Source organism: Toxorhynchites rutilus, chromosome 1, assembly GCF_029784135.1.
Source record: "Toxorhynchites rutilus septentrionalis strain SRP chromosome 1, ASM2978413v1, whole genome shotgun sequence".
Classification (NCBI taxonomy): Eukaryota; Metazoa; Arthropoda; class Insecta; order Diptera; family Culicidae; genus Toxorhynchites; species Toxorhynchites rutilus.
The window spans coordinates 22056558-22199049 of record NC_073744.1 but is presented as its reverse complement, the minus strand read 5'-3'; the positions used below and the strand labels follow the sequence as shown (position 1 = coordinate 22199049).

The window sequence follows — 142492 nt, the reverse complement described above, 5'->3', positions numbered from 1 at the left end:
TTTCGCTATAAAATTGTGTAATGATACATTCAACTGAAAACCTAAGATGAAAACTGCCAATAAGGAAGTCGATTTCGGACCAATCATTTGACAAATTCGGACCTGATTGCTGGCATCCCTGGTAAACCCGTGCCGTAGTATCTAGTTTCTCGCCAGCAGCTCATACTGTGTGAACGGACAAGGCGAGTCAACCAATTGTCAAGCGAGTCCACCGGGTCAGTAGCTGCTCATTGTCTAGTCAGCTACTAGCAACGTATAAATGGGCCTTAAGCATCCTAAGAGTTATTTTTTTTCCTGGTGTTATAGCCAGCGGTGTAGTGAGGGTAGACGGCGCCCTCGGCAAACTGTGAAATTTCGCCCCAAAAAATATAACCTTTTTCGACTTTTGACGTGGGATTACGTCTTTCGGGAACATATTGGGGTACAAACTGAAAAAACAAAAAATCACTGAAAATGTCCAATTTCAAACGCCTTTTCACTAGTTCAGAGATTGTGTTGTTTATGAAACCTACTCAATTACATCAATATTCACTTTGAGCTGTTTATTTGTGAAATATCATTGCCAACATCCCTGATTCTTTAGTCAAATCTTGCCTTCCGTGCTTTATCTGAATCAAAACCATCCACAATTACATATAAATCAAGGTCTGCTAGCGATTCTTTCTCGATCGAAATAATTGTAAAGCCATTGAGTCGGTCTTGGTTCATTTTAGAACGCAGATAATTTTTAATCAATTTAAGCTTGCAGGAACTGCGTTCGCGCGATGCCACTGTAACTGGAAGCGTCAGGAAAATTCGTGGCACCGTCTCGATGTCAGGATAAACTGCTTCGACAGAATATCTGAGAATACTGTTTAAGATGCCCAAAGGCGTCGAAGAGTTCAGGTCAGGGAATTGATCCTTCATCCGCGTCTTGAACACTTCCATCTCTGATACGAGTTCCTCAATATCAACGCCTGGAGAATACTTCTGTTCGAAATTTGATGCCTTCGATTCCCTATGCTCATAGATGTTAGTCCTTCTCTCGTTATAAATGAAAAATCTGATGCTATATGCGCTATAGCATATTTTCGTTTTCCGTTGTCGAATAGCCTTAAAATTGTCAGGGATACCATGTTGAATACAATTTTTATTTTCAGTACTAAATGGCACGATTACGTGCTTTCTTCTTCATCCCCTAGAATGATGCACGCAAGGCTTTAAGGAGTTTATGTGCTACGTCTGAGGTCATGCCTTTTGATTATAACGATTCATTCACTTTGGCAATACTATTTAGGATTCTTTCCCAAAGTTCCAGAAGACAAAGAAAATTGTGTTTGGTCGAATATGTTAAATCAGTGAGTTTTGTACTCACAAAGGCGGAACAAATGGGTATTTCCAATGCTTGAATACCGTTTCGACGACCATCTTGTATCGGAATGCCCTTTCAACGATACTCTCAAATAAGTCTCAATAAGTACATTCGAACGTATAGTTAAACTGCTGAAATATTTGAACATCCTTTATACAGTTCCAAAGAACATTACCATTGCTGTTTGCGTGTACTTCGACGAGATTTAAACTGTAGGCAGCACAGGGAACGAAACAAGCTAGATTGTAAACCAGGAGTATTTTCGCTTGTGCCTCATTTTTTCTACCCGCCATATTGGCACCTGGGTCGTGCGGATAGAATCAAATTGGTTGTTGAAAAGAATTCAATAGAAATGTCAAGAAAAATCCAATAATCAGGAGGGAAAAAAGTGTTACTTTTCTTTCATAATCCACTATATAGAGAAAGTATTGTTATTAAAGGCAAAAATAATGACGTTTCAAAACATAAGGGCCCAACTGACAATTTGGCAGATACTGTACTATTGACTTCTAAACTTCTCTAAACATAAAACTATTGAAACCGGCAAAAATTGAATTTTTCGATGAACATTTCCTGAATTTTCGAAACCTTCGTCTCTTTCATCTATCGTCACAAAGATTCCTGCAGAAAGACAATTCTGCTCGAGTGAAATTCTGGTTAGGTAAACGAGGTAAATAAACAAAACCTGACTCGCGAAAACGTTTGCTCCGTTTATAGGAGAAACATTTGACAGCATAAGGAAAAATAAGACAGCACGGTGAAAAAAATTGCAAGATTTTTTTCAAGCAAAAACAAATAACAATAATAATTCACTCCGCATTACCAATATTGGCACCATTGTCATAAGATTTTCCACGACATTCAGCTATATTTCATTCATCTTCTTTCAGCTTTTGCAGAATGTCATTAGCTAATTCTGAGCCAGTTTACTCCGTCGTGTTTAAAAAATGTATAAAACATTTCCTGACCTGATACTTGCCTTCGGATAAATCTAAGAACGGATTACCATTGTAAAGAATTGAAGAAACATTAGCTAGTGGTATATACTCGTTTTTGGCGAATTATCTGACTCATTTGTTCTGAATGTGCTTGATCAGGCTTGACATCCTCTTCTCATAATCTTTTTACAGAATGTAACATTCTCTGTGATTTGATGAATTTTCGTGAGTTTGAATGGCTGGATTTAGGTGCTCACAATCGTTAAGTCCTTTTTCGCAATCCGAAAAAACGGATCTAAACAATTTTGGATCAGAAAGCAAACAAGGGAAGCATAAAATAGCGTGCAATGACACACTGTATAACATCCATCGTCTTTTAAAGGTTTCGCCGCTTTTTAAATTTTTGAAAAACCTTTTTGCATCCAGTTGCCTCCCTTCCGATTTAAAAAATCGAAAACTCGCCCAGCTGATTTTGTTTCAGGGTGTTTCAATTTTGCGAAAATCAAAGAAATTGGTTTTTGGATTCATGTACGGACAGAAGCAACTACTCATGATGGATGATTTGTTACCCAATTGAAAGATGAAATATAATACGGGAAAAAATTACAATTGAAAATTCTTGCGTTTTTGGCGCCCCCGGCAAATGCCAGGTTCGTCACCCGCACACTACGCTACTGGTCACAGCTACAACTTTCAATTGACATACACACAGTTCAAGGCGATTATATGCTTGTTCCATCATCACCATCCACATTTCTAATAAGCAAAGCATGAATACCGCTCAACAGTAACCATTTCAACTTACATTTGGCAACCATAAAACCAACAAGAATGTGTGCGTATGATACAGAAAGGCACAAGCGCTCTCCACCGGGTGATATGAAAACCGACGCTCTGTATCATTTCATCGAGTGTCACCTTGGATTTGAAGCACCGCGATTTGATGAGGCTGAGCGCTAGTTTTTTTTATCCCATTTGTTTATTTATTTAGGTTTATTGGTATTTTAGCATTAACAGAGTCGGATTTAATCGTGTACATGTTACATATTTTATCGTTTGCATAAAATGTAAATTATACAGTAGTCATTTAGACGTAATAGTATTCTTCTGTTCTTCTATTGTTTAGTTAGCCCGGACAGCGGAGGCAGTTGATATTATCATTGTTGTGTTATTAATAGCACCACTGCCCGATGTTTCTTGAAGAGCAGAGCAGTATCCAGTAGAACTTGTATGGATGAAGAGAGGCCAAGGCTGTGACCGTGAATCGATCTCCATCCGCTGGCAATTGTTGCGTGGACGTACTTATTATATAGCAACAAAAGATGATCAATTGAGGACTCTTAGTTTTGAACTCACAATCGCTTAGTAAGCGACCGCGCAACCAATGTGGCTACGAAGACCCCCTAATCGCTAGTTATTTAGTTAGTTTTGAATTATAGAGGCTTTAAACTTCTTCAGTTCATTCTGTTCACATGTTTCATTTTTCTACGATTGCATTGCGACTGATTCGCAGTGGTATGTAAAACTGCCGGTGCATAAGTTGCTCGTTATTGATTGCATGGATAGATAAGTACACAAAATGACATAATAAATGTATGGTGAAATGGTAATGCTTCCAATTTTCATCTACATTCTGTAAAATATATACTGGGGTTAAAATACAGATTTAAAAGAAAATGCTTTATTTATCATTCAAATTTATATTATCACCATCAAAATAGGTCCCTTCTGAAGCAGTACACTTTTTCCAACGAACAATACAGTCATAGAAACACCTTTTACAGCTGTATTCAGCAATTGTTTCACGCAACGAATTCGTTTTTATATCTTCAATGCTGTCAAAACGGGTCCCAACGGTAACTTGAATTTCGGAAACAGGAAAAAGTCACACGGGGCCATATTTGGCGATGGATGAACGTGGTATCAGAATTTGATCGTTCAAGCATGTCTTCAGCCACATGATTGCAATGAAAATTGAGCTTCTTTGACACGTGATAGATATTTAATAGATATCTCAAACTATCTCTAACCGTGATCATTATCAAACTATCAATCTACCGTGATAGCTATCTCAAACTTCAATGACATGATTGATGATTTCCGAGAACCATTCCTTTTATTTTGTCGATGTTTCCATCGGATGATGAGGTGACAAATCGTTCAACTCTTCTCGGTAGTCTTTGAATGCTTCATACCATTCACACACCCGTGTTTTCGACATAGTTAAGTTACCAAATGAGTTCTGCAACCTTTTTCAACTTTTCGGCACAATAAATTTTGTTGCAACACAAAAATTCACACAATATTTTTTACCCATAGAATTATCCATATCAACAGTCGCCAAGCAAAAAAAAGTTATCTTTTTCTTAATGATGCTGTAAACAAACTCAATGATAGATCGCACCCAAAATTGATATTAAAAGCTCTGCCAGTAGTACCATCTTAAAAAAATGAAAAATATTCAAAGGAAAGATTGAAAATAACGAATTCCCGATATATATTTAACAGAATGTATTCAAATCATTCACAGACGAGGAGCTGTCGATGTATAGCATATCAAACAAATATTCTAAAATATCCAGTTTGATTGATAGACAAATCGTCGATTGATATAAGTCCGTTCGCAGCAAAAATTGTTATTCAAGTTAACACTATTTCATAAAAACGTGACGTGTTATCTGATTTGGCATCTTCACTGAAAGATGAGAGATTCCTTTTTATATTATCCAGCACGTAGCGTAATCGGCACGTACCGGCACGGGCAGACAAATACACGATGTATTTATATTATCAGGCATAGCAGCTTCTCTGTACGAACCAGCAGCTCAGACGGAGCGGAGAAATTTGTTTTCGGAGCGGGAGAGTAAATTCACGTTTACGAAATTGAGCTTCGTATCACGATTTTGGGAAGCTACAATTACTATAATGAATTTTCAGAAAAAAAACTTTTTTATATCGAATCGACTTGATCGATTTCTCTTCATCAACTTATTCTTTAGTTAATAACTCAACTGCAAAAACGTTCCAATTTAAGTTTGCTATAGAGTCCGACAGATGAGGTTCTGACCTATTTTCCACATTGCCAAATACAGTACGGAATGTATTTGCAGCTAAGTTATGACCAAAAGAGAGAGTCGATGTAGAGAAATCGATGAAATCACTTATAACCCTTTCATTCTAAGCCCCTCATTTCATATCATAATGATGTATTTTAATTGAAACATCATATTCCAATATATATAAAAAAAGGGCCAAGTGTAGCTTAGTACTATATGTTTTGAATAATCAAATAACATGAAGTGAAGATTTTCATTCAAATTTTAACAGTTTAAAACTGCCTTCCTCCTAAAATGAATATTGCTACCAGATGTCAACACTGTAGCCAAGCGTAGCTACTGGTGATTGAAACGATGTCGTACCGAAGAGCAACGAACACACCCATACCACGAACTTCGACGTTTGATTTGTATGTATGGTGCTACTCACCCGTGTAGTTCGTGTACGGAACCGACAAAATATTCTTTCCGAAAATTCCTTCATGCTTTTGTCTGAAACGTGCTGTTTACGAGGCATGGCTATTGAATAACGAGACTGGTTACGAAGAAGGGTTATGTTTTAAAAATTACGATACAACGACATGCTCCCCTTCAATACACTCTCCTTGGCTCCTCACACAGCTTACCATACGTTTTTGACGTAGGACTACGTCTAACCGGAAGATATAGGGGGTGAAATGAAAATCTAGGCACTGAACAAGTAGGAAAAATGCAAGATTTGGAACGCTTATAACTCGAGCATTTCTTAACAGATCGCAAAGGTGTTTGCATCAATTGATAGGAAATATATCTACGCATCTATTATAACGAATAACATTTCATTTTTCTTGAGATAAATAATTGAATAATTGTAAAATATCAAGCATTGTCCAAATGCACTATGTGCCCATCGTTGATTGGTCCATTTTGTGCTCCTCAAATCGTACCGACCAAAACGGGCAACCAGAGCAGCAGCGAAATACAATGAAGCACGACTGGAAAGGAAAAAGAAAAAAATGAACGAAACATTGGTCGCAGTCTCACACATGTGTAATTCTCGAGCCAGCCAGTCAGCTTAAAAATCCCCGCTCCGCTGCCATAACGATCATTCTTTGTGTGGACACCGACTGGACAACATCGTTGCTGGACGAGCTGGACGGCGAGGGATCGAGTGCCTTTATCAAGGCAAGAGGGTGGAGGTGGTAGCGCTGGAGTAGAATAGAGTAGAGTTTTCAAAGGGCCTTTCTCAAGGCTAGAGACGAATGAACTGCAAAAGTTTAAAGTCTCTATAATACAAGACCTTCCTTCCTTCCGTAACGATCATTCTCATTCAAACCGTACACAAATATCGGTTCGCATCACAACACATCAACAAACCAACCCAAGCAGCCATGTCTGGACATGGTAAAGCAGGAAAAGTGAAGGGAAAGGCAAATTCCCGCTCGAACCATGTTGATCTGGAGTTTCCCGCAAGGATAGCTAGGCCGAGCGCGTTAGTACCAGTGTACCAGTCCACCTAGCCGGCGTTATATAGTTTCGGCCGCCGAAGTGATCGAGTTAGCTGGCAAAGCTGCTCGCGACGATAAGAAAACCAGCATTCAGCACAGAACACATTCGGTGGTTCGGTGGACATCAAGACAACAACAGGCAGTTGCAGCGAGTGGCGAGTGGCAAACGCAATCGCAAAACGGCAGCAGGTAACAGAAAAAAAGTTTGTTTTTTGTACAAACTGCTTTGGTGGCAAATCCAGAATAAGGCGGCATCGAGGACGTTCGAAATGGTTTTTTTCAAAACCACGAGTACTAAGTTTTCTAAATTGGAACCATTCCATAAAACACGGCGCTTTTCAGGGCCATTAAACCTTTCAAAAAAGAGTTTACGAAATATAGTTCAATGCATTCTAAAATAATATCCAAAATAATAATAAAACACAATAATTTTTTCATAATTTGTTTGCCAGGATATGATGAGTATGTGAATTTGGCGGTTGTTCTGAGCTTATTGATGGTTGGGGACTTTCCCGATTATTCAATTTTCACCAATTCTTGAATTGCTTCCAGATTCAAAGTACAGTAATTTACATTTTGTTCGACATTTAGCTAATTGGACGGTCATGTAATGCGACATATTTAGTTGAACATTTTTGTAAACATAGAGTTCGGGGTCCAAATTATGACCCCACATTAAAAGTCGACACTGTACCACTGTCATCGCAAATGTTCAATTACAGGTTAAAATCGGCTCCAATGCGACACTGAGTGGTGCTTCGGCACGTCGCATTAAATGTAATTTACTGTACAACATGTCACAAGCTGGATGGGAAGAAATTTTCCAACTGTGAAAGCTGTGGCGAGTGGCAAACGCAATCGCTAAACAGGAAGGTTTAGCTGAACAAGATGAGGATATCTAATGATAACAAAACAATAAACTCTTTAGATTAAAAATGATTTTGTGGTCCTGAAAAGAACCCTTTTTAGGGTTTGCTTCCGGATCAGCAGTCGGAAAACGCTCTTTACTTGTAGCTGGTATACTTCGTCACCGCTTTGGTACCTTCGGAAACCGCATGCAAGTTCACCGGGCAGCAACAGACTGATTGCGATCTGAATTTCCCACGCCGTAATGGTTGACCGCTTATCGTAGTGGGTCAGACGCGAGGCTTCCTACGATACGCTCAAAGATGCATTGACGAAGCTCATGACGCTCATCGCCTTCTATGAGAAACCGGTGTCGGAATGAACCTGCTTCAGCACCTTATGAACCTGCTTCAGCACCATATCATTCTTTCTCCTTCTTTTTGTCAGTTTCCGAGATATTCTTCTGCGCCGTGCCGAACTTTTTCCATTCAAACCACTGCTGCTCGCAAACTACTATAGTGACAAAAACGCGTTTTCGTACGTTTATAGCGGACACTTCAAGCTACCGATCGTTTTTCCCCCCACCCCTCTAGGGCGCCCTCCAGGTCTCGTTATTTAATAGCCATACCTCGTATGCCTGCTGACCATTTGAAACTTGTCGTGCCGGTTACGCTACGTGCATGATAGTATAATATTACCTTAATTCTTGTCTTTCATTGGATACTTATATATATCGCTTGTCGATTTTCAATTCCACGTGGTCTCATTACGAGTACGATAGTGCACGAAGTATATTTGTTAGTGTGTGAGTAGATGAGTACAAGTATGGAATTATTTCTACAGGAATTTACATAAAATTTAACTTGTTGGTGGTCCTGAAAAGAACCGATAGGTTTGCGTGGCTTTGTAAAGGGTCATCCAATTTGACTTGACTGTTTTGTGTCTTCGTGTGAATGAACCCTTAAAATATTTTGATGATCGGTCAATGTCAAAACGTTAGTCAAAATCAACATTTTCATCGTGGTGAAGTACACGAACGAGTAACGCTTAATAATTCTTAAAAATTATTACCGAATTTCAGTACACATTTTCGCTGTTGGATATTTCCGTGCCAACGATAAGCCGCCCTGCACGAAGCAACGAAAATATCACAGTCGCAAGTGAATCCATCCGAAATTACCCAAATCAGTCAATCGCACGGCGTTCTCAAGAATCGGGCATCCCCTAAGCCTTATTGGGGCGTATTTTGCGAATAGATCTTGGGCTACATCCTTACAAGATCAATTTGACTCGAGAACTAAAGCCGCTTGATCATATGATCATATTGATCATAAGCCAGAATTGGAAGATCCTAACATCAACGACATGTGGTTCCAACAAGACGGTGCCACACTGTGCACGTTACAATGAATTTATTGAAAAGTAACTTTGGTGAACGTGTTATTTCGAGAAATGGACCTGTGATTTGTCCGTCTCCTTCATGCGAATTGACGTCATTTGATTTCTTTCCACGGGGCTATGCAAAGCCACTGGTCTATGCCAATAAGTCAGCAATATCTCAAAAAATCCTGTGTTTTATTTTAAAAAAAATGAGAACTAGGTCTTTCGAACAAATATTTGGTAGCCCTGGCTTATGAATGAACAATGGCACTGAAAGGCGCAAACAGTTTGCAGAGCAAAAAGAAATAAGAAGCCAATTTTAAAACTGTCACAATAATAAAAGTAAGAGGAGGGTTGTGTCCGCGACACGACCGAATAGTTGACGTAGGATTGCGTTAGGCTATCTGTTGCATACTTATTTTGGACATTTTTGAAAAATTACATTAATGTACTCAACTTATATAGAAAGGTGTGGATCTTTTTTTTTTTTTTGGTTGAGCTCGTAACTATTTAATTTATCTAATTCACAAAATTCACGAAAATATTCTCTGCGCTCTTACATTAAGTAGCTTTCTACTACAATCTCTCCGGTTCATTTTTCTTCACCAGAACAATGAGACACCTCTTTGTCGCATCGGTGATTCTATCGCTGCTGGTCATAATCGTAAACGCCCAAACGTTCCAGTACTCGCGTGGCTGGAAAAATGGAAAACGTGGCTCGACGGAGACGGCCGTAGTGAATTCGCCAATATTGACGCCTCGCTTCATCACCGGACTGGACAAACCCACCGACAAGTACGAATTGTCTCTGTTTTGTTCTATCGCGCGCATTCCCATGCAATCTGCTCCTTCTTCCAGACTGCTGATCCAACGCTTCCTGAAGTCACCGTGCGTTGCCCGGCTAGCGAACGCGTTGGTTAACGCCAATCAGGACATGCTGCAGCGGGTGGCCAACGATGGTGATGGTAGCGCAATTCTGTACGACTCGAATGGAGCGGAGAGTGCGGAGGAGGCACGCTTCAAGCGGGACACCGCTGCCGGCCAGGAGTATCCCGGCATGATGAGGTTCTAAGGTGCACGAAGCTGGGTGCCTGCGTCACTCCGGTGGTAATCGGAAGCTTCGCACAGGTGGTGTCATAACGGGGGACGTTTGAGATTTCCACAAACCTATGTTCTTTTTTCGCATTGTTTTCAGCAACGATTTGGGGCAATTTTTTCGTAGAGTTGCGAAGTTGTTTGTGTGCGGAAATATTGCACTGTTATGTATGTTCGGTGTTACACGTTGTATATGATAGATTTATCGAAAAAATAAACATTGAAATGAATCTGAAAACCTAGATTAGGGAATTTTTTTTCACAAAAACCCAAACCAAGGTAAAGATACGGTGTGCCCTATTTTACGTACACCCTCCTTTAACGAATACTTTCGCTGGTCTAGCAAATTTGATTGATTAAAGGATAATGGTCATCGGACAATTGGATTATCCCTTCAACCGGTGGGGAATTTGCTTGATTAGTCAGTCAGCGGGCTTGGGCCTTTTCATTATCTTCCAGCTGGGGTTACTTCCGGTAGTCAAGTAATTTCACATCCGAATGCGCAAAACAATCAACTCATCTGTATACGATGTGAGTTAACTTTTTTTTCTCTGTTCCTTGTTTGGTGTCATTTTCATTCATGAAAAATACAACCAATGTCTGTGACAAGAGCCAGCAATTAAGCGTCGCATTTTTTTGAGACACGAAAAAAACGAAACAAAACGGAAAAGACTGAAGAGGTAACAAATTACACATTTCAGGCTGGCGTTTAGATTTTTTTTTCTCCCGCATCCCAACAATTTTAATTCGTTTCCTCCTTCGACCGACCAGGCAAATAACCACAGTGGCGGCATGGCGTCTTGTTATCCAGGTATGTCTGTAGCGGCCGCCTTTCCTGCGATCGATGAGTAATCTCTTCCGTGATTCGGTGTGGTCTCCACAGAACCAATATCAAGTGGGTTTGTTTGTTTTTAATGCTATTGTAAACAGCGAAGCGGTACTATTCCATAAACGTTTGATCCGTTAACGCGTGAGAGAAATAAAGACACGTGTATTCTATAACTTAAATGGCTTCAATTATTCAACGTCAAATATTCAGCCAAAATCAGAACCAAGATGAAATGAGCAAACTTCAGCTTATGGGCATCTGTTGTTCGCTTGTTGATTAAATTTCTTCAAATTGGATTTTTTCTCCCAAAGATAAATGAATAACAAACCAACAGATGCCGCTTCCTCTACTCTCCTGGAATGAATATTCATGGTTTGTTTATTAGTTCCTCACCTTTGGCAGTGCAAATTTATTCAAATCGCTCCTGTTTGCGTTTAACTTTGATTAGATCCACCCAGTTTACACACCCTGCCCTCTGACGGAAGCATCATTTCGGCATTCACACCCAAGGTAAGTAGTTGGAGGTGAGATTTCCTCCCATCGGACGCACTTCAATTTGTTTTAATTTTGCATCTTCACGAACGGTAATCCTTGACCGTGATATTTTTCATCGCCATCTTGGCCAATGCGTTTTGACAGGTGCAGGTTCGCGCTGCCAGAGACCGATCCCGTCGGATGAAATACTCAGGGGGAACATTTGAAACACAGGCAAGCTGGCAGGCAGAGCGATTACTGTGGCAGCAAAACGGCAATCGCTCATCCACATAAATTAATTATAAAGTAATATCATAGAACGAGAGCGGCGTTGGTTTCGTTTCGGGAGTGAAACTACTGCTCGAGCTGACACAGGAGAACGTGTGCGACCAGAGTGCCGAGCGCTGGGGTTGTGTTTATTTTGATTGTTACCACTCGAGAGGAGCGTCTGGTTTCCGGCTAATTTTGCACGAAGCGGCACCACCGAGGGCTGATTGAGGGGACAAAGAGCGCACTCAACACAAATCCTTTTGGGATTACAGCGAATGATAATTCCGGTGAAGTGAGCTTCTGTTATTCTTTTTTTTTTGTTTCGTTTGGCGGGTTGTGAAGTGCGAGAACCAAGGGTGGCACGAGCTGTCCACGGCTATTGGATTACAGGGGCGGGAAACGAGCGAGAGTAATTGTTTGTATCTGGTTGGTGACCTGTGCCGGGGCAGAAAAAGGACACGGTTCAACCGATACGGATCCGTTTGTCACACTGTTGTGGAACAAGTTGATAATAATCTTTCAATTTTGTTCTCGGATTACAGGTGGATTATGGTTGTTTAGGAAGGGAGAGGTTAACTGCATAGTTGATCTGAGCTGCCATATATGACGGGTGAGATGCATTCCTTTCTGTTATTGGTAGTATTTTGATATTTATTACTTGCGTGGGAAATCAAAGATTATAAGAGTATACATCCCAACGCAATACGGAGACAAAAATATTGAGTTAGCTCGAGTTTATTGAGATATGTTTTGGTAGCTGATTGGAAGCAGAAATTGTCATATTTAATCACATTTCTTCGTAGAGTTCTATTCATAGCCCAATGTCTCAGGGTGGCAAAATGCAGACATTCTTTTTATTTACCGACATACATCACTCCACTATCGGAAAATTGTGTTAAGCTGCAATTTCTGTAGGAAATTCGACTTACTGCTATATCTCCAGTGTTTGCCGTTTGAACGTTCCACTGAACAACTCACTTTCGCTTATTCAGAAGCCTTTTTAACCAGTGGCATTTTTTTTTTTTGTTACATGCTACAAATCGCGACACAAACGAGAACGAGAGATCTCTACTCTACGGTTTGAACTTCATGATGCACAAACATGCGAACCAAAGCGTCATGATTGCTTTCGGTGCTAAGAGTTTATATTCTTCTTTGCCTCTCTTTCGCTTCCCATGCGTCCTGAAGCGGCAGAATCATACGAACTACGTGAGGCGAATTATTCATACTCTATTACCACAACTGAACCCGGCCCATAGAGTGTCAGCAAATGTAATACTAGGTGAACGAACAGCTAGCTAGATAACCATGGAAATGTTGTCAGATTATATTTTCATTTTTAACGCTGCCCTTGCGTTCCACTACTCTACTTATTTTCGGGCTAGTCTCCCCTCCCTAATGTTGTTTAGAGCGAACCCAAATCATGGCCCCAGATTGAAAGTCGCCACCAGATGTCGACACTGCACCACTGACATCGCGAATGTCCAATTACAGGTTGCAATTGCCTCTAATACGACACTGAGTGGTGCCTCGGTATCTCGAATTAGAGGTAACTTACTGTAGCTAGAAAGCGTGTCAGATAACAGAACCACCGACAACAGTATCCCACTTGCGACGCAATTTGCACTCATGTAGACCGCAAAGGGTAACTATAAACACCGGCCAAAACCTTTCTCGTTTTAGATCTTCCCACATTCGCCGCACACCGCTGATAATGTATCGCTTTGCACTCGTATGTGTAGCAATGATTCACGATAGTTAGAAATAAATTATGTGTACAGTTCAAAGCTGTATATCATAAGGCGTGCTGTTCGTTATTAGGTTCTGCTCGGATGTGCAAACAATATGTTTCGTTCCTCGCTTATTTTATTCAATTGGTTCAACAAAAGTGAATCATCCACTCATTTTCGGTTATATATTCGTGAATGACGCTTCGTGATCTATTTTGTATTGTCAAATATCCAGACATAGCGAATATATGTAAGAAACATTCAAATATTCAAGTGAGACGTGAGAATACTTGTTTAAGCAGGAAGTTTTGGTCTTTTAAATGTTACTAACTTTCCCACAGGAACTTTTTTCGTCTCAAAATAGGTGTGTCAGACATCTTCATATCCGAGTATCCGCTGGACTGGATATCACTGTTTTTTCTCGATCGGTTGATCACGTTTTGGACGCTCGGAATAATTGAAATTGTGTATCACACACCTTTACACATTGTCGTCGGCGAGTGGAGAATCACACGGGTACTGTTGGGCACAATAATTTGATACTAACGGGCGGAGGTAAAATCACCAGCTAACTCGAGGCTATTGGCGAGGAATTATATTTTATTTTAAGAGTCACCTTTTACAGAGGACAAAACGCCTACAAAATAGATATATTCTGACAAAGTGTTGGCTAGTAAGCGTGATATTATTGGAAACGTAAGTTTTCCGACTGTTCTGTGTGTACAATCACCGAATTATTCCCGAATTCACACGAATTTAGCCACATGTTCGAAGTCGATATTTGCATTATGAAATCCATTTGACTCAAATCCAGTCGAAATGTTAAAATTTGGCAACATTATCTTTACACAAAACGAACGTCAAAATAATTCATTCGTGTTTCTGAAGCAACTTCATCTCTATCGAATTAGCAGGGCCGAGAGCATTTTAAAATTAAAATTTGAATGAAAATGATTACTTGCAATAAGCACCTAGCAATTAGTAATTTGACAAGTTTCGTTCATTAAGCAGATTGTTTGCATAATGTCAGGCATTTTATTGCTTTGGTATGCGAGGTACAACAAAATATGTTGCCTGTTACATATTGCGTATTGCTGCTTGCTAGTTGCTTATTGCTCCGGTGTGCGAGCCGCCTTACTCAACTATTTTTTCTATTCTTAGTGTTTCAGAAAAAACTTTATCAATAATATATAATCATTATAAGACACAATTTTTAAATTTTCGTTCTATCGTCGTTATATACTCTATTGCATAGAGTACATAACGGGTATTTCAATAGGGACGCTACAAAAGTAGACCGATGGGGACAGCAAACGACGCCATATTTTTCCCGCTCGCTTGACATTTCTCTTCAGTAAAGTTTGCCATTTTTTAATGGAAAGATATACGATTCAACAACGAGTCGAGATTATACAAATTTACTACCGAAATTCGGAATCAATGACCTCATCTTTAAGAGTGCTACGTCCAATTTATGGTCGTCATAATCGTCCTGCCAGATCAACAAATGAGCGTCTAGTCGAAAAATTTGAATCCACAGAAGTGCCCGTAGTGTTTAGAATATTGTTGCCGCTAGCGTTTGGTGCGGTTTATAGTCCGGCGGCGTCATTGGGCCGTACTTCTTCCGTGATGATCAAGACCGGCATGATACTGTGAATAGGTCGCTACCGTTCAATGACAACCGAATATTTTTGACCCGAATTGGATGATATGGACTTGTACAATATGTGGTTTCAACAGGACGACGCCACAAGCCACACAGTGCGTTTATTGCACCCACTGTAGACGGCCAAAAAACTTGTTATAATAGTCTGAGTGTCCCCAGTGTCTCGATGGACAGTGAGAAGAGTTTGAAAGGGCGAATAGAAAGAGCAACGAAGGTGTCTACAGGTCGTTCGAGTTCAGTTCGGCATCCAGGAGATATCTTCTTCTAAGTAGTCTCAATTGATATCGCCTGAGGATAGTTTTCCGTGTTCATCTCCTTCGGTACGAATTGGACTTCGTTGGATTGGCACCAGGCCTTCGTGTCCGTTGAGTGATGCAGTGATGCCAAGTCCGGCCAAAGCAGTACTGGGTGATAATGCTGCCAGATCATTGGTAGCAGTTACAATACAGGACCATTGAACCTGTGTCGGATTCCCAACCGGTCGATGGCTGACGAGACCAAAAATGTGTATTTGACAAAGCATCCTACTAGTGTTTGGCTAGTGTAATGGCAGCTCCGGATAGGTGTTTGAAAAAATATAGATTTCAGAACGTCCACACGGACGAGAGAAGCTAATGTTTTATGTCACACGCACATCGAAAACCACATGCGATAAAAAAACCAACAACAAAAACAACAATAACAACAACATACATACATGTTATAAAAGCGATGCGCGCTACCCGAACATCAATCGTGGGTTCAATTTCAGTACCCTCCATTAACCCTCTATAATACGAAAAGAAGGATAAGACAAACATCGTTACTTTTCAACCATTGCTACGAAAACATCGTAGAAAACAAAACAAGAACTAGAAGCAGCAGTAGAATTGTAGGAGAAGAAAACAATATATTATAGTGGTTACATTTCCGTCCTCTTTTCCTCAACATTTCTAACATTCCGAAAGAGGAATCAGCCTTTTTCAAGGCACTCAATCGAGTGAATCAAACCGCATCCGAATGCGACACCTGAAAAGTGCTCCGTTTTGCCAATTGATAACGAGCTTGGAAGTTCCTGCGATTACACTGTAATTTGGTATTTATTCTCAGACTGAACAGAATGAGATAAAGTGGATATGGAAGTCCAAATGGGCATTCTCAATACATTTCTGTAGATCGAGATCGAGTCCAAGCGTTGGTTTTAATTGCGACAAATGGTAATTCAATTAATGATAATAGTTTTAATAGGTTAAGGTGCTATCAAACTTTAAATAACAATACTATACACGAAGCAACCTGTCTGGCCTCGATGACTGTCCGATATAGACTTTTCAAATTGGCTGGTATAGTATCTGGACCATAAACACTATTAACATGTTCTTGCAATGAATTGAGCGTAGCTTTTTTTTTGTTTCATGTGGTGTTTGCTTTTGTAAGACTGGTATCAGTACCTTGCCTCTCTTCATTGATGGATCGATCGGTTTCTTCGTTTACAACTATTCTATTATGCCCTGTTCTCATAACAGTATTTAAATATCTCGATAACTCGGAGGAGTTTCTTTGACAAAAAACACTTATTTAAAACGCGCATCTAATCATTCGGTCATGAGAACCATAACGAATTACATTCAAGATTGTGAAATTATCTATTACACCAAGTTTTGTTTTCACCATTTTCTATGAGTGAATTTAGATTAGTTATTCAGTAGGAAAAACTGCAACTGATCTCTAGATAAATTTCGAAGCCACATGCAACCTGATACAAAAATCATCCTCCCAATCGAAAGGCTAAACGAGCGGACAAAAGAAAACCTTTCCAGGCTAAATCGTGTGAAAATCGCTCGGCAATCATAGTTTCCCCTAACAAGAAGCGAGAGACAACAAAATTCGACAATCCAAAACACTTGCTAACACAGTTATCAAAAAGTAAAACAACCAGCCAGATAAATCACCCTCTCCTTCCCTGCAATGGTACCATTTGCACACCAGATGAAACACCCTCTCGCTGTAGAGTCGCTATTCACGTTCCGGTCTTGTGTCTTCCCCCTCGAGGGTAATTGCTTTATTGTCAGACTAAAAGCCCACGCCACGGGAGAGAGACGCGACGGAAAAAAAACTAGGAAACATTCCAATCCTCCAGGGACACTTTCATGATTCCTGACGTGTGATGCTGGTTGCTGGTCGAGTACGTGAGCCACTTGGAATGACTGTGGTTCCCGGCAGGAAGATGAATAGTTCGCAATTGTTTCTTCGTTTGGGCTCTATCGGTCGCCAGCAGCCCGTGGGACTTTTGATGCCACGTGGACTGAGAATACGAAATTCGAGTTAATTTTCATGCCGTCGCGCCATGATGATAGATGCGTGTTTGGTGCGACAATCAATATTTAATCAGTGCTTGACTCAATTGAAAATTCAGTGTATGTATTGTTCGTTAAAACGACGTTAAAACTGGACACAAGGACGCAGTGCAGTGTGCGACGACAAAATTGGGACAGAATTAAATTTCGACAGTCTGATCGACAGGTGATGTATCGAAGCACTAGAAGTTGGGCCTCAGGTTGTCGTAAATGAGTGACTTCCAATTCACCACCCCCGTCCCTAACTTGAAAACATAAAATCAAAGCAAAGAGTGGAAAACAGAGCATCATTCAACGCACAACGAAAAGCACCAAACAAAAAATCAGAGCGGAGAGTGCGGAAAGCGATAAATTTAATGGCTTCCACTTTATAAAAGCACACCCTTCTCAAACCGGGACAGCAGCGAAATGACCATTTGACCAGCAAAAGGTCCGACCCCTTGGTTGGCCTTATTTTTTTTGTTATCTTTTCCGGATTGCCTCCTCCAACTCCCGAAGCTGGCGATGCGATTCGGCTCGATACAAATTGAATTGTAATGTTTTGCCGGCTATTGCCTATCTCGATTGTGCACTTATTTTAGGTTTTGTACCGGGCGCTGGTAGGCGCATTAAAAATGAATGGCCGTTTCGTTCACGGCGTGTATCCGTCTATCGAACCAGGCTTCGGGCCGCATTGCTGCTGGCCCCGTTTATTTCTCCAGTTAACTAAATTTACAACCTAACAAATAGACAACTCAATCCGGGAAAGCCGAATGCTGGCCGCATTTGTCTGCCCATTTGCCATGTCCAGTTGATTGGTTTCGCAATTTTGCGTTTGTGTGTTCAATATGCATTGTTGGAGGTTCCAAAATGTATGTGCATGAATGTTTGGATAGTGAATACTGCTTTTATGTTGATTGTTAACTTCTCATCAGCATGATTTTGGACCTCACATAAGGACAGAAAAAAATGCATAGCTTTAAACAGCTAGAGCTCCCAATACAATGGCGCTATTATAAAAAGCTAAACAAAATTAAATAGGAAATTTAATTTCTGATTAAACTGATAGCATGACAATTTACACATTTTATTTTTTGCAGAACTCTTCTGTCTTCAAAGATACGCCTTCCATTAGGGACTTTAATGTAGTTACGGATATCTTCCTGACTGCGATGTTTGACTTCCTACGAAATTCTGCAATGTTTTCGGTTCGGTTGTCTCTTCGTTGACTTCAAGTTTCATTTAATTAAAGCCCAATATCTTTTAATCGGACGAAGTTCTGGAAAGTTAGGTGGATTGGCGTTTCTATGAACCAAAATCTCATTATTGTCTTCATACCATTTCAAAGTTGCTTTGGCATAATGGCATGGCGCTAAATCTGGCCAAAAAGAATGTAGACACATTGTGTTTCCTTATGAATGGCAATATACGCATTTGCAGGTACCTTCAATATAAATTTCAGAATTTATACTTCCAGTGGTCATAAATGATTTGCTTTTGACATCACAATTACAAATCGCCTGCCAAGTCAGAGACTTTGACTTTTTTATGTTTTGATTTTTTGGATGTAATCTCCTCGTTTCATCCCTGAATAAAATTCCTGACCAGGGAGTTAAGCCGTCTAACCGGAATATATGGGGGGAAAATGAAAAACTTAACACAGAACATGCAGGAAAAAATGAATGATTTCGAATGCCTATAACTCGAACATTTTTAATGGATCGGAAAGATGTTTGCATCATTTGATAGGAAATATTTCTACGCATCTATCACAATGCATAAAATGTTATTTTTCATGAGATAAGCAATTGAATAATTGTGAAATGTCAAGCGTTATCTAAACGCCTTAACAGCCACGTTTTGATTGGCCCGATTTACGGTTTCCCCAACACAGACTTCAAAATCAAGGAGCCTGGGGGAAATCGGCATTGCAAACACATGTAAATCAGGGGTATTTTTACTCCCACCGAAACGATTTATGGTTTCCCTAACACAGACTTCAAAATTAAGCTGGGGGTAATCTTGTTTCCACCAGGATGTATTTCTCTAACACGGACTTCAAAACCATGAAGCCTGGAGAAATTGGCTTTGCCAATATATACAAACTGCTAGTACACTAAAGTCGCTTTTTACGCGGGGGATACGTGCCGCGTAAACATAAACCGCGTTAACGAAAACCGCGTAAATTCCAAAATCCGCGTAAAAAACGGGTAAAATCCAAAATCCGCGTAAAAAAACCGCGCAAATTCCAAATCCGCGTAAAAATAAACTGGGTAAATTTCTAAATCTGTATAAAAATCTAGCAAACAGTGAATTATTAGTTTAAAAAGCAATCCATATTCTAACAATTGATTAACTGGTTTTTATGCATGGTACAATCATGATAACTGCATCTCCTTTTATTTCTCAGCTACTAATCAGTGATACATTACAGACTTATTTCGTGAAAAGTCACCTCAATTAGCACATTGAACTTTTACGTGGTTGATACGTACTGTGTGAAAAATCCGTGTAAATTACGAAATCCGCGTAAAAAAACCGCGTAAATTCCGAAATCCGCGTAAATTCCTAAAATCGCGTAAAAAAAGGCGGGTAAAATAAAACCGCGCATAAAAAAACCGCGTAAAAAGCGACTTCAGTGTACTTTGTACTCGCTTGGCTTTGTGCAGATCGGAATATGTTTCTCTAAACTTTCAAGTTTAAAGTCTCTACAGTGTAAAAAGTAGCAGTTGAAGTTGTTGATTCATGCAAGCCGGGGTACTCCTGTACCAGCATATCTTTTTGACGTAGGACTACGTCTTTCATTAAGCGTGCCAAATCAGAAAACAGGTCACGTTTCTATTAAATAAAAACATTAAATAAAAAGTTAATAACTTTTTTTGCCGCGAACCGATTTTGGCGATTTACGTACCAATTGAAACTGATTTCCTTTCCTTAAGATTTGTTTAATATGCTATACATCACAATCCCCTGACGTGCAAATGGTTTAAATTGATGAAAACTTGAATCATTTCAATTTTTCCATATATTTGTTCTGTTAATTTATGAGCTTACCTACCCGTGCCGTCAATAACGAGCAACTTATCGACGGGCAACGAAGAGGAATATTTGCTAGAGTATAAATATTGGATCTCTGCTGAGGCAAACTTCCAGTCTCGTTCTTTACTTAAAGCAATGATCATCGTATGTTCTTCCTTGTTTTGCGTCTACACATGTCTTCGTTTTGGCTTGAGCTGTAGACGCGACCAAATTACTCACTCGCTCGCATCAAACTGACGTCATTGCACTAGGGTTCTGAGCTTGTGTAGGAAATCATCAATCTAGGATATCACCAAGAAAAGAATTGTTCTTTCGCAAGACAGTAGCAAAACGCTAAGCCAATCGAGACCGGAAATATGAACAGAAAGGGCTTCTGTTGAGAAGAGCGCAAAACGGAGAGAAGTGTATGTATATTTTGTACCTTCAAGCTATCGATATATGGCTTCGTGTGCGTACGTGCGTCCTTCATAACCCGTTCGTACAAATAGCACATCTACGATACGCTAAAACCGTATTTGTATCTGTGCATTGGCCCTGATGGTCGCGATGCAACAATCGTCGTATTTTTTTTGCTATGATGGACGATTGTTTGGTGGTGTGATAATAAATAGGAACAAGGAGGGGGGATAACAGAAGGCGAATATTTGCACTAGGGCATGAATAATGGATCTCTGTTGAGGCATTTATTCAGTCTTTCCATTTATTCGAAGCAGTTAACATCGCTTGTCATCCGTCATCATCAGGTCTTCGTTGGTGCCTTCGACATCTCATGAACGCTTCGAACTGACACTATGGCGAAGCAGGCGTTAAGGTTGTGCGCCAAATAATGATTTGGGAAGTATCAAGCTATCAAACATCGTTAATGTCGTGCTGGAATGTTATGAGTAATTTGGATTCGCGTGCCAGTCGCAAAACTGCCTTCAACAAGGATGGCATTTGCGCTAATCTTGATCATAGTGGAACAATGCAACTTTTTTCTAGATTATTGGGATTAACAGAAAGAGATTATTTCGTTTATTTATTCACCAAGAAAGTAAATGTTCTGGAATTTTGGATGTAATTTGGTTTCGCTTGCTAGTAGTAAAACTTTTTCCAATTAGGATGACAGCTGCGCTTATCTCGAGCATGTGAAAGTAATGCAACTTTTTTCGAGGTCAGTAATATTAACATAAGCATTGCTTTTGAGAATAGTGCAAAATGTTGAGAAATATATAATCGCCTGTAGCCGAGTGTCATTTGTGAAAAATGCCACCGGAATAGCGTTTGAGGTAAATTTTCAATGCATTGACACGAAACAATTTGCGACATACGCAATGCTAAAATTTCGCGGCATTCTAAAATAATATCCGAAGCGACTTGAATAAAATAACAGCGTAGTCCTACGTCAACAATGGGGTCATGTCTTGGGCACAACCTCCTACAATTTTTTTTTACACTCCGGAATGTGTTTTTCTAACACGGACTACAAAAGCGGGTACGAACACAACGCTTTGGGTCGCTTATTCAAGACTGCATTGGAAGACATGCCATCATATCTCCTGCTCATTTCATTTCTACGCATACTGTTTGATGATTAGGCGAAATTCCTTGCTACTTTGCCATTTGCTACGATAACGTCGATTGATTCAACAATATGTGCTCAGACACTGGTGGGCAGTTGAAAAAGATCGTATCACCTTATTGCGATAAGACTTGGTCGCCACTGTTGTCATCGACGGATAACAGGTTGTTATTGTTTTTGTTGACAATTGTTTAAATAATGAAGAGGATATGAAAGAATATAGAAGAAATATAAAGATATGAAAGCTAGATAGATTTATTCAATTAAACATATATAGCAGTTTAAAAAATAGATGAGATTGAGACGAAAGTAAGTGAAGTCGATGCAGACGTAGAATTCATATATTTATTTATAGGAATTGCAAGAACAAGAGAGGCTGAAAAGAAAATAAAATGGAAAAAAAGGAGTAGAGGAAAAAGAAACTTTTGATACTATTGAAACGAGTTGATAAAATTGTTAAACATACATGTATTTTTTACTTTATGTATTCTAGTTTTGATCCGTTATAAAAGAAACACATGAACTGCAAAAAAGTAGTTTGGAATCGATCGAGAGTCCTAAAAAATTGTCCCAACAATATGGGTTGGACGTGCATGTCAAAATCGAAACTGAGTGCTTGAGGTTCATCAAATCATTGCAATAAATTTTGAGGGAAGCCAAACGTAAAAGGACGGTCATCAAATTTATTTGTAACGAAGAACATAAACTATTACAATGCATGAATTGATCTTACATGGATTTATTCAAACTCATTACTTACAGAGCGAATACAGTAAGTTACCTCTAATTCGACATGTAATTAATTGGACAGACCCAGTGTTTGCCAAATGATCCACTCATTGAAAAAATCGCTTTCGTTCGTTCAAATATGATCTTTCAGGAAACATTTCCCCCAGCGGTATTCTATTGTTGTTATGTGCTGCAAATCACGACACAAAAGAGAACGAGACAACTCTGCATCGGCTCGCACTTCATTGCACACCAGCATGAAAGCAAAGCTATCATATACGCTTTCAGTGCAGAAAGCTTATTTTCTTCTTTGCCTCTAACATATGCATACCGACCTCTCCATGCATCATGAAACAGCAGGATCATACGGACAACGCAAAGTGAAAGATTCATATTCAGCTAATGTAGCAGATCCTGATTTTTAAGTCTCAGAGAGTGCAAACTATATGATTATTTAGCTCGATAGAGGCTAAGGGAAGGGAAGGGGTCAGATTATATTTTCCATTTTTAACGCCGCTATCCCTTGAAATGTGTATATTCATATAGACCGCATAGTTTTACTAGCAACACCGCTCCAGTGAGAAGCAAAAACTCTCGCGTTTTATCTCTTTTCCCATTCGCTGCTCTCCGCAAATGGTGACGTAATGATGACGTAATTTTTCTTGTATCATTTATTGCTTTACACTTGTCTGTGCAGTGGGTTTCGCTATAGTAAAATGAGACGATATATGCGGTTCAAACTTGTATGCAGGCTTCGAAAATAGTGTGCCATGTTTGATACAACTCGAATATGCAAACAACAGTCTTCGTTCCTCTCTTAGTTTAATCACTAAATGTTACAAAAGTGATTGCTGACATTCATACAAGTATCTGAATGATCCTCTCATATTTGGTTATATGTTCGTGAGAGTTTACTTGCATGACACATTGTGTATCATTTGATTTTGATCGAAATCCAAACACTGGACAGACCTGTAATGCGACAGAATAATTAGACATTTTTGTAAACATCGAATTTAGGACCAAAATTTTGGCCGACAGTGTCATCGTTAATGTCCAATTACAAGTCACAATCGTCTCTTATACGACACTGAGTGGTGCCTCGGTATGTTGAATTAGAGGTAACTTACTGTATGTTGAACTCAATTGAATTCGAAAATTGTTTCGTCCGATCAATACTTTGTTCAATACTAACAAATGATTACAAAGTCAACGGTAGTACCACGTAAACCTTGCGGTTATATCCTAGATATAACCCACCAATTTTTCCTTTTAAAAAAATCGAATTTTAATTTTCTTGCCCGTTCTTTAGCTCCTATGTTTTGTGTTGCCTTTCGATCAGGAGCTGTCTGAACTTTGGTCTTAAGGCCTGCACTGGCTTTCATTTGCCGAACTGTTCTCTCACTACAATTCTGTTTTACCGCTATTTTATGATTAGAGAGTCCAGGTTTCTTTGTAAGCTATTCTGTTAACATTTAAGTTGTATTTGAACGTTTTAATCACTTTTGACACAGTACTTTGGTTCACGTGAGCTTTCTTGGCGATTGTTTGTTGAGACCACGGCGGATTTTGTTGAAATAATCTAATTAGAAATTGACGTCTTTTCATTTCTAACGACATTTTGCTACTAATTGCTCACATAAAGTCATATGAGAGATAAAGCCGTTTGAAGTTATGCATTTTCTTCTGTCTCAGTCCTTATTTATCGTTTCGTTACAAATTTAGAACAAAACTAAAATTCAGTTATAAGAATGTACAAAAATGTTGGAATATTGTTGTACGAAGCGTGAAGAGCTCGAAAGTAATAATGCTCAAGAATAAATAAAAAATTAAAAAAAATAAATTAAAAATTCAAAAATGTTACTTTTTATTGCTACTACAGGGTTTTTTGAGCCCATGTAGGCCCATAACATGAATACACTGTAAATAGAAGAGATGAATTTTGAATATATATTTTGCAGTATCTCAATTTACCGTTTCAGTAATTTCTAAATCAATGTCACCATCGAATTGGAAAAGTTCGTTACCACAGAGCTGACATCAATTCAATTTAAATCATCTCAGCTGAATCTTCGCGACGCCTGGTTATCGTCAAACGGCTTGTATGTGATGGTTATTGCTAATAACATTATAAATATGTTTATCATCCGCCCTTCTCCCTTCGAGTGCCGATGAAGCGCACGGTGCACAGACAATAGGTTTCGCTAACTTCGGATCGGCGTCATCTCCCAGCTAAAGTAACATTTGCTGTTCATACACCGATGTCAGCAAATGAATCATCTCAACTACCGAACATAATCAAGAAGGGTGATGGGCGAAATTTATCTAACTTAATAAAGTTCCCATCATTTAGCGATTAAACGGGAGGGCCCTGTTGTCGCCTGATTGTTACTCTGGAGAGGGAATTTGTTGCGTTGGTTTTTGAAGTAACAATTTCGGGAATTGCGCCTGCTTTCGTTCCACTTGTTCCGCTACGGGGGTGCGGTGGTGTATCTCTTTCCCGTGACAACGGAAGGGACAATGAATTTTCCCAGCATGCAGCCACAGGGACCGGCGAACGCTGGCGGTGGGAATAGGCACTTGTTCGGAGGATAACGTTTTGTTGTTGGATGGTGATCACCGGCAACTATCGGATTGAATCTTGGTGTAGTGTGGTTCCCCGGGGATTGGCACGCAATGGAATTGTGCCTTTTGACGTAAATCAGGTTGCTGGAATGGACCCGGGTTGCACCCTAGCGTTGTTTGGCTGTGGGAATGTGAATTGAGTCGTTTATGTATTTTTCGAATATTAAAATGCGTTGTATTAGAACGACTGTGTTCACTTAATTGACTTTTGAAGTTTGTTGCACCACATGTGCTTACTTAAATGTGTTTAGTTGCATCTTGAAAAAGGCACTGTTCGTTTCGCTTTAAGGTCTGGAAAAATCATTTTTTTGTTTTTCTTCTAAAATAATGCTTATTTAGATCGAATGAAACAATATGGAAAACGAAACAAGAGTATTTTCTATTGAGGCTCGTGTGAAGTGAACTTGTGTGACAATTGAAAGGGTATTAAACTAATATGTTTTGTTTTCAGACAATTTTCCGAAATTGAATTCAACAGAAGATCGATGCATCTCTTCATCGACAACAGGCGGGTCCAATGATAATCTGGTATTTCATGGTTTTTTTGCTTCATGGACAGATCAAAATGCACAGAGGAATTGATGTAGTCAGGAAAACAAACACTGTTGGAAATATGCGAAGAAGGAACAACCTGCATGGAGATTATGTACTAATGAATCCAGAGTGAAAATTAAACTCGATTAGTTGCTCAAAACTTCTGATCACCAATGGGTTCATAACCTTTCACCGGCTGAGGAACTGAAGAGATAAATTACACTTCCGAATCCAAAACGGTTAGTGTTCATTGCGCGTGGTGTCTTGAAATTTATATAACCAGCAGATATTCTAGGTCTTCCAAAGCATTCTTCATAGCACGAAATCTCACCTAAAATGGTTCATACTGTCCGTATGCTATGCTGGCTTTGAGTTTATGTAAACATCAGATGATATAGATCCTCCAAATCATTCTATAGTTTAGAACATCATAGAGTTAATTTGCTCCATTGACTTTATTTGATATGAATATAAAACCCAAGTGCAGAGATTCCCCGAAGTAAAAATTTGCCAGGATCCAAACACGGTATCACGATGTCACCTTTTATTTGTAGTCGCTCACACCGATAGTTAAGGCTGATTTAGACGATGCTAGTCAGCGCTCTAGTTGAAGTATCCAGTGAATAGAGAACAGACACTCTGTTCATGTTAGAGGCCAATCACTTGATCGATACTGGTACAAGTAACTTGAACAGAGTGTCTGTTCTCTGTTCACTGGATACTTCAACTAGAGCGCTGACTGGCATCGTCTAAATCAGCCTTTACTGAATTTCTGTATAAACAACTTCTCCCGCTTCTTTTGCTCCCTACTCGTCGTCGGCTACCCTGCATCCCTGTCTCTCTTCATTTCTCTCACTCGCTCTTGAAAAGTCTCTCTCGTTGGTCGGGCATGGTTGTCAGATTATCATCTATCAACTCTACACCAAGTAACCTTGTTTTCTTGAATTTTTAATTCTAAAACGCATTAATATTATTAGCATTTAAACTCTGCTATTTAACGCATAGTTTGTAATGAAAAGAGCACACTTTGCATAAAATGCATTTGCACTATAGTGTTTATTTTGCAAATATGTATACTATGTATATTTTTTCCAAAAATATTTTCTCGAGCTAGAGGATACATTCGCCTCTAAGACGATATCTCATTTTTATTTTGATACAATCAATTGGTTTCAACAAACCTGATATAAGAAGTAAAATGTTGAATAAGAATTGGAATCATATCGTGAGACCTAGTCAAAAAATATTTCAGAATTCTAATATATTTATCACTGCATAAATCAGTGCATGAGAGTTGGAACAAACCACTCAAAAAAGTCAAACCGAAAGTAAGGTTGGTACCGTGCATTGATTTATCTTCTATTCTACAATGCCGAGTACGAAAAAGATAACAATGAAGTTTTTTTTTATCCCTTTTGCTGAACTTTAATCGTATATATGTCACATGTTTATCATATCTATAATTAGCACATCACACAGTTGCCATTTTTCGGCGTTTAGAGTATTCCTTTCTATACCATTGAATATGGTACACATTTACACAGTAGCCATTTAGGCGTAAGAGTTTTTCTTTCTGTTCTTCCATTATCCAGTTAGACCGGACAGCGGAGACAGTTGATTGATCATTGTTGAGTTATTTATAGAACAGCAGCCCGATGTGTCTTGCAGAGCAGAGCAGTTGTACGAATGAATCGATCTTATTTCGACCGTGGATCGATCTCCATCGCTGATGATTATTGCGTGGGCGTAGTTATTTCTATAACAACACAAAGATGGTCAATGAGAGAGTTTTGAACTCACGATCGATCGCTTACTAAGCGAACGCGCAACCAATGTGGCTACGGAGACCCCCTAACAACGAAGTTGATCAAAACTACAGAAAAAAAATCACATTAGAAAAAAAAAAAGTAAAGGATTGAGGTTAAGTTCGATGCAGTTATCCATAATCAGAAACCTATGCACCTCGATTAAACACATTGTCAACCGACGATATTCTATCAGCGATTTTATGAACATGAAGCAATAAATAGGAGATTTTTAAAGTTGCACTCAAATAAGTATTTTGTAGAGAAATAAGAAAAGATCCTCAAATATTATTTCACAGTAACACAGTCAGTCGAGTGGTGGGGAACGTCATTTTGATCTACTCGAATGATATGATTAATCAATAGTTTATTTCGTCGTTTTATGAACTGCATTTCAATATAAATCAAGGCCATCGATGGACACGTGGTTGATTGTTTAATTATTGTTTAGACGTTGCGAAGGCTCTAGTCACCCGACCCAAGATTCCAACTTACAATATTTATTCAGTGTATGTGTATGTGTATGTGTGTGAAATTGTGTAGTGTCTCCGGGTTGGCTGATTTGGGCTAAGCTCTGATCTCTAGGCAAGCGGTCCTCTCCGTGGTCAGGATGGAAGAAGGCTGACTATTCGGTCTACTAAGCCGTTTGTTGCACGCGCACGCGTTCGATGAGTCTTCTAGCAATCAGAGAACTCGTCTCTTTTTGTAGGCTCCTTTTATATCCTACAAGATGAGTGACCAGCTTCCTCCATGAGTACCGGTATTCTGGAGAGAATGGAGATGAATTCATACCCGCTGACCACTATTATTTATCTCCCCGGTTTGCCCCAGCCAAGGTGCGGTATGTTCTGTTATTCTGTTGTGTGAGTGCGAAGTGTGTTTACCTTTGTCACTTGAGTCACTCTTCCAGTGTGTCATTTTATTTATTTACTAACTGACCCGGCAAACTTCGTCCCGCCAAAAATTTGTTTTTTGTTATCAATACCTTCAAACATTCATGTTTTCTTACTATGAGCAAGTTCATGGGTCCAATCGCAGAACTGTTCATTGATTGATCTTCTATTCGTCTCCGTTGAATTCACCTTTTACTATAAAATTCTCCGTATTTCTAACAAAACTCATCATTATAATATCAGATTATTTTCAGACACAATTCTTGTTCAAGATTTTTCAACCACTTGTAAATAACATGTTTCTCCGTTATAGAATAATATAAATATGATAGAATAAAGACAGCCCTAAATCGGACAATTCCCTTCTCTAGCTCTGCTCTTATCAACACATCCGGCGATCCTTTTTGTTTGGTATTGATAGAAGAAGATATAGGAGTGCGTTTCATGACATTAAAATCCATTTAACCATGTTCACCATGTCATGCCCCACTTGGTCCAACCACCATGCTCGTTCCGCTCCTCGTCGTCTCGTACCAGCCGGATAGAACATTCACGTCTCATGAGAACGGTGCAGATGTTCTAGTTCTTCGCACTTCTTCACTTAACCATCATTAGGTAGCAGTTCGAATCGATGTTAGCGCCTAGATAGGTTCTGACGTCAGTTATGTCCGAGAAATACCGACAGTCCATCAGAACATGGTCGATCTGAGATTCTCTTTGATTTGGTGACCTTCAGGTGTATTGGTGGAGGAATTTGTCTTGAAAGAAGGTACTGCGTACGGCCATATTCTTAGAGGTAGCGAAATCGACGAGTCTTAGGCCGTTTTCATTGATTAACTGGTATGCGCTGTACATACCAATTACAGGTTTGAACTCCTCCAACTCCTGGTGACAAAAAATTCGTCTTTGTCATCATCGGAACTTACAAGGTGAGGGCTGCGCACGTTAATGATGCTGATGTTGAAGAATCGACTCTTAATCCTCAATCTGCACACTCTTGGGTTGATTGGTCATCACACGCTTCTGCATATTGCCCATCACAATGATAGCTGTACCTAGCTCGTTAGTGTTGCCGCAGCTCTGGTAGATGGTATGACCATCGCGAAACGATCGCACTGTAGATCCTCTCCAACACACTCCGTTGCTTGGTGTTTTAATGGTACCTTCCGGCCTGCGACCCCACAATCTCGCAGGAGGACCATCGTGATACTGCTGCTTTACGTCCCGAGTACCGCCAGGGCTTTTCTCGAGAACTGGCAATGTCCAATGCTCATCCCACTACACCCTAGACAGTTCCCCTGAACCAGTGCAATCCAGAAAAACGATCTATGACGATAGCATTTCTGACCCGAACTGAAATCGAACCCGAGGCCCTCATCTTGGGAAACGCAACGCTTACCACTAGGCCATAGGGACCAGTATATCATTAAGGAACCTGGAAATCAGGTAAAAAAATTCGGTACGTACCTTGATCTTGATCCGGCTTGATCGTGGTTCAACTGTGATGAATGATTTGATAGCGAAAGTCGGTTCTGTTGTAGTAATCGCTGGATTCACTGCAGCGCTTACCTGCACACGGGCGGCTGGAGATTCGTAATCCGGGGGCACGCTTGGAAACAGCGTGGCTTGAACCGGAACGTCCCTGTTCTCGTTTGTCATACGCCCAGGAGTATAACACTTACTATAAATTATCTTCGTAACGGGTTCAAACTTCCCTTTTTTCGTATAGGTGTTGGTCTTTACCATTCTCCAGTTAGAGTGGCAGAGACCTATTACATTTCCTTTCACGAAACCTTGGCCCTTCTTTCTTTTTCCGTCTACTCGGCTCTCTGAATTCTCCCTCTCTCCATTATTTCTCTCATTCCTGTCTCTCTCTCTCTCTCTCTCTCTCTCTCTCTCTCTTTCTTTCTCTCTCTCTCTCTTTCTCTCTCTCTCCCACTTCCGGAACACCACCAATAAGTCCCTAGTCCACCGATGTTATTCAAGGGGGCTTTGGATCGTTGCAAATTACAATGTTGGGTTAGTAAAATATACACTTAAAACTAATGTTAGTTAGTACAATAAACAATTCATACAAAAAGAAAACATTTACCTTCACACGCACTGACGAAACTACCCATGCGGCATCAATCATAATAACCAATGAGTCAGCAGAAAAAAATTGACAGCTCTATTAGTCGAACTTTAAACGTGATGGCGAAATCAGTGAAGCTACTCCGTTCAGAAGTGTACGCGTTCAAAGAACGGTACCCAGCCGCGTCGAAAACGGACATCGTGTGATACTTTATGGACGCCGGGTACGCCCGTTCCGGCATATTCAACATCTTGGCACTATTGGACAACAATCAGAGCATCGAAAGAAAGCCCGGTTCCGGACGGCCGACGACCCTGAACGCCAAAAAGCTCTAAAGGATGCTGAAGAGGAAGATCGAGGGAAAAGTGGCTACATCGCTGCGTGTGCTTGGCCGGGAGGTCGGTGCATCCGGCCGAACTGTGAAAAAGGTACCTCGCGAACATGGGCTTACATGTCAGGAAGCGGATGTCCCGTCCACTGGTCTCGGAGCTGCAGGCAATGACACAGCGGCAGCGGCTGAATAAGATAGTCAAGTCGATTTTCACGGCGAATCGCGACGTGGCGGTGGTGATGGACGACGAGACCTATCTCACCCTGGATGGCAATGACTGGCAAGCTGCAGGAAGTGAGCTCCGAAGTGAAGTTTATTTCACACACCAGGTTCCCCAAGAAGGTGCTGCTGTGGCTAACAATCGGCGAGAAGGGGATGTCAAAGCCGCTCTTCTTTAGCTCCGGACTGGCTGTGAACGTGGAAATTTATAGTACAGAGCGCCTGCCGGAAGTAGCGTCGTTCATCAAGAAATACCATAAGGGCGAATACGCGGTGTTCTGACCGGATCTGGTGTCGGCCCACTACTCGAAGCGATCGTTAGAGGAGATTGAGCGGCTGAATATCTGTGTGGTACCCAAGTCGGTAAGTCGTCTAACGTCCCTCAGCTGCGTCCCATCGAGAATTTTTGGGCAAACCTGAAGCGTAAGATCTACTCCAACAATTTTGTCGGAAAAACTGAGAAGGAATTGATAAATAAAACGAAGAATGAACTCAAAAACATGCCTATACGCGACTGTTCCGAATGCCGCTCGCAAGGGCGTAGAATTTTTTTTGCAAGTAAGCATATATAATTAGCTTCCATGGGAAATGTATCAAACTTAATTATCTGTTTTTTGTTTATCACCATCTGCTTTATCTCAATTATCTGTTTTATTATGATCATCCGAAAAAAGTCCATTTTTTTAGTGCAAACCTTATTATTAACGAGCTAGCCAACAAGAAACAAAACAAATGATTTACTTAAAGTCTATTTTTCTACAAGAACTACATTTAATCAAACAAAAAAAATTAACTGCCCTTTATATTGCGTCATTGGTCGGTTACAGTACCCATCCTCAATAAGAAGAATTGAGAGACGCAGATTACATTTTTCGTGACCGAGGCGGTGATGAATTACAGTACTGACTAGAGTAGAAAAAAGTTGAACAGTTATCCAGAACACTTACGAGCATCCGTTGTAAAACCGAGCAATCTCAGAATACTGCATGTAAACTGCACGTGATTTCTTCCCTCGAGATGCATAAATTGTCGCTGCACTCTGCACCTCGGAAGGCTATCTATTCATTAAAATCCTGCATAAATCTTCGTTCGAGCAAACTTCCATGCACATATGCACCCTGAGACGCCTTTCCCATCCTGGGAACTCCTTAACATGTTTAACATACGAATGTCGCCGGATTGTTCGTGACGAGCGGATTAAAACGGGATGTTTTCTTTCCTTTGGGCTCAAATATTGCGAGGTTCGGCTGATTCATTTTTTTTTCTTCAACTTTATTATTATTAGTCCATATTTTCACACGACAACCGCTGCGATGTGCGGCTGTCTCTGTACAATTTCGATCTTCTCAGCGCTTCCAACGCTTCCAACTCGTTGCCCTTTTTTTTGGGGGCCCCGTGGTCACATTTGTCTTTAATGAAACGTTTTTCTTTATTATTTATTGTTGCTTTTTGATGTCTCACTATCTATTTACATAATTTATGCTCTTTTTGTTTCGTCTGCGCGGGGGTTTAGTGTGCATTAAGTGGGGGCTATATTTTCCGAAATTGATTAACTTCGAATTAATGTGTGAACTTTTTATATCGATTATCATTTGAGAAGGGAGAAATAGTTTGTGTTGATTGCCCTAACGTGTTTGAACTGATATCTTTTCTGCGCTAGTGCTACTAGTTGCTATCTTAGAAAATACTGATGATTGTAAAGATGTGTTTACCAACTGTACACACGATTCCGGGTCAGGAGTCAAAACGGATGCCTAAGTACGTTCATTAACTCTATGGGTTTGTTTCACTTGTCCTACGATTAAACAGTACCATCTTACACAATAAGATAAATTCTTTTTCGTTTCTTTGTATCCTCTTTACAATAATTTACAACGTGGGTTTTATTTTTTGTTTTCCTCGCTCCGGCTATATATCACAAAGAAATTGTTTTAGTATTAAAATTGCTAACGCTAGATTCTAGAGTCTAGAGTGTCCGGGGTCGATAACGGAGCCCGAATCGGTCGGGCAACTCGGGGTCCTGTTTCAGCAGCCGGCGGTGTGCGCTTCGGCCCAGGGTTGTAGTCCGTGGAGGGCAGCTAGGGGTGCCCCCGGTGCGCTAGCAGATGGCGCTGGCGATTGTGGTGGCTGTCCGAAGCCCTTGCTGAGTGCCTCCGCCTGCAGGGACAGCATCAGCCGGTTCGCCGCCTGCCGTTCCGCCTCGCGCTCTTCCGCCGTTTGACGTCTGGAATGGGATAACAGAAAGGGAAAAAGTCAAACAATTGTTTTTTTTTTGCAGGGTGAAAGCATTTTGTATTGAGTCGAATTAGTGCCCACTAAGTAGAATAATTTTAGCCAATCTAACATTCCCCACATGGCTCATCCGGCGACGGCTGCGAGGCCACACATAAATACTAATTTGCTTCAAATTAAATCCTCCGCAAAACGCAGCTTCACGATGCCCGATCCGCCCCAAACAGCACCGCTTAGCAAGTGTTAATATGATAAAACAAAACATAGATCCATGGTAACATTTTAGCGCATTTTGCTTGCCTTTCTCGGAACTGTGCCTGTGTGTGTGGGTGGGGAAGGGAGCAAAACGATAGGGATCCCGAGAGGAAGCAAATGGCATATGTTGACTACGGGGCCGATATTTCGCTCCCCAGATGAGAAGCGCGCTGCGTATCATAATAATTTATGGGTTTCGGATTAGGTTTAATGAATTTCATAAATAATGTAAATTTCCTCGTGAACCGACCCGAAGCCAGGTGGTGCTGGAACCTGATGCTGCCGTCGGGGTGATCTAATTCGCCATGTTTTGACGCTGAGTTAACTGCGAGCGATAATTTACGGGCGTTTTGCGGAGGCTCTAAATCCGTATTCAATTTGATTAAAGCCCCCTTTCGTCGGGAGCGTGTAATTGATTTCAGTCGGGGGAGAGTATGTGATGGGGACCACTGACAAGTCAGTGACAGTCGGTTTCTAGTTTGGACCCCTCGACAAACTGTACAACTTGAATTGAAATTAATTTCACAAAAATTTAATAATTCATACGCCATTCAGTCACGCACCAGAGACTGAGGCCACTCAATCGAACGGAGGCTGCTGCTCTTCAATTCGATTCCGCCGGACAGTTGGAAAATAAATTATGCATAAAAGTCTAGCCAATGGCTCTCCACAAACGATTGTCCCCCGGTCGCGTTATCGCGTTTTAAAACCGACCCCCAGAACAGAGAGGAGGAACGCGGGCTTAACTCGCGCTCTGAATGATTAATCTCAACGCGTCTATGGCTATGGATGCTCTCTGAGGCTGTCAATGAGTTGTCGACACTTTTATCGTCCAATGAATAACTTCATTTGCCCCTCTGCTCGCTGCAGCGCCGATACGCAGACGGAAAACTATTTGTGCGCCGTCGAAGGTGAGTCTGAAAACTAGTGTCAATTAGAGAACCGGTAAGAGACTACATAATTGAGTTGTTTATTGGACAAATCCGATTCCGATCGCATTAAATCCGAGCGGAGGCGACACTGCCGGAGGAATAAAAATCTCTACACAAATTGACAATGTGGCAATGGTTTACTCCCCCCATGGATTTACCATCTCTGTTGCAATTGACTCCGTGTTACATTGAGTTGTAAAATAAGTGTACAACCGACGAGCGGCGGGGATCGAAGTTATCGATTACCTTCCCGTAAGTGGCCCCGAGAAAACCTCGCCCCGGAACATAAGCGAGCATCTAAAAGCCCGATGAATAAGTAAAGATTGCGCGCGCTGGGAATGGAAGCTGGAGAAAATTGTCACAACATCTTAGGGACGACGGAATCGTCCGCCTATGCGAGGTCTGCGGGGGCGTGATAGGAAAAAGGTTACATTTACGGGCGACGGGGTATCATTTATTCATGGCCCTCGGGGACACAGGACACAAACGTGGATTGAGAATCAGGTTGGAGCAAATGTGCTGGAATGTTTGCTGTTCGAGCAAGTTAGACTCGACAGTAAACAGCTATCACGACATTTGACAGCCCTTACTCTGGCCATATGTGCGATCAGATTAAATGCGATATAATCAAGTGATTCGGTGATTAAATAAAAGTAAATATCTGGTTTCTGTTGCTGTTTCGCTAGCGTTGCGATTAAATACACGCACAGAACAGACAAATTGACTAATGGGTTTGTGTTTATTGCGAGTCACGAAGGTGCGATAATCAGATCTCGTGTCACGTTCGATGAAATATTTACATTGATTGATTCGAGCTCGTTCGAATTTGTTTTGCCAGTGCGGGAAGCGTTTCGAAGTAGGTTTCAGGAAATTGTTTCGGTACCATGTAAACATATGAACTAATTTTTGTACTTTGTGCTCCATGTGCTCAAACCTTTCACCAAGAAAGACGTATATAAACTTCGATTTAATCTCAACTCTTGAGTAGAATGTTATGGTGGTCTAATGAAGGACGAATGGTTTACTTGGGTTCTAGAGAAGTAGCTGAAGATGGCTGATTCATGATTCATTCTCGCCCGCGCCAGAACAATAGTGTTCATATGTTGCATATGTTGTTGCAATATGTTTTCTTCTGTCAATGCATGCGCTGCACTGAATATGCATCGTGAACCTACTTCTTCTTCTTTCCATCCTTCTATTTGCATTGTAGAGGGTTCAAACTTTGAAGTTTATTGCCGCTAGCTTTGAAAAAGACCAATTAGAAGATCAAAACAATACCACGTATATTAACTCGCAACAGCTAACACGGTAATCTTTTTCGTAGCTGAAGACTGGAACGCGCGAAAATTGATCGACAAAAAATCGTTTCTTTCAGTCAAAGTTCATATTACAAAAATCTTCTTATGTTTCTGCCGCTTTTTAGACCACACGTGCATATGATTTGCCAGACGAAGTATTTTTTCGGGAGCTCGATAGTTTGACGGTTTTTAAAATTTCGGCAACCTTCCTTTTTCCTGATGCGGTATGCGATGCGGCCATATCTCGACGTTTTATGCATTTATAAGTCATTTGGCACTGAAAAAAAAACCATTTTCCAAACTTCCTTTGCCGATGCAATAATTGGTCAGTTTCATAGGGACGGAATTCTTTACAAGGATCGTCTGAGAGGATTCGACAAAACCTCTGTTGCTTTTTTGAATATGTTTCGGCTCAGATCAACAGATTGAATCGTTTGTTCCAGGCTGAAAAACTTGAATTCACGATGCTACATGAAGAGCTGAACGATTGTTATTTGATCAATCGATCTTACGTTGTTTCAATGTCCAATGCTATTAAATTTGAAGATCATTTGAAAAGCGGCAACAATTTCTAGGTTGGAATGGCAACAGAGAAAATTATCAGAACAATGGACAACGAAAGGCAGATCATTTTTATGGATATTTGTCGCAGTTTTTTTCGTGGAGTTGATCAAGCAAATGAGAAAGAGATTCGATGTTGATGATCCTACGCTCTAGGCTACGGTAATGTTAAATCCCAGAAACTTTCCGTTAAATTGTATGCCTTGTATGAATTGACGGTTCGCTCGTATTTTCAGCGCTTCGATGCGTTGTTTGTAACGTACTCACTATGCCTCACTCCTTGGCAACTGTCGAGTGAAAATTTTCCGAATATAATCCGTACAAAAATAAGCTTCGAAATCGGCTCAGGAACGAAACGACGAACGAATAACTTCACGTAACGGATCCGTGAATTTGGCGAAAAGATCATGCGATGAAATACAGTTGGAATTCCCGATTGAACTTTTTCCGAGCCAAACAAGGTTAAGTGCGAGAGATCACAATCAAACGGGAATGACAAAAGATAATTCACGCTTATCTTTTCAATGAGCCTATCGTTTTTTGATCGATTCTCTTTATTGACTTTCTCTTCAGATAACAACTACTTCGACGACAGTTTTAGCGGTATTTTTATCAGATGGTTCGAATAACTTCTAGTTGATCTCTTCTAGTATCCTGATCGTCGAACACATCAGGAAAGGCTTTTACGACTGATTTTCCAATGAAGAGAATCGATCTAAACAAATATAACAGATTTTGAATAAAGCCGGATTCAAGAATATGAACACCCTTTATATGTTGTAGCACGGTACTGATTTCGACTTTTGGAAGCCCCTCGTTTCGTTATTTTGAATTTCAGATCCAACACAATCTCTCCTGTGTGGATCTGGGATTCTCTCTTCTTTCTATGTATTGGATGTTTGGCAACGCGAGTGCCGCTCCCGATTCTAGATTTGAGCAACTAGCCATAATGGGTGCTGGATGTGACTGGGCGGCTGTTTTAGCCAAGACACCCACATACCAACACTCCCAAAGACTCATGCTTTCTTTTTTTTTGCTATTTTTTCATTTGGATATTTCCCCCAAATAGCAGTCTTTCGGCGGGGTTTTCTTGCTCTTCAAATTCCAAAACCCGGCGAGCGCTTCGACTTGAACTCTGCTCGGGAGGTTAAAGGGTATCGCCCGCGAATGCTTGAATGCGCGACCAATGAAAGCGCAGGGGAATTTCGGTATGAATACAAAATAGTTAACATCGTTAACTATTACGTAATTCCGGTTCCAATGAATGTCTCGCTGATCTGAGGATCTTGAGATATGCTTGCCATTCCGACTTCGAAAGTGAAAAAGGCAGGAGCGGATTAGTTTGTTCTGGTGTCGCGAGTTGAAATCCGAAGGTAGATTTAGGTGAAAGGCTACATGTGCTAGTCAGTATGATAAAGTTTCATTTTGTGATTTTTTTTATTTTCATATTTAGAATAGCAATTAAATTTAGTCCAGTAGTTGTTTTCCGTGAATTTAACTCTCCGCTTGTGTCCCCATTGAGCGGAACTGAAGGTAAGCTTCGGCATGTGACATGTGGCTAGCATTAATTTTAATTGTGGCCTGTGTGTGGTGTTCTTTTGACTGTCGTGTGTAGGAAAAAGCCGCTTCTGACCCACGATCGGAGATTGGATTTCCGCCACCTTGTCCGTCAATTCTAGTGGCCGCGCGGAGCGCAAACCATCACTCGCGCATCCAGGGAAGGCGCATCACGACACATCTACAAGTCGAACGCGCACTCAACGTCGACGGATCACCACCTACGCCTACGGACTTACCATTCATCGCCTGGCGTGGAACGGCGATAAGGTAGATTCTCCACGTAAAACCTAGGTAGTGTGAGTAGAAAACTATTTTTACCCAATTTAATAACATGCGCATGTGGGGTTTAAAAGCAAAGACAGAAAACCACACCACTAACAAAGCCACACAATTGTCACAAAATTACCGGAGCATCAAACAATACCGTCAGCGTGAACATGCTGATCGGTATTTGGAAAGGGATACGCAAGACGGAGAATTAGGCTGGACAAAAAGATCTCTGGACTTGAATTCATGGGTCCGATGTTCAAACCCCAAATTTAGTCCCAATTATTTTTCGTTAGATGTAGTTTTGTTGTAATCATGCCGTATATAAGATAGATGTTATAACATAGATTTGTGGGAATAGATGATGTTGTTAAATTAAGTGAATAAATGTTTCCGTGATTAGCTTAGTGTTAATGTAAATTAGACGAGACTTTGTGCAATTTACTGGCTAGCGGTGTAGCCTAAAAACCCGATTAAGTTTCCTGATAGGTCACGAGCCTAGGGTTGGGGCTCTTCTTCTGTTGTGGACAACTTTTCAACCTCCGCACCTCGTCCTCTGAAACTTCAAGGTGGGTGGGTTTGGCATCATTGCGTAGGTTCAATGATGAGAAGTTTGACATAAACGGTGTTCATTGGAAACAACCGTAGTGCCTCTGTTACTTGAATTGTGGAACGCGGACAAACGTAGTCGCGGGTCCTTCTTAGCGCAGGTGCAAGTCGCGGAGCAAACCGGGGTTTGGAACGAAGGAAAAACCCGCCCTCAGGTGTTGGGTGTCTCATTGCCGGGCAAAGCAAGAACACGGCGGTTGGTCTCCCTCGCGGGAGTGGCGCTTAAGCCAACCGCTTACCTGCGGAAAACCCTCCGGTCGCGACAAACTCGCACGCGCTCACCCGGCGTCGCGGGTTACAATGTGTTGTATTTCAAATTCAATATGTGAGTCTCTATAATATTACCCGACGATTAAACAATGACTTTGCTGCCCTATATTAATTTGTTGATGCGGTGGGCTATCCACATGAAGGCAGCCAAAAATTGTTGATAACAAATTCAAGCTCATGAACATCAAGCAACAGCTGGCCGCCAAAAAAATGCAGATTACTCCATCGATTAGACACCTTTTTAACCGCTGTGGTTGTTTATAATATGTATGTCAAGCAATGTATTTACATTTATCTAGTACTAGCTGACCCGGCAAACTTCGTCCCGCCCAAAAATTATTTTTCGTTATTACATTCACATTATCATTTCACGTTCATGGGTCCAATCGCAGAACTGTTCATTGTTTGATCTTCAAATTCACCCTTTAAAATAACCTTTTACTATAAAATTCCTAGTACTTCTACCAAAACTCGTCATTATAATATTATTATTAGGGGATTATTTTCAAACACAATTCTCGTTCAAGATTTTCCTTCCACTTGCAAATAACATGTTTCTCCGCTACATGTAATAAATGTTTGATACAGAAAATATGATAGAATAAAGTCAGCCCTAAATCGGACAATTCCTTCCTCGAGTTTTGCTCTTATCAACACATTCGGCGATCCATTTTTATTTATATATGGAAAAGAAGCTCTAGGAGTAAGTTTTATCACAATAAAATCAATTTCCACTTTCGAACAAATATCAATTTCGTTAGCGCAAACATCAAATAGACTAACAACACTTGTCACTATGAGATCGTATAACATATAGGAATTGAATTTTCGCCAATTTTCCCATTTTCTTCAGAGTTTTCCGAAAATTTTCAATTGTCATGTTTGGTTGTTGGAATATGTTTGATTGAAATATGTGTTTTAACTTTTTATGTGTGAAAGCCCCCCTTAGAGAAAGGAGGAGGAGTGTCTAACCAACATAGAAACATTTATTGCAGACCAAAACCTCCACATGCCTAATTTGGTTTCGTTTGCTTGATTTATTCTCGAATAATGCAGAAATTTGTGTTTCATTTGTATGGTAGCCCCCCCTTAGAGAGGGAGGAGGGGTCTCGAACTATCATAAGAACCTTCCCCGACCACAAAATCCCAACATACTAATTTTCACGTCGATCGGTTCAGTAGTTTTCGAGTCCATAAGAATCAGGGAGACAGAAAGACAGACAGACAACTCCGATTTCCGGTGATTTTGCGGTTTTCAAAAAACTCAAATTTCAACGTTTGTGAAACCAGTAAATGAAGTCCGAATGAGATAATATTTTGCATAGGGTATATTATCGTGCAAATCAACATTTCTTAGCAAGTTCCGAATGAAAAATCGAGTTAACTATTTTTATTGGCACCCAAAACCATACTTTTAGTTTCGCATGCCGGAAAAAACTAAGTCCCAGAGTGCCGATTTTTGACAAAAAATTTTTTTTTCGAGATGACACTAGATCTGGACGTTTCATGCCATTTTAAGACATTTGGCATCAAAAATTTTTTTTCGAAAACACCAATTTCCTTTACTTTCTCCTTGGGTGATTTTTCGATTTTCAAAAAACTCAAACTTTGACCACTTTGCGCCACTTTCCCTCAAGTCCGATTGAGCAGATATTTGGCATAGGGTGTTTTTTCGACGTGGTGAACATTTTTTATGAGGTAACTTTTTGAAATTAGAATTGACCATTTTCATTGGCACCAAGGTGGCAGTATTTGAGGTCGATCGTTGACATTTTATCGATCCAATCTTGGCTGTCAAAACGGAATTTGGGTAGTAGCTGTTGATTTTTGCAATTCTTTTTGAGCTGTCAGAACACAACAGACACAACGGAGAATGGATCGCGAATAACATTCTGTGAGCATGTATAATTCTCATTTATACTGATCTAAAATATTTTTTCTCAATTTAATTTCAGAAACCAATTCAACCGTATGACGACAGATGCTCAAGAGCCATTGAATCCCAACTGTCGATGCCACCGGAAGAAGGTCTCACTATATTTATATAGATGCTGCTGAAAATGTCATTTTTCCAATCTGAGAACAGGAACAATAACGCTCAATTTTCTGAGATTAGTTTTTTTTTGTAAGAAATTAATAAATTTTGTATAAAATAATTGATGAAAAGTTTCAGTAAAAATAACGGAAATGCATAGACAAATGAATAAATAAGAGTCAGAAATACATGTTTCAAGTATTTAAATAACATGATGTAGAAATTTTCACTCAAATTGTAACATATCAAAACTGGCCTCGTGCTTTCTAATCTGATAAAGATTATACCAAATTATGGCTCCACATTGGAAGTCGTTACCATACGTCGACACTATATTACTGTCATCACGAAAACTCCAACGAAAAAAATCAAATTTAAGTTGAGCAAATTTTAATCGTTCCACCTTTTATGAACATAAACGTTTCGTCTCGCACTTTTCGATTTTACGATGCTCTTCGGATACCAGTAAACAGGACAAAGTATGTGTTCAATAATCGATTCAGTAAATGGATTCGTGCTTGTAACGCTGTTTATGTCCATTTTTATTTCTTTGTTTCAAGTTTTGGAAAATTATACAAGTTTTGCCATTGATTTTTTTTTTCATATTTCATGAATAAATACGAGGGGTCGAATAGTGCTGCAATCGGTCGATATGATGTCAATATTGGCAATGCTTTGGCTCATATCTGGCTGACAGATGCGAAATCATTTCAGTGCAGTGTGTACTTAAGTATAAAAAGCGTATTTATTTTTTTCTGCGTGTGTTCGATGGTTTGGAACCATTTTTTATTTCCTATTCTTGGTAACCCCCCACCCCCTTTCGTAACGCAAAGGGACCAAAGTTGGAGTCGCCCGCTTCCTGCTTCTTCAGTCTTTGGTGCTTGACTGATTGCTGCTTGATACGGGGGAGGGCCACTCCCTCTTGCAACGAAAACATATGCTGCTGTTGTTGTTCCGTCGGGAAGTTTTTATTTTCACTCCTCGTCGGAACGAGGGGTAATAAAATGGGCGCGCTTTTCCAGAAGTACGACTTACACACACAAACATACACACAAGCGTACTCTGGTATCGTTTAGTGTGTAAATTATTCAAGGCACTCTTGAGCGCAGTTTTTTTTTCTCTCGGCTGCGAAACTCGAAAATTCGGAGCTATGAATACGAAATGAGACCCATTGTGTGAGGGGGGTAGTCAATTAGGGCTGGTTTCGGAGAAAACCCCCTCGTCGCTAATTGAGACGAAAGACTCGGGTGGACGACTGCCGTTTGCCGATTAATGGTGCTGGAGGCGGCCGAAATGAATCGATCGTTTAACAAAGGCTGCCTGGCTGCCATTTTCGTGTAACCAATAAAGAGTGTAGCAGCAATAGCACCCATTAAATATTAAATACGGCTCGTTTAGTCGAGCGTTTTTTGGCTGATGTTTTGCTTTCATTCTTTCCTGGAGACACAGGGGCCGGTTTTGCAGAGTTTTTCTTATGCAAAACAACCGATTTTCGCTCGCAGAAATGGTGGTGGGATGGGCGGATGTGGGGGTCGACCACTTTATTTAAGTAGAAAGGCATGATTTTACATTCTTCACGGTGTGGGACGAGGGGGAGGGTCCGGATAGCGACAATTTTTCCCGATGACGAACAAGTGAGCTGCTGGATAAACTTTTTTGACACTTTAAAAGAGTCTCGCTGCACGCTGGGCGTGACAACGATAGGCTGAGGAACGCGGGGGTGGATGAATTTTTAATAGCTTTATATAGGTTGCGACGTCGCCAGTGAAAGGCTCTCTCTCTGTGTGTGTGTGTTTATTGGCTTTCAGTTGGTAAAAGTACTTGTGGGATCAGAGTATGATCTCTCGTCCCGCTCGGGGAAGCTGTTGTACATTATAGCGTCATGATAACCGAGATGATGAACGTGTCATGAGTGCGATAATATATTGTTTGGGTGATAATATCCAAACGGTAGAAATTAAAGGTACAGTCAAAATTTGTGGGTTTTTTTCTGCAACGAGATGAACTTGAGATTCTCTGTGAACTTTTTTATTCTAAAACCAGAATCAGCTGGAATCTGAATAGGTTGACCAAACGTACCGTCTTGAACGGGACAGAACGAGACGTTTTTTGACCATTTTTGATTGTCTCGTCTTTTCATCAATTTGTACCGTATTTGATATATGCAGGAAAAAATATTTGTGATAATGCCCTGTTCTTCCGTAATCTCGCAAAGTGACGTAAGCGCCAGAGGGAAGATTTTTCAGTACGAGGTTTTTCTTAAAATAGCATGTATAATCAACATAAGCGTACACTATGGAAATTGGAAAAACCATGCCATCGGCTTGATTAAAAAAAAAACAGTTTCATTAAAGCTATACTACCAACGCCAGTTTGTTGTGGAAACTGCGATTGGCGTATATCCATCACAGTATTCGAGAATCTGTTTTCAATTATTTTCTCCAACATGCCGCCGTTGAGCGATGCATGAGGAAGCTTCAGGAAGGAAATTTCTACAGATTTTTCGACTTGGTAGCAGAACTCGATTGTAGTTCCAATCCAATCCAAAATGCAATTGAAACCATCCGTGTTGAATAAGAAAATGCTGTCCGAAATTATCCGACGTAAATCGCGACGTACAGTTTACACGGGGATGTTTTATGATTACACAATGCGTTTCGATGGAGGATATAGGAGAGTGCACCTGTTCACCAAATCCGACATTTATCCTGCAAAATGTTCTTAACTCCGCGGTGTTGACGCAGAACTACGGAATTATCCCATTCAATTCGCTTGTTTACCATTTCGGCGGTAGATGGGGTAGAAAGACCGGTGCCATGCCGTCGTGAGATTCCTTTTTGAATTACAATTAGATCTTTTAGATCGAGTGAACATCAGGGCTTCGATATACTAGCCCTTTACGAAAACAATCAGTGATTGCGAAACAAAGAGGCAATTCAGTCGACATCGTGGTATTCCCTGCTCAGAACCAGTGAAAGATTCAACGATTCCCATTCCCCCTTCGGGTATGATTAAATTTTCAAAAGAGGAGACCGAATGCAAACACTCCGATGGGTCACGCATCGAGTAATATCACTACTATGCTGAGCGTCTTAGCGCACCACGGAACAGACTCAATGTTGTACGTTTTGGCACAATCATTTCACATCCAGTGAGACTCGATGTTGTACGTAAGATATAACGACGATTTCGCTTTTGAAGTTTGTGTCGAGCAAAACCCGTTGTGTGCGACATCAGCACTAGGTGAGACTGTTGATTGCTCGCTAGTTGGAACGAGACTGAGTACTAGAAATCGCGAATGCCTTATTTATACCCAATAAGTTCTGAATGGACGGGGTTAATTTGCAATACTTCCTCTCTCCACAGAGCCCGAACGGAGGATCACTGCATTTAAATTTCTAGCGAGCGATTTACGCACGCCTCATTCGCAGTTACATATGGACATTATACCTCACGACTACACCCATGCCTCGAAATAGGAAGCACAGGTAGGTAAAGACAGAAATGCACAGAACAAATGCATGAGAAAATCAGTATATCCAATATTTGTTAATTTAATCGTATGGATGGATGGAGGATGTTAATTTTAATCAATTATTAGAAAATTTCCAATTCGATGGGTTTGTAGCAAAAACAGCTATAAACTATGAAACTATTTCATAAAAAGTAGAAGGTCTGAGCCTAGAAGGACGGACGGAAACTTGATGTAGGACTTTGAGGAGATTTTGTAACTGTTCAGAAATCCTTAAATTTAACTCATTCAATTCTCTAAATGGTTGCTCTAGAAAAACCATTTGTTAAATGAAATGAACTGAGCCTCTAACGGATTATATAAGTTGAAATGGCAGAAAGAATTCGGAATCCTCGATTGTAAATCCTGTCTATTTTCAATAGTAAACCTTTGGAAAAAGATCAGATTGATATTCGAACATTACCACAAAACACTCGGCATTCTCAGGTTTTCTTGTATTGATGTTCATACAATGTACATAAAAATCCTTAGCAATAAAACCGTCTCTACAGAAATATTAACCGTTCGGTCGCCTTTGTTCTTTGGTGTATTAAATTTGACTGAATGCGAAAAGAACCCATCATCTTTAACCTTCCTATACTCGCGCATAAATCTGACAGGCCGAGCATGAATGAATTGGGCGAATAAAAAGACTATTAAAAGTGAAGGAAGTTAAAGAAAAAATATTTTCTGTAGTTTTTTCACTCAATTATATCTTTTTTTAATAAATACCAATAACGCTAAAAATACACAGTAGCAATATCATAGAGATGAGCAAAGTTCAGAGTACACAAATTACGATTTTTCGCGCGAGTATAGGAGTGTTGAGGTGAAGGTGGAAGCAAGGCGCGTAGAAGTATATCCTAAGGTGGGCCAACTTGCTAAAACCACTCTTCAGCCATCTTGGGAGGCTACTGTGTTTTGTTTGTAAACAAAACACAATACGCTTGTGCCCAAGCTCGCTCGTGATCAGTCTGTCTCTTTCACACTTGGAGGAAAAAATTCCCCTTCTGCTTTCTTCCGTACTGTTTTCATATACCGCTCCCTTAACCAACTTAGTGACGAAACGGCCTCACCTAGTACCATAGACCCGTCTTGGGTGGAAGGAAGCCACTAATGGCTGCCACAATGGCGCTTATTTCTTTCATCTCCCTCCCTCGCCCCTCGCACACTTCCCATCAAGTAATATCAACCAAACTCTAATCGATTACTCACTAAATGTATAATGTATAACGAAAAACGTCGGAAAACTCGAGCACTAGGCTCTGAAGGTTAAATTTCAATTTTTCAATTTTCCGCAATGGTTTTGTTTGCATTGGTTGAAGCATTTTTATTTCTTCTACACTGATGCCAGACAACATAATCGAAACAGCTATAAAAACCATTCAAAAAAATGTTATTCCTGAGTCATAGCGTTTTATGTCATGAATATCAATAAAATAAAATTGTGTTGATATCGATACAATTATTATTTTTTACGTTGAATGGGTCTATAATGTAAGATTTAGAAACTTTAACATTAGTTAAGAATGCCTCGGCCAACGAAGAGAAGGGTGAGAGCTCTCCAACGTGAATATGTGAATTTGTGACACGGAAAGTCACAAATTCAAACCTATTGCAATCAGTAAATTCAAAAAACCAATGCATTTGAGGAGACCAAAGCAGACCATCTAACAGTTGATTATAGTTGATAATTTCTTTATATTTTCCTTCGTTGATCGTATTTGTTTCACATATTCACGTTGGAGTGCTTTAACCCTTCTTTTCGTTGGCCGAGGCATTCTTAACCAATGTTAAAGTTGCTAAAACTTACATTATAGACCCATAATTGTATTGATATCAACACAATTTTATTATACATTATTCTGTAGTGAATTGATCCCAATGAGTGCCCGTTTTTTTAAGGGAAGGGAAACAGGAATGGGCGAGTTATTTTGGGGAAGTTTAGCTGGCTAAATGAAACCATTAGTACTTTTTGATAAAATATCCGAAACTTTTCGAAACGAAACTTAATATACATCGACTCACCTTGTCCGTCACGAAATCACATATGAGAAAGGATGAGGAAACCAGACCATGGATAGAGATGGGAAAAATAGTTCACTTTGATGAACGACTCAGTCTAATCGTTCACCTAAGTGAAACAGTCCTTTGAAAATGATATATAGTATAACATATATCGCAAAAAGATTTTGCGTGATATGCATTTGAAATCTCTTAATGTTTCGTTAAATTTTTCGTAGCATGACCCTCCTATATACAAATCAAAGACGCAGTCCTACGTCAAAACGTTACATGTTTCCTGATTTGGTACCCTTACTGAAAAAAGTAATCCTACGTCAGTGAGTTGGTTTAGGAGAAATACATGAGGCAATTTTATTTAAAACAGTGGAAAATTTTTACGTCTCCAAATTCTTTTTCGTCTCCATTTTCGTCTCCAAAAGTACAGACCAAACATGAGCACTGTTCATATATTGAGATAAACAAGTGTGGAGCAAATAATCTTTTCCAGTTGCGAATTGTTGTGTGCAAATATTTTAAATTTGGGAAGCACATTTCCAGAATGAGAGGAATTCGTGAAGAAATCTAATTTCTGATATACTGATTATGTTATGTGTTTAAACTATAAACACTATTATAAATACCAAACAGAACTTTGATCTGAAATGTAACAAATTTTACGATAAAATTTCAATAAATCATAACCTCCTTCACAGAGTTTCTTCAACATCTGAACAATCTATCGTTGTGGAGAACAAAGCAGATACATCTAAGAATGTTTGATTTATTGGTCATATTGCCAATTTTATTCACTAAATAAAATTCTTCAAAAAATATGACCTTTTGGTTTTTTTTGGGCTTACGTATCCCGTTTTCATGCCTGGACTATTTGGTCAGCCTCAATCTGGATGAAAGCGATTAGTTCGGGACAATGAATCGAAAACGGAAACTTCTCCACTGAAGAAGGATTAGCTTTCAAACAATCTGTTGTCAAAATATGCGGGAACCAACCAGAAGGGGCGCTACAGTTAAAACACAGTGCGCCCACCTTGCTAACGAAATCAAACAATTTTGAGTTTTAGTTACACCCAACGGACGGAGCAATCGAATCACATCGTAACAATATGTTTTCTTCCCTTATCCCGAATTAAAATTGCCTCTGGCCCAGACAAATGACTCTAGCGCAAAAGGAGAAATCCCCGGAGTGGTTCAGATGACAGATAACACGCGGTACAAGTGTGTAAACAACGTTAGTTGCGATTCGATTTGCATCTGATCTGGGGTTCTCTTGTGTTTTCCTTGCCTTTCGGATAGGGGAAAAAAATGAACCGTCCACTGCTGCTGCTGCTGCTGCTGCGGTCGCAAACTCTATAACCAAATCAGGAAAAGTGCAATCAAATCCCATTCCGGTCGCGAAGAATGTTGCCGAGATTCCCAACAGATTCCGCGCGCGCGGAGGTTATTCAATCAAAGCGCGGTATCGATGCGGAGGCTCCTCGCGGCTAGCTGTCAATTAAAAGTTGTGTTTCGAGATTGCCGCCTTCTGTGCTGCACGAGAAATGGACCATCCGTCGATGCAGAATGCTGCCGGATTGGATTGTGTTAAATTGGAATTCAATTAAAAACAACATAATTCTACCATAATCGAATCAGTCGCGAACGATGGAGAGTGATGGCGGCGTGAAGAAGCGCAAGAGTAGCGAAAAAAAAAGTGACCACAGTCAGCATTCCGAAACCATAAAAAAACGCCAAACGAAAAGCAAATGAGCAGAATATCCCTGGAGTAACAAAAATTGCATTTGTTCTCCTGCAAAGAGACCTCCGCAGGACGGAGGGGGGTCGGTTGTGGGACTGACCAGGGGAAAATTAATGAAGGAGTCGTGCCTTTTAGCGTAATTTATACGAAACAATTAGGTGAGCAACAATTACGAGATTAACATTTCTAATTACGATTACTGAATTATTCATGCTTTCATTATATTTTTGTTTGGGTCGCATGTTATTCGTTTTTTCTTCCATTTGTCCGCTGGATTCTAATGTTTTTCTCGCCCACCGATATGGCGCTGGCTAAAGTGGACATGGTGGCAGCGCTTAGAAGACAGACATACATTAAATAATAATTGAACTGGTAGCAATAAAAGTTCCACGCTCGTTTATCAAACAGCGAATGACGAAAAGCCACCGCACTCGGCGCGGTTTGGTGGCTTTTCCGAAGGTATTTAAAAATCAATTAATATAACGGGCGGCCATGTTTAAAGTGCCGCCCGCTGCGTAAACTTTATTGCCTTTTTTCGGAGCTCTCGAGTAGCAGACTTAATTATCTAAAATGGGAGTAATTACATTAAATTTTATCTTCTCGCACCGTATCCCTGCCGTGTGGTTAGCGAAGATTTCTCCTTGGGGAGACCTTTCTTTGAGGCTCAGGACTTATAATGGCTTGCCGTCTTCGACTTTGCAAAGCGGAAGAAATCTGTCTGACGAAGGAGGATTTTCGCATCTAAATACAAAGAAAGCCAACAGATGAAAGCAGTCTCTGGAGGGATTTCATTACTTTGTTGTTTCCGCAGATTTGGACAGTGGATGAGTGGTTTCATTTCGGACGTGAAATTGTAGCTTCCCCACAGTTACTCGCTCTCGGTGCGTCTGTCATCCATCAAACCAGCAACTGTCAACCGGGACAAAACTCTAATTCGTCAAAGCGAAAATTATATTTTTCAGTCGTCATTTTATTTCGGCACTCACCTCCACTTGGTTCGCCGATTCTGGAACCACGTTTTCACCTGGGCGTCGGTCATTTTGAGTCCCCGCGCCAGTGCTGCCCTCTCGGCCGACGCCAGGTACTTCTGCTTGTGAAACCGTTTCTCGAGCTCAGCCACCTGGATGCGGGTGAAGGAGGTGCGGGGCTTTTTCCGCTTCGGTGGCGTTCGATTCTGGTACGGATGGCCGATCCGGCGGGCGATGGGAAATGCTGAAAATAAACAACAATGAGAGAAAAAAAGAAGTAAGTTGGAAGCTCGAAATGGGAGTGGTTAATTGGGTTGGGTTGTCGTGCTCGGAAGTGGTGGGTCTATTTTGTGATAAAGTTATTAAAATGCCATCAAAATCGGTGGATTAAACGACACGAAATAAATGCGCTCGAATGTATGTATATATGCAGCGGCATTTAATTTCTATTTATTCACGGGCCGAGGCAGAGAGTATTTATGTTGTCGTGACCAGTACAACGCAAGCTCATTCCAGTGACGAACTGATGAATGAATGAATGAAATACTGTTCCTGTTTGGACGGTAATCGTAATTTATGACTATAACTAGAACTGTTCATAACTACTAATGGATCATGGCTTTGCCACACCATTTTGCGTGACTAGCGTTATCGTTTCGCTCACAAATCACGCACAATCGTAGCGGTGAATTATTTGGGGGGTATTATGGCACAGGATCTCGAATTGGTATTATACCTTTGATTTAATCATCCATTTGTTTATCGGAATGGCTATTAACCATTGGAAATGTTAAGAGATTTTAGTCCCCATTTTGATATCTATCGATTGTGAGCTTCGTACCAGTTTAATCCAATTCAAATTTAATAAGTCGAAATTGTTTAGACATCATATCGAGGAACACCAGTTTCCCCAAGAATAAATCTTCTCAATAATAAGAAATAAATAATAAAAAATCGAAATAATTATTTTGGCACCATCGTGGCATAAAATTTAATAGGAAGACTTCTGAAAGCACCGGGATTGCAGCATGGCAAAAATGAGAACCCTTTTTCCTTTAATTTATTTCTTGCACTTCAATGCTGCCCATGATTGCATAGGAGACGTAATCGACAACACCATTAGTGTTGGGAAAACGCGTTTTTGTTGTTTTTTGGCCTACAAGCATAACCATGCGAATTTCCAATGAAATGATCTGTCCAGTTGAAGGATACTATCGGCAAAAAGAGGGCCTAGGTGATTTTGCGGATTATAACATATTTTTTTCCATTTGAAAAATTTGGCGTCTATTTATGCGGACAATCAATCGTTTCAATGAACATTTGCCGCATAGCTAGACGTAATCACCAGGTTGCTCTGTTTGTAGCGTTAGAATTTACATTTCCGATAATAGTCAAAACGTCTTCCGTCGGTAGTTTCAGTTGTTATTGGATAAAATCAAAAAGGTTTGGAAGAAATTTAGTGAACTGTCTGGAAAAGGTGCTGTTGATTTGTTGCGAGTCTATGATAGTACTTTTTTCCTGAAGAATACTCTGGGATATGATAAGAACAGCAGGTTCGTGTTTTTTTCAATTAATTGAATTTAAAGTCAATCTGCAATGTTGGTAATTTTAGCAACATGATTTACCGATATCACGATCAATTGCATAAAGATGGTGGACTTACTCCAACGGTATGTGTAAATGCTGAGTATGTGGAATAATTCAATGTTGAATCCGAGGAGTTATAATGCTAAGAACCAATATTATTTTAATTTTACTACTGATCTGATTTTTTCATTATCCACTTGAAGATTCAAATGCAGAAATTTAGGTAATTATAACATTAAAATACACAATTGCTTCTCTTTGTTCATCGTGTACAGAAAATAATCATTATATGAGCAATGGTTTCTTATATTCATCTATTAGGAAACACTAAGTAATAAGACACTATCGTGACAGACATGTTTGCACTCTACATAGAATGTGATTCAAATGTAGATCTAGCTTATAGCACATATTTAATTCTGACAATTGTTTCGAATGATGTATGAAAGCTGTATGGAACTACGTCTGTTATGCGGACAAATAGTGATTTTTCGGAAACGTTATTTCAAAATTGCTCAAATGTTTTCGAACAAAAAACGTTTGTTTGCATGTTGAGCAAACGTATTACATTGTGTACAATGCGAAACAGCGAAAAAGTCGATTTTATTCGTTTTGTCGTTTACGTCTACTATACAAAGATGGGCAGAATGTCTGTAGTTTAAAATATCAAATTGGGCAAGATGACATTGATGTTTGTTACTTCTCTTTGTTGCTAAATTGTCATTCAAAGCATTAAAGCGACCTAATGGGCAATCAATTGTTTCGAGTATAGAAAATAACTATGTACTTTTTTCAATTTATGGTAAAATAGCGTGAGGTTCATTTGATTCAATTGGCCTAAAAATGCTTAGAAGTAGAGATGGGCAAAATAGTTCACTTTGATGAACGGTTCAGTCACTAACCGTTCATCTAAGTTAATCAGTTATTTTGAACTGTTCTTTCGCTCTTTCGTCCAACGGTATTAAGAACAACATAAAATGTTAGCTGGAACCCAACATCAATAGACAGCTATTTATTGATATCGTTGGATTGGATAGTTTACGTATGGAATTTATATTTTTGAAATTTAGTGGGGAAGGATAATGTGTTTCTTTTTCAAAAGTCGCAAACTGTATGTGAAAATATGTTTATCGGCCGATAAAAGTATATGTAATAATTTGATGTGAACAAAATAAGCGCAATTTCTCATATTTTATGTTTGAACAACACACAGGCTCCATGTAGGATCATATTTCATAATGTTCATTCAGAGAAAATATTCAGCCGCGATTTTCACTAATAATCAATCATACAAACAATCACGATACCACGTACACGCAATAGGCCAAACAATGGATTGAAAGCAGCGAAAAAACTTTTTTCTCAACTTGCCCTCACTAAAAGATTTTATGTTTACCTAATTCATGAAACGCGCCGGCTTCCCTCAGATTTTTTCCCAAACAGTTCGATCCCAAACAGTTCACTCGCGAACAGTAAATTAACAAACAGTTCACTCTCAATCAGTTTGCTCTCAAACAGTTCACTCGCAAACCATTCTTTCGGAATCAATTAGTGGGGAGAACTACCTTTCTTTGGAAAAGAACGACCGTTCGCTCACTCTTTTCGGCGAACTAGATCTTTCGTGAACGGTTTGCCCATCTCTACTTAGAAGACTTAAAGCGGTTGGCGTACGAAAATCCCTGCAAGTCAACTTGACAATAAAACGTCGAACTTTATTGCTCGATTCGAAGTTTCATACGTACATAATACAACTGGTGCTGGTTTTTAAGAAGTAAACTTGTCTATAACGACCCGTTCGTGCCATTGAATTGTTCTAAGATACTTCAAATCCGAACATAATTCCATCTTCTGACGAAGTGCTTTTCTATCTATTTCGGTTTGTCGACGAACGGAATTGTCTATATCCTATAGCATTTAAACTCCAGATCAGTGCTCGGCAAAGTCATATTCAACTGAGAATAGTCAGGGGACTATGAAGCCATCGGCCTTCGCTTTCAATTGGAAATGAGTTTTTGCTTCTTCCAGCAGTTTCTCTCTCAACGTGAATCAACGGTCATTCGGGCGTTTTCGTTGCTATCTCCTCTTTTGATGCTCCGTACTCATTTCATTGTGATTCCCCACATACTGAATTCGTTGCTCTCTCTCTCAAGTATCATGTTTGCATGACACGATGTTTGAGTAAACGGTAGGTAAACAATGTAGCCGTCTCATAAGGGGGGACCCCTGTCAGGAAAGTCGAAAAATAATTAATTTTCGTGATGTTAGGAATAAAGTGAAGTGTCCGATAACCAAAATATTGTTTGAAAAATGTTTTTGAGTACACGAATAATGATTATTATACTGTTGGCAGTTGGATGCTTACATGCTGTCTGAAAATTGGTACTTTGCTGGTGGTATCGGTTCTGAAGCAACGGGGTGTCGCAGAACGAATTCCAATGAATGTTTTGAAACTTGAGGACAATACCAGAAGCGTTAAAAGAAATTATCGGAAATTCAAAAAATTGCCAAAATGGCGACCATTTTTGTTAGAAATGAGTTATTTTTCATGAAAAATCGCTGTTCAGAAACTCTTAAAAAATCGAAAAAATTATATATCAAAAAACGGCTATGTAACGCTTTAGATAATTCTTTTTTGCATACTGATAAAAATTTTCAGTCAAATCGGTCCAGTAGATCCTGAGATATTGACACCACCAGTTGGGAAAACGAGGTTTCAAGAAAAACGCGATTAAAAATTCGCACAGCAATACTATGTCCCTTGAAGTGCCTTCATACTTTTGGATATAACATTCTTACGAAATCAAATATCGAAAAATTCTTCCGAGACAATATTTCTGTGGACATAGACTTCCCAAAAAATGCAAAAAAAAAACAAAATTCGATTTCCTCGATCTTAAAGGCCGGGGTTCCCCCTTAATGGTGTAACTACTTTTTCGCATCAGAAATCAAGTTTTCGTTACAAAAAATAATTAAAATAAGTACGCGGATAATGAGGTACATGTCATGGTATAATAGTAGTGGTGGTTTGAAGACAGATTGAAGAGACAGTTTCTTATTCATTCGTCCCATCAATTAGAATAACCATATGCTAGAACTGAACTGACTAGAAATGAATTGTCGTTAAGAGCGAGGATGACTGATGAGCTAGTCATGTTGATGGCGGATGCCGAAGTAGTCCTACTCGAAGCGAAGCGACTGATAGGAGAGTCGATTTTCATGTTTCGTCTTCGAAAATGTTGGACTCTGCTCCAGATGACGCTCCGATCTAATAGAATGCGCCGCCGCACGAAGCTAAGCATCCACGAATCACCGACTACACCGATAGTCATCTATGGCCAGGAGACCTAGGCTATACTCGCAGAAGGACCTCGATGTTGCATTTCAACTACGGTGGAATGTAGATAGAAGATTTTATGCATAAACAATTAAAGTAAAAACTGGAAATAAAAGTTTCGCTTTGAGCAAAAATCAATTTGTATTGAAAAATAAACCGTTAAAAAGTGCCCAAATTATTTTAGTTCTACACCCAAACTAGCGTTGGCAGAAAACATGTCATCTTTGGCAGAGAAGATGCCATTTCCTGTGCATGAGAGTCAAATGCGCAAATAATGAGCTATTTTAAAAGCTTAAAAATGGTTTGTATGTATGCGAGCAGACATCTCTTTCTGTTTTTTTTCTCTTTTCATTTGGGATTGTGCAAAAAAAGTCCATACGACGTCAATGGGGATCGCACCAAGGCCGGTTGGAATGCGAAGTTACTTTACACGACCACGCTATCCATATAGCTGCCTGCGCTATTATAAAGGAGCGTGATAATATTACACCTCATCATAAAATGAAGTTGGAAGGTGTTTTCTAAGACGATAAAGAAGAAAATGAACGAGAATATATCTTTCTCTGTCTGGGCCGTGTATTTGGCAAGCTATACGAAATGCTTTCATATGCTTTCATTTAAATGTGTCTCCTGTTTCGCTCCCTCATATTGGCTCTAGTATATATATTATACAAATGATATACATGTATTGGGGAGTAGGACATTTTATGTTATCTTTCAGCTCATTTAATGTAATAAATCGGGATGACAGAACATGTGCTAAAAATTAACTTTGGGTGTAGAAAAGATGAATAATGGGGGAACCCTACTCTGGAAAGTTAAAAAAAAACATTTTTTTTTGCATTTTCGGGAGGCTTGCATCTTCAGAAATGTTGTTATCTACTTTTACTACGTATTTAGTATTAGCGCTTGAGTATCGTTGATTTTTTTTCAGAAAAACAAAAATTGTAAGTCATTTTCCTTCATGCTCCTAAATGGGCGCTTTTAGGGTATGACATAGAATATCCACTTGCGTAAATTTGTTTAAAGGTGTTTTGTTCATCGATACACCCCTCGGTTTTGACAGCTGGCTGTTTACATCTAATACAAACATAATTTTCGTAGCAGTTTAGTCAACTTTTCGTTCATAGTGACATAAGGAGTAAGGAGATCATCAGATGTTCGGCAGCGTGGCCGATCGACTGGGAAGAGGACCGAATTGTAAGACTGACACAAGAACGGACACGCTAATAATCCGAGACTTGGCGGGAGTGTGACAGAAGAGCGACGAGGGCCTCCAGGACTGGCATCTACAACCAACTATGAAGCACGGTGATGGAAGCATCATGACGTGGAGCTGTTTCCCATGGACTGGGATGGGAAACTTAGCGCAGGTCTATGGTTTGGAATTACTGCCGATAGCTATATCGACTTTTGTGCGAAAACCCGGATGAATCCATGCTGAAAATAGGACTGCACCTTCCAGCAAGATAATGACCCGAAGCATACTGCGAAGAAAACAGCAGCATCCTTCCGATCGACCCGGATCGAACCAATGGTGTGGCCACTTCAAAGCCCAGACTTGAATCCTATTGAGAATTTATGGGTGATTTTGGACAACAAGGAGAACAGAACTGACGTTACGAAACTATTTTGCTGCGTTGAAGAGGGCTTGGGACGAGCTGGATCCCAACACCTTCAGAACTTCGTGAAGAGAGTTATCAGTTAAAACTTCTTTCTCCAGGCGATACAACAAGGTGTCAATATCCTATTGCTGTTGCTGTGCAAAGAGTTCTATGTGAATGACTTGTTCTTCTGCGTTAATCGCAATTTTGCTATCAAGTTAACCTGTTATGTTGAATTCCAACAGCGCTATCCAATTAACTGTTGCACAAATTCAATCAACTTACGTCTTTCATAATACTCATGATTTCGATAACAGCACGACCGCCGATTACCCAATTCGTTGAAATCCACAAAATAGCTTCTTCCGGCGGCACTCGTCGTTTTTAAACCCTCATTGTACGCCGGTGAGATAATAACACTCGAAACGATTCGTATAACATCTCAACTGACAGACCAGGCAGGGCATTATTAGCAGCCACTCGAAGATTGTGGTCCCTGTCAAACAGTAGCTGCGGACCGAGTTGCGGGTCGTAAAATCCGCGGCTCCGCGTGATGTTTTTTTTTTTTGCTGCTGCCGCAGGTCTCAAGCTATTAGATTTAATTGTCTTCTTTTATACATTCCATGGGATCGTTGATTCCTCGCCCGCTTCGAGATGAGCGCAGGCGAGATTGCTTTCCTTGAACTACACACAGCGGATAATTCGCGTTGACGAACAGAGATACTGTCTGTTCCCGAGGGTCATTAAAGTCGTTACAGGTGACAGTTTGAGCCGTTCATCTACATCTTTTACTAGCGAGATTAATCAATCTCGGGGTGTTTTTAAGTGTGGTCAAAACAATCCTATAAACATTTTTTTTTCAGTCTCCGTCTCCCGTTCCGACAATTATTCGCTGCCCGGCGGGTGTGACTTCTGTTTTGTAATAAAATTAATTCGATAGTCGCTACCGGTGGAACGAGGATATTATTTCATTAAATTGGTATTAATCATTTCGGTGGATGCTCGGAGGCTGTTCGACTGAGTGACGTTGGGTCTGTCCTGAAAACCTGTTCAATTTTTTGTTTGGTTATATGTATCCGCTCACCCAAACGATCCATCGCCGGCGGAATGTCGGACAGTCCGAGCAGCGACTTATTAAGCACTCGATTTATGGCCGTTGTTTCGTGATAAAATGCGTGTCCGTTTCTTGGACTAATTTGAACTGTCGCGACTGGTGGTTACGGCGGCGCCTTCGGAATGGCTCTCGCGTATGTTGTTTGGGTGTTTTTGAATGTGAATTAAGGTGGGTTTTGGGTGATAGATTTTTATCCATTAGTTTCGGGTCGCTCTCGACGGCGGCTTGTGTCTTATCTTCGGTGCAACAGTGACCTTCCAAATAAGTTGCCACGTTCTTCATTTTCAGTATAGTGTATCATTGAAACCGGTACCGATTTCGTGTCGGGCGTTAATTTTGTTCATAACTAGTAATTCCGCTGAGAGTATATCTTTAATCTTAACCGCCCAGCACAGGGTGTAATCACAGTAAAATATTCTCTGTTTTTTTTTGCTTATCGCGTTCCTCGAAATTGACACACGCCCAGAAGACATCCGTGCAAAGTTAACTGCACACCCATTGCTTGTCATTACAAACCGAGTCATTCCCGTTTCTCAGATGTGGCCCCTTGCTGCTGCTCAACCGTCCATGTTTCTTTGTTCCGAAACTGCGGTCGTAATTTTCCAGTCGTCTGTTTTACTTCAACTTTTATTATAAACGACAGCAAATTAAAACTGGCGGCTTCTGTGCTGCGCTGTTGTGTTGTTTTGGTTTGTTTGGTCTTTATTTTTCTTGTTCTTGCTATGGCAGATCGTCGTAGTGCCATTTTGTGCATTTTCTTTACCAATTTGATTATGGGTGTATTTTGATTGGTTGGAGAGAATCTTCCGAGAAACGTGACGCGGGTTCGTTGGCTCGTGATTGAATTTATGGGCAGATATTATATTGGTTTTACAGAGTTTATAAAAAAAATACAGTGCAACGAAAAAAATTCACCCGAATTATATAAACTTACTTTCACAGCTGAATGATTAGAAATATGTGGATGATAATTAAGGTAACCTCTCAAATGGAAGTTCATATCAACCGTTATCAAACAACATTGAACAATGCCAATTTGATTCGCAATTTTTCAAGTTCTTTGCAAATCCACTAGAAAATTTCTCAATTTTTCTTGCAACAAAAAATTGACGCACCCCCCTGTTATTAGTGTTGTCTCATGTCAAAACTGTTTGAACGCGCCATCTAAATTGAAAGCACGTGAAAAACACGACGAGAGTTCGCTAAATATCTCTACAAGCCGGTATCTTTCTGGAAATGTATTTTGTGTACTGACGAATCGAAGTTTGAAATCTTTAATCAAAAGCGACGAGTGAGAGTTTGTAGAAAATCAGGTTTACCGCTACAAGATCGTCATTTACAGCCTACGGTAAAGCACGGTGGTGGAAACATCCTGGGCGCTGCTTTGCCTGGCCCGGAGTAGAAAACTTGGTTCAAATCAATTAAATGATGACAGCTGACGCTTACATTGAAACCATCAATAAAAATCTCCGTTGCAAAACCCGGCAAAGACTTCATTTTCCAACAGGACAATTATCCTGAACATACTGTCAAAAAACAAAGACTTTTTTCAAGTCTAAGCGGGCGAGAGTTTTAGGAAGGCCTGCTCAAAGTCCAGATTTGAACCCTATTGAAAATCTGTGGCCAATGAGGTGGTCAAAACTGGCGCAATGAACAAGAACACGTACTTGATAGCATTATCGAGAGTTTGGGAGGAGATTAACGTACAACATCTGAAGAATTTGGAGGAGAGCATGCCCAAACGGTGGTCATATTCTCAAGTTTGCATCATAATATCGTTTTTTGTTATGAATTTTTAGAATGGATTTTTCTCTTGTCATGTGGTTTTATGGATATATCACATTTATTTGCTTCACAAGCTTTGAGTCAAGAATAAATTGATTATATTGTTTATTTCAATCTCTGTGTATACCTTGTTAACTGTTATAATAAAAAAAAGTAGAAGGGTCTGCACCTAAGGGCACGGACGTAAATTTGACGTAGGACTGTGATTGTACGGAACAATTCTTTTTTTAAATGCAGTTCCTTTCGAGCAAAAAACTAAATTTAGCTTTTGGTAGAAGGTTCTACTGTCTAATCGAAAATGAATAATGAATTTCAGTGTGACACATAACATTGGAATGGAATTGTAATTGACAAACCTACTTTAAATTTACAACCAGATAGCCCGGCGAGTACAATGATGATGCTTGTTTTTTTTTTGGTTTGACACTCGATTGAATTTTTCAGGAAATCATGTTTTTTCTTCAAATTTCCCGGTTTCATGTATTTTTTCTACGCTGAAAAGGTTATAAAATCATTATTTTTCATTGTTTCATTCATAACATATGAAGAATGGTTTGGTAGAAGTGTTTTAACTTTCTTTTTTTTTTACTATGCAAACGGTGGGTGGCATATATTGCGCTTCAAATACTGCAGATCCTTCTCGTATCGGTCGAACGGAATCCCCTGCATAATCCGTTATGTCAACCAACTTTTCATTTACTGGCGGCATTTAATGATTTGAATGAACTTAAAAATAGATTCATAAAAATAATCACGACCGAGTATCGCTTTCAAGCGCGTAGAAATCATCACTTTTATGGTTTTGAGCTCTAATGAAGGTGTCACATGAATTTGTGCAGCTTTGCGTAGTTTCGTCAAAGGTAGACGAAGTATATTGGATCGTTGAATAAAAAATATGTCGTCATTGATTACATTGAATATAAAGTATATGAGAAGAAACAAAGAAATATTGAAAATACCTCCGATTTCGTGATATTTTGAGTACACATGAAATCATAAGGCTGATTCAGCTATGGTATTGTGTGTTCTTTCCATTTTCTTATTTTTATTATTAGTCTTATTCTAAGTCATCGGGAATAGTAGATTTTTCGGTGAAATAATGTTCTTTTGCAGACGTCACACACACACACACACACTGACACTGTGGTCCATAACAATATCGCTGAAATAATGATTTTCTGAAGTAATGATTTACTATGGAATTGCAGGCATCTTACTAACCCCCTCCACCATCTACATCATCCTTATTCCTACATATTGACTGGATGTCTAATTTGTTTGATAGAACGAATTATTGCACACGATTTTGTGCTGCATACAACATTCAAGGGAACCAAGCTGAAAGAAAGAATTCATAATACACGGTCTTTTAGATTAAACGCTCACGCAAAAAAAATCGAATATAGATCCCTATAAAAATTTTATTCGCTCCGTCGATGGTAACACTGCATTCCCCACTTCGGGACAATAATATTCGGTTGCTACTTCAGTTCAGTCTCCTCGTTGTCAGTCTGATCGGATGGTTTTTAGTGTCAAGATGTACAATTTACAAGAACATGTATTTTCAGTGAAATCGTATTGCTCGAGCAACTGAAGCCTTAATGAAACTTTGAGAAATGTTGAAATTCTGATGGTAAGAAGGTACACAGCTTATCATTTTTTCATTTGTTTGCTATTATTGTCTTATGGTAAGAATTTCAACATTTCTCGTCGTCGATTACTTCCTCTGGGGGTACGTGAAGTGCCGTTGCAATGTTAATAAGCCACAAAATTTGAAGGAACTTGAATAAGAAATAGCTCGGATTTTCAACAGCTTCGGAGTCGTAATGTTAGAGTTGTGAATTTTGTTCACCGTTTAAAACGCGTTATCGAAAAAAGGGGTGGTCAAATCGAAAATGTCCTAAAATAAGCCTTATTTCCATTTAAAAAAAAATAAAAATCGGTTCACTTTTGTAGAAGTTATCAAAATTTGTTGCGTGAGCGTTTAATCTGAAAGACCCTGTGCATAAAACAACGTACTATTTCGAGGCTTATCTAAGTAAATCACATCGATTTAAATTTTCATATTATGAAATGATTAAACAATCATGTCAATCTCAAGTACCCTCATTTACTAGCGTCAAAAACCGGTAACAAGAACATCACAAAAAAAATCACGTGAGGGTTGTGTCTGAGACACGACCGCATAGTTGACATAGGATTCCGCTAGGCTATCTGCTGATTTTGGATATGTTTGAAGAATTACATCGTTAAACTCTTTGATAATGATTTGGTGGCTCTGAAAAGGGCCGTTTTATTTGGTTGTTGGTATTGTTTGTTCACTCCACCAGTGTTTACAACCGAAAGATGATGACAGAAGGATGAAGGATCACGATAGAAGATACCGAAGTGGAATGAGATATGATGAAAACCACCCTCTGTCACCCTAGACGAATGTTTGTGTTTGCAACTGTGTTACGACCAAAAGAGAGAGTAGATGTAGAGAAATCTATTACACCCCTTCCATTTTGAGCCCCTCATATAAGAAACCGAACATCAGTTTCTCATCAGTAAAAATATGTTAGTTTAATATAGAGAAAACATATTTGAAATGGAAAAGGTAATTTTCTTTTATTATTTTATGCTTTCTGAGTGTTTATTCAACACAATGCGAATTTTAATTGGACTAACAGCACCTAATACTATATGTAGAGCATATGGGAAATCACTTTTTCGAATATTTCTTCACTTTTCCAATTTCTTTCGCCGTATGAATTTTTTTTAGGTGAAAATGAACACAACAAAGCAGACAGCTTAAACCGGATAATCCGTTCTCGATCGGGAACACACATTGGTTTTTATTTATGAAAATTGAAAAAAAATCGTTTCATATTTCAAATCATTCCTAACACATCTGCTAACATATATAATTTTACACTTACACTTGTGCTAAATGTTTCACAATACACGATCGGTAATTGATATGAAATTTAACGAAGCAACCAACATTAAAGTTTCAAATTTCAATTTTATTCGCTAGAATCAATCGTATCACTCACCTTTCAATATAAAAATGCTTGGCCGGCTAGAATATATTTGCAATGTCGATTTCCCCGGGCATTTTGGTTCTGATGCCTCTGTTAGGGAACATATTTGGGTAGGAGCAAAAGTTCCCCCTACTTTCATGTTTTTGCAATGCCGATTTCTCCGTATCAATCAATCAAAACGAGGTATTTCCGTTTGAAGATCTTCGATTGTTTGATAGTTAGTTTCATATAATATATTATTTTATTCATTGTGATGAATTGTTATGGAGTGCTCAGATCGATTGATGCAAATATCTTGTAAGCCCATCAGGAAATAACTGACCAGTAATTGTAAGTGCATGAGCCGCCGCATGTGTCATCAATTTCGACCAATCAGAAGTGGGTATTTCCGTTAGGATAGGGGTTGAGATTTTTCAATTGTTCGATAGTTAGTTTCATGCATATATTATTTTATTCAATGTAAACAATTGTTATGGAGTGCCGAAATCGATTGACGCAAAAATCTTATCAATCCATCATGAAATGACTGAGGAATATGCATTTGAAATTGGACAATTTTCACGATGTGCTCGATTTTCGATTTTCAATTTGTACCCCAATATGTTCCCGAAAGAGGTAATCCTACGTCAAAACATTCCTAGCAATTCCTCCATCGGTTGAAAACGAATAAACAAGCGCTTAAAATAAACGAGTTCACATTACCATCCCCTTCCCCCGCTCTAGTATGCTCACGTCAAGGAATCTTGTTGTTCCTCGCACAATTATGACGACATGCGACAGTCACGAAAACCAAAAGCAAACAGAACACGATATTTCAAACACGATAGCAGCAAACGAATGACAACCGGGGTAATTACGTTGCAGGGATCGTGATGACTTTTAGTGGGGGAAAAAAGTCAACAGAAAAGAAAGAGACGCTTGCTGTCAATTATCCCATTTGCCATTGGGGACCTTTTTTGCGGCTGTAAAAATAACCCGAACACAACTCCGATTATGATAATAAGAGTCCAAAATGAAGCTCATGTCATAAAGGTAATTAATTTGTTGGTTCATGAGCAGTGGTGGGTCTTCTGAACAGTCGAAGGAATGGTTCCTCTGAACCCAAAATAGGCGATATCCCACATATTCTTATTTCGCTCAAAGTGGATTGGAAGCCGGTATTTATTGGTGCCGGCGAAGTCATAAAATCGAAACCATACAGACAAATAAACACATATTTACTCCAAAACATACACCTTATATGGGTCCCCTTGGGCCCGTAAACACCGCTTTTCAACCTCAGAAAGTGATTCCGATAAACCATATTGGGAGGGTCGATCCGAAGACCAAAGAACGCGCTCACATTTGAATGCTAGATTTCGCGAACAGTTGAGGAAAGTGGGAAGGGGATGAAAAGAATTCCTCTGCGAGTGAACCATAAATTCCGCCGCAAATACCTCCACCGCCCCCGCAGAATCCATTCAAATGCGCAAAACATTTTATAAATAATAGAAGCTAAACTGTGCGATCTTTCTTCGATCCCATAACTTGCGTCTGTTTCCGATTCCGTTTGTGTGTTTCGGCTGCTGGAAACGGTCAGAACCCAGCCGAGCCGGGGAACGAACAGCACTCTATAAACACTTAACGTGTTAAAAGTTTCCTATCCCTTGAGGCTCCGCAACCAGCAAAAAAGCGTACGAGTCCTTCCCCTCGGCACCGACGCCGAAATCAATTCACTTACGAGCTGCAGGGCCGAGCCTCGGTGGGTTATTGCGAGCACAAACCCGAGCGAACTGTAAATTTCCAGTTTTTATCTGCGGAATAAAATATATTATTTATAGTTTTATAGGATGATAACGCCTCGCGCTCCGTCGCAAATATGGCGCGTACGCGGGGTCGCCTAATCCATTTGCCCATTTAGGGGAGGTAAAAGCTTATGTACAACTCAATTAGAACTCAACCTAAGCTGGTGTCTTTTGCTAGGTACACTGTTTGTCGCCCGTCTAGAGCACACTTTCGCGACTTGGATTTAGTTTAACGACCACAAGTTGTTCGGCAATAATACCAATTAATTGGCTCTCGTTCAATATCGTTGTTGCAATGCTTGAATATGGTTTCATATCAATAAACCAATGCAGCTGCAAAATTCTGCTTTTCACTCACTTTTCATTCAAACACATCACAACCCGTTTCCCTCACTGTAATATTCATAATGCTAACCGCTTGCACAAACAGCAGTATAAAGTTGTAAAATTTTACGGTTATGGCCTCTTCCCGAAAACACCTTTTTCGCCCCCGGAATTCATGGGAAGCGTAAGAATATTCCAACCCCACCGGTATCCATCAAAAATTGTGTACGATACGAAACCGGATGGCGAAGAGGCGGGGCCAGAAAAAGGATCGGCTAAACATCGTTCATGGATATCAAATTTGGTGGGATAATATCAATAATCGTACTCGGGAATCGGAAAGTGAGCTCCGGCAGCGGCTCCGATCCGCTTTCTTCGGTGGTTATTGATTGCTTGCATAATGGAATTTGACACGTTCTGCTCGATTGCCACCACTAACTCCGTCGATGGATTTGGTGAATATTGAACGGGCTTCAGTTTGTGGGTGGACGAAGATGTGAGGTATCGAAACGGGCGGAGGATGTTGCCCAAATTAAATTGAAATGATAATGACACATGGTTAATATTAGTGAGCGGATTGCCAGCTTCGACAGTTCATCCCACGAACATTCTACACATGATCCTCATCTGATCACAAGTGTTGGAAAAATAAACACAGTCTTGTACCAGTTTATTAGTGGAAACATATGTTGCATCCATGATTTTCACTTGAAATTTTGTTCAAACTGAGCAAATAATTGCCTTCAGTACTCCAGGAAATCTGAACATTAGATGTTGACAAAAATAAATCATTAACCTTAACCCCTTCCCCTACGTTTTAATTTTCGAAAGAGCGGACCAAATACAAACGCTTCGATGGATCACGCATCGAGTAATTTAACTTCTCTGCTGAGCGTCTCTGTGCTTCCTGCGTTGCAAGCGCACTACGAGAGAGACTCGATGTTGTACGTGAAAGGGTTAATTGGTTGGTGTTCAGACAGGCCGGACTAAGTAACAAAATAAGAAAAAATGAGTAATAAGTGGCAAACAATCAAGAATTCGTTAACCTACATTCTACTTCTACCAAATCACACTTATGTTGCAAATGGTCAGATTTATTGCATGATTTTATTTTGACTGATCAGCAAAAACTGATAATAATATGCAGTCAGAGTGGACCAAGTGCATACCATCGTAGCGACTAAAGAGAAGCCACGTTTTTGTGACAACCAGAAAACGGAAGGAACTTCAAATGAAATGTTGGATTTCTTCGCATCAGAATATTCTTCCCTTTTGTCCTTGAGTGAACACGGAAAAGTAACTCATACTATATTTTGTTCAGTCAGAGTGGACCAAGCTCAAGTGAGTAAAAAATTGTATTTACTAAATTTATCATGGTTGATTTTAAATCAAACCGTGTTCTTTCATTGATTGCCAGTACTCTTTTTCATAATCACGCTAAACCCCTTTCCGTTGAAACATATTTTATAGAAAATCAAGAATTGTTCTTGAAAATACATACTAATCGATTATTTTTGGTAAGTAAAATACTGTTTCTAGCCATAAAATCAGTTTGTTTTACTGTATAAGTTTAGTGTAGGAAATTCTACTTACTAAATTATATGATTTCATCATCAAAATGTTTAGTCATAGGTGAACAAGTCTCTGAAAAATATGTTTTCGTTCAGTCAGAGTGGATCAAGTACATGTAGCCATTCGTAAAACCCTCTTGATTGACCTTAAAAAGGTTTCTTTTTGTAATAATACCGTTATACCACCTTGCTAAACAGCAACTAGGAACTGTAGAAAAACAATTAAGGAGAATGATCGAGATCTACAAAAACTACACCACTTTATTCTTTAGGTTCGATTATCTCGAAATCATAATTATGTTACTTAGTCAGGTCTGACTGAACACCGACCAATTGATCATTATATATGTTCTCAATTACAACACTATATATTGCCATCACTAGGAGAAAACATACAAAATTTTATTGGAATCGAGCCTGATAGTATTCAGAATTTAACTTTTTACCTTCGACGGTATACCCAAAATACGGTGTGCCTTCCTTTATTTATTATTCATTACTAGCTGACCCGGCAAACTTCGTCCCGCCCAAAATTTGTTTATTGTTATCTATACCTTCAAACATTCACGTTTTCTTACTAAGCGCAAGTTCATGAGTTCAATCGCAAAACTGTTCATTGATTGATCTTCGACCCCGTTGAATTTACCTTTTACTAAAAGATTTCTAGTACTTCTACCCAAACTCATCATTATAATATTAAATTATTTTCAGACACAATTCTCGTTCAAGATTTTTCAACCACTTGCAAATAACATGCTTCTCCGTTACATGGAATAAATGTTTGATACAGAAAATATGATAGAATGAAGACAGACCCCTCCCCTCTTCTCCCCTTAGAGAGAGGGGAGGAGTGTTTATTCACCATAGAAACGTTTCGTGTCCCCTAAAATCTACACGTGCCAATTTTGGCCCCATTTGCTTGATTAGTTTTCGAGTTATGCAGAAATTTGTTTTCATTTGTATGACAGCGCACCCTAAGAGGGGGGGAGGAGTGTCGAACCACCATAGAAACATTTATTGCACCCTAAAACCTCCACATGCCCAATTTAGTTCCGTTTGCTTGATTAGTTCCTGAATTATGCGGAAATGTATACTTCATTTGTATGGCAGTAATGCAGAAATTTGTGTTTGATTTGTATGGATCTTTTTCGATATCTTTTTTTATTATATTCTTTTAAAGTTTCTCTAATGGAATACTGAAAAAAGAGTTTCACTTAAATTTCACTTAAAAAACAGTGACTAAACGAAGTGAGTCGAAAGTCTATATGTTAGGGGCGAATGAACTGAAAAGTTTAAAGCCTCTTTATGACAACGAAGGTCAAGGTCGATATGTTTTCGATAAGTTTCCATTAGAAGACCCCTCGATTGTTTGTGTTCTGACATTTTGACATGTTTTGAAGCAAATGGCTCAACGGCATGTGTACGCGTGATCGCATTTGATTCAGTTGGAAAAATGAAGAACACAGTGATTTCGAAATCAATTTTCTTTTGTTTCCGAAAATTAGTGGTTCTTGTTTCGTTCGATTTTTGAAGAAAATTGATTGTTCCTCAGTGGTATTCTGTGTTTTTCATATGTTTATCATGTAAACAAGAAGTATGTAAGGTTTTAATTTTCGAACTTAGTTTCAGTCAACGAAAGATGAGTCGCGCGCATAATTGCACGGAAACACTGCGGATGGTCATCCGCAAAATGTCCAAGGCAGGCAGCAGCCAACGCGAAATCGCATAGTGCTTGAGACGATCCAAAACCTTTGAATTTGATGTCCTCCACGACCGGAAAACAATCTGAAACGACTGGACACCCAAGGAAAACGACCGCGAAAGTTGACTCTGCCATAAAGCGAGCCTCCAAAAAAGATCCCTTCAAGGCCTCGAGAAAGATCCGGGACGAACTGAACTTGTCCGTCAGTTTCCGGACAGTTCAGCGGCGGCTGGTGGAGCAGGGGATAGGCGGTGAAAGCTCCCGCAAGGTCCCGATGCTGACGCCGAAGCATCTGAAGGCGTGATTGAAGTTCGTGAAGGACCACTTCGATTGGAAGGAAAAACAGTGGCGAAATATACTGTGGTCAGATGAGACGGAGATAAACCTCATCGGCTCGGACGAAAAATTTGGGTTCATCGCCCAATAGGCTGCGCTTACATGCCACAGTATACCACGAAAACATTCAAGCATGGAGGAGGGAACGTTACGGCGTGAGGGTGCTTCTCTTGGTAAGGGATTGGTCCTCTGGACTGGATGGATAAGATCATGGATCGGTTCCTCTACACTCAAATCCTAAGGGATGTTATGCTGCCACACGCCGAGTGGAAGATGTCCGAGAAATGGCAGTTCATGCAGGATAACGATCCGAAGCACACCGACAAGACCGTCGAAAAGTGGTTCCAGGATAACAAAGTGATCGTCACGGAGTGAAACGCGCAGACACCGGGTCTGAACCCTGTAGAGAACCTATGGGAGATCGTGAAAAGGTTTCAAATACTGCGATAGAAACCGGAGATATTTTTTTATCTGATCTGCGTAATTCAACTGAATTTTAGTGAAAACCTAAGGTATGATTACAAAGCAGGTTTCTCTGTTTGTCACGGGAAACAGCTGATTACAATCAATCGTTGATCTCGACGGGATGCCATGGATCCCCAAGAGCCTCAATGGAACAGTATTATTAAAAATTATTACGATCACATTACAGGGCAAAAAAAATGTCTGGAAAAAACTGCTTCCCAATCGACACAATCTGTGTTTCGCTCGGACAACGGAACCTTCTTACAGCACGCGAATGCAAACCACCGATGGTGCGGGCGGATGATACTAAATTATAGGCTGGCCAGCCACACCACCGCCTTTTGGCTGACTGCTGGCCCAACGTCAAATCTTGTGACAGCTCTGTTGTTGCCAGTTGCCATAAAGACCAGCTGGCTGGTCTGAAATATCGTGCATTTCGTGACAATTTGATGAAAACTAGGGTCTTTTGCCTGAGGACAAAAGGTGGTGATTAGTGTGATGAAGATGAATTTAATTTCAGGTTGTCCGCTGGAGGAAATTGTTTTGCTGTTTTTTGCGTCTTCTGCTGGTCAACTGATGGGCATGGGATTAACCTTCGCAGATCGAGAGAAAAAAAAACAAAAGCTGAAAGAGGAAGTTATTTAGAACATTTTCCGATGCACCAGAAATCCTCATCAAATCCTCCGACCATGAGTCAGATCACAAGCGCTGACAGACCCAGACATCGTTATCTCGGCCTCGTCAGGGTAATATATTAATTTCAATTAGCGTCAAATGTAAACGGCTTGTTTGTCATGAAAGCATGAAAGTCGGAGAAGGAATCGAATGGCGTCAACATAACATACACACACATATCTCCGGGAGTGTGTTGACAAATTTTCAATATTCCCTCGAGAGCCACGAGCTTTGCCGATCAGCTAGCTTGGGTCAGCGAGGGACCCATGCCCCTTGTTATCGACCAGTGACGAACAAGTTTCCGCACTTAAAAGATTAAAACACAGTGTGTGTGGAATCCGGGTGGTATCGGGATGTATCTTTTTTCTCCCTTGTTCCCTTTTTTGTTTCGGTTTCGGCGCTTCCCTGCTTTGTCGTCTTCAATCGGGGCTCCGCCGCTTCATTCATGAATTGGGTTTTTTGGGCTCGTGCTCAACGTTGGAACGGTTTGTTTAGGCTGAACAGTTTGATTTCGCAAATGTGTCGTTGAATCCGGAGCTAACCGTTGTTGATTATAGTGATTTCTGTTTGTTTGTTCTCGATTAGGGGAGATGAACTGTTTGAGAACTTGTTTTCTGGGTTTTTCTGTTAAACTCTAATTCATTCGTATTTTGCGAAATAAAAAAAATACAAGTCCAATGTTTTCTGATGATTTTTATTTTTTAAATGAATAAAGAGGTAAAAAGGTTCCAACAGAAAATAAATGACAACTTAATAACGAATCAAAGACCAAAAACTAATGCTGTATTTAAATTCAACGTTTCAATGGTAAAATTCTCAACCAAACCAATTTGTGGCCAACTAACCAATTAACCAAATTATGGAAATCATGAAAAAAGTTACAATAAGAACTGTTAAATGGATATAGAAAACAAGAAACGAAGGATTCAAAACAAGATATAAAACCGTCAATCACAATAGATTGATTTTTTTCTATTAGAATTGCTATAAACTATAAAGTTTATACGCCTTTAACCGTCAGCCACAAGAAACATTTTTTGACGTAAAACTATGACTTTCGGGAAGGGTGCCTAATCAGAACACAAGTCACGTTTTCATGAAATAAAGTTAATGTTAATAACTATTTTCACAGCGATGATGGTTTGCATACCAATCGAATCGAAAATTCACTACGAATTAATTACGTAAACTCTAAAAATCCGGAGTTTGGACTCCCTCCCGCCCTACGTAATGCAATTTCCTATCTCTAATACACTACAAGTAACGCAACCTGATTTGACAAAGGAGCACTGAACTAGAGCATTCAAAACAGTAGATGAACCAAGATCAGATTTTCGACTGGACCAACTAACATCATTTACCATACATTTTTCTGTCGATTTGTGTGCTTACCTTTTCGTACCGTCAAAAACGAGCCCGTTTTCAACTTATTTGGTATACATAAGCAATCCTCGATTTGAAGCCACACCGTTAAAGGCGAATGAACTAAAATGTTCGAAGTCTTTTAAAAACAAAGAATGGAATGGAATGAAGTCACACCACTTCTCGTTTGGTGGTCATCGGAGCAACATCGTTGCCGGCGAGCGTCGAGTGGGAATGGATTGCCTTTTTTAAGACCGGTGAAGGAGGAGTATATGGAATAGATTTACTTTCCGAAAGGGCCTTTCTCAGGGCTAGGGGCGTATGAACTGAAGAAGTTTGAAACTAAATATGGAATGGAATGGAATGAAACCACAGTTGTAAGCGAGCTAGCAAGCACAACATTGATTTAACACAGATATACAACCATTCCATGCCAAACCGATATAGTGGTTCTCAGATTCTCACGAAAATTGGTAGAATTTGTTTTGTATCATCATCATCATATCGCAAAATATTAGACTAATTTTTTTTTTTTTTCATGGGGTGCCCATTTTCATTTTAGGGTGGTCCGAAAAATGTAATTTTTACCCGTTTATCCAAAAATTACCTTTTTCAAAAATTCAATCTTTCGAACTACTAAACCGATTCAGATGATCGATGTATCAAATTAAAGTCAACTAGCTGTCGAAAACACTACAATGGCAAAAAAAATTGCATAATTATTGATTGTATTTGTTTTTTATAGGGACCAAGGGCGCTTTATTTTTTAATATTTTGAAGAATTGTGAAGAATAAAAGAAATGAACGTGAAGCGAAACGGGACTGTATGAAGGTGAAGTAATATTCTCTTTATTGAGCATGAACAGAGAGTAGCACTATTTTCAGTCTGCACGAGTTTGCAGCATATTGAAAGGCGAACGGCTCATTATTGAGTTATTGAGTGTAAATTGAAGTGAAATTGTATGCCCTTGCTACGACAAATAAGATGCCAGCAGTATACGGAAAATGTTTGGGCTAGTGAGCGAGAAGTTAATTCGCGTTGATGACATTGAGCTTTCTATCACGAGTTTGGGAAGCGACAATGACTATAATGGATTTTCGGGTGGAATGAACACCATGAAGATGAAGATGAAAATTATAAATGAAAAATAAATTTCCTATTTCTAATATGTAATATCTTATATATCTAATATTTAGATCTACAGTGTTGACATCTGGTGCCGATATCCATTTAGAGAGGCATATTATTCTTTATCAGTTTCTCATGCTCGAAGGCAGTTTTTCATTCAAATTGTTCAAATTTCAAATGATCATATTTCGAATGAATATTTTTACTACTGAAGTAGTAAAAATAACTAAGTAACTATAAAGTTATTTCAAAAATTTGTATTCTAAAATGATATCCGAAGTGATAAATAGGGATTGCCCGGTTATTCCGGTTATTCGGTAATAAAAATTTCACAACCGATAAAAACCGGTAAATTACCGGTTAAAAACTTCTTTAAAATAAACCATTTTCTCGGATCTCAATAACGAAATCTCCAGAAGAGGAAACGCACGTTCAGAGTAGAGATATAAATAAACAAATAAAAACAAGTTGTATGTGATTTGCACTTCAAAAGAGCAAAACACTCAAATTTATTTATGCAACATATTTCTCGGATGATCCATGCGATAAAAACACTCCGGAGATAATCTTCTGGTCTGTGTGAATCCAGGAGATTTGTGGGTGGTTTACGAGTCACCAAACATCATGTGCTACAGTCGAGGACAAACCATGAATTTGAAGCTTTCATGATGTATGAAACACAAGAGCTTCTTCTGAAACCTAAATTCTCTGATTTTTACACCACACAATTCAGCATGGATTTGGAAGTGAATTCCAATTGAATATTCTTGCAGTGTTCCGATGTTTGGATATGTTTTACCAAATCAGATTTATCCGTAAAGGTTCATTGTGGATTCCAAACTTCTGTTTCAACAAAATGACATTATGCAATACCGCCCAAGAATTTCTTATAAAAAGCAGGTTAAATGCTAGAATATGAAAAATAAACCAGAACGCACCAATAGAATCTCAACATCAGGACATGCCCTGCCAAATCAGGACAGATGGTATCCCTAGTCCAGAGTCCAGTGATGTTGGGTATACAGTACGAAGAGCATCGAATACCATTGTCAAATGACCAATGCAGTCTGTGACGTTTGAGAGAAGACGCCGAAGTCACCATCAATTGTGTCACGACCACGAGCAGAATGATTATTGATATTCGCGAACAAATCTGCATATACGAAACGTTTTTCTGCAATCCTTTCAATCAGGGCTTCAAGCAGCTGCTTCGAAATTTCTTATGGTTGCTCCGATTGATGTTTTAGCATAAATTGCAATCCGACGCTTCATAAAGGGTAAGCAGTTCTTCCGACATAGCAGTTCAACAGCGACCAGAACTGGTTCAACCTATTCTTTTATTGTTATCAGTTCTTCATCGCTTAAGCTTATACTGTCGTAGAATCGACGCAACACTGCCAATTGTTTTCTCGATCTTTTTTTGATTCTCGTGTAATATCTGAAAGCAGCATGAAGACACATTTTATTTATGGTGTAAACATGGGAATTACCAAAACTACCGTTTATTGATTGTAAAATTATTCGGTAATGAAAAAGACCCGGTATTAACGGTAAAACCGGTTAAAAATCCCTAGTGATAGACAAGCGGATTGCATAACCAAATTCCGTAGTTCTACGTCGAAAATGCGGTCGTGTCCTAGATACAATCCTTTATATTTTTTTTTTACTACAGACAATCGATTTCACTCTGTGAGTCGCTTAGCTGTTATTTGTCGGTTAAATAATTCATACCGAAATCCAACTACGTGTCTCCATGAGTTGAGTGACCAAAACAAAACCTTCAGCCCAATTCGCACTGACGGTATTGAGCTTCGTGTGTTGCTATTGAGGACGAAAACTATAATGGATTTTCAGGTGAAGCGAGCACTTTCGTTGACTTTCAAAGTAAAATGAATGAATTGAATTGTTCTTTACTTTGTCGTATGTGTAATTGTGACCGATAATCATTTTTTTTGCTATAATGCTCTTTTTTAGTGGAACTATCAGGAAATGTGTTTTAACCATTTGCGGTCAGAATAAATTTCCCTTCAAAAGAGATCCTCTCATCTCTCCACGCTGAGAATATTTTGTTTATACCGAGTATCGTTACCTATTAGGCGTCATGCACAAACTACGTAACGCTAAAATCCGGATTTTATGAGGCTAATTCTCCAACAAGACACAGATGTCGTTGCTGTATATTCATAATCGCGAATAGAATATCATTCTTGTGCTCGGACGATTTATTTCTGTTATCCACTGTATTATTTGTGTTCGTTTTTCGTATTTCAGGTTGAATGTAATGTATCGATCAATGAGAGAATTTGTAGGCCCGATTAATGTCACCTTTTGAAACCCAGTCGTGCAACAGAAAACACCCGCCAGGCTGACGAAATCGCCAACTACCGGTCATTCCCGACTGTTGACGTGCACGAAACGATTAAAATTGATACATTTTCATTTGCTCTCTCTCTTCATTTGATCATTGTCGATGTCGTGACTATGATACAGGCTTACCTTCCCGATATTTATATATAATTTTTTCTCATGATTTCATTTTGGACACAAGACCCACCGGAAATTAGTGTCACTATTAATGATAGGGTGCACCCCGCCCACTTACCGGCTAGTCTGTCCTTGACGGCTTGGTGTGCCAGTGCGGCAGGATGCAGTGGGGGCAGCGACCAGGTCAGTGGATTGCAGGGTCCCCGCTGGGGAGGCACTCGCAGCACGTGGCCGGGTGGGTAAATCGGATAGCTGTACAGTGCTCCGGCGGCGTACTGAAGGCCCTGGGCGGTTATGTGATGGCCGTCGATCTTGTGGCTGTCGCCATCCTCCCCGAGATCTCTATCCTTGTGATTGTCCTTACCGTAGGGTTTCGACAGTAGCCTCGATATGCTGAAGGTGAGATTCTCGTTCGGGGATCGGGTGGTTTGTTCCGAGGGGGTCTGGTGATCACTGCCGGAGGGAGAGAGAAACAACACAAATCAACAAAACTGTTTTTTTTTGTAAAACCTCGGTACCAATTAGCCACTCTTTCGTACGACTTGCACCGAAGCGCCGTAATCGTAATCGTTTCCCCCAATTAAACCCCGACTAAATCTCATAAATTTGTAATGTTTATTGTTTATAATAAATTGAATTTAAAATTCCGATAGTGCCGTGATAGTGTATGTGTGGCTGGAATGGTTTCGCAGGCCATGCGATTTTGCTATGCGATCAGGGATAAAAATGCGTACTCGAAAGAACTCGAACTGGGAAGCGGCGCTGGTGAATGATTAATATTTCATGAGTAAGACTTTAAGCTTTTAGAGGTTTCATGAAAGGGTTGCCTCCCCCCTCCCCCAAAAAAAAGACCTCTACGGAAAATGGAAAGAATTTCGTGGTTAGACATGATAGAAGATGGAGCTGGAACCGTTTTGCTTGTTTGAGAAGTCTTCTCCGGCTGCTTACACCTCTGTTTAATATTTCGTTTTCTTCCTGGTGTGGGCGTCAGAGGGGCAATACATCATTTTGACGTAATTGGGTGGGTAGAAAACGGCCGTGTTAAAGGGTTGGATTAATTTGTAAAGCAATTTTTCTTTCCAAAGATGTTACCGGATTTATCGTGGTTTTATCTTTCTTCCAGAGCAGCCCTCGAGCTGCTAATTGGATTCGAGTATGTGTTTTTCATAGCGTTGATTTTGGTGGAGTTCAAGATGGTTCGGTGTTTTACATTATGTTGTGAAGCAATTTTGGGTTACTCTGATAAATGTTCATCGGAATATTACTATGTTATGGAGTTGGTGTTCGAGAATCAACCTTTTCCTTTCGTATGGAGCATATTTCAACGATTTAATTTTGATTTATTAACTGGGAAAACGATAAAAACGAAAAAAAAATTAATTTAGAGAAGCATTCGTCGTGAAATGCATGCTTGTATAATAGACTACTTCTCTTCATTAGTGTCTGTTTTGTACGTGCAACGACTATTCAGAAATCAGAAAGCGATTTGTAAAATGTGTTTAACATTTAACATTTTACTTTATTTTTTTTCAATTATTGCAGAGCTCGGTTAATTTTGTTTGAAATTCTAGAACGAGTTGAAATATTCGAATGTTTCCTGTTAACTTTATAGATCTCTATTGATATGCTAGCAACATTCAGTTTTGATAATTAACCTCGTTGAACTCTCACATTAACAGTTTTTTCAAAATATTCAAAATATTCAAAATATTCTTTTGACTGTTAATAAACTGTTCGAGATCTTATGACATACATTTTGTTCATCACTGAGGATTCTCGCTAAGTCAGGGTTCGACAAGCTATAGACCAGATACTCGTGGAATTCTGCAGATAATATTAGGTTGGGGAAAATGTAATCCATTATTTTCTCGGATGCTGGCTTTAGTGTTCAATATCTCGCGTAATATCGATCATACAATTTCATGTTTAGGCTCGATGTAAAAGTGACATTTCACACTAAAAAAGATTCTTTTGCTGTTTTTTGTTTGTTTAATTCAGTTGTGAGTTACAGGGTGTTCACAACGGAAGTCAACAAAGAGTAAATTTGGTACATTTTACACTTTTTCTGTTTTGAATGCGAAAATACAAGCCAGGCCGCTGAAATTGTGAATGGTGTGAATGGTGCCGATATTGTAATAGAAAAATACGTGAAAGTTATTTTTTTAATTTAATTTAAAAAAAAATATTATTTGAAAACAAAATTTTAGTGCAATACACTAAATTCAGATCTCTACGGTCAACAAACGGACAGTTTGAAGCTAGCGATTGACCAGAAACGTCCAGAATCGGTCAACAGAGGAGATGTTGTGTTTCATCAGGACAACGGAAGGTCACACAACTCCTGGAGCTCGATTGGGATGTTTACCACCATTTTCCCCATTGAAAAACTTTCTGAGTGATAAGAAATTGGGATCAAGAGAAGGTTATAACAATCTCTTGCTAGAGTTTTTCTTCAATAAGGACCAGGACTACTACCAGCGAAGCATTATGGAGCTACCTTTAGAATTGCAACAAATTTTCCAACAAAACGGTGCATATTTGACCCAAATCAAACAATCCGAAGCATATTAAAAAATATTTTGAATTTCACCCAAAAATAATGGATTACTTTTTCCCCAACCTAATTTATGTTGGTTGCGAACATCCTCCATTTATAGGTACAACTTGTGTTCGATTCGATAGGTACTGCTTTGACAGAAAAATTAAATTTATGTTTTGTGAGCAATTCATTTAATATTGTGTTTTTTTCTTTTAACATGCCCCTGAAGTATTATAAAATTTTCAGTTGTATGGGTTGTTCACATTGTATGTGTTAGTTAAAACATATTTTTAGGAGCTCGGCGATTTTCGTTTGTTGAATGAAATGGAAGAAAGAATTTGTATTCAACTTTGCGTAATAAGCGCAGTTTAATTTTTTTTTTTCATTTCGAAGAATAACCGTGGCGAATGAAAGTTGCTCAGGAGTCTCTTAATGAAGTCATTGATGATGCAGAGTTACGGAAAGGTGACATAACAAGTGTCGAAACATGAGTTCAAAGATATGGCGTTGGAACTATAGTTATATCGTCCCGGTGGGTCATTTTGGATCGCCAAGTTCTAAAAAGGCTCGACAAAGGCGGTTGAACGTGAAGGTTATTCTCACTGTGTTTTTCGATTTTAATGCCACGCGATCAATCAATCAACAATGAGTTGTTGGCAACACTTGTCTCAACGCAGCTCCCAATTACATCGAGATGGAAAATATAAGGTGGGAAGATTTTGAACGTGACGTCACAGATTTTGTATATGCTATGTTACTTTTCCTATACTAATTCATTTAATAGGGAAAGCATTGTTATCAAAAGTTAAAATAATCGAATAAAAATTAACTAACTAGATTTTTTTTAAATTACGGCTAGCGTTTAAAATCATAAGGGTCCAACTGATATTTCAGTAGGAACTGAAATTTGAGTATTATTGAGGTGTTCTAAACTTATTTACAAATCAATTTTAATTCTTGTCAAATGTTAAGTTTTTTTAGGGGTCTTCGTAGCCACATTGGTTGTGCGTTCGCTTACTAAGCGATCGATCGTGAGTTCAAAACTCAGGGCCCTCAATTGGTCATCTTTGTGTTGTTATAGAATAACTACGTCCACGCAACGAACATTAGCAATGGAGATCAATACACGGTCGAATGAATATCGATTCATCCATACAACTGCTCTGCTCTGCAGAAAACATCGGGCTATCAATAACACAACAATGATCAATATCAACCGTCTCCGCTGTCCGGTCTGCTGAACAATGGAAAAACAGAAAGAATACTCTTACGCCTAACTAGCTACTAGTGTGTAATTTATCATTATGTAATGGAACAGAAAAAATACTCCTACGCCTAAATGAATACTACTGTGTAATGTACAATTTATAGAATCCATAAAATATGTAACATGTACACGATTAAAACTCGGCTCTGTTACAGATAAAATGCTAATTAGCCTAAATAAATAAACAAATGGGATAAAAAAAGTGTTCCTTGACGCTAGAATTATATTATTTAAACCTTTTCTTTCATGGAAACAGCTAAAAATCTTTTTTGGGTAAACTCTAGTTCGACCAAAAACGTGAATGAACAAAGTCCGAGTCACAAAATCGTTCGTTCCTCTAACGGAGAAACATTTGATAGTGCATGGGAAAATAGTTTGCAAGTTTTTTTTTCATGTAAAATGCATTTGAAAAATAAATTTTATTGACTCCGTATGACCCAAATTGAGACGAATAGCTTTATGCTTGCGTTAAATTTTCAGACGAATGAAGTGTTCAGCACACTAATAATGAAAAAAAGTAATTACAATGGCTAACAAGAGATAAACTTCCATGAAGCTCCTCTAAAATCCAAAATTAATAGACATTAGAATACTAATTCTGATATAAGAAGAAATCAAAGAAAACATGAACCATTCTAGTTCTTTACATGTTCTGGTTTTTCCTCAAATGATGTATATTATGCGAAAAAAATATTTTTTTGTAAATATGTAATTAGTTTCTGTATATCCTTTTCAACGTTATTTGTTGTCACATTAAATTTTGTACCATTTGAGTAATTGACTGGTATGCCTGATATGTGAACATTCTATTAGGGCACCCATTTCCATTATAGGGTGGTCCGAAAAATCAATTTTCCCCCTTTTTCCAAAAAATGACTTTTTTCAAAAATTCATAACTTTTGAATCACTAAACCGGTTTAGATGATCGACATATCAAATTGGCCTGGCTTTGTTAAAAAACATTCAACTGGCAAGAAAATTGATTTTATTTTTTCCGTAATTATAGATTGTAGTCGTTTGTTATTGGCTTTAATTTGGTATGTCAATTATCTGAATCGGTTCAGTGGTTCGAAAGTTATGAATTTTTGAAAAAAGTCATTTTTGGGAAAAAGTGGAAAAAATGATTTTTCGGACCTAAAATGGAAATGGGCACCGCAATAAAAAAAAAATAAAAAAATACGGGTCTAATGTTTTGTGATAAAGAACAAAATTACCACTTTTGACGAAAATCTGAGAATCACTACATCGGTTTGGCATGGAATAACTGTATTGAGATATGTTTTGTTTAAATATGCATGGAATTGGAGATGTGCCATCCGTTCATGGGCTATTCCGAAGAATCGACTCTTTGAAGTGAGTTGACACGGAACAGCTCGCAAAAAAATACAAACAGCTCTTCAGCTCACTTTGATAATGATGCAGGAGGGAAGAGATGTAGAATTGCAGAGAGTGTGTGAGCTGTAACACTCAAATGAACTGAGCGCCTCTCGCTCTTCGTGTTATGACATCAGTTCAGTTTCATTTGATCCCCGTCTTTTCAACTGTTCTATTCGCGTTGACGGCATTGAGCTTTGTTTACTAGTTTAGGCGGCGCCAAAGATAATAATTGACTTTCAGGCAGAATGAATAGGTTTTCAAAATTAAAATTATGAATGAAAATTAACTTCTGTGTATCAAATTAGTATTCTATTTCAATGAAAAACACTTTGTTTTTGGGCGGGGAAAAAATCTCACAAGGAGATTGTTTTTGAAAATAACTTTATATTATAATGAAAAGTCTCATTAGAAATGTCGGAAATGTATAGGCAAATGGTTAAATTAGATACGAGTTTCAAGTAATATAATAACATGACGTGAAAAAATTCATTCAAATTTGAAGATTTTAAAACTTGCTTCGTAGTTTATAATCTGATAAAGATTACACTATCGAGTTTGGGACCCAAATTGAAAGTCGCCATCAGATGTCGACACTGCCAATTGAGCTGAAGAGCTGTTCATAGAGAACAGTTCTTTTAGATGAGCTGAGCTGATCTGAGCTGTTCATCATGATGAGCTGATTTGCACATTTCTACATGGAATTGATGAATAAAGGAAATACAGTAGAGCCCCAATTATCCGCGAAATAGTCGGGCTAGATCAACGCGTATAACGAAAATCGCGGATAACGTAATAAAGGGCTAAAAATGAGGTACAAACACGGAAAAAAGATAGTTTAGCATGAAAACTATGTTTTATCAATACAGAAATTGATTGAATTGAATTGATTGAACTATCCGTTTGTAAGGTCGTGTACATCAGTGATCAGGTAATGTGGAAGCCATGACAAAAACAAAAGAGCAAGACTCTATCACTCACTGACAAATTTCGGGTAGGTTTATAAACTTACTAGGGAACTCGCATTCACGGATAACCCGATCATCCACTCGCCGATAATCGAGGTTCTACTGTACATACCTACATGCATTTTTCTATGTTTTCATACATGATATAAAGCTTATAGAAAGCTGCTGTCGAAACCGAAATTCTAGAAGGTTACATATATGTGGAGACTTTTAAGGCACAGTTTACAATTTTGCTTACAATGCTTACAAAATTTTGCTCCGACAATTATTCATTTGTTATGACAAGGTCGAAAATCGGTCACGTGGTTCATAAGCTATTTTGATCAAATTTGTTGAAATCAGCATAAAAATAAGAAAAGATTTATATCTCTAAAAAATAAGTGAAGTGTTCCACAAATTTTGATATTCTAGGTAAAAAGTCTGAGCTTTCTTTTGAACTCGAAACCTCGACAACTATTTAAAATCTGGTTATGAATGTTTTGCATAAAAGTAGTCACTTAGAGTGCAGTCCAGTATATTCTTCAAATTCACATCTTTTCATTTGATGGTAGGAGATTGAACACCGGTCCAACAGTTAAAAAGTAACAAATTTTTCACAAAATTTAGTATATTCGGAAAAATATCCTCTTGGACACAACCTCCTTTTTTTAATGTATGAACTACTACATTGTTTCATTTTTAAAAGAAATTAAGAAATGTTGTTTCCTACTCAAACACAACTAAGATTTTGCTTGGGATTTTTTTATATTATTATTCATAAAATTATTTCTCCAAATCGAACATTTGTTGTGATTTCTATCTCGGTATGAAGAAAAAGGTTAAAAAATAGTAAAAAATCAAGATGTTAAGTGAAAGACTATTTAGTTTATATAATGGCGAAAGTTTACCAGTGGTCCGGAAGAGGCTTTTAGAGCTCGCGACAACCCAAAAGATATTAAATGTCCAATTAACAATACATATATCTGATTCTATTAATGCTCATAACACTTTAGAGGTATTTACCTATGAAAACAATTCGATTAGCTCGTTCAATTCTACAGAACCGCCATCAACAAAAAAGGTTCGGTAACGCTAACAAAACGTTAATTTTTAGGTATTGACGAACTATCAATCAGTAAGTGTTCGGAATCCAAATCAATTATAAGGAAAATAAAATTAACAAATATTTAAATATTTATTGGTGAATATATAAGTAGAAAGACAGTGGCCTTTGCAGGACTCGAGGAACGATTTTTCAATTGAGGACAAGCCAAGAGACGTTGCCTTAGTTCACCTAGATTAAATTATAATTGTGAACTGAAATCTATTCTCTGCGAGTTAAAGCAAACATGTAGACTCCTCAGCTTCGAGTTACACACTGCTATTACTTTAGAAATCATCATTTGATACGAATTTTATCCTAACTGGTAATTGTAATTGTCAATAGCTGTAATAAATTCAAAAGCAATCGAAAGGCTGTTTATTCCGACGTAATGAGGGTTATAAATCAGATTGTTAGATAACCTCAGCGAAAAATATATACCATTATTCAGTTTCAAATGCATTGTGATGTGGAAAAAAACAACGATGAATATTGATGTGGCTCCACTTTAAAAGTCATTGAAAATTAGCGAGTTAACTGCTTGAAGCGCTAGAGAAATAAAAGTTGAATGACACAGAAAACCGCACTTGAATTTAGGCGCGGAGTGTAGCAGTTTCTTGCTTGTGTCGCTCCGAAACGTACCTAGCAATATCCGACTCGTCGTAGCACGAGCTCCCGTTACCGTCCCCGTCCAGGTCTATATCCTCGGATCCGGCGCTGTTATATGACATCCGCGAGTGCGAATCCGAGTCCGCATCCACGTTGATCTCCTGGTCATGGTCCAGGTCCTCCTCTTCGTGCGTTGTACTCGACATTATCGCTAGCGGCGGAATTTTGGATGTTTTGGTCTGTCAAATGTTACCACCTTATTTGTCACTCACGTCACTTGTGACACTTGTGTCACTCTTAGAATCTTTTTTTTTTCTTTTTCAAACGACAACGATGATTTAATTTGAAGTATGTTTCACACAAACACACCGTATCTTAACACTTTGTTCCGTCAGAGGAAACACTCGGGTCGTCGAACCATCAAAAATTATTTAACGGAAAGCCTTCCAATGTCAAACGAAACGAACCAGAAAATTATCCATTAAAATTGCTTCTTTTATCATTACGCGCACTATTCACAACGGCAAAAATAATTAATCCTCGCAAAGAGCACCCACTATTTGCGGATGCTGGAATCTTATTATTTTTTGCACTTCACGAATTAATAACCAGCCTCAGCGAACTCACATCGGGCACTCACTAACGCGCGCGGAGGACTCTCGAATGGGTTGCGCGCGAATGACGACCGGACTGAACACTGACTGAAGGCCGTGGTGCAATTGGATTCGACGGCAGCTTCCACAGCGTCAGTTCGAAGAGTCCGGGCAGTTTCCGAGGCCACGCCCACCCCCGCAGAAGTCGTATGCCGGACCAAAGAAGTGAAGTAGTAAACAAAGCAATCAAACACACACACACACGAGGTGTAAGTGGTACTCGGCGCGGTGATTGGCCGATGCGATGGCACACATACCAGTGGCACAGACCGTTGCTGATGGTGTGCAAATAGGGGTGCATTATGTTGGCTGGGAACAGTAAAAACCGGTTCTGAAGTTGCTGCGTTGAGTTGTGTTATCCTATTTGAGTGCATGATTTGGCTCAGTAAGCAATTGTGCATGTCCTGCGTTGTTTTTCTTTGCTTTGCTTTTCATTTATTTAGGTTTCGTATGAAGAGGTATACGCATATGGTGGAAATAAATACATTTTATTGTGATTCTGGCAGCTATCGCTGCTGATCGGGCAGCTGTGTTGGTGGGCTGGGAAGTTGGCTGTTTCGGCAGTGATGAAAGTGTGTTCTTCATGTTGAAGTGTGTGAGTGTGTGTGTGGATTGGATTAACTGTTTACAATTTGATACTGAGTCGAGCGATTCGCACACAGTACGGTCTGAAAAATTGATACCTTTGAGGCGAATAGTATGGAAATGAGAGGGTGGGTGCGATAGAGCTGGGAATGTGATTTTTATTTAAGAATGTTGTAAAGTTTGGTTTAACTACGGGTAGAGAGTGAGTATTGTGATCGTATGTGGTTGTGATCGAATTCTAAGTTTTGGTTAGAGTTTCTGGTAAAATTTAATGAAATCATACCAATTCACTAAATTTATTACATTGCGTGATATATATGTGGCCTGACTTTTAGACCACAAATATATCACACATTATACAGGTCGAACTCGATTATATACGATTGTATTCGATGAAAAACATTCTTTCACGCATATGGTCGAATTTCTATAATGACAGTGGTATAGAACTATTTTTGTTTTGTTTCGGACTCTGTTTGCCTCAAACTGGCTCTGCATTAAAAACTACGCTACGTAAGGATATAGTTGTGGAACATCTAAGGAACAAACATCTAAATTAGTGGACATAAATAATATTTTAGTAATGAAAAACTTTAAAGAAAGTGGGTTTGAAAGTGTCATTAATAAATGTATTCAAAAAAATCATAATGAACTTGATTGTTTCTATCAACAAACCTTAAGCTCTCTAACCGCTCTACAACTTCTATTTTTCTTAATTTCGCTGTGATATTGTTAAAAACAATTCCTGGTGAAAATTCAAGCAACATCTTCATAAATCAAGATTTTTACTCCACCGTAATAGCCACTTAAATTTCACCTTAAGGGGGTATTCTAGTGTAGAGACACGAATTTCGGAGGTTTTTTCGAGCTCCGTAAAAATAAAACAAAGAATATTTTTTCTATCCATTATATCATTATTTTTTCATCCATCTTTTAACAATAAAACAAAAATTGAACGGAGAAAAAATATTCATAACTAGAATAGTTAAGTGCTGATGAAGTGAGAGGGTTCAAAAAAAAGTTGTGCCATGGCGTACACGATTCCAGCCCTTCTGGTTATCTGAAACCAAAAATCGAACAGATTCTGAATCAGTAAAGATGTTGCTATCGCATGAACCTCCGACAAGTCAAAAACATGTTTTTTGGCAAAATGGGGACCGTTTGGAGAACAAAATGCGGTTTAAAACATTTTTTTACGTTACCCGATTTTTTAAAAATAGTAAAATTTAAAAAAATATCATTTTTGAAGGTTCTTGCGATAGAGAGATGCCTGCCGATAGTATCCATATAATTTCGACATTAATCGGTTCAGTACAACTTGAGATATCATGTATGCCAGTTCGAAAAAACTAGTTTCTAGAAAAACGCGTTTGAAGTTTATTGTTATGGTCGTAACAGGTTAGATACCGCATCACTAAAATGGCTCTAACTCGGTAAATAATAGCATTTTCGATAAGTCCTTTCTAGGGAATATTCTTGAATGCCTAAACTACAGAAATATGAAGGATTTTTTTTAATTTTTTTTTCAAATTTCTAGACTAGAATACTCCCTTAACGTTGAAGTGTTACATTTTTTCTTTGAATAAGTCATATTTGAAATATAAAAAAATATAGTTTTTCAAACTGTATATAATCGAGCCAGTATATAATTGAGTTCGACCAGTATATACAATTTTAGACTCGATTATGTACAATTAGAAATTAACGTTTAACCTAAAGTAATTGGCTGCAATAGGTACAACGGAACAAAAATGTGATTTTTTTTGCAGATTTCACCAGAATTTTTTTTTATAGGCATACATCTTCTTCTTCTTCTTCAATGGCACTAACGTTCCTAGAGGAACTTCGCCGTCTCAACGTAGTATTACTTGCGTCATTTTTATTAGTACTTAGTTGAGATTTCTATGCCAAGTAACACGCCTTGAATGCATTCTGAGTGGCAAGCTCTAGAATACGCGTGATCACAGTGCAAGTCGGAGGAAATTTCTTTGACGAAAAATTCCCCCGACCAGAACGGGAATCGAACCCGAACACCCGGCATGTTAGTTGTGACGCTAACCACTCGGCCAAGGCAGCAGGCATACATACATAAGTTTTAAGGAGCCGAATTCTTAACTAATAACTCGTGTCACGTTGTTTGTGACCGAACTCTCCCAAAACGGCTAGACTGATTTTAATGAAAATATACACATTCAGTAGGTATGAGAATAGTTTGTAAACTATATAGCATACCGCTAGGATACCGATTACTGTATCCAATACCCTATGCAGAAAAAAATCAATTTTTCTAAATATTGTTTTTTAAATTGTTTTTCAAGTTTGGCTTCAAAATATACATACAACCTCGAATTTTCACCCTCTTACCCCCCATTCTCAACTTTTTAATCGTGATTTTAGTGTAAAACTTCATATTCATACTCAAATAATTTTATTCGTTTTTCAATCAGAATCAATTGTTCAATAACAAATGGCGCTAGGTCCACTACAACGAACTTTCATCAACATATGCGCAAGTGAACTCGACTCACCTAAAGCCAGGCGCAATGCCGACGAGCTGGAAGCCTTATGCAGAATTTTGATAATTCATTATGATCATTTACATAATGAATTATCAAAATTCTGCAAATGACACACGCTCGGATTGAAAAACGACAATCACAGAATTCTGTGGTGAATTAGTGCCCAAAGTGCCCAAAGCAGCCGGAACCGAGGAAGCAGTGCCTCTGCAGTAGTTTGGATCGGCGTCTGTAGTGGATAACGGCACCGTCAAAACGTGGTTGACGCTCAGTTGAGTACAACAATAACGTTATTCTTCTGCTATTGTGTTGTCTCCGTAGCGCGTGGCTTTTGTGTCTCCCTTAATAGGGTAACAGAGCGCATATCGGAACAACAAATTTATGTAATTATTTTTATTTTATTGAAGTTTTTTTTAATTTTTTTTTTAACAAGTGAGATAAATAAAAAAATTGTAAAGGTAATAATCGTTCGTTCTAAGAATGGAGGAGGGTGGGGGTCTAGACATGGACATTTCAGACTCCCCCTCGCTTGCTCAAGCAGGGTGTAGTAAGTCCCTTAAACGGACTCCTATGCTCGAAGATTCTTCTTCTGGGGACGAGTCAACTCACACTACCAAGCCCCCCTCCAAAAAAAAGATTGCAAACCTTTCCCCTGATTCCTCCAATACTTCCGCCCAATCATCGACATCCCCTCCCCCTTTTGATGTTACTGTCCCCACTCAAACCTTGTCCTCGAATTCCTCTCCTATTGTTTCCGCTCCCCGTGTCAGGGTTTATCCGGACGATGCGCCTGGCGCTGGTCCTTGGGTTGTTTTTTTCCGGCCCAAACCTAATGGTAAAGCCTTGAGGGTCGTACAGATTATGACAGATCTGAAAAGATACACCTCTGTTTCCGAAATTTGCAAAGTAAGACCGAACAAACTGCGAGTTGTCGTGACTAACCGAAAGGACGCGAACGATATTGTTGCTGATAAGCATTTCATCCTCGAATATCGAGTTTTTATTCCCTCCCATAAAGTAAAAATTGGGGGCGTTATATCTGAAACGGGTCTGACGTGCAAAACTATAGAAAGTATGGGAGTTGGCAGGTTCAAGAGGCTTCCTTCGATGGAAGTCAAAACCTTGGAATGTCGCCAACTTGGAAAAGTTACCCAGGAAGGAGAAGAAAAGAAATTTACACCGTACGACTCGTTTCGAGTCACTTTTGCTGGTGCCGCCCTCCCTGACTACGTTATGGTGGACAAATTGAGGCTGCCGGTGCGACTCTTTGTGCCAAAGCCCATGACTTGCAACAAATGCAAGTCAGTTGGTCATACAGCAGCTTATTGCGCCAACAAGGAGCGCTGTGCCACTTGCGGAGAGCAACATGAGGGGAAATCCTGCAGTGCGACTGAGCATAAGTCTCCATATTGCGGGGGATCCCCACACGTGCTCTCATCTTGTGAAAATTACAAGAGTCGCTGGGATAAACAAAAGCGCTCTTTGAAGGAACGCTCGAAACGCACTTTCGCGGATATTTTAAAGGCCGCTTCTCCACTGGCTCAACAACAACAACCATTACCAACAAACAATGTCTTTGCTTCACTGCCAGTCGACGAATTGGAAGCGGATACAGCTAACGAGGGCACACCGTTTATTTTCAAAGGGAATTCCCGGCGCAAAAATGTGTCCACTCCCAAAGTTCAACGACAAGTCCCATCGGTGGTACCCCATGTTAGCTTGCCTAAAATATCGAGTGCAGCGGACAAGCCAAATCAGGTTCCTCCTGGCTTCCGTGGGAATAGTTCACCTTCGAACGACCCAGCACTCGAGGGGACATCAAAAACCCCAACTGTCCCTTTTTCTGCGTCCAGCTCAACTTCCCAATCGGGATTTATAAAGTTGACTGACCTTGTGGATCAAATCTTCACGTGTTTTAATGTTTCCGATTCCATCAGAACCATTGTCATCTCAATGCTTCCAGTACTGAAGACAATTTTGCAACAATTGATGCAAACATGGTCCCTCCTTGCAATGATCATCTCTCTTGATGTCTAATTTAAATAGAGAGGTCGGAGATATCTCTGTTTTACAGTGGAATTGTCGTAGTCTTATCCCTAAATTGGATACATTCAAATTTCTAATTCATAAACTCAATTGTGATTTTTTTTGCTCTATCCGAAACCTGGCTCTCTTCTCAAAATGATCTCTCTTTCCACGATTTTAATATAATACGCTTGGACCGTGATGACAGATACGGAGGGGTGCTATTGGGGATCAATAAGTGCCACTCATTTTTTCGAATTGACCTTCCACCTATTGGAGGGATCGAAGCTGTTGCTTGTCATGCAAACATCAGAGGCAAAGACCTCTGTATTGTCAGCTTGTATTGGCCTCCGAGAGCTACAGTTAGCCGCAAGCAACTTATTGACATGTGCTCACTCCTTCCTGAGCCACGATTGATCTTGGGAGACTTGGGAGACGAACTCTCATGGAACTGCCTGGGGGGAACAGTACGACGACAATCGTTCATTGTTGATATATGACCTTTGTAATAGCTTCAATATGACCGTTTTGAACACTGGGGAAACAACACGTGTACCTAAACCTCCTGCTAACCCAAGTGCTCTTGACCTCTCGCTTTGCTCGAATTCACTATCGTTAGATTGCAAGTGGAATGTAATCCAGGATCCCAACGGTAGTGATCACTTGCCAATCAAAATTTCCATCACCATTGGGTCGAATTCTTCTGAATCTATAAACATGGCATATGACCTCACAAGACACATTGACTGGAAAAAATATGCGGACGTGATTGCTCTAGCCATCAATTCCAGAGATGGTTTACCACCATTGGAGGAGTATAACTTCCTTTCTCGTTTGATCCATGACAGCGCGATTCGCGCTCAAACGAAACCCATCCCAGGTTCCTCCATTCGCCGAAGGCCTCCAAATCCATGGTGGGATAGCCAATGTTCAAAGCTTTATGTAGAAAAATCGAATGCATTTAAAGCTTTTCGGAAACGAGGAACTGAGTTTTCGATGGTAGAATTCTCTCTTGCTCTCCTTTCTTGTAACAATTCGGCTCCAGGATCGGATAGAATTAAGTTCAACTTGTTGAAAAACCTCCCCGATGTGGCCAAACATCGCTTGTTGAATTTATTCAATATGTTTCTGGAGCAGAATGTTGTTCCGGATGATTGGAGACAAGTACGAGTTATAGCTATTCAAAAACCCGCGTCCGACTTCAATTTGTACCGCCCAGTATTCAGTATTCTTGGACATAAAGGGGGCCTTCGATTCTGTTTCAATAGAGGTTTTGTCGGACAAATTACACTCTCGGGGTCTGCCGCCTCTATTGAATAATATGTTATATAACTTGCTTTGTGAGAAACATTTGAACTTTTCTCACGGAGATTCGGCAGTAAGTCGGGTCTCTTACATGGGCCTCCCCCAGGGCTCATGTTTAAGCCCCCTTTTGTACAACTTCTATGTAAGCGACATCGACAATTGCCTTACACAAAATTGCAGTCTAAGACAACTTGCAGATGATGGAGTGGTGTCTGTCGTAGGACCAAACGAATCCGACCTGCAAAGACCCTTACAAGATACTTTGAACAATTTTTCAACCTGGGCCATTGGGCTAGGGATCGAATTCTCCACGGAGAAAACAGAGATGGTGGTTTTTTTCTAGGAAGCATAGACCAGCAAAACCAAAGCTTCAACTTTTGGGTAAACCGATCACTCATGCTATGTCATTCAAGTATCTTGGGGTCTGGTTCGACTCCAAATGTACTTGGGGGGTCCATATTAGGTATCTGAGTAAAAAATGTCAACAAAGAATAAACTTTCTCCGTACAATTACCGTCACCTGGTGGGGAGCCCATCCCGAAGATCTTATAATGTTGTATCGAACAACTATTCTCTCAGTGATGGAGTATGGCAGTTTCTGTTTTCAATCAGCTGCCAAAACACACCTCATTAAACTCGAGCGAATTTAGTATCTTTATCTCCGTATAGCGTTGGGATGTATGCCCTCAACGCATACCATGAGTCTCGAGGTTTTGGCAGGCCTACTCCCACTAAAAAATCGCTTCAATTTATTATCTCTTCGGTTCTTCATCCGGTGTAAGGTCATTAACCCATTGGTGATCGGAAATTTTGAGCAGCTGATCGAGTTAAATTTTCACTCCGGATTCATGAGTTCATATAATGAATTCATCTCCATGCAGGTTGATCCTTCTTCGTATATTCCCAACCGTGTTTGTTTCCCTGACTACATCAATTCCTCTGTGCAATTTGATCTGTCCATGAAGCATGATATCCATGGATATACAGATTACCAACGATCGAGGATCGCTCCAACGATCTTTGATGAAAAGTATGGGGGTATCAATTGTGATAATATGTACTTTACTGATGGGTTCACTATAAATGAGTCCACAGGATTTGGAGTGTTCAACGAATTTTTTAGCACCTCACACAGTCTTCAGAATCCTTGCTCAGTGTATATTGCTGAATTGGCAGCAATTCATTGGGCGTTGGACAGCGTCGCCTTACGACCTGTTGAACACTATTACATTGTAACGGATAGTCTTAGCTCTGTCGAAGCTATCCGTTCAGTGAGGCCGGAAAAGCATTCGCCGTACTTCCTTGAGAGAATACGAGAAATTTTGAGTGCTTTATCCAGACGCTGTTATGTCATTACCTTTATCTGGGTCCCTTCACATTGCTCCATTCCGGGTAATGAGAGGGCTGACTCATTAGCAAAGGTAGGTGCAATTGAAGGCGATATTTATCAGCGTCAAATCGCCTTCAATGAATTTTATTCTTTAGTCCGCAAAAATACCATCGCTAACTGGCAACGAAAGTGGAATGAAGATGAATTGGGCCGGTGGTTTCACTCGATTATCCCTAAGGTTAGCCTCAAACCGTGGTTCAAAAGTCTGGACTTGAGTCGGGACTTTATTCGCACCTTCTCCCGACTCATGTCCAATCACTGTTCGTTAGATGCGCTACTCTTTCGTTTCAATCTTGCCAGCAACAATCTCTGCGTCTGTGGTCAAGGTTATTAGACATCGAGCATATTGTTTGGTCGTGCGAGGTGTATCTTGTCGCCAGATCGAATTTAGAAAACTCCCTTTCGGGCCCGAGGAAGACAGCCCAATGTGCCGGTGAGAGATGTGTTGGCTCGGTTAGACCTTGATTACATGACCCAAATATATGTTTTCCTTAAAACTATCGATCTTCGTGTGTGATTGTCCCTATGTCTTCATACCCTCCTTTTCATCCATTGCGAGCGATTGCCCCCCTTGGTATAAACAATAAAATAAGTTGAAATGTAAATATACTATAGATATACGAATAGATTTAAGAATTGAGTGTGACCATCAACATTGTAACAATTCCCTTATATCCCATCCCCTTCATGAAAGAATATGTCACCCTTCTAAACTCGAGTAAACCGCGAGTAATCGGTTTTCCACCTTACTAACCATAGTGTTAGGAAAATTGTATATGTATATTTTTAAAAAATACATTTAAGAATTCGGCTCCTTTAAACTAATGTAACTGAGCCTGTAAAAATAAACGATTTATAAAAAAAAAAAAAATCACAGAATTGCCATCAATTCTGAAAAAAAAAATCCTGGAGAGCACGTGGCAGAGAGATGTTCTGAAGGAACAAGAAAGAACAACTTCAAACAACGAGATCCCGCCACATATGCCACTTGTTGAAGAAGACGAAACAAACAAAAGAGTGCGATCGATGGATTTTTATGTGTATCGTACGATGATTTGATGTGGTCAGGACAATTTAATTCTACGATGTCGCGATTATCCTTGCGATTCATGGTCGAAATGTACACGAAGGTAGAGAGCGAACGACTGCGATTCTTACGACACACGCGGCTTGAGGAAAAATGTATCCACTTGCGAGGTGCTATCAGGAGCAAAGCCGACACAACCTCTGATGTTGCCAGGCTAAAATATAATCTGTCATAGTGATGTGTCCAAACAAAAAATAAAGCCTTTAATTAACTTAATCACAATATTACATGGTTGAATGGCTTTTTTTTATAAATTGAGTGGGTTACATGATACTTAAATTTTAGTTTGGCCAATCGTCAAAATACGCCCAGCGCAAATCGAGCAAAGTACACTATCTTTCCTCGGAAATTGCCGATCCTTCTACATATCAACAATTCACCCTTATTCTGAAGTCCGATCGAGTTAAAATGGTGAATAGCTCATGCGGGGATCTGAATTGCTTATCGACTTGCATGGCAGATAGAAAATGTCCAATATGTTTTCCTCAAAATTTTATCAACGTTACGATCTCAAATGTAGGCAGGTATCCAATATTTCAGCGAAGAAATACTGATAATGGCTGAAATACTGGTAATGTGGTTGTGTTTAAAATGGTTTATCTAAAGCGTTACATAACCGTTTTTTGATATCTCATTTTTTTACTTTTTAGGAGCTTCTAAACAGATTTTAGCTTGTTGAAGAAGGGCCAGTTAGGCTCTTCCCGAAGCCGAAATAGAGATAAAGTTCAATAACTATGTCATTGTTGGAATTTGAACATGTGGTTAGATTTTTTTTCATCAAATATGATACTCTATCGATTTAACAAATATATCCTCTACCTTCTGAAAGAATTCGGATTTTTTATTTAAGAAAGGTAGTCTGATTTTAAGGGTATGTTAAATTAAATTCTTCTTGCATATTCAAAAAACAAAAAATATATGTTTTATATTTTTTTCGATTCGATTATATAAAGTGAAAAGAATTTGGAAGCTATATCTAATCGAGTCCGCTCTGCATCGTCAATCAATAACAAAATACCTTTTTGAGAATTTTAATTTTAATAAATGCAATAATCGCAGTTAGCTGCGATTATTGTTAAAATAACATTAACATAAACATTATTATGGCCGTCTACATGAGTGCCGTACTGCACTCAAAAATTATTCCGCTGGGGCCATGAGTGCAGCACTGCACACGTAAATTCTTCCAAAGTTTCAAACGTATGCGCTACACTACATGTTTTACGTTAAAACTAATGTGTTAATGGTTTTCTACTGGCCTCTACTATGTAGTAGGACACTTCGATATCATAGTACGGCATCACTGCTTGTATTATTCTATCAATTACAATTTATCACTGCCCGAAATACTCCGATAAGTATTTATGTCTGGATTGTTTTAATAGTTCGAAAAAAACAAATTGTTTTATAAAGATTTTTATCGATATTTTACTCACACGATAGTTTTTACCCTTATATGACAGATGGGGATGAAATTTTATGCTAGATGGGTTCAATCATTGCAATCATTGGGCCCTCCAGGTTTTTACGAACATTTTGACCAAAACAACATCCGTCAAAGCCGTTAAAGTTTTAAATTCTCACCACAAGCCCTACGTCAACAATACGATCGTCTGGCATAACTTTTTTCAAAATAATAAACTAGGTTTCATCTTTTTAAAACTTCAAGAAACTGTGTTACCAATCGATGCTTAGAATTTAAAGCTGCTTAGAGATCCGATATCCGGCCAAACTGTTATCCGTTTCATCACTAGTTTCAACCACATTCCACACATGTCTTCTTGCGGAGCACATTCTTTGTAGGAATACACTCTTTTTTCGACGAGCTGTTCTTCACTTGGGAGAACAATAATGCAGTAAACTCTCGCGAATGACGTTTTTTCAACACACAATTCGACTTTTTCAATGCGATAGAAATACTCCAAACAAATGAACTGCATTATGTTCTGAAGCTGGAGTACACGCCTTTCAAACACATGTGTTACCAACAGGGTTGTCAACTATAATTTTTGAAAATCAGGAAGAATGAAAATAAAAAGCAGGACGAAATCAGGATAGCTCATATTGGGTTACCCGGGAGGAGCGTAACGATTTTTTGGGAAAACAAAAGCATAATTTTTACAGATAGACATACATTTAAACAATTTAATGTGCACAGTTTTGTTCCACAATCTTTCGTCATCTTTGACGGAGCTCAAAAATTCTATTCTTCCAGAACAATTTCGTCGTCGAAAACAATTTAAGGTGTTTTTGTACTGTCCATAGAGTTGTAGAATATTACATATTCTCATATGGCTTTTAAATCATATAAACTTATATGTTTTACACATAAAATCTGCTCAATAAAAATCTGATTCTGGAGTGAGATAGAAAAGATCTCGCAACATTACCCTCAATATTTATTCATTCAATTTACGTTGGAGTGGAATAAACGCTAATCTGATCTGATAGAGCATCTTTCCTTTAAGCCAACTTCAAGCTTTAAGAAATGTCATCACTGTACGAATCACAAGAGCGAAACGGAGAGCTATATCTATAATAGCTATATCTATTACTAATAATTTTTATTTTGATAAAGTGAAAAGTAAAAAATCAGGAAAAATCAGGATCATTTCAGAAAAATCAGGAAAAATTTAGCGTTTTGTACCAGAAATTGTGCACGAAATCGCAGCCCAATTCCTGGCAAATCGAATGGCTTCGTTGATATCATTCTCGGTTACCACAACCGCAGGCATTGCTCCAAGTCCGTTACCATATTCCTCTTCCTCCGCCAGCCACATCCTGTTACTTCAGTGTTGAATAGGGTTCTACCATAAATTTAACCAAAACTGGTTCACTTCGTCAATCTCAGGAAGACCACCAGAATGTCTCAACCTTTTTGGTAGAGCTCTCAACAGTTGTACATGGATGTTGAGGATCTCAATGATGTGGTTCTCATTATGATCAGAGAGCTCTACCGGCTTAACAGTTTCAGCAACTCCACGACTCAACTTTCGCGATGAACTTCCCCTCTTTTACCGCGCTGGTCGACTGATTTTTACTCGGAGCGTTTGACTACGACCTTCCATGCGTACGCGTTCATGTCTATCGTCTAGGTAAAAGGTGCGAATTCCTAACATCCGTATAACAGCTACAGTTCCACAATACACGATGTCGGTTTACAGGCTGAGCCCGTTGACTAGAGGTCCGCTCTTGCACCAATTCCTCTAGCCGCTGGCCGCACGCGTGTACATTCCAGGACCAGCTCCAGTCCCGGGCCCACCTCAGGCGATCGCATTACAACTTTTTTCGTTGATCTCAACTGCATAATTGGTATTTTTCCATTTCCTGGTAAAACATGGGTTGGCAAAGGTTGCTTCTTAGAGTCCCGATCTTTCCAAGGGTTGCTAGCATCTCAGCTAATACCCCGTGACGGTAGGGATCGGAGTTCCTGGGCAGAGGCTGATGGTCGAAATAAGAGCTACGAGACATGTGCATATTATTATTATATAGAGTTATGGCACTTCTCAGCATTGAGCTGGAATATTCACCTACCCCCGGGCTTCTTAAATGCCAAAGGGGGATTAGGCTCTGTGGTATCTTTTTTTTTTCTTTTTTTCTCTTTATAATAGTGTCTGCACAATCATCGTGTTCTAATTATGGTGATTCAGGAACCGTCGCACTATGTTACAAGTTCCAAGAATCATCGCTTTCTGCATAACCGCAAGCTGCTCTGTTACTTGCAGCTCCTCCAATGACTGCGTGAGAGAGTGTGGAACTAAACCAGTAGCAGAGATCACTACTGGTATAATACGGATGCCTTTCAAATGCCACATTTGTTTTAGTTCTTCTGCCTAGTCGTGATACTTGGTTATCTTGGCAGCAAACGTAGATTGTAGATTGTGGTCTAACGGTACTGCAATGTCTATTATCAGCACTTCTTTCTTATTTTTATCGTAGACCACAATATCAGGGCGATTAGCTGGTATTCGGACATCCGTAATAATCTCGCGATCCCAGTACAACTTGTAGCAGCTATTTTCCAAAACCGGATCCGGAATATACTTGTAGTAGGGTACCAACTGATTTACCAAGTTGCGTTTTGATGCTAGCTGTTGATGAACAATCTTGGCAACCGAGTTGTGACGATTGAGATAAGCTGATTCGGCTAGCGCTCCACAGCCGGCTATGACGTGTTCTATCGTCTCTCCTACTTTATTGCACTTTCTGCAACAGTCAACAACGTTTTCGTGCAAGATGTACTTCCGGTAGTTTTTGGTCGCTATTATCCGGTCCTGGATGGCTACCATAAACCCTTCTGTTTCAGAAAAGAGTTCACCTCGCACCAGCCACGTGTTCGATAATACTTTGTCGATATGCGCTTGCTCTAAACGATGGGGGTGTGTCCCATGAAGTTCCTTTTGCTTCCATGATGTTGTTTTTTCTTCTATGGTCTGCAAATTGCAGCTAAGTTCGTACTGCTCCTGCGCCAGATGCAGGGCACTGAATCCACGGTCCGCTTCACAGACAGCGCGATAGATATCGTGACGGGTCTGACTTTCCACGAGCGCAAAGCGCTCTAATGTCAGTGACACCTCTTCCTCCTTCAACACGTGGCAAGGTGAATCTTTCTATGGACGACTTTGGATGGTGCATACGGTGCTTTGTGAACGTCACTCTCATTGCTTTTTCTATTGTTTCTAAATCGGTTTTCGTCCACTTCAGCACCCCGAAACTGTACGTGAGTAAAGGAACGGCAAACGTATTGACGGCTTTGATTTTTTTGCCGCCGCAGAGGTTTGTTTTCAAAACCTGGTTGATTCTGATCAAGAATTGTTCCTGGAGTTCCTTCTTGATTTTTGTGTGACAAATCCCTTTCAATTGCAGAAATCCCAGGTACTTATAGGATTCGCCTTCCACCAAATCTTGAATCACTTCACTCTCGTTAATGCGGAATTCTTCAGTCTCCACCAATCGTCCACGGTGGAGCTGTACTGCCTTACACTTTTCGATTCCGAGTTCCATCCGCACATCGGAACTAAAGTCCCTAACACACTGTAGAAGACTATGTAGCGCTTCTGTTGATTCCGCAAACAGTTTCAAGTCGTCCATATAGAAGGTATGGTTTATTGTCGTTGTTCTGTTGATATGGTAGCCATGGCTGCGTCGGTTGAGTGCTCTACTCAAGGGGTTCATCGCAAGGCAAAACCACAAAGGACTGAATGTGTCACCTTGGAATATTCCCCTGCGAATATTGAGAGTTCTGGATCTCAACATAGTTGTTCCGTCGGTGATACTAAGCGAGGTGCTCCAGTTTACCATTGCGTGTTCCATAAACCTGATGACGCCATCATGTATCTTGTACATTTTTAGTACCTTTAGTACCTTTATTATTATTATTATTATTATTATATCAACATCAATTTTTACAATTTTATAAAGTGTATATGTAATAGGAGCCGGTGAGTTTTTTGGTTTTTTTTTCAAAAATCAATGCTTTATTCTGCAAAAATGGTTACGAATTTAATATGCAAAGTACTGCCCATCGCTAGACACAACTTTTTCCATATTTCAGGCAATTCACGGCTCACTTTGCGAAAATAATCGGTCGGTTTGTCGGCTAACCATGAATCGATCCAATTTTTCACATTCATCAAAATTGGAGAAGTGCTGGTCAACCAGACCATGTTGCATCGATCGAAAAAGGTAGTAATCGGACGGAGCAATGTCTGGAGAATACGGCGGGTGGGAGGCGATCTGGCGTAGTGGTAACATCCATACCTCTCACGCAGAGATCACGAGTTCAATTCTCACTCCCGACATTCTTCCAAAAACAAAGTGACGAACCAGCCGAAATGTGTTGAAAGTCACTATAATAAAGAAAAAAACAAAAAAAAAAGAATACGGCGGGTGGGATAGGACCTCCCATTTCAGCATTTCCAAGTATGTTTTAACCGGTTTCGCGACATGCGGTCGAGCATTGTCGTGCTGCAAAATAACTTTATCGTGTCTTTGCTCGTAATGTGGTCGTTTTTCCTTGAGTACTTGTCGTCGGTAGAGGTCCCCCGTAATGGTTTCATTCGGTTTTAGCAGCTCATAGTACACCACACCTAGCTGGTCCCACCAAATAGACAGCATAACCATCTGGCCATGGATATTCCGCGCGGCCGTCGATGTTGATGCATGGCCGGGGTAGTTACGTAGTTAGTTGTAAAACCGAGGAAACTTACCGGTAGACCTTGTATATCATGACTTAAATTTAAATAGTTCAACCCATTCACTGCCTGCCACGAATATACATAGTAATACCAATTGCTGTTACAAAATGAGCTCAGATATCTTTTTCTTCTTTGTTGTATATCAGTATATCCATAGTTTGCAAATGATTGATCTGCGGGAAGTTTGCATAGTTAAACAATTGTACTTATTTTTATTTCTCACTATATTACCTCAAATTGTTTATCAGCTTCGTTTAATGCATTCAAAAAAGACACTTCTGATTAGGCTTCTGTATTTCTATTGTATTAACCTCAAGAACCACCCCAACTAGTAGAAAAATAGTATAATAATATTACTATACGATTCAATGTTGAAGTTACAATAAACAATATTTTATGTACTGAAAGGCCTTTACAAATCTCAGGAGTTGGTTTGGAACCAACCTCTCCTATACATTATTTCACATGTAGATATCAATGCAATCTAGGCGGATGGTTCATTTACCATCCATTTTTTCTGTTAATGAATCGGTCTAGGGTTCCAGCTAGATGCTATTCGTGAGCTAGAGCGGCTAGAAATATCAGGTTGGTTTTATTTGAATGGAGTAATTGCATATTGTTTATCGGATGATTAATTAATTCAATAATGGAATTGCAAATTATATTCGTTTATATACCTTTCATAAACAGAAATCAAGAAACAGTCAGTCTTTAACTAAAGATCACCTCGAAAAGTTTTGTGACGGTACAAAAAAGCATTATCAGCGTCAAACACGGTTCGATTTAGATAATTATATAAATGATCAATTAGGAAGAAAAAGAAAAAATGTAAATATGATAAGTGGAATTTAGACATACACAACGAGAATAAATTGAAAATTTTCATTGTAAATTGAATCTACAAGAACTACTTTAAATTGATTGAAAATAATAAATAAATTGATGTAAGAAAAATAAAAAAACTGAAGCTGAAATAGGTCTTAACTCAGAGAATTTCATAAAGCAAAATTATGGAGTGTTGAGTGTTAGTGTTAATAATAATATAATGGACTGAGAAGGCAATGAGATAATAAGTAAAAGAAAAAAAAAGTCAAAATATAATAAAAGAACACAATAAATTTATATGTGCATGAAACCAATAATCAGCAAGTCACGCTCGTACCAACCGTTCACCGCTCGCACCCTTTCCGGTTGTGTGGCCTCTGGAAAAGTCATTCTCCCATCGTTGGATTTCCCCCCATCCCATCTCGCACTCTGTGAAAAGAACAGAACAATGTTGCTGTTATTGTTATTGTCAGTCGTTTTCTAGCTGAAACTATCCGTCGGAGCACGAAATCCAATTCGGTTTTATTTCCCTTTGTGTGTTCGATGTGCATATTTTAATCAGCATCTTTTGGCACCGTGAGCAGCGTTCTTCTCTTTCTCCGACTCGCTAGCTGCCCTTTATGATGAATATCTCATCATCCCGGAGCCGAGCAATCACCATTTATTTCAATTGACTTATGCGAGCGTGTTTCGCCGGGGGAAATTGAATTTTTCCCCGTTTCCAACGAAGCTTTCAAGCGCTTAGTTTGTGGCTTTCCATCGCAAGACAATGTAGCACAAATTTGCAGCCATTAACATCTGCAAATGGAGTTAATTTTCTGCTCAAAATTGATTTTGTGCGGCTTGCCTTTCTCACAAGATCGATCCAATTTTATATCGTTGTAAAACTCCATTCCATCTTCGTCGGAGGCTTCGCGTGATGATGAAATAAAGTATTCAATTACGATTTAAATATTAACGATTGTGATTTTCGTTGATGGGTTGTTGCCTTTGCTTTGTTGTGTTTTTGCGCACACCAACACAGGGAAGCTATTTTGGTTACCGCCTGTTTCGGTGGAAAATGCATTTCGATCGCAGGGCTGCTTTCGACCCTGCGCTTCATCACCACACCACTACCAATGCATGCGCGTGCGAGTGTGTGTATGTGGGCGTGAAGAAGGCGAAACAAAACAAGAGGAAAATATCCCTCTCGTGTGGGTGTCGTGTTTGGGGCATTCATACACGGTGGACTGTTGGTCTCGTTGCGATGATGTTGGTGACCGTGTGAGCGTGAAGAAAAATGGCTGTAAATGAATCTGTAAAACGCTATCAAGCTAAATGAAGAGTGATATAAGTTTAATTTCATTCCCGTTTGCGTTGTTTGTCTTGCTTGCCTAGCCCGAGCTGAGCGTATGAATTTTACATTTATTTCTCAAATTAATTATACATTGCTGGCCTCCTGATTGCTGCTAACGAAGCGATAGGGCGGGAGGCAGAACGGGAGGTAAATGAAATTGTTCTTGAAAGGGCTGTTTTCTTTCCCCCCATCTGCTGGGAGGAGATAGTACGTGTCGGGCAAAAGATTATGGTTGATTACAGCAGCAGCATCACCAACTAGAACTCCTCACCACCTTCAAAGCCTTCGCCGCCGCCGACACCGTCACCATCAACCAGTGGTGAAACAAAAAGTCATAGCAATAAAATGCCAATCGCAATAACAATAATTCGTTCCATGAATTATTAACGATGAACAAAGGATGATAGCTGCATAGCGATGGGGAAGGATGTGAAGGAAGATGATCAATAGAGTTCCGCTTATAACACCGATCTCCGCTTAGGTCCCAAATAAGAATTTATGAACACCAATACAATATGATGATACGGTAATTGAATATTAATCTTGATTGAATAATATTGAACAATGGGATTGTGCTATATTTTATTATTTTTTCGAATACCGGTCTCTTGTAATGCAATATTCCATTTGATAAACTTTTTGTTGGAATGCTAGTTGCCGAATTAATGTTTAAATTATTTTCGAATATACTCAATCGTTTTCTGATTTTCAAATTCATGACATTGTAGAATTGGACTGAGTATTCCTTCTCAAATGTTAAATATTATAGATATCAATGTTTTACGCTTCGTTTGTAATTCGGATAGCCCTAATGATTGACGGATGACCCTTTTAAGTTTGCATTAATTTCTAGGAGAAGTCACATGGTGTGGAATAAGTTAAATACCGCGGATGATTTAGTGCACCGACGTGATTTCCAGCCAAAAGTCAACGCTCGTGGCTGGGCGCATTATAGCGTCAAATTCGGCGAATTCTGGTCATGCTTCGAAACTATAAGACGATACTCTCTTTATCTTTCTCAATTTCATTATGAACAAAGATTTTAAAAAATGTTATTCGATTCAATTACCGTAACTCCACCATATTCTGCGTAGTTAAGACTGTTCAAAGTTTAAACCATTCTGTAACCAAAATTTATGCACCATAACACAAAACAGTGAATGTGATCTTGAAACTATATCATTAGTAGTAACAATCAAACTAAAAATCGCTGACAACAACTTGAACTATTTGAAAAAAGAATTTATGAAAACATATAATGCGTGTCTGATTTCGAACATTTCGATTGTATTATTCCTAACTCTACGCAGATGTTTTCCTAATTTTGAGCACCCATAAAATGAAAATTAGGCTGTTAAAAAGATTATTTCCGCAAACATTGTTGTATAACATCACCAATGCATTATATGTTTGTTTTAGCACCCACAAAAAGATAATCGTCCGGAGAAATTCCTATTTCGCTTGTGAAATTTGATAGAAGAGTGGAGAAGTCTAACGTTATTTATTAAAATTATTCAAATTATTGCACATGTAATAGGCGATTACAAATTATCTGTAGTGAATTTGTTCCTTTTCTTGCTTTTTGTCTCGGTTGGGGTCTTTTCGTTCATCAGTTTACTTTTCACGCGGTCAAACGTTGTTGTTCTTGGTGCTTTTTTTCAACTTCTAAATCGTTGTTATACTTCTTGTACTCTTCACCGGGGCCCACAAAGGATACAAAATACTTACCAATTCAAAAACTGCGGTTGGCTAAGTGAGTATACTTGACATAATTTTCTCATTGATAAAAAGACATAAAATAATTAATAATTATCAATACAATTTACAACATCAATATTTCTACTGAAATATAAGTCATCTTATAACAAGTTGATTCACGTAATACAACTTACACAGTATATTGTTGACCCCTGCAAAACCGATATCGACCACTTTGGGAATCCTTGGTGTGAACGAATCAGTTGCTTCGAAATCAAAATCGTTGAACTGAGATACTATCTCCCAGTTGTCAGAAAGTTTTAACAAAGTTGTAGAAATTCATTGAAATAATTCATATTACTTCTTAAATAAATGCTTCTTTTATAATTCTTTTGGAAAAATACTAAGTTGTATATTGAATTGCACAAAAAGATACCTTACAAAATTAAAATTAAAAAAATGTATACAGATGAAATTATAATGCTATAAAGCTTGGTTCGTTTAGAAAAAGAACACTTCTGAATGCGTGTAGTACTTTACCCATTTTTCAATCGAAAACCGAATGTAATAACATAATATTTCATGAAAAAACTGAAACGAATCATTTACAGATTCAAACTTTCTACAGTGCGTACGTTCACCAGGTGGAATCGATTGTTCCGATCTATTACGAACATCTCAAAACAAATCATCTGCGACTCTTCCTTGGTTTTCGTCATATCAGCGGTCCGTTTCAGGCAAAGCGAGACATTGGGATCTCCACCCCAAGTCTATCAACTCGGCAAGCGTTGCAGATGAGCCTTGGTCCAAGAAGGCAAACATCCAAGAAGACAGACTTTAAATTCCCATGAATCGTTATGGGAATGATGCGAAAGAGAATCGATCGTTCGTGATGGTAATGTACATGATCTTTAACCCAAGTGGCTGCCGATGTAAGTGCACCCGTGGCCGAGTGGTTAGCGTCTCACAGTATCATGCCGGGTGGTCGGGTTCAATTCCCGTTCTGGCCGGGTGATTTTTTTGTCGAAGAAATTTCCTTCGATTTACACTGTGGTCACGCGTATTCAAGAGCTTGCCCCTCGGAATACATTCAAGGCATTATTTGGCTTAAGAAATCTCAACTAAGTATTAATAAATGACGCTAGTTAATGCATACGTTGAGACGGCAAAAGTTCCACAGGGAACGTTAACGTCATTTAACAAGAAGAAGGCTGCCGATGTCTTCTTGGCCACTGTTTCCACTTTGTTGTGTAACGATGGACAATGTCAAGACGGGTCCCACGAAGCGGCGTTTGAGTTTAGGAAATAGAAAAAAGTCACACGGGACCATACCTGGAGAACTCCGTCTGCGAATGACGGATCTCTATAGTGACATGTCCGAAAAAGAACCTGAAACTATTGAGAATCAGCAGCAAGGTCTCTAAGGAGGATGGTTATAATAGCCTCTAAGGAGGATGGTGATAATAGCTGTTATTCATGGTTATTATGCCAAAAAAAGAAATGGATAAACCCCTAATCACATAATTAACCACAGTGAATCCTGATTCTTCTAACTCTTTCCAACAAACATTATTTCCTTCCATGATAATCGCAAGGGAATCACGCTATAGAGACGACCCTCCTGGCTGCGAATAACATACTAACATTCCTTCCCTTCCTCTGGTGACTGAAAGGACTTGGCCGGCGTTGTTATTTGAAGCTCGAATTAACGAAACATGCACAACGAGAATGATTTACTACTCCCAAGCGTCATTCGGAGTGTTCTTTGTGCAATTTCGCTAGTTCATGACAACCACGGAGAGCAACTACGAAGTGTAAAGTCTACTCAAACTGAAGCTCAAGCTCAAGCTCTTCACCAGAGCCCACAACGGGTGCCGGTGAACGAGTTTGTACTCTAATTGGTTTTTAGGCTGGTACGGAGGGCTTCGAAAAAGCCCTATGGAAAGCTTCGACGTTTAGCAACAATCCGCAGGCCATCTTCAGATTCAATATTGCCCAATAGATGCAAGTTTTCTTCAGTGTCGAGTATCTAAAATGGTTTCTCTTGACACGGTGCATTACTCAGTGACAAGTCAATACGATTACGTTGATCTGAAAAATATAATAGACTGATTATAAATGCTGCTTCCATACTTTCTACTGGTATATACTACCTACCATTTATATTTGATTCGGTAAATCCATGGAACGCTTCGGAATCATCCTGATTTGATGTTGCTTTACGTTTGATCTGTTACCGTGTATGAAAGAGATTTGTATCGCCACCGGGCCAAGCCGCATTCAGAAAGTTTTCTCCGAACCGGGAGGAATTCTTCCAAACCAAAGTTCAGCCACTTGTTTGGCGTTCCTACAAAGACTCCCTTAAATGGGTTCTCCCTTCTAATGGTACTCAGAAAATATGTCACGGATGTCTTCAAACGATTCGTATCAATCGGATAGCCGGCTCTGAATGCCGCGGCTACCCACTAAACGATGTTTTCTTTTTCTTCCTTCCTCAAAACTGACTGCTTTCCATGGCGTATCACGTAACCATTACATTTCAGTTGTGTACGGAGAGTGACAGGAATATTGCATATTTTTCTTTCCCAGAGTCATCCTTGATTCACCCTGCGCAGAGTAAGGAACACAAACAAAACATTAGGAGCCTTATTCTTCGCGTTAGAATATCTCTTTTTTTGAAAGTTTATTTATTTTGATCATTTCAAATAAGTCACTTTCAGATACATAACTTACTGTTTTTTGAATAATTCCAGATCTGCAATGCTTTTTTCGTTAAAGTGAGGAGAAGAAGTTGCGTCTTAAATGTGACATTTTCAGTGTTGTCAGATTTGTTCTTAATATTTCTTTCTGTGCAACTGGTTTTTTTCGTGTATTAATGGGTGATAACAAAGACAAAAAAAGACGGGTGTGTAATGTCGGTGACATAACCGGAGTGACGTAGGACTATACAAAGGGGACAACTTTTGCTAAATATATATTTTAAATATATTGTTTTATTTTCTTCTCCTACGTGAATACCTACCTATCTACCTGAAAATGGATTAGTTTACTGTTTACTCTTTATGAACATGTTGGGGGTTCTGAAAAGAACCTTTGGTGTTGTGTTTTTGCGTTTTTTTACAAACTTGATTCTTGATTTTTTTCTGAAGGTTTTGTACTTATTAAATGTTCAATGTCGGGCATCTTTCGGCGTATACACATATTGTACAATCAAAATGATGACTGTGATAGGGAATGCATAGGTAGTCATCAGCTCGTTCACTATCATATATTTCACTATTGAGCACATTACCGTACCTTAAGCTGTGGTTTCGGAGACGAATGAATTGTAAGATTTGTAGTCTCCGCAAACAAAGTAAATAAAAATGAAAAAGAACTGAGGTTTTGGAGACGAACTCTACGATCTGTCGAGAAATAAACGAGCTATAAGCGTTCTGAAAAACCAACAGTAAATACAGGGACGAATGACCTTCGGATTAAAGTCCTTTAAAATAAGAACAGAGCAGCAGGAAATACATAGCTCATCGTGTTGCTCCTTAGTTATTTCTCTATGCAATGCAGATGTAACGTCAGTCAATTTTCAACATCAGTTATCAACCAAAGAAAGCAGTTCTTGCTACCGAGAAAATTCGTTAATGCCATCCTGCATACAATGTGTTGTAATTTGAAGCCACTTTTAATTCGGACACCATACATGGGTTTTTGAAAACTGAATGATCAATTTAAAAGACCCCACGACGTGCCGAAGCACCACTCAGTGTCGCATTGGAGGCGATTTTAACCTGTAATTGAACATTTGCGATGACAGTGGTACAGTGTCGACTTTCAATGTGGGGTCATAATTTGGATCTCTATGTTTACAAAAATGTCCAACTAAATATGTCGCATTACATGTCCGTCCAATTAGCTAACAGTCGAACTAATTGTAAATTACTGTACTTTCAATCTGGAAACAATTTGAGAATTGGTGAAAATTGAATAATCAGGAAAGTCCCCAACTATCAATAAGCTCAGAACAACTGACAAATTCACATACTCATCAGATCCTGGCAAACAAATTATGAAAAAATCAATTTGTGTTTTATTATTATTTTGGATATTATTTTAGAAAGCATTGAACCGTATTTCGTAAACTCTGTTTTGAAAGGTTTAATGGCCCTGATAAGCGCCGTGTTTTATGGAATGGTTCCAATTTAGAAAACTTTGTACTCGTGGTTTTGAAAAAAAAACATTTCGAACGCCCTCGATGCCGCCTTGTTCTGGATTTGCCACCAAAGCAGTTTGTATAAAGAACAAACTTTTTTCTTCTGCTACCAGCTGCCGTTTTGCGATTGCGTTTGCCACTCGCCGCTCGCTGCAACTGCCTGTTGTCTTGATGTCCACCGAACCGAATGTGTTCTGTTCCGAATGCGGGTTTTCTTATCGTCGCGAGCAGCTTTGCCAGCTAACTCGATCACTTCGGCGGCCGAAACTATATAACGCCGACTAGGTGGACTGGTGCACTGGTACTAACGCGCTCGGCCTAGCTACACTTGCGGGGAACTCGAGACCAACACGGTTCGAGCGGGATTCTGCCTTTCCCTTCACTTTTCCTCCTTTGCCATGTCCAGACATGGCTGCTTGGGTTGGTTCGTTGATGTGTTGTGATGCGAACTGATGTGGTGTACGGTTTGAATGAGAATGATCGTTACGGAAGGAAGGAAGGTATTGTATTATAGAGACTTTAAACTTTTGCGGTTCATTCGTCTCTAGCCTTGAGAAAGGCCCTTTGAAAACTCTACTCTACTCCAACGTTACCACCTCCACCCTCTTGCCTTGAGAAAGGCACTCGATCCCTCGCCGACCAGCTCGTCCAGCAACTATGTTGTCCAGTCGGTATCCACACAAAGAATAATCGTTACGGCAGCGGAGCGGGGATTTTTAAGCTGACTGGCTGGCTCGAGAACTACGCATGTGTGAGACTGCGACCAATGTTTCGTTCATTTTTTTTTTCTTTTTCCTTTCCAATCGTGCTTCATTCTATTTCGCTGCTGCTCTGGTTGCCCGTATTGGTCGGTACGATTTGAGGAGCACAAAATGGACCAATCAAAAATGGGCACATAGTGCAATTGGACAATGCTTGATATTCCACAATTATTCAATTATTTATCTCAAGAAAAATGAAATGTTATTCGTTATGATAGATGCGTAGATATATTTCCTATCAATTGATGCAAAAACCTTTGCGATCTATTGAGAAATGCTCGAGTTATAAGCGTTCCAAATCTTGCATTTTTTCCTACTTGTTCAGTGCCTAGATTTCCATTTCACCCCCTATATCTTCCGGTTAGACGTAGTCCTACGTCAAAAAAAGAACAGACACGAATAACACGAATGCGCGCAGATTTAGGTGGAGTTACGGTACACTGGTACACAGTTACACTGAAATGAAACAGGAGACTGTATACGTTCGAACCCGTCCTGTACAACATTTCATAACTCAATATCGAAACTATTTTCGCATAGCTTTTTTCATTGTACGTTTTCGTATTTTTGTTAAAAACAGTATATGAGCTATGTGGCAGAACAGCCCATTCAATCTTATCGCTAAAATATATGTGTGAATTGCCCTCTTTTTATGCTATTAGTTCAAACATGTGAATTTGTTCCTTTTCTTGCTTTTTGTCTCGGTTGGGGTCTTTTCGTTCATCAGTTTACTTTTCACGCGGTCAAACGTTGTTGTTCTTGGTGCTTTTTTTCAACTTCTAAATCGTTGTTATACTTCTTGTACTCTTCACCGGGGCCCACAAAGGATACAAAATACTTACCAATTCAAAAACTGCGGTTGGCTAAGTGAGTATACTTGACATAATTTTCTCATTGATAAAAAGACATAAAATAATTAATAATTATCAATACAATTTACAACATCAATATTTCTACTGAAATATAAGTCATCTTATAACAAGTTGATTCACGTAATACAACTTACACAGTATATTGTTGACCCCTGCGAAACCGATATCGACCACTTTGGGAATCCTTGGTGTGAACGAATCAGTTGCTTCGAAATCAAAATCGTTGAACTGAGATACTATCTCCCAGTTGTCAGAAAGTTTCAACAAAGTTGTAGAAATTCATTGAAATAATTCATATTACTTCTTAAATAAATGCTTCTTTTATAATTCTTTTGGAAAAATACTAAGTTGTATATTGAATTGCACAAAAAGATACCTTACAAAATTAAAATTAAAAAAATGTATACAGATGAAATTATAATGCTATAAAGCTTCGCTATTATTATCGCTAAAATATATGTGTGAATTGCCCTCTTTTTATGCTATTAGTTCAAACATGTTAGAGTTACCTTTCTTCGGTTGATATCTGTATCCGTTCATTTTCACCTTTGACTTTGTCTTTCACAAAATCACTATCTTAATTTCTCTCTCTCTCTCTCTCTCTCTCTCTCTGATTGCTCATTAGCTATGCAGATAACATGTGACACTGTAACATATCATTTATTTTTCGAGCTCCGGTACCACTTTCTGAGGCTCAGGATTAGGAAGCGTAAACAAGGTTGACAGAGAAATTTCGTATTGATTGAAATTATAAGTCTTCAGATAATTAAAATAAATCTTCTCACCAGATACAATACTTTAACCTTTAAATTTAAAAATTTCAAGGTCTGCGAGTGAATCATTTTAGAAGAAATACTATTGTTATGTTCTCGTTGTTCGAGAAAAGGTATTTTCCTTTTAAATGAAATGTAGGATTCATATCATCAATTACTCTGAATACCAAATCAATTCAACTTTCAGCAGCAAATTCCATGTACCTTTTACTGCTTGTCGATTTCATAACAGGTGAGTTCACAATTGTTTTTCGTCAAAGAAATTTCCTCCGACTTGCACTGTGATCACGCGTATTCTAGAGCTTGCCACTCAGAATGCATTGCAAGGCGTGTTATTTGGCATAGAAATCTCAACTAAGTACTAATAAAAAATGACGCAAGTAATACTACGTTGAGACGGCGAAGTTCCTCTAGGAACGTTAGTGCCATTGAAGAAGAAGAAGAAGAGTTCACAATTGTACTTGTTTTTGTACTTCCTATAACAATCAAATAGTTGGACACCGTGGATCGATCTCCATCGCTGATGATTGTTGCGTAGATTATTGTGTAACAACACAAAGATGGTCAATTGAGGGCACAGAGTTTTGAACTAACGATCGATCGCTTGCTAAGCGAACGCGCAACCAATGTGGCTACGAAGACCCCCTACTGAACATTTCGTGCCCTATTTACATGGTACACGCTACGGTGAATTCTATTGTTGCATCTTTGCTCGGGTATTCTGGAATAATATTTGCTATAAACAATGGAGCTTTGTTGTACAGCAATAGAAATTCACTGACAATGTCCAAAACCCTATTCGAAACGTCTTGTCAGTTCTATTGTTATTGTTTTGATTCGTTTGTTGAGGTAAGTTATTTGTTTTTTCAATAAAACTTTTGATTTTAATCCATTCTTTTCAGTTACGATAGCAAGTAAATATAAGTTTGAGAGTGAATTAAATACAAATTATTAAATATTAATCGAGAAAATTAAGCCCTCCATTAAGGTAAAAGGTATAGGTAAATACATTATTAAACCCCGCTAAATGAAAGTTTGGTAGAAAAGGTAGAAAAGCCATAGAAGCCTAGGGAATGGAAGCCTAGAATTGGGAAATTAAATGTGAGTATTTTCAATATTTTGCATAACCAAGACGTGAAATTGATTGGAAAGAAAAATAATTGTTATTGTAGATGCCATATAGAATTGTGAATAGATGCTTGATTATAACCGTGAAAAATAAAACCAGATATAATATTTAAGCTATTTCATACTTACCTGAGACGTAGTTAACCTGAAAAAGTAGAAGGGTGTGAGCCTAGAGGCACGAAAGAAAGTTTGACGTAGAACCGTGATTGTTCGGAACAATTGTTTTTTAAAATTAATTCTTTTCATTGTTCAGAAATATGTTATTTTTACTCTTTAGAAACTTTAAGTGGTGGCCCTGAAAAGGGCCGTTTTATATATGTACTCACAACCGTCAAACGGGTTGTAACGAAAAAAATAAACAAAAACTTACCTTTTGGCTAGAGGTTCAACTGTCTAACTGAAAATACAGGGTGGAATGGTAGGTGAAGTATGTTAGATTGGTAAATAAAAAAATATGTCATCATTGATTACATTGAATGCTTTATTTTTAAATGTTGAAAATATTTACAATTCCGCGATATTTTGAGGCAAAGAACACTTGAAATCATAAAGCTGCTTTATTTTTAACGGATATTCATGATATTGTGCTTTTTTTCATTGTCATATTTTTATTATTGGTATTATTCTAAGTCAACGGGAGTAGCAGCTTATTCGGTGAAATAATGTTCGTTTGCAGACTACACTTCACGTCACACACACTGACACCGTTAGTCGTGACAATATCATCTTGAAATTTATGTTGAATTGCATCCATCTTACTAACCCACTCCACCATCACCCTTATTCCTACACATTGACTGGATGTCGGATTTGTTCGGTAGAACGAATTGTTGCACATTGGATTGACTAGTGGAATACAGTAATTTATGATAAATACAAATCCAAAATGGCCGCCACCGCAAAATGGCGCCATATATCAATTTTCCATTAATGTGGGACAGCCCTACAAACACTCAAACATATATATAAACAGGGCAAGCTGAATGGAACCATTAAAAAGTAATTGTTTATTTGGGAACTGCGGTCATCTTGTATTTGGATTTTTCATGATCTACTGTGTTCTACCAGTCGAGAACTTTCATTTGATACCCATATTGATGGGGTCCTGAGAAAATATAAAATCCGCCATTTCGTAGTGGCCGCCATCTTGGATTTGCATTTTTCATAAATAACTGCGTTCTACTAGTCAAGCCCTTTCATTTGATGATGGGGTTCAGAGGAAATATGAAATCCGCCATTTGTAGTGGCCGCCATCCTGGATTTGCATTCTTCATAAATAACTTATTCTACTAGTCAAGCCCTTTCATTCGATACCCATATTGATGGGGTTCTGAGAAAATATGTAATCCGCCGTTTTGTAGTGGCCGCCATTTTGGATTTACATTTTTCATAATTAACTGCATTCTACTAGTTAAGCCCTTTCATTTGATACCCATATTAGCTATTCGATATGGAATTATTATACAAATTATTCAAAATTTCCGAAAATCAAAAATAAAGTACTCCAGATAATCGAACCCCGGAAAATCGAGTCCGACCTGTATTATAACATATATCGTAAGAACGGCGTAATATGCATTTGAAACCTCTTAATTTTTCGTTACATTTTTCGTAGAGTGACTTCGTTATATAGAAATCAAAGACGTAGTCTTACGTCAAAATTGAAATGTACCTGCAAAATCTATTATGCAACTTATGTAGTGACATGAATGTAATGATTGTAATGATTGTAATGATTGTAACGATTGTAATGCTGTGTACCTATCTATGTATTCCAGGAATTTTTAACGACGAATTGTAATAAAGTTATTAAATCTAAAACGGTGACGAATTTCTCACAATTAAGTTAAGTATAAGGTTCGATATACTGTCTACAAATATCACAAATGGACATCGCATCCGGATCTTGCTTAAATCAATAGCGTAGCAAAAAACATTTACTTTGGTGGAGAAAGTTCAAATCGTCGAAAAGTTTGAGAACGGAGGATGTACTCACGAATCGCTTGCCTAGAAGTATGGCGTAGGATTATCATCCGTGATGAGATTTATTCATCAAAAAGATCACCAACGAGCAAAGATGGAACAATATAGAGAACACGGAGTTAACCTCAGGGAGACGATGAAAATGCAGAGCTTTCCGTTGATAGGGGAATCTGTATATTTATGTATGGATTTCGCAACAGCGAGAGGCCAACATAATCGTTACTCAAGAAGTTCTGCGTGGACATCATGTGAACCAGAATTTTTCATTCTCGGATGGCTGGATACGTAAATTCAAATATCGTTTCGGAAACATGTTAAGCGAATTGCCGGAAGCTTCTGCTTCTGCTGACTTGGATAATTACTTCGAATTTAAAGAAATGTTGGCATCGAAAACTAATGAAATGGGACTTCAAAAGTCCCAAGTGTATAATGCAGACGAATCGTAAATTTTAAACAGGCTGCGTGTATCACGCATTCTGGCACTTTCCAGCGAGCAAAATGGGTACGGTCGGAAATTAAACAAGATGCGATACACATTGGTGTAATGTAGCAACTTCGATGGCTCTAATAAGTTAAAATTGATGTTTGTCGGATCCACTGCCAAGCCACGTTCATTTCCGGTCAAAGAACTGCCATATTATAATTCAAAGAAAGCGTGGATAACGCGAGATCATTTCCGTGAGTAGTTCTTCAACGAGTTTGTTCCTGAAGTGAGGAAGTTTTCCGGTGAAAAGGGCTTCGGATCAAAGGCACTACTGGTACTGGAGAACTGTACGGCTCTCTATATAGGGGGAGACAATTTGATTTCTGAGGATGAATTGATCAAAGTTAAAACTTAATTAATTGAAGTGAGAAACTTTACTTTAACTTCTTTTTCATACAGATGATCTATCTACCTACAGGCGAATGTTACATCACATTGCCAACCAACGGACCAGTTCGTTATCAATGCTGTAAAAACTCGGTACAAGGGGAAACTCTCTGCTGAATCTGGTTCTTGGAAACGAAGAGTTCAAGTTCGGGGACTGTCTTAAGATATTTGATAAAATAAAGAAGTTGCACAAAAAAAAACCTTTTTTTTGTACGCAAAATATCCAGTATTTGGTTCATCTGACAACTGGAACATCTTCGAACTCATCCGATAATAACCGAACCAATCCACTGTGATAGCTTATTACTTTTACCTTCGCCCCTTCGACTTCCTCCAACCCGACCGATTGTCGGAACAAACGTCCTCGTTCCCATATTTGTTACCCGAGTTGGGGGGATGGAAGGCGTGGACATACATCCAATAAGACAAAAGCACTTCGTTGGCAGGAAGAAACAACAAAAAACTCTCATAAAATAGACACTTTGTATTCGGGAGACGTATCGTGGACGTAATAAAATCGGCACAATTCCGGGACGGAATCCGGGGGCGGCTTTTATTTTCCCTGGCTGGCTGGTTTGGTTGGGGAACCATATCTCTTCCGATCAATGTGCTGTTAGAATACCAACCAACAATCGAAAAAAAAAAAACAAAAGGGCAAATAACAGCGCGACTGGAAGGGATGATGTTGATTATCGTTAGGTTGCTGCCTGTGGCATGCAGTATTTATTGTGACTTTTGTGATATATACAAGACCATAAAATGGAAGCGATTTCAAACGAATGAATGAACAGTAAGAGGCCTTATGAAAATTGCACCGCAATTGGTTTCTGAATAGGATATATTGCCGTGGATTTATGGACCCCGTTGAGAGGAATCCTAAAACATAGCAGCGATACTGCCACTGCTGCTACTTATTTCCGAACACGTTTCACGAAACCCAATAAGAAAATGAGCACACAATGTGGCCTCGGAGTCCTCGATTAATGCAATTGGTTTTCGCTTTATTATTGTTTTCTAAAAGTACGAACTGATCATAAACTGCGGTTGGCTGCCCTCGACACCCCCCTCCCTCCCCGCTCCGTCCGCGCTCGCAAATGAATGGTCAGTAAAATTATTCATTTGTTTCGATAAACAGCCCTGTGGCACTTCTTCACTGGCCCCCTTTTCCCATCTCTACACGAATGAGTTTGAGGTTATGACCAACAAGCAAACGACGATACGGTCGGAAAACCACACTTTTCCTGATTGTTGTTTGCTGGTTTTTACGAAGAAAGCGCTTCCTGGAAACTGCTAGTTTCCCATTCGCCGTGACCAAATCCGTGACCTGTTTCGCGCGGGATTATCGCCGTCCGAAACTTCGTTGCTCCCATTTTTTTTGCCTCTTCTTTCGAGCAACAATGTTTTCCGATGATTCCCAGAATCCAAAATGGCGCAATGCAATCAGGAAAGCAATCTAACTCAATGACCACTTTATGTGCGCTGGAACGGATTATTAAGTGTAATTTCGTTTGCGCGCTGGAAACAAGTCGTTCCACCAGTCGTTGTTTCTTCGAACGTATATACTTTAGTTTCGCCCTCGGAAATCGATTTCCACCGATTCGTGCAAATGAAAATGATGGTTTCCGATTCGATGTGGCCGAATAAAACAAGGAAAGATATGGCAGCAGAGCTTAATATGATCGTGCATCGTACATTTGTGAGAGTCTTTCATTGCTGGCATAAATGATAGCTCATAACTTCAAAGGCTGTGACGTTTCCGCTTGATAGAGGCACAGATGCGAACAGAGCTATTGCTGGCTCGAAAACAGCAGTCTTTCGATTTTTTTTCCTGTCATCGGTAGACAAAGTTTTTGCCTCACGTCCATAACTCGAATTGATATCATGATGAACAGATGAAACGTGATCGTTTCGTTTCAATGCGCCCATACAATCGCAACGATCGCAGATGTAATTTGTGTCTTCGGACGGAACAACTCGAACTATAATTCTAATGATCTCGTTTGTCGATTTATGGTATCTTTTTGCGTCGTGCATTTTCTTTTACTTTAACTGTAATGGCAATGAATGGCTTTGTTTTGTGAAAAAATAGGCTGCTTCTCTGCGGAATATAAAGGCATGATACGAGAGTATTCAACCCGAACGGGAAATGGGGCGTATCAAAGCGAAGCTTTGAAATGCAGTAGTAAGGAAGCCAAGAAATGACTGGGAACGTAAGTGCGTGTGGTTGTTTTCCTAGGTTAATCAATCCGTCGATCGAGAGTTTTCAAATAAAGTAAAAATTAACGATTCTCGTTGGTTATCATATAAGTGAATTACAAACATCTATTCCTTTGCATCGTCTTACATCTTAGGGTAGCCCAAAAATCCACTTTTTCCCTTTTTCCAAAAATTACTTTTTTTCAAAAATTCATTACTTTTAAACTTTTAAACTTTTAAACCGATTCAGATGATCGACATACCAGTATACGAGTTATATTTTTTCGTGCGGAACTTTAATGTCATCCAGTCATCCTATTCCCAGAGTTTCCAAACTTCCAGTGTTTCCTGTATATTGCAAGTTTTTTCAAGCATGCCAGAGAAACGACCAAAAGCAAAAAAAAATCGCCAGTTTTTGACGTAGAACATCGTCATTCATCAAGGGTGCCAAATCAGAAAACAGGTCACGTTTTTACGAAATGAAGCTAACGTTGATAACTATTTTTGCCGCGAACGGATTTTGGCGATTTACATACCAACCGAATCGGAAATTCCCTAAGATTTGTTTGTTATGCTATATATTCTTCAAACATATCCAAAATCAGCATACAACAGGTAGCCTAACGGAATCCTACGTCAACTATTCGGTCGTGCCTCGGACACAGCCCTCCTGTGACTTTTTTCTTAATGAACCAACATATGCAATCTAGGAAACATCTTTTTGCTGGAATGAGGGGTTATAGATTCATTGTTGACTGCTTCGTTAGGCCCTGAAGGAGTTCCATCATCAATGTTATTAACAGATGATTGCTCTCGAATTATGTCATCGTCAGATAAAATGTACCAATTGAACACCAGCTGATAAAGCCACAATTCTTACTTTTTGACGAATCAGATCCATATTTCCTTATCGTGCGGCACATTGAATTCATTAGATAATGTTTTGGTCCTCATACCCCCTTCGTACCGTTCAATCACGTTTAACGTATATTTTAGTGCTAAAGATTTTTTTATTTGAGCTCATTTCGAACTAAAAACACAAAGTGAAACAAACGATACTTCAAAATATTGCCTGAATTAAAATCAAAAGATTTAACCTATACAACAATTTCGCAGACAATACTTTTTTTAGATTTCATGCGAATTTAGATTCGAAACTCTCTTGCAACAATTCAACTGATTTGTTTCAATAAGATTCCCTTGTCTTTTATCAGCTTTCAGGTTTTCTATATATGTATTGTGAAAGCTTAGAACTTAGTGTGTGTTGAAATATGTTCAAATGTCAAATATCTACCGTTTTGTCTCATATCCCGAACACTTGAGCTTTGATGGCCATTAAACAGTGTCTCATTACTAAAAATGGTACTATTTCGCAAAAGTAGTTTAGTATTTGGATACAATATAGCCTTCTTTTTCATTTGACTACAATAAAATTGACTTACAAATACATATTCATGGTGAAAAACTAAAAATATGCTTAATCACTTTTGTCTCAAATTCCGAACACCGTCATCTGGTTTGTGTTTCACTTACAGGAAAAATGCGTCTTTACTTTTTGTAGAAAATCTGTTCAAATTCTGAGCAATATCCTCACATACAATTTGCAACTATCTCCCCTCTCCCTTCTCAAAGTGTCCACATAGTAAATACACTCATAAAAATTCATGGTAAAAAACTACCCAATGGTTTTGGTAATGCAAACATTATTTTTCCCTGTTGGGTACATTTTCCATTTTTTAATGCAAACATTAGTAGAATGTACCGTTCTGAATCATATTTCGGACAACATCATATTTCGGACACTTTGTTCTTATATCTTGAAATGCTTAATGCACTGATGATATAACTATCAAATTATTATCACAATTGCTTCTTTAGAGTAATCCCTTGGTTTCACTATCATTTCACCTGAGAACTACATTTGAATTATAACATAATCGGCAGAAATCTTACAACACTGCTCATTATCGTTTGTGTTTGACGTTTCCTTAGCGTGAGCACGTAGAATTTAACCGTTCATAAATAGTTAAATTTCTCCCGTGTTTCATCAGTTCTCATCATCGTTAACAGTTTACTGTGATTGCTTGGTAAGTGTTTCGCAGTTGACTATAAAATAGAATCAAGTGTAATGTAATTTTCGTCCAAAAAATTACAAAATAAACTGTCCGAGATTTGAATTCTATCTGTCCGAAATTTGAAGTTTGATTCTTATTCGCTTCATCTGAAAAGCATTTTATTCGATGATTTTTTTATGTTTTCAATCAAATAGGAACCAAAGTAGAAAGCTTAAAAGCATATTGAACAAATTTATTAAAAATATCAACAAAATAATACCTGTGCATAAAGTTGAGATCTGTTTTCTGCATCATATGCCTTAAGCGTCCGAAATATGATTCAGAACGGTACACATTTTCTGTACATATTTCCAATCGTATATAAATGCTCCTCGTTGACTATACCAATAATGTGTACGGTAGAAATTGCTAATTATTTCTCTCAGTGTAGATAACCTCTTAACCGTTTGCGGTCGTTTGTCTGCTCTCAGCCACCACATCAAGAAATCATACTAAATACTTTATTCGCCGATCTAATACATTTTTTCTAAACGAATTTAAATGTCTAGTGAACTTTTTCACGAATTTATACGATGTTTTTATGAATAAAAGGTAACGGTACTCGGTGTAAACAAAATGTTATTAGCGTGGAAAGATAAGAGGATCTCTTTTAAGGGAAATTAATTCCGACCATGAAGGGTTAATACTTTGAAATTATTGTAACATGTTTTCATTCGTTTCTCTAAAGTTGTCGGTTTTATCCCGACAGGGTGTCGATATCACTCGCACTCCTATTTATTTTACCTGAAAACATTAATATTTGTATTTTATCAAAATTCGAGTTTTCTTCTCAAAAACAACCAACCGTATCTGTGTGAGTATCTGTGAGCAACAGATACTGTAGAATGGTTCATGAATAGCTGAAGAGAGGTTCTGTAAAGATTTAAAGTCGCATCTGTTCGTGTTAAATACCAAATGTAAATTTCTGTTTCTGTAAACTGTCCGAAAACTCAAATTGCCAAGTGTTTTGAGTAAAGTCTGGTTGCTGTGGAATAAAAAATCCGGATTTGTTTGAATATTTTTCAAATAAATTTTTCTATTTTTTTGCGCTTCAAATTGCGATATTTCAGTGGTTTTACATACAAACGATTTTTTTCGAATCAAAAATACTCATGTTTTATCATTTGTCGATTTTTTTTTGATAAAAATTGACATATTTTTGATTCGAATGAATCTTTGTATGTTAACAATCATTTTTAGCCACAAATTATGAATCCTGATGTGATTTAAAACAAAAAAGCTCATCATCAATCTTAAGCTCATATCTTAATGCAGTCATAAAGGGTGTGTGTGAAATTTAATTTTTAGGAATTATATCTTCAGCTTTCGCTTTAAAATCAGATAAGAGTGTATAGATCACGTTGGCCATGCTTCACTGTCAATTTTTCGTAAATTTGGAAAAATGTCGTCGAACGAAAAAGAGCGTCGTGAATTAATCCTGCGCACTCATTTCGAGAATCCGGAGTTGTCACATCGGGACATCGGTAAGATGCTAGGAATCGTCCAATCCACGGTCAGTAGAGTACTAAAACGATACTTCGAGAACCTAACCATCGACCGGAAGGTGAAGAACGGCAAAAATGGATGCTCCGTCAGTGAAAAAGATCACAAGCGCGTAGTTAAGCAGTTTAGACGTGATCTGAGAAGTTCGGTCCGGGATGTCGCCAATAAGCTGAATTTGTCAAGTTCATTCGTCCAGCGGACCAAGCAGCGGGAGGGCCTGCGTACATACAAGGTTCAGAAGGCTCCTAACCGCGACGAAAGGCAAAACATGGTGGGGAAGACGCGAGCCCGGAAGCTGTACACCGAAATGCTGACGAAGCCGCATTGCCTGGTAATGGACGACGAAACCTACGTCAAAGCGGACTTTCGTCAGCTGCCGGGCCTGTTGTTCTTCTCCGCAGAGGACAATTTCAGCGTTCCGGAGGAGATTCGCATACAGAAACTGTCCAAGTTTGCCAAAAAGTACATGGTGTGGCAAGCGATCTGCTCTTGCGGAAAGCGGAGTGTCCCCTTCGTGATGACCGGCACGGTAAACGGGCAGGTTTACCTTAAGGAGTGCCTACAGAAGTGCTTACTACCACTATTGAAGCAGCACGAGGGCCCGACCATCTTCTGGCCGGATCTCGCTTCGTGCCACTATTCAAAGGACGTGTTGGAGTGGTACGAAGCCAACGGGGTCACCTTCGTGCCAAAGGAAATGAACCCGCCCAACGCGCCGGAGCTTCGCCCAATAGAGAAATATGGGGCGATTATGAAGCAGGCCCTCCGGAAGAACCCAAAAGTTGTCAAATCGGAGGCGGACTTCAAGAGAAAATGGATTTCTGTTAAAAAAAACTACAACCTGACGTTGTACAGAACCTTATGGACGGGGTAAAGAGGAAGGTACGAGCATACGGGCTTGGGCTCGAAGTATGAAAAATGGAAAATGCCAAAATTTGTTTAATAGTTTTTATTTCACTGTCTAAAATTTTCAAAAGGATCGGTCTACTGGGCGAATTTCTACAGCGTTTTTTCCGTTATGCAATTTGATGTGACACACCCTTTACTCAAGATATTAAAAAAAACTATTTCTAATTTATTGCCTTTTTTATAGTAAATAGGCTCTTTTAATATGTTTGTCGTGTTATATCCTCATGTTCATTAAATTTTATGAATTTCCTTATAATTTCCAACAACTTTTCCAAATACATCATTATGGTGTTTAGGAGTTACGTTAAAAATAATACATCAAAAGTTTGTATTTAGATGCAAAAACGATTTTTTAATATAGCTACGTTTTGTATTAACTCACATGTCTTCAAATATTTTTCAACGTTTCAATGTTTCTGAGACATAAATTAACAAAGTTTCTCTTACTAAGATCGACACGCTCTATTGAAAAGTTACATTTGAGTCAATAGATTTGCAATTGCTGTGAAAAATTTCATATTTCCGTTTCACCCAAACGGAATACAAACTGTCCAATAAAAGAGGAAATTTCATTCCGATTTGAAGAGACCTGTGGATATGTCGTTAAGAGAGATTTGTCTGTATAAAAATTGTCGTTATAGAGAGCTTTGACTGTACATTTTTTTTTTGGTTTTTGAATATAAAAGAAGAATTTAATTTTTTATTCATCCTCTTATAGTCAGAAAACCCTTTTCTCACAAACAAATTACATATATCCGGAATCTTTCAGAAAGTGATAAAGGATCATATTTGATAAAAAAAATCCTTTTTCTCATTTGGTCGAATTTCAGCAATTATTGAGTTATTGAACTTGTTTTGTTTTGGGTTCTGTTTACCTCAACCAGGCACTACTGCAAAAAGTACGCTACGTAGGACGATTCTGCTGCTTTGATTTTGATGATGATGGATTAATTCCTAACAGGATTCAGTTGTGCAACATCTAAACTAGTAGATTTAAGTAATATTTTGGAAGAAAAAATTTTAAAAGTTGTGGTTTTTAATGTGGTAATCTTATTCAAAAAATGCATAATAAACCTGATTGTTTCTATCAATCAAATTAAAGGTCTAAAATCGCTATAGAATTTTTTCCTTGATATTTATTTTGAAATTTCGCTGCAATATCATTTTAAACAATTCCTGGTGAGCCTACAATCAGAATCTTCGAAAACCACGATTTTACTCCCCTGTACTTATAATAGCCGAGTAACTTTCTCCTTAACGTTAAAATATAACATTTTTTATTTCAAATGAATCATATTTGAAATATATTTGAAACATATAGAAATACTATTTTTTTTTAATTGTATATAATTGAGTCTAAATTGTACATAAACGATTCATATATAATCGGGTCTGTTCGAGTCCGACCTCTAATGTCCACTTTAAACGGTATCACGCCGAACCGTAACACAAAAGTGAATCAGCGGAAAAAAGGAGCAAACGGACAACAGACAATCAACGCAACGCCCGGCGAAAAACACCCATTTCGCCTAATCTGTTGATTCACTCATTAGCATTTAAAAGACATGTTGTTAAACGTTAAAAGCTTTTGGGGGATCGCTTTAATATAATATTAATAATATGCGCCTGTCTCACCATGCACCACTTTTGTCATTCCCCCTGTTTACCTCCGTTTTCGCTGATAAGCGGCAGCCAGCGCCTCGTCATGTGTCCACGGCACGGATTTTGTTTTTGTTTGATTTTAATGTACCGTATAAAAGTGGCGCTTATTTGAATATTTCTTGTTCTGCTGATTGTTGAGCCGATGAGCGACGCGTTGCCACCGCCACCGCCGCCGCCGCCGTCGATCCATTTCTGTTTCGCTCGAAGTCTCGTAACTTCCAGATTGAAGCTCTCCAAAGGTGTTCAACTTCCTCTGCTATCGCGTCCCAGCATGTAATTTAAATCGTATTAATAACTCTATTCCTCGCCGACTCGCTTTCGCTTTCCCGGGACATACTTCCGAGGGTCGAATTGTAGCTAATAGCCGCCCAGGTTGGACAGGTGATTCCCACCACACAGAATGGCCACCGGAACGCGAGAGGAAGTGGGAAATTGCCCATTCTAGATGATTGCTAGCCTATTTAAATAGTTGTCTTTCATTCTGGTAGGTGGAATGAATATGTTTGTTTTATTTCGGTGCACACCGGGATCTGTCAAAGTGGTTACTGAAATCCACGTTGGTGGCGCTCCGGAGCGCGCTTTTAGCTCGCAACTGAAAGCTACGCTACGTAGTACAAGTTGGCGTCGTTCATCAACTTTAATTTGGTTTTACGAGACCTCAGCCAGTCGTTTATTTCGCTTGGGTGCAGCTATCGATCGGCGGCGAGGTTAGGAGGAGCGGAGCTGTGCAATCAAAACGCGAATTGAATAGAAATAAATAAAGTGACCTCAGGATTGGCTTTGGTGCAATCGTTGCTGCCGTTGTAATGGCGATTGCCCCAGGGAATAACTTGCCTTTCGAGTGGGTTTCGATTGCGGGAAAATTGCTTTCTGTTGAAAATTGCTCCGCTAATCTAGGGATGGTTGTTTGCGATATGGCTGCGTTTGTATTACTTTTCGGCTTGCGCTTGAAAACCAATTATACACACTGCGAGTCGCCTTCAATGGTTTAAATATCGTATATCGTGAACGGTAGATTACCCACTCAGTGGCATTACCCGTTGAATAACTTCATCCCGTGGTATTCACTATTTCGTTTCGATCGTTCCAACATTCGACCAGAACACAGCGTGTCGCCATGACGAATGGTATTGATATTATATTAAATGCCGATGGATTTATGGGAAGCTCTTCTTATCTCTCGAATGGAAGTTAATTGAAAAGCTTCACAAATATTTCCAGCGGATTTTTTGGGGGTATTTGGACGGTGCCCTCATCTTTGGATGGACTGAGAACACGAAATCGTGACAAATATAATGATCAATAACACCTAAAGTGGTTCCTAATCTGCTGGTTTGAATTAGCATTTTAATAGCGAGTGTTGTTTGTTTATTAACGGCTCGTGTTTCGAAGTGTGGTTCGAGATTTGGTGGTGTGGGGCAAATTAATTTCGCAGAGAGCGGATTAATTTTAGTGCTTTTGGCAGAAGAAGAAAAAAAATTTAATCGTGATAGTTTAGGTGATAGTTATAGAAAATGCAGTTTGATCTTCTGACTCTACAGCCCGAGCAGTCTCGAAAAGCCAAATAATATGCGATTTAACTAATGACGTATCATCCCCGGGAGGGATACTGCCGCCTGGCAGGAAATGCAGTTCCCCTAACATCTTGATAATTGGAGATCGTTTATAAAGCCAAACATGCCGCCCCGGTCGTGACGGCTGGATCTCGCCGCTGCTTCTAGAACCATAATTATTAACTGCTGAGAGTACCGGGACACGCCGCGGATTCGGCATCTCTCCGTCTCCATCTTCGCTGCGTTTTATTATCCATTATTGAGGGCTGGCTGATGGCGATGATCGGCGTTTTGAGGTGGCCACGCAAATTGGAGGGATGATTTATTGCCTTTGAGAATCGATTTGGACCAACCGATGATTGTAATTAGGATTGCTGCTTTGGGAGAATAAATATGTGTGCCCCCTTAGCTCAGGATGTGCGTTATTGACGACGGAAATGGGAAAAGGAACGTGACTGTGTAGGGATAAATATTAACAATATTGTGTTTCGCATTTTTTTGAATGTTTTCGAATGAAATTGACACAGAGCATACATCATTTATTGTTGTAAGTCTGTGTTCAATTTATCAGCTAATATATTCTAACCAAAGCTTTGAATTAGAGTGTACAATTTCAATAGTTGCAGAAAAAATTGTAAGGGGTTGTATCTAGGACACGACCGGACATTTTCGACGTAGAACTACGCAATAATATTATGCAATCCACTTGTTTACCACTTCGAATATTACCTTAGAATGCATCGAAATTTTTGTAATAGATTAAGTTCTTCGTTACAAACAGTGGCGTAGTGCAGGGGGGAGCGACGAACGTCGAAAAAGTATTATTTCGTATACATTTGAACAGATCGCATGACAATTCCAAGGGAAAACAAAATATTCATTCATCCATTTATTGAGAATTGACTTAGATGCAACGTTAAACAAATGTTTACAATCCCAATAGAAGTCCTACGTTACGTTGCGGTTATATTAGAGATATTACCTACTCCTAGTATTTCTTATTTCGGTGGGAAAAGCTGCAGATTCGAATAACAAAATCCTTCAACAACTAAAAGGTCAAGGTTTAGTTTTCATGAAGTGCTTTCACAGGCTGTCGATCATTCCAACCATGTCAGGATCAAATGAAGGAGTTCAGGATTTGTTGAGAAAGTAAAACAAAGAAGCCGCATCCATAGAGTTTGTAGACAACTCTTTGGACAGTGTGACATTTTTAGAGCTGTTTAATCTGTTTACTCATTTTTTGTGGTTTCGTCTGATCGCTGAGAAATGTTTCTGAGCCACACAGATGTGCGGTTGCGACTTAAATATTGGATCAAGTTCACGGTCCCTTCTACCAGAATTTTATGATTCAATACTTTTTTGTTATCTATATCTGTTCTGTTGAGTTGTACTACATGAAGTAGATCTAGAGCAGAATATTTGCAAACCAAAGGACCGTCCCTGAGTAACGCGTGATCAGACTCAATGCACTGGGATTCTTCTTTCGATTTGAAAGGAACAGTCTAGTCAAAATGGCCATTAGGAAGGTTTTATTAAAATCCAACGATGAAAAATTTGCTACTGAAAGTAGAATTTCTCATAAGATGAGCAAACCAGGTGAAACGAAAACCTTATGGACCCAGTCTAACAATGGAAGAGGGAATGTTGGAGTGCATTGGTCATTTTCATCGGGAATAACAAAAACGGTCAAAATCGTCTGAAGAAGCCGAAGTTTTTGAATCAATTCAAGCTCGACACATGTTATGAGCGAACTGGATGTGTTACAGTTCATCATGAAGTGGGACTACCAGGATTCAGTTCTAAATCTTACAGTGAATTTGAAGCTGTTTCTAATCGTGTACGTTTCTTGTGGAGAGGCTTATCCGAGTTTAAATTACAGTGAAAGCTCTCTATAGCGACATCGCAAGGGACCATCGTTATAGAGAATTGTCGCTATAAAAGATTGTCGTTATAGGGAGCTCGAATGTCGCTATAAGGAGAGAAACGCCCAAGCTCACTCAAAACAATCAAATCATATCAGAAACAAAAGTAATTGATGTCTAACCATCTTGGAACTAAAAACATTAAACAATGAATATGAAATTAAGCTCATTTGTCCGGTAATTTGTAATTGATTTTTTTTTGTTAAAAACCAGCATAGATAATCTGGAAAGCACCTGCTTGCTAGTTTTGAGAGGGTGGGCACATAGTTTCATTGTTGAATGCTCCATCAGTCCCTGATTTAATAAATTATTGATTTTTTTTATCTCATCGCCGAACAAAATATACCAATTGAACATCATTGAAGCCATTATTCTTACCCTTTTCACGACTCTAGTCCATATTTTTGATAATGAATAAATTCGCATTGTGCGGCACATTGAATTCATTAGACAATGTTACCTTTTTAGTACCCTTTTTGAACTTTTGAATTATGTCCAATTTATTTTTAGCGTTAAAGATTTTCGTGTATTTCAACTCATTTTGGGCAGTGAATGTTTTCGAAGTGAAACAAACGATTTTTCAAGTTATTGCCTGATTTCGATATTAAAAGCTTTATTCATAAAACAACTGCGTAAACAATACATTCATTTTTAAATGTATTGAAAATGCAATTTATTCTTTCACTCTAGGGCGGGATTCTTGTGCAACAATGCTTCGATTAATTTGTTTTAATAAGCTTTTATGGCTTGAATTTCTGTTTCTGTAAGTATCCGAAAATTTAAATCAGTTGGGCGTGAACAAATGTTCACAGTTGATTAAACCACAATACACAACATAGACTATTTACGTTCGTAGGCACTAACATTGACACACACCCACACACTATGAGTGGAGTGAAATTGAAAATTGTCGCAATAGAGGATGTTTGGTTTTAGTAAATAGAAACGATAATTTGTCGTTATAGGGAAGGTCGTTATAGAGAAATGTCGCAATAAAGAAAAGTATTTCTATGCGATTTTGAAGGGACCTTCAAACATGTCGTTTTAGAGAGATTTGTCGCTATAAAGGTTGTCGTTATAGAAAGCTTTGACTGTAATTAAAAATTAGCGGTCAACGATGAGTCAGACATGGTTAACACGTAACACGCCCCGTACCGTTATTGCGGCGCATTCCATTGAGCCCGCAACAAGAGAGCGAAAGCGCACTTAACGGGAAACACTTGTACAATATCAATGTCAGTCTCAGCTCCCAAAGATATTTATTTGAGTAACATTTCGCCATCCACTAATAAACCATATTTTAATTATTTTGTCAGTCCCTATGACCAACGCGTGAAGACTGTTTGATTTTTTGTTCGTCCTATCTAATATTGTAACGAATAAGTTTATGGTTTAGATAAGTTTTATTATTTATTCGAAAAGGATAACTAAGTGCTAGGGGTGACACCTTAGTAACCCGCCCCGGGTGTCACCCGGTGACGCTACGCTACTGGTTACAAATAAATTTGACGAACTTTTACTTTTGATATGATGCTTAGGACTACCAAAATATGTGAACGGAAGAATTGTCAAACGATCATTGTATTTTACATTTCCCTCTGAAATCATTGCACATCTCATTTTTACGTAGTTCTCGAACCGCGAAAGTTCAGACACCTCTAGTATCTGAAATGACGATTTTCCCAGGCTTCTCAGTTTAAAAGTACGTGTTAGAGAAACATACTCCGGTCTGCACAACGACAAGCGAGTACAAAAGTACTCAACACCAAAAAATACCCCGACTTGCATGTATTTGCAAAGCGGATTTCCCCAGGCACATTCATTTTGAAGTCCGTGTTAAGATAGGTTTAGAGTTCCCGTGAACGTGAACGCGGACAAACACTTTTTTGTTAACAATTCATCAGTCCATATATAAAACGAGAGGAAAACATCTTAAAACGATAGGAATAAATACTTTCAAGTTGAAAAACATGTTTAAACATAATGTATATTGATAAAAGTGGATTAATTCAATATTTCACAACGATTCTAAATTTCCACCGTGGAATCGAGATGTTGCTGAACTCACCATAGTTCACCGACTTCGGTGAACGTGAACGTGAGAACAGTGGTGAATATAGACGTCAAAATATTTCCCCGTTCATGTTCACGTTCGAATGTCCCAAGGCATTCTGAAAATTATTTCACCGTGAACTGTAAAAGGATACGTTTAGAAATTTTCAAGTTTCCAATGAAAATTTTGACATGGATGCCATTTCATTCAATCGGATCTCTGCGCGGGTTGAAAAACTTCGTTGCTTCGAGTTGATTCGTGAACAACTGTTTATTTTATCCGAATAACTTTATTGAAGATCGGTGTTTATTTACTTCACGTTTACTGCCGAACTTGTAATATGAACGTGAACGTGAACAAAATCATTCTATTCACCACGATTTTTTGAGTTGTTTGATCGCAATGTAGTTCACCGTGAAATGATCGTACTATTTCACCACCTGTTCAAGTTCACGTTCACGGGAACTCTAAACCAGGCTTTAGAGAAAAACAGCTCAGTGGAAAAAATACCCCCGACTTGCATGTTTTGACAAAGCGGATTCCCCTAGGCACATTGGTTTTGAAGTCCGTGTTAGGGAAACACAGCTCGGTGGGAACAAAAATACCCTCGACTTGCATGTATATTTGCAAAGCGGATTTCCACAGGTACATCGATTTTGAAGTCTGTGTTGGGGAAACCGTAAATCGAGCCAATCAATACTTCGCAGTTAGGGTGTTTAGATACTGCTTGACATTTTACAGTTATTCAATTGTTCATCTCATGAAAAATAACATTTTATTAATTGTGATAAACGCGTAGAAATATTTCCTATCAATTGATGCAAACATCTTTCCGATCTGTTAGGAATGTTCGAGTTATAAGCATTCGAAATACTGGTAGGGTTAGCACACAAATCGGCAGAACAAATGTATGGGAACAAAGGAAGCTCTTCCAGTTTTCATGAAGTTAAACCGTTTGGAAATCAGCGAACTTTAATGTATAGCATAACAAACAAATCTTAGAGAATTTCCGATTCGATTGGTATGCAAATCATGAGAATTCGTTCACAGTGAAAATAGTTATTAACGTTAACTTTATTTCATAAAACGTGGCCTGTTTTCTGATTTGGCACCCTTCCTGAAAGACGTAGTTCTAAGTCAAAAACATTATTTAAACAGGATGAAATTGCGCATCTCGCTGATTGGCGCCCGTTTTCCTCGTGTCATTCGAACTATTTAATGCAGCTATCCTGTTTCCAAGTAAATCTCCATTTCCAAATAATGTTCGATGCAATCTTTCTACTCTTGAACAAGTTCGTTCGTACGTGGCACAACAGCAGAAGTGCCTAAATTGTGTCCAAACAAACGCGAGCAAGCTCAAGCGAAAAGAAAGTTTAAACAACAGATAAACTGCAGAGCCTTAATTTGCCAGCTCCGCAGCTTGTTGGAGCCATATCTTAAAAATGTACACATTTTATTCGCCGTTATCGGAAAATTATTCATCGACGTTTTCGTTGCACAGGAAAGTGTCTCTCCGTGCCTTTGCTGGCCGAGAGGAAGCAAACCAGCAGGGATTCTTCCTCTCACTTGTTCCGTGACAGCACCAGCAGCTCAGCCGAGATACCACACCGCTGGAAGAAGCCATCCGAAGTCAGATAGACACAGAAGCTACCCATTAGTTGGTATTTTAATTACCAATCGACTGTGTGTGTATGTGTGATTGCCACTGGTTCTCCTCTCCCGGTGTGCGGTCTTATCTTATCACATAGTTTATATTCAATTACTTACGCTTTAAAGCCTTCATTATTATGTGTGTCCTTGTTAGGGTGCGGGGACAGAGCAGGGGAAACGCCACGGGGTAAAACCAATGCAAAGCGTAAAAGGAGAAGCTCGAAACTGTCCCAATGTCAGCGCTGGAATCGAAAATGCTTTTAACATTCCTAGGTGGCCGCACTTACTAATTTATACCGGTCGATCGACCGTAAAATCCTTCGGCGGGTGCAAAAAAAAAACGGCACTGGAAATGAAACTTTGTTTTTTTTTTCCTGCACTTCATCCCGGCCGTTTATCCACTCTTTTGTTTCCACGAGTGCATGCATGTTTGGTTAAGTTCCACCAGCGGGAAATAAGGCGTCGATAAGGGATTGACATGAAAGCTTAACCAGCTATCAAACAAGTTGAGAGGCAAGAGTTGTGCGATCCTCGGGTTCGGCAGTTGTTCGATCAAAATCTCTGGTTTCATGCGGTTTGCAGATTTAATGTTTTCATTTGGTCTTCTAATTGGGCCTCCCAATTTGGACGACGTTTTGCAATCGATTTTACGAACATATGGGGGGGTTTGTGTGTGTCTTGTGCAATTCACTCGTTTTTCTAATGAACCTCTAGAAACTAGAAACATGTTTTGTGGAACAATCGCATCTTGTAAAAAAAATCTCAATGAATAAATTGATGACTGTCGATGATGTAGTGATTTTTCCGTTCCCATTGAGAGTTATATGTCGTACGATCTTATAACACTTACCCGAAAAACATTCAGTTTACCAAAAATGTTGTTGTAAAAGTGTTACATTCATCCGAGTTTTCTCAATAAGAATCCGATTTACTATCAGAAGATATTTCTATATTTATTTCTGCTGAATGATTACATTTGTCTTGTACGTTTACTTTTGTCCAGAATATTTTGTGTGGGTAGTGCAAAGAGAAAAATCAGTTGTTTGAGTTGTTTAACACGTTGAGTGCCACGGTTTTATAGCGATTCTATGGAAATTTTCATACGTATTAGGGCCATCGTTTCTTATCGTAGTAAATTACAGTACTTTAAGCAAAAAGTGGAATATAACGATAGGAATTGCTATATTGAACCAAGGAGTAGTTACTTTTGTGTAAATCAACACCAATTTATACCAGCTCCTATTCCTCTCTGCCAACCGCCAGATGGTTTGAAAGTACCAAGGGGCTGTCCACATTCCACGTGAACAGAAAAAAAGCACGGTTTTAGAGGGGCCACGGGGGAGGTAGAGAAATGAGTGGCATAACAAAGCACATGCTTCCTGTGACTTTAATTTTGAAACACCTATGAGTTATCACTTAGTTATCACTTACTTATAGATATCACACAGACGCCAGTAATAATCTAGTCAACTTGATTATTTCGCTTTCATTTGATTCATATGGAATTCCAGTAGAACCTTTTACTACAGAGATATTCTCGATCGACTGAAAAGTTATCCTTTCATTTTGGATTATGAATATTTAATGACATAACGATCGCACAGTAAATCGAAGGGCAATTGTGGAAACTTGAAAATGTTCTATACAAGATCCAGTTATTGCTTTGATAAATCCAATGCTTTATAACAGAGTTACAGTGTTACAGTGTTACTCAAAATTTTAGATGAAACAAATCTTTGCCCACTCCGGAATATGATCGATCACAGTAAATGCCGATTCATCTTCAATCTGGATTTCCGATTCACCTTTAGACGGTAACGCAAGTCAAAAAAAAGATTATAAATTAGAAATATTTTTTTAAATATCTCGAGAATGGTTGCATTTAGAAGGAGATTGATAATAACCTTTTTTGTTTTAAATCACATCAGAATTCATAATTTGTGGCTAACAATGATTGCTAACATACAAAAATTCGAAGTTTCGAAAATTCCTAAAAATTCGATGTTCCACAAATTTCGTCAAAAATAATTTTACCATCTTGGGCCCATTTTTTAAATTTTTTACATGACTTCTATTTTATATGAATAAATTTTAAAAAAATATAAAAAAATACATATTTTTTTATATCACAAATTAAAATTTTATCTTGTAAATAAAAAAAGAGTACTATTTTTTTTCTCAGTGTACATTTTTTTCATATTCAACCATCAATACTCTATAACTCTTTCTAAGACACTATTTCGGTACGACTCATAGTTTTTGAGATATAAATTATCAAAGATTTCTCTCACTCAAATCGATACGCCCTTTTCAAAAGTTACGCTTGAGTCAAAAAATTCCCAATTGCTGTGGAAAACTCATATTTCCTCTAACCCAAACGAAATACACACTTTCATTCGAATCAAAAATACTCATGTTTTGTCATTTGTCGATTTCATTTGGAACTACTCAATTGTATTGCCCTCGAAAGAAACCATGTGGAGGAATGAAACAGTATTGCCCAAAAAAAAACATTTTTTTCATCAAAATCCCGGAACATTCCAGCCCATGTAGTATGTCCACATTACCCGCATCGAATAAAATGTTTTACACTTTTTTGTGAAACATTTGACCGATTATACAGAAAAACAGTATTATATTAAATTGTATGAAACTGCATTCAAGGAAACATGGGAAACATAAGTTTCCAAAGATTAAATTAAAGTTCTTCTTTACATGAGACCTGTAACTGTGAGCGAAACATCGTTAGCTGATGTGTGAAATAATCTCTCAACCGATGGATATCCCGTTGAAGGAGTACATATTGAGCCCGTCAACTCCCAAATTGATGAAGGATATTTAGTAGGATATTAATTTGAGTGGTCTCTTCCTCTGGTAAGTAAATTACAGTACTTTAAGCAAAAAGTGAAATATAACGATAGGAACTGCTGTATTGAACCAAGAAGTAGTTACTTTTGTGTAAATCAACACCAATTTATACCAGCTCCTGTTCCTCTCTGCCAACTGCCAGATGGTTTGAAAGTACCAATCCCATCCCATGTATTCCATCTCTGTTTGTTCGAAATTTTATGAACTTGTCGAAAGTTCATCCAAGATTGACCAGGATTTGTCAAACATGCTCCATCTATTTCGCACCACAAGTGGTGCTCAAGGAACACTAAAACCTTCACAATACTGGATTACTTGGTCTGATCGGGCAAGGAGTAGGTAGAAATCTGTCCGGCAAAATACTGAATAGGTTACTATACATTTCCTTGCAACAAGAAGGGTTCCTACATTTCACAACTTGTAAGACATATTGTGATTCACGTACATGGAAAGTGTTCCAATAGCGTTGCGGCCTGGTGCATTAGTCATGACAAAAACGGCGTCCAGATTATAATCAAGGAAATGCTTTACAGCAAAAGCAATAACTTTGGGGTATCTACAAAGCATTCATATATTAAATTTGATCTTATTTAATGAAATGTCACTCTAAGTGATGTCTAGGAAATATCTAGGGGTTTCGTCAGGCCCACCGTCTACAGAAAAAATCAATATTGGTTTTATTCGTCTATCAGCAGTTTTGACTACAGGCTCGAAGGTACTCAAATTCAATAATATCTTGAGATCATCTGCGTGTGTATTTGCGTTTGATGGTGAGTACTTCAGGCTTCGAATGCCTATATAGGTTGACCCTGAATAGAATACCGTTCCTTGATTACCATTGTACGATAAACCGAAGGCGTAAGCTTGTGCTTGGATGCAACCACCCAATCATGATCGGGAAGAGTTACGCGATGCTCGATCATGCATCATCATAGGGCTTTGTTTATTTGCAGCCGTCAGTTCTATTGGTACCTTAGCCTAGTCATATTGGCTAATGAACACAACCTATTCTGGACTCAACATTCCTGATTGATGCTGTGCGAAAGACTCCATCGATATGTTTTTTGTGTTCATCAGATTGTGCTTTGCATAGCTTGACCTGTAAAAAGTAAAATGATGAGAAGTAAATTAACCTCTGATATTTCACTATAAGGTTGAAACAAACCGGGGCTGTAACCACGTGCCTCTTCGATTGTTTTACAGTTTCTTGGGAGCAATCGTAAATAGAAACCAGTTCTTGGAATCTCAAAACTTTGCTTAATGACCGCCGCTTGAAGATCATCTAACGTTCTGTAAGTACTTATCATCTCCGTTCTCCGTCTTTCGTCCGAGGCACTTTGGCGCCGTGCACAAATTACGTAACGCTAAAATTTCCATTTTTGGACCACAATATAACAAAAACCCGAACCCCCGGCATGTTAGGCGTGACGCTAACCACTCGATCACGGGAGCACATAATACATTTTCAGTACACACAAAAATGTAATGATAGTAATGAATTAAAAGGTAGCATAATAAGGCTGAACTGAGGAACTGTCGACGCTTGAGAAGGGCACATAAGGTTACTCTATAGCTAATGCTAAGGATATGGACAGGACAGGGTTTTTTCATTCTAAACAATTTAATCGAGTATGGTTTTATTTAAATTTCTATTTGTTATTCAAACTTTATTCTTCCAACCATTTGATGGTTCGGCAGATGGTCCTAAGAGATACTGTTTTGTTCGCGCCCAGTTCAGTAGCTTTTATTTCTACAGTAAGAAAAGGATAAACGATGTTATTTATTTATTATAACGCTATATGAATAAAATAGGTGATATGGGAATAATATCATTAACCTGAAGCCATTATTGCAACGTTATTTAGAAAAATCTGTTAATTTTGTATGAAACACAAAAGAAAGTCTAAAAAATCTGTAGAAATAAAGATTATTATGTAGATATTGTAACTCGAAATATCGAATTGAATTTTGTTACGTAACGATCACGGCTACCTCCCTCCCCCCAATGTCACATTAAGTAATGAAATCTTTATTATGTTGTTTTTTGAGTATGGTTAGTAAATAATGATGATAAAATCCAACCAGAAGGTGAAGTCACATTTTTTCGTCATTTTTTCATTTTACAGTTGATTGAGAGTAAATAGATAAATAACTAAAAAATAAATTAAAAAAACTTTGAAGCCAAAATCAATCCCTTATATCAAATCCGAGGAAAGTGAAACATTTTTCTTCAAGATTTTTTGACATCAAGCAAACCAATTCATAGAAATGACAAATGGACACATAACCTTCCCTGATGATTATCAAACCACTTCTCAAGTTTTTCTACATGCAATGCTGTCAAGGCACACTGCGCTTGTAGAGACCAAACTTGCTCTTCGACGCATATTCATCGGATACGTTCAGATTTTGTTCATCAGGATCAACTGATGCCGAAATTTGAAAAATTTGCTCAGCATCTTGGTTCGAAGTGCAAAAGTGCATATCAGCCGCTATAGCCAAATTGATTTAAAAGTTCTATCACTAGTATTTTTGTTATTCATACAAATACTTACCAAATTGAAATGCTTTGCGGTTGTTTAAGTAAAGCAATTGTCGGTAACAAGATTCCCAATGTAACTAGAAAGTAGTCACATATCGTAAAATTAAACTAATTTTTATAACTGTCATTACCAGTCGTAAAAAAAAGTAGAAGGGTCTGAGCCCAGGTGCACGGACGGAAGTTTGACGTAGGACTGTAATTGTTCAGAACAGTTGTTCTTTTAAATGTAATTGTTTTCATTGTTCAGAAATCTGTTATTTTAATTCTTTTGAAACCCTAAATAGTAGTCTTGAAAAGGGCCGTTTGCTATATGTACTCATAACCGTCAAACGGTTTGTAACGGTTTGTACTCATAATTGGGATCAGTAGTTTTTTCGGTATAATAATGTTCGTTTGCAGACTATCACAATATAGTCGTATTGGTTGTACTGCTCAATCTATCATAGAAGGAATTGAGTCATTGAGAATTATGAATACGAGTCATGAAGATTAATTCTTAGCAGTCGTTTGTCTGCTCTCAACCACCACAGCAAGGAATCATATTAAATACATCTTTAAACGATGTTATGTTATGTTAAGTTCTAGTTTAATTTTTTTTCTAAACGAATTTGAATCTCTAGTGAACTTTTTCACGAATGTATACGGAGTTTCTGTGAATAATAGGTAACGGTACTTGATATTAACAAAATATTATAAGCGTGGAAAGATAAGAGGATCTCTTTCAAGGGAAAGTAATTTTGACCGCGAAGGGTTAATATTTCATTTCGTTAAATTTTTGTGATGCGATGTAATGCCGATCTCAATAGGTCCTCGCATGATAATCGCTGCCATCCTCCTAGTATTCGTATCATTTTTCGCTGTACAATTGCTCATGTTGCCGCAGCCCGGAAGACACTGGCTTATGATGTGCGTCACCCCGTCATATACAGAAGTCATTCTCTAACTGTACTATCTTCAACTGGACTTATCTATAACAGCAGTTATGTATTAATAATAGATGTTATCTTCAATTCGAAGTATTGCTTTTGCTGTTTTGCAGTCCAGTTAGCAAGTAAAATTTGATAAGTGTATTGATTTTTCGGCCCAATTATCGAACCTCTTTTATTTGTTGAATTGTACACTTGTTTAATTATTTCCACTGCTGAATAAATTTTCTGTCTAATGGTATATATTATAAAAGATATCGTAAGAACGATTCTGCGTAATGTGCATTTGAAAACTCATAATAAACGTTCCTTTTCTCGTAGAGTTACCTCCTATATAGAAATCAAAGACGTAGTCCTACGTCAATATAAACTTTGTCATTTCAATGTTTTTTCGTGTGCTGAAAGGTGGAATGTACATATAAAAGCAGCTTTTTCAAGAGTGTTTGAATGTTTGTACGCTTGGAGCAGACTTCCAATTCTCTCAGACTGAATGTCAGCTTGGAATTGTACCACAAAAAGTCCAAAAGTCCTGCTTGGCATCGAGCAGGGATCGAACTGGAATGTAAAGCTGTCCACATCATCCACATAAAGTGCTAAAAATTAATATTGGATGAAGGGACGGACACGGGGCTGAACGTGTTAACGGATGCGATGCGTTTTTCAATGCGGCAAAGCTGTGCGTGCAGTATTTTGTCACATGTAAACGCAAGTGTTATAGTTGTTATAGTTTAATTTTTTTCTAAACGAATTTGAATCTCTAGTGAACTTTTTCACGAATGTATACGGAGTTTCTGTAAATAATAGGTAACAGTACTTGATGGTTACCAGATGATTTCCACAAATATCTTCATAAACAATATCTTCATTTATCGAGCAAAACAAAATTTTACTAACGCAATTTTAAATTTTGTACGATAAAGCACATAATGTTTGTTTTGATTTACACAATGTGTAGTATGAAAACCAATCTTGATGGTTTGATATTCTTTGTAATAAAGAAAAAAACGAATTTTGATAGCTTTGACAGTCCATCTGTGAACATTCGAACAATAGGAATACCCTAACGCCGAAAAAGGCCCCATGTGTATCGATAGAATAGAAATACTCTTACGCCTAAATGGCTACTGTGTAATATATAAAAATGTGTATCGATAAGATAGGAATACTCATATGGCTAAAATGGCTACTGTGTAATATACAACAAAAATTATCGTCAGATAAAAAATATACACGAATAAATTCGGCTTTATTCAGCTGGCATCCTTTCGCTGGACTGTTTACATGTAGAATGGACAGGATTGCGATATTACTGAAGCGTCAAAAACACGGTTCTAAAGCGTTCAGTATGTCATGGTGCACGATGAGCCTCACTTTCATTCAATTCATCGCTTCGCATCGCGTTCACCATGTTCTAGACCTAAAGCTTCTTCAATTGAACAAAATTATCAATGAACCAATTCGGGATGACGAAGGTACAGTATCGTCGACATCTACTGTGATGTGAAGCATTTTACCCCGTCATGTAAATTGAGGGGATCAGAAGGAGAGGAGTGTAAGTGACTTGAACGGTTTCTCTTCATCAACTTTTTCTTTAGTTGATAACTCAACCGCAAAAAGGTTCCAATTTGAGTTCACTACAGAATCCGATAGATGAGGTTCTGACCTATCTTGTACATTGTCGAATATAGCTGGAAATTTATTTGCAACTAAGCTATGACCAAAAGCGAGAGTCGATGTTGAAAAACAGAATAAAACTCTGAAGGCCTTAAGGAGATTGTATCACATTCTAGTTGGTTGCCCTATGCATCCCTATGCTAGCTAGCCGAGTTCTGTAGTCTGAGTTTTAAATAATCGCCCAGTCTTCTACCACTATGGGAGTGAGAAGAGAAAGTAAACATTAAGCAGTATATCCTTAACTCTTCCTATATCGAGTCGTGGTTAAAAAATGCCGGGGCTCGGCTAGTTTGGTAAATTCGGTTGATTTTGCAATAATTCTTTTACAATGATATCCCTTTCATTTTGAGCCCCTTAACTGTCAAAATTTGAATGGAAATTATTGCTTACTATTATTCGATTCATTGAAACACGTAGTATTGGCGCTTTCTAAACCAGTTTTCTATAATATGTATTCATAATATTTCCACCAAATCCATCATCTCAATATGAAATAATTATCAGACACAATTTTCGTTCAAGATTCTTTCCTCACTCGATAAAACATGTTACTCTATTACTGATTTTTTAAAGTTTACCAATTTTTCTCGCTGTTATATAAATTCCTTGGCCGGAGACGAAAATTGAAAAACGAACATAACGATTTAGAACATTGGAAGACGTTAACATTAATTTTCTCGAACAAGCTATTCGACCTTGTGAGGATAAAAAAGGCATAGTTACCGAAAATCGTAATCTGATGAATAATGTTATTCTATAGTATATTTTTGAACATCAACTGATATTTACAACAATTTTTTTTTTCTCATCAACAGATCGTTTATCTATGTACAGGTCGGACTCGATTATATGTGATTCGATTATATACAATTTTGAAAAAATTTTTTTTTTTATATTTCAAATATGACTTATTTCAAGAAGAAATTGCCCCCTTCAAGGTTAAGGTGAAGTTTAAGTGACTATTACATGTACAGTGGGGTAAAAATAGTGATTTTTGAAAATTTAGCTTGAATTTTTACCAGGAATTGTTTATATCGATATTGCAGCCAAATTAAGAAAGATAGAAGTTGGGTGTCAAAGAACAAATTGTAGAGCGGTTAGAGAGCTTCAATTTAATTGATAGAAACAATCTAGTGTCATATAAACTTTTAGGATAGAATTGATAATAACACATTAAAAATTATTAACTTTTAAGTTTTTCACTTTCAAAATGTTATTAAAATCCACTAATTTAGTTGTTCCACTGCTATATCCTGTACTAAATTTTCTCATCTTTCAGATGAAAGCATCAGAATCGTCTTCCGTAGCGTACGTTTTAATGTCGAGCCAGTTTGAGGCAGCAGAGTCGGAAACAAAAAAAAAAAAAAGGTTCTAGAACTCTGTCATTGTTGAAATGCGAACATATGCGTAGAAGAATTTTTTTCATTAAATATGATCGTCTATCACCTTCTGAGAGTATCTGGATAATTTTGTTTTTTTCATGTTAGAAAGGTGTTTTCTGACTTTAAGGGGATGAATCTAAAATTAAATTCCTCCTTTATTTTCAAAAACTAAAAATACATGCAAAAAAAACGAATAAATTTTTTTTTTGACTCGATTATATACAGGGTTTTATTATATACAGTGAAAAGAAATCAAAAACTGTATATAATCGAGTCCGCCCTGTATGTAAAAATGGATTTCTGTCGGTCTGTCTGTCTGATTCTTATGGACTCGGAAACTACTGAACCGATCGACATGAAATTGGTATGTAAGGTTTTTTGGGGTCGGGGAAGGTTCTTATGATAGTTCGAGACCTCTCCCCCCCTCTTCAAGGGGGAGCTGCCATACAAATGAAACACAAATTTCTGCATAACTCGAGAACTAATCAAACAAATGGAACCAAATTTGGAAAATAGAGGTTTTAGGGAGCAATAAATGTTTGTATGGTGGTTTGACACTCCTTTTCCTTCTCTAAAGAGGGGAAGCGGGGAGGGTGCTGAACAACTCGAAAACTGTTCAAACAAATGGAATCTAACTTAGCATTTAGAGGTTTTAGGGATCGATAAACGTTTCTATGGTAGTACGACACTTCTCCCCCCTCTCTTAGGGGGGCTCCCATACAAATGAAACACAAACTTCTGCATAACTCGACAACTAATCTAGCAAATGGAGCAAAATTTCGGATGTGAGAGTTTTTGGGTATGAGAAATGTTTCTATGATGGTATGACAACCTCTCTCCTCTGGAAAGGAGAGGGGGTCCCATAAAATAATGCACATATTTCAACTAAACATTGACAATTGAAAATTTTCGGAAAACTCTGAAGGAAAATGGGAATATTCGAAAAATTCAATTCGCATGTGTTCTACAATTACATATTGACAAGCGTTGTTAGTCCATTTGAAGTTTGTGGTAACGAAATTGATCTTCACTCGAAAGTGGAAATGGATTTTTATGTGATAAAACGCACTCCTATATCGTCTTCTATCTATATAAATAAAAATGGATCGCTGAATGAGTTGATAAGAGCAAAACTGGAGAAAGGAATTGTACGATTTAGGGCTGTCTTCATTCTATCATATTTTTTGTGTCAAACATTTATTCCATGTATCCGAGAGATATGTTATTTGCAAGTGGATGAAAAATCTTGCACGAGAGTTGTGTCTGAATATAATCTGATATTATAATGTCTAGTTTTGGTAGAAGTACTGAAATTTTATAGTTAAAAAATAATTTTGAAGGGTAGATTAGAAGATTAATCAATGAACAGTTCTGCGCTTAGTAAGAAAACGTGGTTATGATAACGTATAATAAATTTTGGGCGGGACAAAGTTTGCCGGGTCAGCTAGTCATGAATAAATGAGAAGAATTTTTAGAATTTCTCCGACTGATCGAAAGTTCAGAGGCAGATTCTTCCGTCGTCATCAACTCGTTAAAGTTTCAGCTTCCGCAAATCCGCAATGTTTCTCTTCGCCCGACTCAATCGAGCACATGTTTGATTTAATGGATAACCGCTGTCCCACTCATTGGATGTAACGTCTTGGGCGCGAGGCGCTCGCTCTTCAAACGGCCACACGAAATACAAAAGACTGACCTCCGGTTTGCGGTTTGTAGAATTTTAATTTATCTCCTACCGTAAACCGCTACCAAAGGCTCCTTAATTATTCCGCGAGATCATCCCCCGCTCGGCCACGACCCCCAGCATCCCAACAGCAGCTCAGCTCGATTCATGTTGCGATTTGCATATTCATTTGCATTGATTTGGAGCGCGGCCCGCTCGGCGCACCGTCCGGATATTGCCTGTTTTCAACTAATTAATCGGGAATTCATTAACATTCTGCAAGCGCATTTTATCGGCACACAGGAATTATTGATTGTGAGCTCGCAATCAATTGCAGCATACCCCCCCGAGCACGTGCTCGATCTACGCGCGTGAAATGGGTTGAAATATTCACCCGCAACGGTTGAAACATTTCATCAGGATCGCAACGATTGCGTTACGGTGTTATGAATGAACGCTGCGCCATCTACGCATGCGATGTTCGTTTCGGTGAGATGAAACACAGATGTCGCTCGGAACGATTTAACAAACTATACGTCGTGGGCGGAATCAGCAAACGTTGTCGGAATACTGACTAAAAGGGCTGGCATTCGATAAATTTATGGTCAATGTCTCGGCTGCACGGGAGAATTCTTCTCAGTGGTATGAATCGATGTACATTTATGAGTTTTGATGTTGATTTCCCAATCACATCACATAATTGCTACTTTCGGTGGAGCAATGCATTTACACATCATCTATGGAAATCGCAGCGATGAATCGGTCACGAACTAAAAGTAGCAAACAATTATCTCTATTTAACACCGTAAGCCGTTTTCATCAAATTGACTAATTTATTGTTTCGCCAGAGCTTCTCTCGAACCATCTTCGGCGGAATTAGCACAGTGTGAATTGCGTTTCCTCGTTTTGTGTTGAAACGGTGGTGTGGTGGCGTTCCGTCCACCGTCCGCTAATAATTTAAATGGACTTGATTGATCAGTCATGTCATGTGCGAGAGCACAACATTCGTTTAGTACAATACCGTCAATTTCGACTCGTTCGGACCGATTTGAGTTAGTTTTGGTGGTGCGAATTGGTGACCCTTCCCCACCGCTAAATTGTGCCCACCCTCCCCTAGTCAAGTGGAGTGTTTTTCGATTAATAAAGAGTCACGCAAAAACGGGTTGCTAATTCAATAATTAGCACCTAAAAGTCGTCGAAATTATTCAAATTTGCACGCAAATTAAATATAAATTTACCGAAAACCCATGACATTTCTTTGTTTGCTGTGGCTCTTATAATTAGCAACACTTGCTACGAATGATTAATACAGGGCGGACTCGATTATATACAGACTCGATTATATGTGATTCGATTATATACTATTTTGGACTCGATTATATATAGTTAACTGTAAAATTACTCGATTATATACAGTTAAACTGTAATTTTTTTTTTACATTTTAAAAATGACTTGTTTGAGAAAAAATGTAACCTTTGAACGTTAAGGTGGAATTTAACTGGCTATTATATGTACAGTGGGTAAAAAAAATCGTGATTCTTGAAGATTTTGCTTGAATTTTCACCAGGAATTGTTAATATCGATATTGCAGCGAAGAGTGTCAAAGAAAAAATTGTAGAGTGGCTTTAATTTGATTGATAAATACAATCAAGTTTAATTTGAATTCTAGGGATAAAATTAATTATTACACATTGAAAATAACTATCTTTGAAATTATCACTTTCAAAAAGTTATTTAAATACACGAATAAAGATGTTCCACTACTATATCCTGTTCTAAATTTTCCCAACTTTCAAATGAAAGCAACAGAATTGACTTACGTAGCGTACTTTTTAGCGTAGAGCCAGTTTGAGGCAACACAGTCCGAAACAAAACAAAAGTTCTATAACTCTGTCATTGTTGAAATTCGAACACATGCGTAGAAGGATTTTTGACGTAGAACTACGTCTTTCATTAAGGGTGCCAAATCAGAAAACAGGTCACGACAAATTACTCACGCGTTGATGTATCTGGCATTGCAATCATTACATCATACTGACGCGATTGCATTAAGGTTTTGAGCTACACAATTGTGTGGGGAATCAATAGGCTAGGCTATCATCGACTCACCAAGAAAATAAATGCTCTGGAATTTTGGTTTCGCATGACGGTAGCAAAACTCTCTCCACAAAAGATGAGAGTTAAGCTAGTGCAAATTATGCAGCCGTGATGATCAATATAATCAAGGAGGGGAGATAGTCGGAGGGAAATATTTGTGCTAGGGTAATTAGTAATGAATCTCTGCTGATGCAAATACAGGTAAACTTCGATATAACGTACATTTCACTTTCAAAATTGTACGTTGTATCGAATTGTACGTTATATCGAAGCATAATAAAGAACTCACAAACGTAGTCTGTAACACATTATTGTGTTGCTGCTTTAGTAAAGTTAATGAATAACTTCCATCAGAAGACGAAGCCAGCCTTTCTTGATGTTGATGTTTCCCTTCGTACTGTTGATTAAAGCTTTATTCATTTAGAATCCGGAATCACAAAACCAGCTGTATTTCGGGATTGATTGAAGGTACAAAACTTGTTTTAGCATCACAATACAGATAATTCATTGTTCTATCAGGAAAAAATTATTGATTTTTTTCTTCCTCTACACTTTGGAAATGTGTACGTTATATCGAGGTAAAATGTACGTTATATCGAGTGACGCTATATCGAGGGTACGTTATAACGAGGGTACGTTATATCGAAGTTTCCCTGTATTCAGTCGTTTTCCAAGCAGTTAACATTGTGCCTAAAAGTGCGATTCCACTGGCATTACTAAATAACATGTAGCAAGATATTTGACACTTGCAAGTGTTGTCATTGTTTTTATTTCCATGCGGTGCCAAAGATATATTGATGTATTTATGAAATGTGGAATAATGGTGCTGGTGCAACAAGTATATAATCGTAGCCGTAGCCGAGTCTATGTGAATTGCAAAAAAGGCCACCGGAATAGCGTTCGAGATAAATTTTCGATGCATTGACATTAAACAAATTGCGACATACGATCAGCTAGTTGATTGTTCTGCGAGGTCAAGAATGAATCATTAATCAATTATCGCCAACTGATTCTACAAATAAAAAAAAGTAAAAAAAAAATTTAAGTTAAACGGTTTAATGTATTAAAGGCTAGAAAATAATTAGGCAAGTTGCAGTTAGTAGTTATCACATCCCTTCCTTCATTAATCTAGGGCAATGATGAGACTAGAATAAAATCGTGGGCATGTCGGATTTCCATTATCCACAGTTAGTTGTTTCATCATATGCCCCACAGTTATTTCTGAAATTTCACATCATTATAAATAATATCCGAAGTTATAAACAAGCGACTTATATAAAATAACAGCTTAGTTTTACGTGAACAATGAGGTCGTATTTTGGACACAAGAAAGGTATTTTCTGACTTTGAGGGGATGAATCAAAAATAAATTCTTTTTTTATTTTCAATAAACGAGAAATATATGCATAAAAAACGAAGAAAAATAATTTTTTTTGACTCGATTATATACAGTGGAAAGTAATCGGAGACTGTATATAATCGAGTCCGCGCTGTATATAGAAAATGTGTTGTAGTGTTGACAATAATTCTGAACAGAGTACACCCATACCTCGCTTTACGGCCTAGATACGTTCCTTGCCCGCTAAGAAAAAAGCCTTATAACGAATCAATTATTCCAATACAAATTCATACTCTATCGGATCGATTCCAAGCTTGTTCAACGAAAAGCCGTATAAAGAGCGGCCGTATAGCGAGGTATGGGTGTAATTCAATAGACTATATCTCAACGAGCAGTTACTATTCTTAGTAAGACGGAGAACTTGTTTGAATAATGACCATTTTCATTGGCACCCTAGTATACACATTAGGGTGCCAATGAAAATGGTCATCTCGAATTTCAAAAAGTTACCCCATACAAATGATCACCACTTCGAAAAAACAAATCGGTATTCTAGGACTATTTTTTTCGGAGCACGAAACAAAAAGTATGGTTTTGGGTGCCAATAAAA

At 38.7% G+C, this 142492-nt stretch overlaps 2 protein-coding genes and 1 long non-coding RNA gene across 3 annotated transcripts in view; 2 read left to right on the top strand and 1 right to left on the bottom strand.

Annotated features, from left to right (window-relative positions):
* LOC129762948 (pro-corazonin-like) overlaps positions 1 to 10365 on the top strand; it is a 12110-nt gene extending 1745 nt beyond the window's left edge. The window contains exons 2-3 of the mRNA XM_055761581.1: positions 9668 to 9853; positions 9917 to 10365. Coding sequence (XP_055617556.1) covers positions 9672 to 9853; positions 9917 to 10130 — 396 coding nt within the window. The 5' untranslated portion in view covers positions 9668 to 9671 and the 3' untranslated portion in view covers positions 10131 to 10365. The remainder of the gene's footprint in view (positions 1 to 9667; positions 9854 to 9916) is intronic.
* A 22112-nt stretch (positions 10366 to 32477) lies between these two features.
* On the bottom strand, positions 32478 to 82316 carry LOC129761794 (T-cell leukemia homeobox protein 3). Its single transcript, XM_055759567.1, has 4 exons — positions 81656 to 82316; positions 73903 to 74237; positions 49521 to 49746; positions 32478 to 33471 (listed from the first exon to the last, which is right to left on the bottom strand). Exons 1-4 carry the CDS (start codon positions 81826 to 81828, stop codon positions 33273 to 33275), a joined length of 933 nt encoding a protein of 310 aa, XP_055615542.1. The 5' UTR covers positions 81829 to 82316; the 3' UTR covers positions 32478 to 33272.
* Positions 37730 to 38301, top strand: LOC129761796 (uncharacterized). Its single transcript, XR_008740471.1, has 3 exons — positions 37730 to 37898; positions 37979 to 38058; positions 38141 to 38301. It is a non-coding gene; the product is annotated as an uncharacterized LOC129761796 (long non-coding RNA).
* Positions 82317 to 142492: the final 60176 nt, after the last annotated feature.

Excerpts from the sequence above, each read along its gene's own strand:
- LOC129761794 (XM_055759567.1), bottom strand. The coding sequence starts at position 81,828 with ATGTCGAGTACAACGCACGAAGAGGAGGACCTGGACCATGACCAGGAG. Across the intron at positions 74,238-81,655 it reads GACGAGTCGGATATTGCTAG|TGATCACCAGACCCCCTCGG; the intron begins GTACGTTTCGGA and ends TCCCTCCGGCAG. Across the intron at positions 49,747-73,902 it reads CGTCAAGGACAGACTAGCCG|CATTTCCCATCGCCCGCCGG; the intron begins GTAAGTGGGCGG and ends GTTTATTTTCAG.